Source organism: Pholcus phalangioides, unplaced genomic scaffold (genome assembly GCF_987345545.1).
Source record: "Pholcus phalangioides strain wild (caught in Gottingen) unplaced genomic scaffold, Ppha-v1.0 ptg000021l_1, whole genome shotgun sequence".
NCBI lineage: Eukaryota > Metazoa > Arthropoda > Arachnida > Araneae > Pholcidae > Pholcus > Pholcus phalangioides.
The window spans coordinates 5,799,318-5,907,264 of NW_028301614.1; the positions used below are offsets into that span (position 1 = coordinate 5,799,318).

The following is a 107,947-nucleotide window of genomic DNA, read 5'->3' on the forward strand; positions in this document are numbered from 1 at the left end:
GCTATATCACCTACTTTGAGGAAAAAACGTTCTATAATGACATAATTTTTAATGCTAATTTTTCAATTATTTTTCTAATTTCTGCCATCCAGAACACAATAAGAAGCTTTTTTATCACTAGAGCCTGGAAGTTTACGCAATAAAAATGGTCGAAAAAGGCACTAAAATAGGCACTAAAAAAGGCATTCATAATTTTTGGAAGGAAGAAAAATAACTAAAAACAAAGACATTAAGGGTCCAAAAACTGGCTGAAAATTTGGGGGGGGGGTTGCACTTAATTCGTCTATTGTTTAATTGTAGTTTATAATAACTGCATTATTATCCAAGTTAAATTGATTTCAAGCCAAAAATAAAATGTTAGTGGACCCTCAAGATTAGGTTAGTTCCAGGACCACCATTACCAGATGCGAAGCCTTTAGAGAAAATGACCTTTGGGGCTCCTTCGAGTTGTGAATAATTTTTGTTTATTTTTTGTATGATTTGGAATAATCATCATATCTATAGTTGAAACATGGCTATCTTTTCTATTTTTGTAAAAGAAAAACTTTTATTACCGCGTATTTGGGAGTCCTTCAAGCGCAGGACCCTGTGTGGCCGCATCTGTCACACACCCCTGGTTGCTTCTCTGGTCAGTTTAATCAAATGTTAAATATGCATGGTTAATAAATAGCCATGGTTGTTTGCAGTGCATTTATGGTGCAAAAAAAAAAAAAAAAATCAAAACATGTGCTCCAGAGCATTGTCTGCTCCTACCTCCGCCTTGCATGAGCCATGACGTCAATTCATGATCTCTTGGGACAGTTATCAGTCAGCTATACACAAAAAAAGCAATCCAATGGCTGAGCGAGACATATTATGTAAAGCATGTGGAGAAACAAAAATTTCTAATTTTTCTCTGCTTTTCTAACACGGACTGCTTTCATCTGAAACAAAATCATTCACGTCCAACGCCAAAGCAAAGTTTTTTCGTCTGAATGCTCAAAAATTATCAAGTTGTACAGATTATGAAAGTTTTACAGCCTATGAAATTCCCTAATGAACTTAAAACTATGTTAAAATATGCATTTATAACATGAAAATTTCAAAAAAGGCATTTTTGCCAAAAAGTTTGAAAATAGGCAAAAAAGGACATTTATGGCATTTTGCCTGAACTTCCGGGCTCTATTTATCACATTAAAATGCATTGATAATACAGCTGGTGCTTTCATCTGGGAACTTGCATCATAATTATATGGATTTGAAAATTACAACAAGAAAAAAGCTTTTCCATAAATATTAGATAGGGATACAAAGCCAAGTCTAGCCAAACTAGTATTGAATTGTGAGGTACCACTCTAGTTCAGATTTTTTTTTTTAAACTGATGGCAAGGATGGGGGAAAGCATATGTAATGCAATAAAAGATAAAATATTTCACAAACTTTTACAGCAAGATATTAACCTTAGAAAATGCAGAACAAATTACAATCTTTGTAAATTAAAGTGCGTCATTCTTGCTGCGGCATTTGTTTGTATTTGGCATCCCAAATTTTTTCTTAAAAATTACAGTACTTCCTGAATAATCAACCAAATTTTGAAGACTGAAAGGAGGTTATTCTCATTACTTTCGGCCTCCTGAGAAGCATAATTCTTTTATTTGCCTAATATCATTTGTTTTCAAAGGAATGGTGAATATCCAATCATGTGTTGAATGTTTTTTTATATCTTCAGTTAACAATACTAAAAGAAATATCCCAGAGAATCAATCAGATACTTCTATAAATTACAATACAGCAAGGAAAACAGGCAGAGTGTACAGTAATTTCTGATTTTCAATGCTAACACAGATTTTGGAAGTGTATCCTCCATTCTGGTGGAACCAGAATGTTTCTGGTAAGAATTCATAAACACAAATAATATAGACATATAATTTGTAAGATCAGCTAATGAAAAACTGACCTGAGTGCCTTAAGCTTTCTAGTGTATGACTAGTTATTACAACATAAAATAAAGTTGATTTCTGATACGAATAACAGGTTTTTCTTTTATAGATAAACATCTTATAATGACAAAATTGTGAACTGTGAAGCTCTGCAGTAGCACTTATTTCAATAAATAAAATAAGAATAACAATCCATAACAGGTAAAGTGTGTGTATAAGATGTAAATATATCTTAGAATACGTAACATACATAAGTCAATAAAAAAGAAAACAGTTTTTATACACAAATATGCAACATAAAACTATATTAATTATTAAATAGTAAAATGAAAATATTACAAATTTCACAGTTTCAGAAAAGCATTTAAAAATCTCAAAAAGATTAATGCAACATTTGCATTCTTTTTTTTACGTTTCATGTGATAACAAAAAGAATTTAAAAAAATATGGTAAAAAGGAAATAAATATGAAGTTTTTCATTTCTGTTAACAATGACAATTCTCATCAAAACAGTCAAATAAACTTTGTTGAAAACTCAAATACATGACTAGTCTTACACTACAATGAGCAAAAAAAAGTTCTCAGGTGATCTGAGCTTAAATTTGAAACATTTGAGTTTAACAATACACACACACATATGCTAGATGATTTTATCGCTTGTATTACACAAATCTGTTCAACCAGCGATAAACGAAGACTGTAGCAAAGTTATGAATCTGAGTAAACAATGAAAAATAAAGTTCTGAAATAATTTTGATTTGTGTCTCCTTATATACATATTATAGTCGAACTCTGTCAATATGAGCTGTGAAAAATCTGGCATTTGCTAGCATTTACTCTTGTTTTATCAGCAACGAAATAAAACTTCGGAAATTAATAAACAGAGGCATGCAAATTGGAAGCATGGCAAAACATTGCTTTTAACACACCACTGTCTGATTCCACAGGAAATTATACTTGGATTTTTTTTAGTTTTCAATTAGCACACACAGAAAAACATATATGAAAATATTCATTATTTGGTTTGTTATTCATTCTTTAGTTATACACAGAGAGACTCCAAACCTTTGCACTATGTGATGCTATGTTGTCAGAAAACACTTCATGAAATATGGAAGCCTCTTGTGAATGAAAATCCCATGAGAACTGCTGATTTATTTTTGGAAATATTTGAAGAGCAACAAACTTCCTTGTTGCATAGGCATGCATTGATTTTTAAATCTCTTGACTATAACAGAGTTTCATATGAAACTCGGGGGAATTTAGGGATCATTCCACAGATCAACTTAAAAAAAAAAAATTGTACCTCGCATATGTGATAATACACTGACAAAGGAAATCTTTTTGACAAAAATTATAACAGATTTTGAATCCTTCATTTCGCATATCAAAATTTTACCACTTTTTTTTACTCAGACCAAGTAAAAAAAATTTCTCATTAACTGAACATACTACTGTACCACTCATAAAAAAAAAACGTGGAATTTATAATGAGGAGAAATAGCAAAACCAATGGTCATATTTAATTAAGTCTGACTGTATTTTTTATTTTTTTTATCAAAATCCTTGAGTAACCTGCAGCCAAATATTTCTAAAAATATCACAGAGTAATAGAAATTATTGGTATGAACACAATGTAGATAGGAACTGAAGAAATGTTAAATAAATAATACTCAATTACAACATGCAGTTATGCCCTCTTGCATATGTATGTTCTACAAGCACAAATGTTACTCAAAAATAATTTCTCAAAGTGTTCCACATAGTATTTATACAGTATTAGTTAACCCTGAAATATTATTCTAATAACTATATGGATGTTATAAAATACTATATGACCAAGATTATTGTCTTTCATATTAATACTAAAATTCTGCATAACAATTTAGTACAATATTTTCCCCAACATTCCATGGGTTTGCCAATGCATGAAAAAAAGTACTTCATGTATTAAATACATGAAACCTGTCTAAGACAGACACTGTATGAGATGGAAACCTGTCTTGTATGGAATCAAAAGATAGTCCTTTCAATGATCAGAGTTTTGATGTGCACCTTTATAAAACAGAATATTATTTTGACCTCCTGATGTTCCGTTTCATACAGGTTCTCCTGTAATTTATTTTAGATAATGAGGAAAAGGGAAAAATTAAATTCCTAAGTGATTTAACACATGAAAATTATTAATTATTCAATGTAAATTATAGTTATAATTGGAAGTTCTAAAATTTCTATAGTTTTCTAGTTCTTTGGCTCATCACTAAAAAGCTACAAAAAGAAATTAACATCTCGCTTACTCTAGACAGACTTTTAAGGTTCAATACTGATTAAAAGAAAATCAATTTTTCTTATACAAACAGGAATACGTCCTACAATGAAATTTATCTATTAATCAATTACCATAAGCATTACAGAGAAGTAATGTTTATCATTTTTTGGACGGTTTTTAAATCGTTCCAAATTTACTGTACTGAAGCAACTATCATTTCTATATACTGTGCATTTTAATTAGATTTACTGTGCATCATAGAATCATAAAACTAATTTCCACATGCTGATTACAAGATTATTATACCTGGTATGAATGTGCATTAGATGAATTATTTGAGGATGACATTTTTTACATGCAAAAACATGCTTTGACATTCAAAAAAAATCAAACAATATTTGTTGATTTGTTAGAAACACTACAGTGAAAATTTAAGTACGATTTCACACACATTAAAATCGTCATGAATGGTACCAATAGAATATGGGAAAAACATATTGCATAAAAAAAACTATGTGTGATTCAAAATGGAATAACTCAACATAAATAATTTAATTCAAAACAATCATTGGTTCAATATCAAGGTTATACAGAATACCATATTATATAAAACATAGAATACTGTGCATGTATAAATAACAAAAACATTTACATTTGCCTTTCACCGAAAAAAGAAAGAAATACTGTAACCACAACAGAAAAACAGTAAAGAATTTCAACCACTGCTTCAATTTTCGGCTCTGTCTTATAATATTGGTGTGAATCGATAATAATTACATTTGTGTGCCATTCATTGACCGGCATATTGGTGATTATTTAAGGCAAGTACACAGCTCCAAGTCAAGAACACTTGCTCTGAGCAACCCATTCAAAATCTTTCTGGACAGCCCAGTGCATGTGAACACCTCCTACTACTACCATCACATGCATGATGTTGTGGCTGTTGAAGGCATAGTCGAATTTCCCCGGAAGCCATCGTTCAGGCACAAAAGAGGCACTTATCACTGCTCCTATCAATGACCAGAAGTCTTGCATAAACACATGGTATAAGGCCTAAGAAAAAAAGTAATTTTTTCTTTTATAAATAATAAATAAAACCTTAAGGTTTATTTTATAACAAGAATTGCTTGCACTGGAATTGAAATTTATCTAAAAACATGATTTCAGTCCTAAATCAGTTTTGGAATCAGGCAATGTCATTGATACAGTTGTATTTAGTGTACTAATATGCAAAATAATCTTTATTATAGTGGTTTTTTTAAATTTCAAAAATCTTTCAAGTTTGATATAATTAATACATGCCGTAAAACAATTGTACATTCATAATACAATGAAATCAAGCTATTAGTTATTTTTCACCTACGGGAACCCATCATCCACAAGAAAGAGAAAGGAAGATCAGCCTCGTTAATAATTATAATAATCAGGGCTTGACAAATCGAGAAAAACTTGCAATGCCAGCTAAATTTCGTAGTGGCGAAGCGTTTTTTCTCCCCCTAAGAAAAAATGGTCTAAATTTTTTTTTTCTACTTTTCAAAGATTCATTAGTTTTCCATGTTGGTAGACACCAACACAAATTCTATGCTGTTCTTAAACTTGAATTCGGTTCAAAAACTTGGATTACACATGAAAAAGTTTAAATGTCAATACCATTTTTTTAGTCAGCCTGGCACTTGGAATTTGTAAGGCCCTGATAATAACCATCACCAAATTTGAACTGTAATAGCAACTTCAATACATAAAGACAACAATAACATGTCAAAACAAGCAAAGCAAAAGTTATATGGAAAAAAAACACCAAAGAAAACATCACAGTAGAAGCTGACATTTGCTAAAATGTCTAGTTACAGAAAGAAGGGAGAAATAAGACCATCAAAGCAGCACAACTGCATCCAAATATCACTCAAAAATATTAAGCTGAATCAAAAATATGACCAGAAAAACCATGCCCAGTTGCATTGCATACACAGTATACAAGTTGCAGAATCTCAGTAAAATATCACCTGTGACAATCAACCAGATTAACGGATTGAATACCAACAGTTTCTCATGACACGCATCCACTGATGTTACCAATGAAGCAATCTGTGTCATACTCATGCCTGCAATTCAGATATCTACTTTCAGCGAAATTTTTGGTCAATTTCCAGCAAAACTGGACTAAAAATTAATACGTCCAAAAATAATCTATTAAGCATTTTTATTCATGAATTATGACGCAGGATAAGTAGCATTATCTTACTTCACAGAAAACAATAATATCAAGTGCCTAGCATGTAACTTTGGATTATCTATGTAAGCAGTTCTTAACCTTTTTTAGCCGCGACCCAAAAAAATTAAAAGCACAAAAAACTTCACGACTCACTAATAGAGCCACAAACTAATAGACCCATTGATCTATTTTTAATTTGCAAAAATCTTATTAAATATTCCTTATCAAAAAATTTTAAATTTTTGAAATTGGTAAAACCAGTCAGTGGCGTCTTTACAGTTAGGCCAACAGGGGCTGAGCATAAGCCCCTGAATCAAACAACATCCCCGGCTATCGATTATTGAAAGCTTCCATTGATTTTGAAATTATTTCTTTCATAAATTCTAGATGTTCTTTACTTCTGGAATTCTTTCTCTTATTAGTTTATTATTTTCATTAATTAACAGCATCTTAACAGATTGGTAAACAGGGCCTGGGCACAAGGAAGCCAAAAATTATTGAAATTGAAAATTATTTCTTTCATAAATTCTGGAATTATTACTCCCTCATTAATATTCAATTTTTTTTCTCAGTATAATTAACATTGTCTTAACAGGTTTGATAACAGGGCCTGAGCACATGGTTCCGAATCACTCAGTTGAACTCCATATTATTTTGAAAGCTCTTTCACAGATCCCGAACACACTTTTTACTTTTTCTCGTATTGCTACTACTAAACCGTACATGCACCTTTTAATCATTCTCTGGGAATTTCTAACAAATTTGTATATGCTGGAACGCGCATGTGTGGAGTCCTAAGGTATTTATGATTTCAGAAATATGAGTGTTTTGTGTGAGAGAAGTGCTGTCATTTGTCTGCTCTCTGCAGCAAGTTCTTGCACCAACCACAAAGAGCACAGAATGTTCCAGACAACCCCTTTTTATTTACTGCCTTATTTTCTATTTTGATGTATAATAACAATAATTAGATTATGTATAATAACAATAAGTAGAATAAAGGTCATTTCCTTATTATATGTCAAGGGTATTATTTGCATAAAGTAGCATTTCTTAAATATTTTTATAACATCTTAGAATTAATTTTATGAAAGTAAATTCATATCAATTTATCTCAGAACTTATAAACTTATTCGGAACTTTGAATTTTTGAGCGAGAGAGACTATGATAATATTCAGTGATATCCGACAGAATAGAATGACATTACCTCTCTTGGGTCCCCTAGAACCCAGGTTGTTGAAGCACCTGGGTACTAACAAAATAAAAGTATTTAGTGGAACTCATGAATTATAAGCTTTCACATGTTTTATTCCAAAAGCTTAAATATTTTATACGCTCAAATGCATCAGTAACATCACTGGTAATATTTTCATTTTTCCCATTGAACTAATAGCATTATTCTCTAGATCAAAACAGTCAATACAGTTGAATCCGTTTTAACGAATACCGTTATAGCAAAAATCTCGTTTTAACGAATACCATTATAGCAAAAATCTCATTTTAACAAACACTTTTCTAATCCCCCCCCCCAGTAAGTTTTCATAAGAAGAATACAAAAATCTGTAATTCCTTTATAACGCTCGTTATAACAAAGTGATTTCTCCGGCATCTTGGAGTTCGTTATAACGGGATTCGACTGTATATCAAAGCCGGGAGTCTAACATAACTTGTTCGCTTTATTGCATTATTTTTATTATGTTAATGATGAATAAGATATTTTATCGATCAATGAATATTCACTTGTCCCCACATATTGAAATCAATTTCAAAATCATAACTATAAAACATTAAGAGCTCGTTACCTCGGGATGTCCTCCTCCATATGGGGTCAAACGCACACATATGATGCATAGTCGCATGATGAACATGGCAGCAAAACTACTTCGCCTTTCCCATGGTCCTAAGGCAAACACGGCAGCATACAGTGCTTTGAGAGCAAATGCCAGATATACGAATAGAAGAGGAAACCGTAAGTACCAAGGTAGACATATAACACCCACATAGACTGTTGTGAAACCACCTTAAAAATGCAAACAGAAAATTACAAATATTGTAACTGAGAGGCTCTGATACTACAGAATCCACTATATACATATTTAAAGTTGATTCGCAATAACTCGAACTTTGATACCGCCAATATATATTTAAGTCAAAGTTTTTACTCGATCCCAGAACATTTTTTGTATTTTATTGTTAAATTTTTTCCTTAACTCAAAGTTTTCGGGAGTAGGATGAATTTAAAAAATAGCATTTAGCCTCCCAGTGAAGAATTAGAGGTGCAACATATAAATAAAAGAACTTCCTTCTCCCCCTTTCTCCCTATTCCTGGTTTTTTTTTATGATAAACACTCACCAATGACAATGAACTTAGTTATCTGTGTTGTTTGCAATTCATTTGTTGCACATCTGGTATTGTCAAAATTTCGAAATCGCAATTCCCCTACCCTTGCCCAGTTGCGAATAGATTAAAGTTTCAAGAACGTTCATTTTCTTTTTTGTTTGTGCTTCTGTTAATGGGAGCTTTCAGATAACCACGGCCCTACTGTACATATTTAATTAAAATTTTAATTTAACAATAGATAGTAATAATTTACTTTCAATTAATTCATAGTAGATATTAATTTATAGTAGAACTTCATTTATCTGAGATTTAGGTGAAGGAAAGGGGTTATACAGATAGCAGAAAAACACAGTTAATTTGCTAGGAATAAAGCATAGCCTAATTTGTAACATAATAGTGCTCACAGAAGAGTTCCAATAAAATATATATTTATGAATTTTTCAATTTGAAATAAATACCTCGTGTAATTATCCTCACGTTATTCATGTCCAATAACCACAATTCAAATTAAGACAAGCCCAAGAAAAAAAAAGAAACTTATTTATACAGTTGCATATTTACCATTCAAACCATGCCTGATTTCCGAATTAAAAGTCAGTCATTTGTCTGGGCCCGACACAATTTTATCCCCCAAATCTGAACAGTATATGAACCAAACATCTTTTATAGCTTCCTTGGGGAGTCCCACAAATGACATTTTTTCCAGGGGCCCTTTCAAGTCAAAGATCTTAACTTCCAGTTAAACATTAGGGTAGTGGCATGAGAAGTAGGATACATATGGCTTTGAAAATATTTGTGTAACTTTTGAAGATGTGAAATCTATACAAGTTTTCCCTTGCATGGTTGGTTGGTTTGTTCAAATCATTCATTAGTTTAAAGTTTAAGAGTTCTACATTTTTGGCCAAGAGTAAATGCAAGTTTCAAATTAATTAAACAATTCAAAAAATTATAATTTAAATTAACTATAAACGATTGATGTTTTCATGAAAATAACTGCAGCAGTGTTGGGCACTGCCTTATGTTTTTTTGTCGTTTTTTTTTTTTTTTTTGCCTCTCTCTTGTTTGTTTTTCATCATTAAAGATAGCTGCTTACACACACACAAAAAAAAGTTTGAATAATCCAAAAAGCATCATAACTTCAATAACACCACCTCCTTTTAATCACTGAATAGCATTATCAATATTAACTTCCTCAATAATTTTATGTTTGGTTCTCTTTAACCTTCCGTGAAGTTTTGACATTTTTATACCTTGGTTAATCCGTCATCGGATAATCAAGGTTCTACTCTACTTTTTCAAACATCCCCCCACCCCATAATTATGATTGAGCTAATCCCATTACAATCATTAAATAAGGTTGTTGCTGTACTTGCAAAACCATCTTAACAGCATCATGAGCAGGAGCAGCTTGAGACAAAATTCTCCCCTGCATAAGAGAGCCCCCACCACCATGCCCAACAGGGTTTGAGCTAAATAAAAAATTCCTTTTGCAAAAAGCGAAAATGGGAGGAAAGCTTTAGCAAAATGCTACAATGCTAATGATTGATGGTTGGATGTCTACTCATCTCGTACCTCCTGTATGCAGTTTTGCGAAAGTGGTTACTACTTCTTTCGCATTCTAAGATTTTCTTTTGCATTTTCCAAAAAAATGTGATCGTAGCAGCATAAACCCTGTTGCCCAAGTGTGGGCATATGTTGAGAAGGCTGTGTATTTGTAATATTATCTGACCATCTTGTATAACTTACCGCAACTCTGAGTGACCCATACGCCTACAACATCCCATTGCAGCAACCTCTCATAGGTTGTAACTCCAGATTTATGATTCATGAATAAATGATAAATTGAACTACCCAACCATGGACATACAGTAGAAGCAGCGTGAAAGTATGGCAGTACGGGCAGCTGCATTTCGCTGTACGGCAAAAGATATGGCAGATTCCACAGAGCATACAGAAAAGGCAAACCTTTAAAAAGAAAAATATCATTAAATTCTAACCAGTCATGCAAAATCATAGCAAAATTGCTTCATTAAATTTCTGTGCTTACTTCCTATGATATCACAAAAAAAATTTTTTTTTAGTCTGTTCTCATATGTAAATTCCTTCTACAAATACGCTTTCTACATGTTTTGTACAAACAGGTGAACAAGGAAATGAATGGATAAATTCACTATCCACTCTGATAGTATTATTTAGATCGCATTAAATGATTTAGAATAGGGTTAAGGTTTTTCATCGAGAAAATTATGAAATCTGAAAAGATATATAGGCCTACCACTATTCTGTCAATGTTTCGCGTCATTTTACACACACACAGTGCCCCCCCCCCCCCGTTTTTTTTGTTGTTTTTTAATCAACTTACAAAAAATACCTTGGAAAACATAGAACTTGTTTAACTGAAACACAAATATTTCTGACTTTATGTCAGGGTGTCTACCAACATGGAAATGGGTCGTCAAGTCTTGGACAAATATTAAGAAGGAAAAAAAACATTTCCCCTTTGAATATACTTGACTCTTAAGATATTTGGTTGGTGTCTAAATTTTTATTTGATTTTGATTTGTTAAGCCCTGGGGCCAGGCCCAGACTTGGGTATGTGCCAAGGGTGCGATCGCACTGGGTTGCAAAATATTAGGGGGTGGGACCATTTCTATTGATCTAATAATGAAAAATATGTCAATTTATTAAAGAACACACAAATATGGTAATGAGACTTTGTGACCCCGGCATCCTTAAATGAAGCCTTAATTTTTGACAAGAACCCAGACTAGATTTTTAGCTTGTTCCTCCTGCTGGTTTTCAAGAAAATTAATAGAGTTAAATGTTGGAAAAATATAACACTGATACATAAGGCCCCCTCGGAGCCCTTTTCAGTCTTTCCCATGACAGTGCCGTGGCCCTTACAGCATCACAAGCCCTTGAGAAAAGAGGTCCTGGGGTCATTAGCCTATCAGACTTGAAATGCCAGTGACCTCAATTATAAATCTTATTTTGCATTTATTAGACAGGGTTCATACTCAGTTTTGTAAAAAAATTTACCTGACTTTTACAGGTTTACCAGTCACATTTTCAAAAAATTCCAGGTTGTTTTTTAAATAAAAAAATTGATATAAGTTAATAAAAATTTACAAATAATTATATTATAAAATTAATAATTTTAATTACAATATCATAATGACATCATAATCATAGATTTTTTTTACACACATTTATGCTTTTCAAATACGCCTGATGGAGAAGAAAAATGGAAGAGAAAACACTTAAGAAATGAAAGATCTCCCTTTTCTGCAATTTCAATGCCCACAAGATTTAAGCCTTTAGTAGTTGTTTTCTTTGTGACATAATTTAGTCAAAGATGTAGTTGGTTTCACTGCATCAAAATTCTTTACAGTTGGCTTGCACTCGCGTAAGCGCTACTTCAAAATTTCAATTTATTTTTCCGTACATGAAAATATTACAGTGCATTATAGAACATGTATGATTGTTGATACAGGTGAGAACACTGAACAATATAACAAAAAAACTGAGCATGTACAGTCAAACCACAACGAAGAGGGCATGGAAATGCCCTGACGAGCTCCGTGGTCAATTAGAAGGGTTGGCAAAAATAATCAGAACAATGAAATTAAAAAGTCAGAAAAAACAACAACATAGATTGATGCTATTATAATGAGGAAAAAGAAGGAAATATACTACATCTCTGATGGCAGTTGTGTTAAATAGATTTTTAGACGGGTCTTAAACATGCTAGAACCAAGAAGTTTAGCAATCGGGGGTTGTTCACTGAACTCCTATGATTTCACATGCTTAACGTGGTTCTGGATAACTTATCTGCCCATGTTGCGAGTTTTGCCGCAAATAGGACCCCATGCTTTATATGGGTTATTTTTGACTGATCCAATCTGCTTACTGACGATTCAGGTTTTTATCCGTCCACACGTTTTCTTACAACACATTGTTTTCAAATAAAAATACCCACGTGGAAATCAAAATATACACGTGTGTATTCAGCCGTTCCTAACTGAAGTCAACTTGTGAAATTATCGCAACTGAGCTTTGTACCCATGGCTTTCTACGATGTGTAGTTATGTTTCTGGAAACACACTAGAAAGACTTATGATAAGGTCGTAGCAATACACTTTTCCAAGTGGATTTACAAAATCCTCATTCCTTCTCAGCAGTATCTATATTTTTTGCAATATATTGCGATATTTTAAGGATTATCAATATTTACAATGTTATCGGAATTCCCTCTTTTCTCCTGACGGATTTTTTTTATCTTTATTATTATTTTTTTTTTTTTTTTTTTGTGATCAATGTTTTTTTCTCAATCAGATGACAATCGTGACAATTTTCCAGGTGGTTGTCCGAAATTTCCAGGTTTTCAAACAAAAATGGGCCATTTTCCCTGATTTTTTTTAGTAAAAAAAAATTCCCCTGACTCTTTTCCCAGTTTTCTCTGACCTGTACGAACCTTATTAGATATTATTTTATTTTACATGTCTCGTTAAAGCGAGGCTCCTTATCCACCTGCACTACCCAATACGTGCTTTCTGAAACCTCCTTGAAATTTTTTTTTTTGACAAATGTGAATTACAAGACTTTTAACAGCCTCCTGCCCCCTAAATTGAATTTCGATGGATATGTAAAGAACAAGTGAGTCAATCTCTGGGCCTAACCCCTATCATATCTCTCTAGTAATATTGACGAGAGTCTCAAAGCTGTTCTCGCACCAGGCCGCTAAATGGCCAGGTCTGGCCCTGCCTGGATCCAATAACTGATACACTTTATTCAGAACACTCACAGAATAGCTGTCCCACTCACAATTTGGTAATATTCAGAGATATATACTGCCAACCGCTATAGTATAATCACCCCTTTTTTTGGCGATTTCCTTTTTAGCTTGTTGGCGTCTTTCTTCCTAGTAGGCCATTTAATTCTGTTTTCATTTTTTTCCCCAAATTGGTTATTTCCTTCACCCTGTTTGTTTTTCATTTCCTTTGTTTACAGTTTGGTCCATTTTTCATCGTCTTAAGGTGATGTTACCCCTAGAGGTAGCTAGTGATGATAGGCTTTTGTGTCGAAGAGTGTGATGTTTGAATCCATTAGTTAGGGTCACGGAGGTTATTTTTTTCCTCATAATACCATTTATACAGTATATTACCTTACATTTCTGTCATCGGAATATTTCATTTCAGAATTCGTTCCCTCTCAGGTTATACATTTCCTACATTTCTATTTTTGCGTACTACCCTGTGTATGTCTCAAGTTTTAATCCTGCAATTGTGTTTTTGTTAAATCCAGAGAATTCTAGACCCACTTTAGGTCCAGAGGGACCATTGCATTATTTGTAAGAGAGTCCCAGTATTCTTCAAACAGGTTTTCATTCTAGAATCGTGTTTTTAATTATCCTGGGAATATTTATTCACAACCCAGTAAAATATTTATTCACAACCCAGTAAAATATTTATATAGTCATAGTATAGTTACAGAATACAGTTGTAGCGGAAAAAAAAAATTTTGTTTTATCGAACACTTTTCAAATCCCCCAGATAAGTTTATGTAAGAACAGTGCAAAAACCTGGAATTCCTTTACAACGAAATTTTGTTATAACAAAGTGATTTCTCGTTTCTTCGAGTTTGTTATAACGGGATTCGACTGTATAACCCTGAGTGGTTTCATTTTGGGGGGAGATAATTCTTATTTAAAATTCAGAGAATGGAATTCCCAGAGAATATTTTAATTGTTTTTTTATAATATATTGCTTCATTTTCAATCTCAATCCTGTTTTTGTCTAGAATATTATATTTTTTAGTCCTGATCCTGTTTTTAGTCCATGATGTTGTATTTTTGACTTGATACATCCCACGCACAAGGTCATCACGGCAAATAAAAAACTGATATCTGCACCTAAAATCTCCTGTGTGCAATTACTAGCTCGAACAAAAGAAATAAGCTTGGCTCCTAAAATATTTGATTGGCACCTAGATTTTTTTTTTTTTCTCGATTTGTCAAGCTCTGGACTAGAATATAAGCAGGTACCGGCTTCTCAAATGGGTGGAGGGGACGGAAATGTCCATCTCAGCACTCTCGCCTATGACAGTAGTACAATTTTTTTTACTGGGGGAGCGATAACCTTTCCCCCCCCCCCATCTGCATACGGACAAGGATGTTAATGTCGATTTTTAATATCGATCTTCCATTTAGCCTAGAGTTTAAATTTTAATCGTGATCCCTTATTTAGTCTGAGAATAATGTTATGTTTGTTTTTAGCATCTTTTCTTTTTTCACTTTCTTTGTCAGCAGTTTCTTTGTTTGAGTCCGTTTCACTCTTGGCGACTTTTTGTCATACTTTAAGATCTTTTCTCACCAAAGAAAAAAACACAAATACATGGCCAAAAAGGGGATTATACCAGGGGGTTCTCAAACTGTGTGGCTCCAACCTTTCTCAGGGGTGCCATGGAGTGACGGTCCAATAAAGATTTTTTCAAAGAGATTCTTTGTTACACTACTCTGAAAAGCAGCGGATAAAGGGCCGTTAAAGTATTACATAAGCAAATTTTTTTGACATTTTTGACCCCCTTCCCCCCCCCCCCCTGTAAGCAAAAGTACAGAGCAGCGAAATCAAACACGCTGATTCCAATGCGAGTGTGTATAGTGGCGTGCACCACAGCAGAGCGAAAAACTCCGCTGCGAATGATAACAGCAGCGCATTCAAGATATTTTGTTTTCGGTTATCTGTTGAAGTGGACCACCTTGCACTTCGAGGATGGCGTCTTCTGAATCCGAGCTACGATGTCATTCAGTCTCTTCAAGACTCTGTAGGGTCCTTCCCATGACGTCTGAAGTTTCTGGCACAGTCCTTTACGGCGCTTCGGGTTCCACAGCCAAACAAGTCGCTTTCCTTGAAGTCATGAGTCGTGGCCCTCTCATCGTAGCGGTTCTTCATCTTTTCGGAGCCGATGCTGATCCTGTCTCTGGCGATTCGATACATGTCCTCGAGGTGCTCATGGAGTCCCTGGACGTGTTCCTCCAGTGGAAGAGCAGCATCTATCGGTCGCCGGAACATCAGATCACCTGGCTTGAGAAGGTCCTGTCCCATCAGCGATGGTGAGTATCCGGTGCTCACGTGGGCGGTCGTAGGATTCTCAGAGCGATTCCTTTGCGGGCGGCGCAAGCGTCGCAATTTTTGCACCACTCGTGCACATTGGTCCTGGATTTGTCCAAACAGAATCGTTCACAGACTTTCTGGAGAGTCTTAATCACACCGAAATGTCCACCGGTCGGGCTTTCGTGCAATTCTTTCAGCACATTTTTCACACGGCTCCTTGGCAGGACGAGTTGCCACCGGAACGTCTTTCCATCCTCAGACCCCCATCTGCAGTACAGCGCGCCATCTCTCATCTCCAGAGAGCCCCATAGCGCCCAGTATCTCTTGGTCGTCGGACTGGAAGAGGCGACGTCTTGCCATGTCGGTTCACTCCCGGTGGATTCCTTCCACTCCATGATCAGTCGTATGTCTGGATCTTCTAGCTGGGCCTTCCCGGTGTTCTCGTCGCTCCAAGGATCGTCCCGTAAGACTTGAGATGTTATCCATCTCACTACAGGGTTCGTTGGTCCGCACTTCTCTTCCACCTTGATGCAACGACCACGGTTCTGTGTACCCGGTCCTCTCATCAGGGCGAGAGGACCGGCATTTCCATGCGCTTTTTCTTTACGAGGCTGGATCGTCCTCTTCATGCCATCTGACCCTCGTGAGAGAACAGTTCCGGTCCTGCCATTGGTCTTCTCTGCATCGGCGATGCACTCTTTATCCGCCTCTGGACTGTCCATCACTTTCCTTGGAGGTACATCGCCAGGACCACATCCGAGCAGGGCGATACGCTCCTTCAGCGTGTGCAGCTGGTCATTCCTCATGTCCAAGGAAAATACGTGTTTCCTCAAGAAGTCCACTCTGATGATGCACGGATCCCTTATGTCTGCCACAAAGACGGTGTGTGGGTAGGTGACCGTGGCGAACTTCAATGAGACTCTCAACTTTCCTCGCACAGTCATTTTCTCTCCCATGACTGTCTGCAGCGTCAACGATGGTGGTACGTAGAGAAGTCGTTGCTGGAATTTCCGAGCCAGGTCCACCCTGACGATGCTCACGTTGGCTCCGGTGTCGATGACCATCTTGCACGGCAGTCCATCGATCTCGCCTCTTAGGTGGAGTCCGTGGGTCTCCTCCGTGCATCTGTGAGACGTGGTACACTCGGCATGGAGCATCTTCCGTACCGGTAGCTGCGACTGAACATGCGCTCCACAGGTGGCCTTTTTCGTGATTTTTCCAGGTTCCCAACGACTTGTCTTTCTCATTTTTCTCGGTCCCACGATCGTTCTTGGCACTCTTCAGATCTTTCAGCTCTCTGACGGCAGCAATGGAGGTGTTGACATCTTTCACGGCTCCGCTCGTGGTCTCTACCTTGTTGATCACAGCAGCGGTAGATTTCTTTATCTCTTCGACGATGTCCAACTCCATCTGGCCCACAAATTTTATCAACTGGTTCAGCTGTTCTCGAATCTCGTCCATGTCCCTCATTCTTGTCTTCATGCATCTGTGAGACGTGGTACACTCGGCATGGAGCATCTTCCGTACCGGTAGCTGCGACTGAACATGCGCTCCACAGGTGGCCTTTTTCGTGATTTTTCCAGGTTCCCAACGACTTGTCTTTCTCATTTTTCTCGGCCCCACGATCGTTCTTGGCACTCTTCAGATCTTTCAGCTCTCTGACGGCAGCAATGGAGGTGTTGACATCTTTCACGGCTCCGCTCGTGGTCTCTACCTTGTTGATCACAGCAGCGGTAGATTTCTTTATCTCTTCGACGATGTCCAACTCCATCTGGCCCACAAATTTTATCAACTGGTTCAGCTGTTCTCGAATCTCGTCCATGTCCCTCATTCTTGTCTTCATGCAAATCTTGAATTATCCCGCTTCTGACACCAAATTGTTGCGGATAATTTTCCACAAGACTTCATGATTGCAAAACAAGAAGCGTTCCGACGGACAAACACAGATTTATTTACAGAACAGCAATTTACACGTATTTACAGCCTAATCAGGGAGCTAACAACTTTCTCACAAAGTTTAAACACGACTGACTGAATCTCCTTGTGCCTCTCTGAGCCTGTCTAGCCTGCCATCTTGTGAGCGCCGCACTATTTATAACCCAGACAGAAACTTCGAGAAATATAACATTCCACAAAATTCTATCTTACAGTTTCCTAGTCGGCTGCGCTACTGTACGGAGGGGTTGCACCACTGTCTGGAAAGGCGGGGCTTTCTAGAATGTTCTCACCAATTCTCCGCCAATCGCATGCCTATGCGCTAGACCGAAACCGGTATCAACTGATTTCGAAATTTTGAGAGCCATCAGAAGAAATTGCGCCATCTATCGTCGATAGTTCGTAACAATAATTATGTTTCTCGTGTATAAAAAATTAAACCAACAAATATTTATAGAAATAAAGATTTGCGAGTAGAGGGGGGAGGTATTTTCCACTTCTACCCTCCCGCTTATGCTAATGATACAAATTTAAACGGTAGGGGCTTCGACTTAAACTTGATATTTCTCTCAATTTTTTACTCATAAATTTAGTAGAAAATATTTATATTTCGAGAAGTGATCGCACTTAAGTGCCACGAAAAAAGATGTAGGGAGGAAAGCGACCAAAATATGAGGAATATTTCCGTAGTTATATTTAAAAATTGCAGTATTCAAACAACACTATTATTTCTAAACTTGTGTGAGCAATGATTTTTATAATTATGAAATTTTTAAGTTTCTATTCAATACTGTCTGCTATATTAAATGTTCCCACTATGTATGCCACGTTCCTTCTTGCTTGCAGCTATATTCTCATCTCGCTTCCCTTCCTTCTCATTCATCGCTTTGCTTGCCGCTCCCACTATGTTCTTAGCCTAAGCAAAACTCTAACCACCTCCTCCCCCCCCCCTTGTCAGCAAAATTCCGTCATCAGCTCTGCCCCTCTGAATCCTAACGCATATTGATGGGACCAGAGATGTACACAGGGGGGGGGGCCTCATGCTTCCCCCTCCCAATGATCAAAAATTATTTTTTTAATGCAAAAAATTATTTTTAATTGAAATTTCCGAAGGAAGACCTTTAAATGTTATTATAATAAATTTCTGCTAATTTTAATGTTATTTGAAGGCTATATAACTGAAAAAATTTATCTTTAATAAATTCATTGCGACCCACCCTCTAAGCAATATAATGACAAATCGCATAAAAGCCCTTGGCCTGCGGACCAACTATGGCCCTGGGGGTTATCTGATGTGGCCTGCCCTCCTCAACCCTAATTTTGTAAAATTGAACTAAGCGGCACATTTACAGATCGCTTACGTGTTCTGTGGTACAATTCCAGAGCATTTAAGCGGCCCGTGGCACATTTTCAGATCACTTGAATGACCCGGGACAAAGTTCTAGAACACTTAAGCGATCCATGATACATTCAGAGATCCCTTGAGTGACATGTGATGTAGTTTTAGAGTACTTCAGGGCCCCCAGTGCGGTTCTACATCACTCAAGTTACCCGCGGCACATTCTCAGATTATTTAAGTGATCTGCAGCATATAATTACAGAATACTTGAGTAATGCGAGGCACAGTTCCAGAGCATTTAAGTGACCCGGACACATTTCCAGATCACTTGGATCTGAGAAACATTTAGAGATCACTAAAATGGTTCTGTATGGCACTTATCAATGTGGGGGCAGGGGATGTTATTTCAAGTGCCCACAAACTATCGAAAGGTTTTTCTTGTTTTTGGCGCACTAAGTAAGATGCCATTAAAAATATTTCATATTTTCATTAAGGATGGTTGATGACGTAAGCATTACCCAAACCCCCCTCCCCCCTTGTCATCAAACGTCAGCAAATCGAACCCCCCCCCCCCCCATCGATGCTGCCGTAATACTTTAATGGCCCCTAAGTGTTGATTAGGTAAAGGGGTGCCTCAGGTGGAAAGTTTGAGAATCCCTTGAGGAACAGATATAGTATTGTAGTGCGTTCTTATCTGTATAGATGGTGCACCCTCCTCACGCTCCTAGTGATTGTAAAAAAAAGAAAAAATGTCAGTTGAAATTTTACCACCGATTTGTATACACGTGTCATCCTTCTCGTTATGTTTCTTTCGTATATTAAATCGTTAAGTTTTCATTACGTTTTATCTTGTCACTACAAGCATCGGATCACTGGTGACCCGGACGTGATAGAAATTTACAATTGCCAAAAAATGCTTCAATTCAGTCGCTGTTGATGGCAATGGATAATCAAGCAATGTCTGTACTCGATCTGCAATCCCATCGGGAGAAACAAGAAAACCCAGAAAATTAATTTGTCACTACAAGCATCGGATCAGTATAATCCGCAGATTCTCTTGGCAACTTTTTTTTCCGACGGCCCAACGATGTTACCAAGGCCAACATAATGGTGCTGGGTTGCTTCCTCTCTCGCCTTCCAGATTCTGTACAACCAATTTTAATTTATAATATGTAGAATGTATTTATTTATACAACATGCAGGACTGTTGTTTATTTAAGAGTGGATACCTTATGTTGTTTTGATGTTTAGTATTAGATAGTGATATTTTTATTATTATAATTGAATCGCTAAATGTAAAAAGGGGTCATGTCACTTTTTTTCAATTTTTATGTTTTGATGGATTTGTATAATAGACGCCACCGCATTGTTTTATGGTAAAATGGGTCAAGTCTCGTCTCTAGATGCTGAGAAAAAACAAATGTTAAAAGTAAAAAGATGTCAAGTCCAGGACATGACCCCTTTTTACATTTAGTTCTCAAGACCGCTAACAGGTGGCAGCAGGGTTTTCCTGTTGAGTAAGGTGGTTTTCTTCATTTACATTGTTTTTGTTTTGTTGTTTGTTATTCATTGCTTTTTGTTTAAAACGTAGTAGTTGTTATTATGTAATTATGTTGTAATTATTAGTACAGAGAAGGAACAAAAAATTTTATGATTCAATCATAGAAGCTAAAGAGCTTTGCCAAGAAAACAGTGATATTTTCTGTCTGTGTATTGACTATATGGCTACTGTATCCTTACCTCGGATTCCAGCGCAAGATATCTACTATTTTAGGCAGCTGAATATACCTTCGGTATTCGTAACCTAAGAGATGGTAAAATAAAATGTTTTGTTTATGACAAAACAAATGGAGGCAAAGGGTTAAAAATAAAGTTATGTTCTTTTTGAAAAAATATATTGATGGAGCTGAAGATGGAAAGAGATCTTGTAACTTTTTACGCACAACTGTGGAGGGCAGAATAATAACACATGGATGAGGTTTTTGATGTTCTTAGTAGTCTGAACGTTTTGAGGAAATTAAATTTCATTTCCCCATCACAGGCCATTTTTTTTACCGTGATAGGGATTTCGGCCTGATAAAAATACTTATCGAGAAGAATGTGAGATTGTACACAGTGGACCAATATGTGGATTCGATCAACCAGAATGCATCAAAGTTTACTGTACACAATACATCAATGGTATTAGCTCACGAATCTTCCCACAAAGAAAACTTGGTGTACCACTAATAATACTCCAAAGCAAAGCTTATTCATCGACAAAACTTCCAATAACCAAAGTAAAAGGGACGACTTGAATAAAACAAAAAATACATCCCAATGGAGTATAACGATTTTTGGGATCAGATTTTTAATGCACCAACCATTAACTCATTAAAGGCAACCGGAAGAGGAGTACTTTTGATCTCCGTCTAATAGAAAGTTTGTATAGTATAAAAAGCTAAATGAAGTTTGTTTCATTGCATACATTTGTTTATTTATGTGTTTTCCTGAGCCTTTTGTTAGAGAATTGGGGCTCTAAAATGTTTAATTGTAAAAAAAGGTCATGTCAGTATCAAATTTTACTCTTTCATGGCTATTCTTAAGTAATAAAAATTTAAAATCCTCTCTCAGCGCTTTATTAAATGCATTCCACAGACACTGCAATTTGATTTTTTATTTAAAAGAATTATTGGAGAAGATATACGTTTTTTGTCTCTCCTGAAAACTTGAGAAAATGTGACATGACCCCATTTTATATTTAGCGTTATTATTCAATTATGCTTGTTGGTTTTAGCATTTTTATGCTTGCTCGAGTGTCTCACAGCCTCATATCATATTTATTAACCCAGAAATCATATTTATAATCCAGATTTTATTTATGTTTCCATTTCTCTTGTGTTTCATATTGTTTTCTATGCTGGCAGTTTTCTTTTTTTTTCGCCTCCCGTAATGTGTCTAACAGCCTTGGCGACTTTTGATGGGGGTCATCTGACTTGTTTGGCACTGAAAAAAAAGTCGCTGGAAATCGCCAAGCTGCCCCTTATACCAAAGCTGTTCCGCATTTCTCAATTAAGCCAGGTTTTCCTAGGAATAAGTTTCTTGCACTGCTTGAACGGAATTACATCATTTCGCACCAGCAGAAATGTGTTACATAATCACGCTACTCGTTTGTGTTCTCCTAGCACGGCGCATCAGATCAGGACGGTTATATTATAGTATATGGCCTTGGCATCAGCTACTCTGTCGTCTGCATGCTCCGGTTTGAAGGGAAGGGAAAGAAAACACACGAGTGAAGAGAACATCGGCAAAATGCGCTGTGCACGATGCATTTGACTCCTCCAGAAGCAGTCCGCGAATTACGCCGACATAAAGCGCTGTCTTCAGCCGTGTTGCGCTCTGTAGGAAAACAGTCACACTGATTTTTTTATTGGTGGAGTGGACAGTGTGTCGTGCTCGGCGAATCACGTTGCGCACAGCACAAGAAACCTGCTCCTAGGAAAACCCAGCTTAGCGCATGGGCGGAGATACGGGGGGTAGGGGCGTGGGGGTATTGCGTCCCCTCCCCCAGCATCAAAGGTTCGACTGATCTAATGCATATATGTATAAATGAATCGACATCATCATCATCGTGCCCCCCCCCCAGACCTCCAAGTCTATTTCCGCCTATGGCTTAACTGTTACTAAGAACGATATCGGTCAAGGAAAATCACCTTATTTCAATTAGCACCTGTATTCCCTGGGTCTTGTTGAAGCAAAATAGCATTTAAACGCCCCGTCATTCATATTTAAAGACTTCACATTCTTAATAATATAATTTTTTCGCCAATATATATACATATATAATGACAAAATCACATATAATTAACCTCATAGGGAGATGAGGAGGCGGTGATAGGAGATAATTAGGAGAGCGATATTACCATGGGAGAGTATGTTTATGGTCTCATTGTGAAAATAGGCGAGACTGAAAATGCAATCCCAAGCGTTCATCTGAGGGCGGTAACCATTGAAAACGAAGCGATTGAACTGCAGGTACTTCGGCATCGACTTCAGAGTCAAGAGCGCCCTCCCACTCCGCCTAGGACTGCTCTTGGCTTTGTTGTTGAGATGGCTGTGGTGGTCTCGTTGTTGATCGGCATTCTCGAAACTGCCGTCTTGCTTCTGAATAGAGTTGATATCAACGTCGCCGAAGTCTTCCCGCTGACGCATCTTTTTTTTTTTTCAACAATCACTACTCTTCCTTCTCGTCTGCTTCGGCAAGGGTAATTTTAAATTCGGAGAGGGGGAGCCGTCTGCAGGTTAGATGGACCAAGTGAAAGCCGCACTAAGGTGCAGTTCCTGGGCCAACCGTTACGAGGAGCAGTGAAGAAGCTGAAACATGAGGAGGAACTTGGATTTTTAGGATCTCGATTATTCTGACCATATGTATTTCATGGAACATTACTGTTTTTTTTTTCTTCAGATATTTTCCAATAGAACAACGGTAATCAATGAAATCTCGATAGCGATAAGTTGTTTTTAGCGGTAATTGGAAATTATGCGTCGTTCTGACGTCATTTTTCAAAAATTCTCCGGCAACGTCCCGTGTTTAATCGGAAAAAATATGGTTAGATAGTTTTTTCATCAAGAATGGCACTGATTCTGCCATCTATTTACAGACTTTACTAACTAATCAAAGAGTCAATTGTTTCTGCAATTCGTTACTAGATGACAGCAGAGGTTCTATGATCGAATCGAATTTGATACTTTTCGAGTTTTGATTCTAATCACTAGATGGCAGCAAAAGTACCGTAATTTGTTGAATTTGAAAAAAAAGCTTATAATTGCATAAATAATAGAGGTTTATAAATATTCATCGTTAAAAAAACAATTTTTATTGTTTTTAATTGAATTTTTTCTCAATTCAAAAATTCAGTCGCACTGTCTCCGGCCGCGCTCGGAGACAAATTGCTGTAAATATTCCAATTAACCTTGTGATTTGGAATATTCACACGAATTGATGAAAATTATTCGTCCACACACACACAAGAATGGGCCTATAACACCCTCTTCCCCATTTCTACAGGGGGGAGGTGGGCATATTTCCTCTACCCCCGTTCACTGAGTATGTCTAGTCACATGATTCGCACCAACCCAAAGCTGCATTAAGAGTAACATTGAGTGGATACGCTTCTTTATTCTGTGGATACGCTTATCTTTCAAGCGGCTTTGCACCAACCCCTTACGCTTCGAGGAGCCTGTATCCTATTTTACCTATATGCTCAACCCGTGGTCATCTGACGTGGCCCCGGGACCTCGAGCCTAGTTTTGTAAAAATTAGCTAAACGGCACATTACCAGATCACTAAAGTGACCTGCGGCACATTCGCAGATTACTTAAGTGACAGGGGACGCTGTTCCCAGATCACTTAAATGCAGAGGCATTTAAGGTCGATTGAGGCCTTGAGCACAGAATAAAATGTTGGGGCCCCTTAAATTACTTAATATATTTGTAAAATAGGGGTTTTGTGGGGATCCTGTAGACGTCGGGATCTAGGGTGTGCGCCGTTAAGTCCACCTCTGTTAATACATACGCAATTAAGTAGTCCGCGGCCAGGGCCGTCTTAAGAGTATCATGGGCCCCCGGGCCAAGTGATTTTTCTGAGGCCCTACCTGACAAATTTTCGTAAATTTCAACCGGTTCTAATTTCTCTAAGGCCCCCGGATCGTGTCCGGGTGGGCCCATGCGTTAAGACGGCACGTTTGCAAATCATTCAAGTGACTTGGGGGGAGGGGGGTGTCTGTCTTAGATAACGTAAGTGGTTCATGCACATTCTCACTTCAAATAAATGGTCCGCGGCAGGGGCGTAGCCAGAAATTTCGTTCGGGGAGGGGGGGACCAAAATGACAGAACAATGGATTTGGCCATCTTTTTCCCTTTTTTCGGTCATTTTCTCACATTTCGAGGGGGGGGGACCAGACCCCCAAGTCCCCCCCCCCCCTCGCTACGCCATCGGTCCGCGGCACCTTTCCAGATGGCAAAAGCGGTCCGCTGTACAGTTTCAGATTACTCAAGTACCCCACGCCACATTTTCAGATTAATTAGGTGGCCCGTAACACGTTTTCGAACCAATGAAGAGTCCTGCACTCTCCAAAAGGTTGAGCACGTCAAGAATGCATTTTAGCTCCCCTGTGTAATGTAAAAGGAACAGTTAAAGGGTGAGTTCGGGTGAGGGGGTGACCCCTTCTTCTGTTCCGGCGCCTGGAAAACCAGACCCACCGGCTGTCCTGCTAAGGGCAGCCTGGTTTTATGCATTCACATATATATGTGAGTTTTTTCATACAGAATCAATACCTCACCCGGGTATATCCCATTTGTCACTAGAACCCACGATTTGTCCAATGCAACCTAGGACCGTCTGAATCATGGGCACTGCCCCTGAGCTGGGATAAAAATGAAAAGCGCAGATACGGTTGATAAGAAACTGGAACAGTAACGTTGTGCCGCATTTAAAACTTCAATTAATATCTCACTTAAAAACTGAACTAAAGATGGAAATGTTTGAATTTTCATGTTGTGTCAATGAACATTATCTCATCAGTATCGTGTTGTAGGTCTGCCTGCTCTGCTGAGAGACTGGCTCGCATTCATACCTCGAAGCTGGAAAACCTCACAAAACCAACTTCAGGAAATGAACTTACTGAAGACTGGTCACTCCCCCACACTCTGTTGCGACAACAGACGTACTACATTTCCAATATTTTAAGGGGGGGGGGTTGCCTGCTCAAGAATCGTGAGCACCCCTGGGTACTGAATATGTGAACCTTACACGCAAAACTGTCGCAAAAGAAGTGTAACTCAGAGATATTTCTACGTTACAAGAAAAAGCTCTAATTTGATCCGTTACTTGAACCTGTGGGAATATGTTTAATAATTTTTTTTCACGTATGTAAATAATGGGTGCAGAGGGTGGTTGCTTCCCCCTTGATAGGAGGGTCTAGGGCAGAGAGCAATGTAGGTATACGTAGTGTTTTCAATTACTTTTTCGTGTCAGTCTTTAATAGTGACAGCAATCTACAAAGAAATGGTGTGGTATGGGGGTGAGAAAATCATCAATGAAATTGAAGTGGAAGTCCCATGGGTAGAGATACGGGGGGAGCATTAAAGGGGTGGAGTCAACTGATCTAATGTATATGTAAATGGGCATCATCAACACTGTGTGTCTTCCAAGTCTAGACTTCCAAGTCTATCTCCACCTATGGGAAGTCCTAAAAAACTTTTTAAAAATGTCTGTGCAAGCAAAGCACCAGGACCAGATGATATCCATCCCAGGGTCCTCAGTGAATGGACTAATGAATTATTGTGGCCAATTGCACAGATTTACAGGGGTAGTGTTGCTGAGGGTGTCGTCCCACAAGGGTGTAGCGAGGGGGGAAGAACTTGGGGGGTCTGCCCCCCCCCCCGAAATGTGAGAAAATGACCAAAAACGTGGGAAAAGATGACCAAATCTGTTGTTCTATCACTTTGGTTCCCCTGAACGAAATTTCTGGCTACTTCCGTCATCCATAGGGATTAGAAGCTTGAATAACGTGATTCCGATATTTGAAATGGGTAGCAGAGAAACTGTCCAATCATCATCCAGTAAGTTTGATGAGCACCCTCTCAAGAGAATATTCCTCCTGGATGTAAAAAATGTAGAATAATTGAGAATAATCATTTTTCTTTTAAATAATGAAATTGTTTTTACTGATTTTGTTTATATTATGAAATTTAAATCAGTTTTCATTGCCTGAAACATTTAAAACAAAGCAATTTTTGGCATAATGATCCCTCAATGACAACTTTTAGTTCAAGAATAGAATATTCTCCTGGCCATGATGAGAGGTTTTAAAAGTTTGGTTACGAAGATTTCAGAAACCTTAAAATTAGATACATTTTCAGAAATCAGTTCAAACAAAGAGTAAAACTCAATGTTGATTGACAATCGCCTTCTTCCTAAGAATATACAGAACTGTTGTTTTCTCTTCAATGTACATATATTTAAATTCTGTGTATCACTGATATTTCTTTAAAAGTTGTGCAATTCAGCCATGTTGGTTTAATTTTCTCGCTTTCAAACTTTAATATTGTCGGCTGCCAACTTCAATATTCCCGTCGTCTTGACGGGAAAAGAGACAGGGAATATTCTCTCGAAAGACTACTATTATAAATTACTAGAGAATATTCTTATCGAAAATAATAAGAATTATTCTGAAGTTATTTACAGAGATTATATTATAATACACATGTTATTACAAATATTCTTGAGAATACTCTGCGGGAGGATTTCTATAACTAAAGAATATTCTCCTTGAGAATATTCTCCGGAAGTACTATTATTAACTTGAGAATAATTATTATTTTAGATAAGAATATTCCTCAGAAATTTATAAAGGTAGTCTTTCCAGAGAGTATTCTCGAGAATTTCACTTCTCTATTCTTTCACCCACAAATTATTTCGGACAAACTTGATTAAGCTCAAATTGTAACATTGACTTCTATTTGATATTTGAGGATATTTTGTTTCATCAAGAATTTTTATCGAGTCAAATAAAAAAAGAAGAGGAAAGCAAGGAAATATGGAACTTTATTGAATTAAATAATAGATACACACACAGAGAGAAATTTCAGTGACACATCCAAACCAAAAGCTCATGAGCAGAAAAATTACTCGTAGATGAAATAAGATGCTCTTAATTCTTATGTTATTGAACAAAAAAGTTCTGGAACTAAAACACTAATTGTTCATATTTCAATGCGTGACAGTGGAAAATCGAAACACATTTTGAAATTTGTACGAAAATAAAACATTCGCGTCCAAGTAAGAACAAGAACATAATTTTCTTTGCATAGCTAAAGAGATTGAAACGTCCCAACAAATTAACAAGGCACTGACGCCCGTTCATATATATATATACACATCCTATAATCATCTACACACCTCATTAGATTTTTGACGTTAACAAACGGGTTCAACAGCTTTAAATATTTCAATGATATCAACTCTGCCATAATAAAAAAAGTTCTCAACTTGACAAGAATGATTGTGATATTTCCATTATCCCTTGAAGCAATTTTAAGTATTTCACATTGCATCAACCGGCAAAAAAAACAATGTATTTTGTTTCATTTTTTCGAACAACATACATTTATCGATGTACGGAAAACTCACCACCAACAAGTCACCGCGAAGAAAATTCACTGACAACAGTTTGGCGCAATTCAGTGAGTGATGTAGTGACCGAGTGTGCCACTAAGTAATGGAGCTGCTTAGTGTGTGTGTGACTGATTGATCAATTGAATTGCTCAGCCAAACACTACTTTTGTAACTCATTTGCTCATTCACTTGCTCGCCTATTACGTGTGCAACTGTTGACAGTGAATTTTCTTTGCAGTGATTTGCGTAGCAACAAATTGTTACCTGTGAATTTTCTTGACACAGATATGTATCATTGATTTCGTTCTGTTTTAGTATTAACTAATCACTAACACACGAACAATGAGAGTACAAGCCACACTTGTGGTTATCCATGTGATTTTGGGGGAACAGATATCGACAAAAGCATTCAAGGCTCAAATACGGAAGTGGAAAAATTGATGACTTAATAATCATTGTTTTCTTCAAAAAATTTGAAAAAACGTGCAACACTTTTTGCCTAAAAAATTTAATTCTGTTTTTGTCTAGAATTCAACATAAAGCATCAAATTCAAGAAAGATTTCATCATGAAATTGCTTATTGTTCGACAACTGGGATTGTAAATACATTTTCTCAGATTTCCCCCCCCCCCCCTGCAATTTCTCGCCTTATGTATGACACTGTCAAAACTATAACGGAATCTAGATTGAATCTCATCTTTTTTGGTTTCTGGACATGAGAGACATAACCAGAGGTTTTTGTATGTAATTATGTTATACTGAAATGCTATTGTTAACAGCAGACATACATAATATATATAGTGTAAACACAATCATTCTGGGAATGCCGCCATTACGAACACTTACATCTCTGAGGAATGTAAAAAAATGTGAAAGGTGTGTGTAAGATCGGAAACTTCACATCTTAATACAAATACAATAGAAAAAGAATATTTTTTTGTAAACCTTCACCATCATCAATGGTAAAAAATAGGGTTTCCAGCAAGGTAGCGCTCAAAGGAAAGATGGCAAAATGCCTCATGAAAAGATGGCAGTGTAGTATATAAATAACATATCTTCGTTACATTTCACTGTTACATGCACATTCTTTAAAAATGAGAGAATTCCAATAACTAGGATTTCAATGGGCAAATTTTATCATCCCCCAAAGAAGAATATACCAAACGTATAATGCAGAACAATCTCAGGAAGAATCTAAACCCTTTAAGCAGTTTTTGAAAGTTTCCCAATCCGCATTATAACTGCCACATTGGAAATAAAAACATGTTAAGAACCAGAAATACCTTGGTGTGACCGAAATAAAGCAGATCAAGTTTGACAAGATACCTCAGGATTACAGCTGTAAGGGTTAAGAATGAACCCTTTGAGTTGAAAATGCTATTATGGGAATTTTTACCACAAAACATTTTAATCAGCCGAGGGGCCAATGCAAAACATGCTCATCTGGGTTTGACCATCTTCCTAAAAGTAAGTTTTTGGCTTTACGCAACCATATCTAACTCTATTCATCTAACATTTTTTTCGATTGCTTGGCCATGGATATCAATGCAAAGAGGGAGCTCCACTTCAGAGATATCACAGCCTACCTTCTATTTTTTAATTAAATATTTTCCCTGTAGCATCCTTCCTGGAAATGAATCTACAGCTTAAATGATTTCCACTAAAAATCCTAAGGACCGGATCACTCCAGACTGGGAGAGAATTTCACCAACCTCTCCACTGTAAAAATCAATAATTTAGTAATAGTATTTTGTGTTTCTCTTAAATTTGCCATCGCCCCTTCAAGATTGTTGTCGGGGCTTTGCACTTTGGAAAGTGTCCCCCCACTTTTACCCCCAAACCTATTTTTGGCTTTGATTCCAGAGAACAGTAATTTCACACACATATATAGTATAATAACCTCGTCTTTCAAATGAATTTATGCATCCTCACATTATAATTGTAATATAGAGGCACTCTTTATCATAAACAAAACAAAATTTTTCAACATGCTCGTAATTTTTCTCCTTCATGAAAAAAGACATAAATTCTGAAGCTTCTTTAATCATGGGACAAGTTTGAAACAGGATATCCACTCATTTTCTACCAATAATTCCAGAGAAGAGGGGGGGGGGGAAAGAACCAGTTCGCTTTATAACCTAATTTTTTTTTTTAATGTACTGATTGCACTCAAATACTGTATTTTCAATAAGAAGTTGCACTATTATCCATAAGCAACATGTGATTGGAGCACACTGCATTAGACTAAAAAAATATTAATGCTTATTTCAGTAAAATAGTAGGATTTTTTATATATAGCGTTTGTCACAACACAATAATTTAATGCATATCCTTGCTTGAATCATTTTTTTCAAAATTCAACGTGGGATTAAACTGGAGTGGCAACAATGCAAAAGCATTATTACATGTGGTATAGATGAAAAGTTGTTATCTTATGTCAAAAATCGTGCCACGATGTCTGTAGATCAGGGCTTGGTGAATCAAAAAAATAAATAAATAATTAGAGAGAGACATCTCAAGCATCTTCTCCCAGACAAAATCAGCCTTAAAAAGTGTATTCTTTAACTTGGATAGGACTTTGACATGGCCCCCACATCCTGCAACAGGGCCCCTGTATGGTAAATTCATAGTGTGGGGGAAAAAAAGACAATTGTCTCGGGTCACTGGGCTGGAGCCCTGTCAGCCCCAGTCCCCAAATCTATGGACTCCGCAAGGAGTGGGGCTCCATCCTGGGACAATTCTTATAATTTGTTTGTTTTTCAAGCTTTGAATTCACTATAGAGGAGCCAATGAAAAATCTGATCGGGGGTTCTAGTCCAGTCTGCGAGGGGAGGGGGATCATGCACCTCCTTATGCTAGCAGACATGCCGACACATTTTAAAATATTTTTTTAGCATGTCAATTTTGTCCCCGGACTCCGATTCAGTCATCATACATAAAAAAATTTTTTTTGGAAATTTTGCAATATATTATAAAGCAATAATGTACAAACACCATATAATATAGTGGATCCCACTTATATCACGGCCCCTTTTAGAATGTTTCCCAACTTAAGATACTTTATTTTCCTGGTCCCAACTATTACTAATGGTAATGTAGAGCTTTGATTATCTGGAAAAGTGGATTATAACTAGGCCCTGAAAATTTAAATTTCATGTTTTTACAGAACCTTTTCCCAGGGCCATCTTAAGAGAATCATGTCCCTGGGCCAAGTGATGAAAATTCTCAAAAACTTCAACCACTTCTCATTTTTGTGACACCCCTCCCCTCTAGGCCCCCGGGCCATGGCCAGGTGGGCCTATGCATTAAGACGGCACTGCCTTTCTCCCCATTTTAAGGGACAAGTCCCACGTCAACATGTTGAAACGGCAGCGCTCCCCACAAAGGCACACATTAGCCCAGATAATTGCGGTTTTACTATATTTCTGCCATCAGAGAAGCCTGGTATATTAACAGTGTGGCTACGGAACTGTGCAATTTTGTAGCTTTTCCTATTCAAAATTTTTTTGCACAGCTAATATGAATATATACACTGGATTGTCATTTTAAATAGGTAGAATACATACCGTTTTTACAATTTTATTTGAATTTTTTTTCCACTTCCAGTTTTTTAACCTTGTTTTTCAGTTATCCAGGATCACCTTCCCTACCATTAGATCGGATAATCAAAGTTCTACAATACTCATTGGGATTGCTCATTTAAAGCGTTATCCAACTCACATTTTTCCATGATGGGTTTTGAAAAACGTTATAAGCAGAATCCTCCCAGTAAGTCAAAAATCTTTTTTGTAAACTAACTCAAAAGTTGAGTACATAAATTGCTTGAATAACTCAAGCACGAGACAATGTTTTTTTTTTAAATGGTCATCATACAAAAAATCATTCAAAGAAATTAGATCATAAAATTGATTACTATATTTCCCACAATAAGTGCAGCATGGATACATGCAACACAAAAAAGCAGTAAAAACTATGTGAGCTTCATATCTTTCCCATGACAAAACTAGACTCTGCATGATGTTTGTTTCGCATTCACACAAGAGAATAATCTTCTAAATGACCAGTATTAGTAATTCTAAATACTTCAAATTTGAAGGACACGGGTTCAAAAGTTACACACAGGTTAAGGTTCAGTTATTATGATTTCTTTAAAAGAAAAGAAACCAATTTATACACCATACTGCTTATTTTGAGAAATGCTGGACCTATACATAACTTCGAAACCAGTCTCAAACTAGACCCAACCGAAATGCAGTTTTGTCCAAATCACAGAGCACCTAATCAGAGACCGAAAAAATATAGTGGTTATCACCCTTCAACAAAGAAAGAACCTCAAAAGAATTACAGGATTTCAATGATCCACAGTTCCCATTCCCAGGTTAAATTCTGATATCAAGGCCTGATGAAAATATACATAGGCCTACATACAATAGATAATTTTTTAACGCACATAATATCAACCATATACAGATGTTTAACAAGTATGTATGAAGTTAAGAGCATCTGAGAATCAGCATTTATACTATACTTAGATTTTTCCTTCCATTTCATTGCAGAATAAGCAACATACAGGGTTGTGCATGAAAAACAGGCACTCTCACTGGCACAAACTCCTCACCACACACACCAATCTCTAGTACAGTAGATCAGTTGAATCTCCATAGACTACTCACCACATGTGGTGAGACCATAGGTGCTGTAACCTGGGGCTGAGTCCCCCCCCCCCACCAATAATTTATGAATATAGAATGCAACGTGTGTTGTCCAATATCAAATCGGATGCTAGCGTCATCAAGGCATCATAATCCACCACGTATATAGGGAAGATCTTCCCCTGTTGACACACACACTTCAGTGTTATACAAATGTTGATAAATTTATACTTAAACCACCAGATTTCCGCCACTTTAAACACACTTCCCCCACCTGTGTATGAGCTTCCGTCCTGTTTTTAAGACTGACAACTTCCAGCCCCCTTGGTGTTTCATTCATGTGGGGGGGGGGGGGGCCCTCTGAATGAGACTAAGGTCAGCCAGGCAGGCACAGCTTTCAATGATTCAACACACTTGTATGGCAAGGAAGAAAATAGGTCTAACACATAATTTGAAGTTACATTTTCATTTGCTTGCACAAATATCACTAGCGATCAGGAGATTTTTATTTTTTATATTCTCCAGGATTGTTCCTTTTAACCAAGCATGTTTTTTTTTTTTGCATGATCACCCATGGATTAATCAACGCTATCATCAAGTGTTTGTTAGATATGATAGTTTGATTTTAGAGTAGGAGTGAATGAAAAAAGTTCATGCCTGAGAGGCAAGTCAATTTCTGTGCAAAAACCCTATACACCCGATAATCAAGTATATAGACATGCATCATTCATTCTAGATGAATCAATATACATGGCTTCATCCTTCAATCACCCGAAAAATATTTTTCCAATGTGCACACCCACACACAACAGCAGGATGCAGTAGTTCGGAGAGCCACTCTACCAATATCCTCAATACAACATTAATCCATCACCATATATCGTAATCTCAGTAAGTTTGATGAACAGCCAGAGTAAACGTTTTTTACACACATCAGATGGAAGCATAACTCAAACAGAACTTTTGATCATATCACGTATCAACTCCAACATAAACATGAGCCTTTTCAGCTCTATACACGCTAGAGGCCTCTGGACATACTTTTATTAAGCATGCAAACATACAAAAGATATTGAAGATTGGGGGGGGGGGGGGGGAAATCAGACACGATAACAGAGAATCTGGATGGATAACGGATGGCATTTGAAAATGATTGAACATGTTTCTAATCAGAGATAACAAGAAGTGCAGTAGGAAGACTTTAAAAACTATCAAAATGCAAGATACATTTTTTTTTTTTTTTTTACAGATATATACTTATAGCTACGGAAAATGAAAATTAGATGCTTGAAAATCATAACATGAAGACATTGAGTAATTTACTACAAATACGCTAACAAAGCTATAGGAGAAAATAAAGCATAGGAAAATATTAACAGGTTGAAAAAAAAAGAGAAGAAACAAATGCCTCCCTCGGCCCCCACGATAGCAACCTCTCCCGACTCAGTGTTCAGCAAACTCAATTAATCCTGCTTTTTGATTCTTTGCATACATCACGATACGATTGCCATTTTGAATTCATTTAATCTATTGACAGCTGTTGATTTCATCAGATCTGGCTGTCATTGCCAGACAGAGTCAGTCTTACAGTGCCCCCTCCCTTCTATTCTTCTTTCAGAATAACTAGTTATATTATAGATCAACTTACCCGCTCTCATATCAGTTTTTCTTATACTATAGTCAGCAGAGCTTAAATTGCAAAAGCTCATTTATTTATTTTTTTTGGAAAAAACACTTCGTCATTCAAATCTACACCCGAATCAAAGATAAATTTCAATCCACTTCCGTCTCATAGAAATATAGGCTGCAAACGTGGGCTAGAGAGAGGCTTAAACCCTGTCGCATTCACGGGCAAGATGACCAGTCTCTCCACACGTGTAGCATTTTCCAGAGCTGTAACGGCTAGATGGACAATTACGTGCAATGTGCCCTTTGCCGTTGCACCTGTAGGATGAGGAAAGAAGAAAATCGTGTGAAAAAAGATGAGTTTAAAAATATCATTTGCAACTATCTCTCATGGAAGGCTAAAACAAAAGTGGGCTGTTGGTCTACAAAAGCTCAAAAAATTTGAGATGGCTAGTCAACTCGATCTAATGCAAGAGGCTCCCTGCTTTGAAAATCTGACTTCGGAAACAAGATTTTGATTATTTATTGATATAGTAACTTTAAAATTTTAATTTATTACCAAGCAGGTTTCAGATACAGGATTATGGTTTGAAACTAGACCAAGTGTACATACAGCTTGATGATGTTCTACTACAGGAACGGTGGTCTGTAATCTTTCGGACCTTACAAACCACTAAGCTCAGTTCTGCAGTAATGATTTTTTAAAACTATTTTAGCAAGATATGAAATGTGCTTGGTAAATTATTTTTCTCATCCACCCAGAAGAGTCAAGTTATAATCAGAGTATATTACACATAAATGTTTCAAGTAATGTCCAATTTTGTGTGCTGATTACCAATCTGCAACTATTTTTCTACAAGCACAATGGTGCAAGAGCCAATTTGTGCTTGTCTCTCATTGTACACGTTTTCGAAAACAATTTTTTCTACACCACAAAAAACAGTAATTGATGCAGGTTTTTCTTTTGCTATTCTTTTCCCCCATCCATTTCTGAGTCCCCATATATGTTAGATGTTGTCCTTCAAGTTGATCTTCTACTGTAAGTATGAATTCGTTAACATTTTAGGAGATGCCTTCACTCTCAATTCTTCATATATACATATCCACACGAAGGTTTTCAACAGCTCGCTGATATGAAGATGAATTTTCTTTGCTAAATTCATCTTTGCATCAGCCAGCTATTGTTAATGTCCCTGTTTTCATGATGTGTTCTTTGTTTATTCCTTTTTCTAGTCTGCTGCTCTCCTCCAATGTTTTGTTTCTGCACCCAATAATTTTCCCCATGCTTGGAAACACAAAAAAGAGTTTTCTATAACAATTTATCATTACAAATCTACTTCTTAAGCACGACTAAAAACAGACCCTAATTTTCAGAGAAATATGACAGATTTTATCTCTTAATCTTAATAAATGATAAAAATATGGAACCTCTCTCCCCCCCCCCCCCATGCATACAGAAAGTCTATAACAACCCTAAATACAAGCAATGGTGGCAAAATTTAGAGGCATGGGTAAAAAAATTTGTATTGTGAAGTGCCATGTGTAAAATTTGTCATGCCCATCTGGCTGTGATTTCTGATTTCCATACAAAGATCATTGGTAGAAGGCGGCCTATTCTTAAAATTTGTTTAGTGTTGATAACTGAAATTTCATCTGAGACAGTCTTTTTCAAGCTAAGTAGACTGACAGCCCACTGCATGGAAAAAACTATATACTAAGGCTGGGATTACACTATAAAAGTTTTAGAGTAGTTTTATAAATGAAATTTCTAAAACTTTTTTATAGTGTAATCCTGGTCTTAGAAATTCCCCCCAAGATATTGATATGATTTCTATGAAAAACCAACATACAGTGGTACCCTCCCACCAATAAGCGAGAGTTTGAATTGCAAGAAAAAATTGCTAAAAAACACTGACTCCTGAGCTAATATTCAATTTAATAGCTTATTTGAGAAACTCCTTAAGTATAGAATTTCAAATTTTGAGATCATATATATTTGAGAAAAACTTCTCACTGCACTAAATGGTTTCTGTACTAAACCAATAATTCAAAGATGCCAAATGGAGGTGTACAAGAGGTTGTTTTAGTGGGTTTCTGCATTCACCAAATGAATTGTCAATCAATCTACAAGAAACCAGTAAAACTTAATTTCAAATTTTTTGTCACTTATGGATTTCTGAAATTAGCGACTTTCAATTGAAGAACACGAGATGTATGAGGAAAAGCTTATTCAATGCGAGAAAACCTCGAGGAAGTCAAAGATGATAGTGTTGTTATACTGTACAGTGTACTGTGAATTCATCTTATAAGAAAAACTATTTTATTCTGTCAGGAATGAAACTATGAAAGGGCTTGACAAATAGCAAAACAATCTAGGCACCAGAATAACTTTTTGGGAGCCAAACATTTCTCTCCCGGGAAAAACATTTGCAAAATGTTTCTCTTGTCCATTCCAGGAACATAGTGCCCGCTTTTGGTATTTATTAACCATACATAAAAAATTTTAGGCGCCAATACCAATTTTTTAGTTGCCATGGTAATTTGTCATTCCCTGAACTACAATGATCAATTTTTCTTTAAGGATTGTTCATATTTTAGAGAGGTGGAACAAATTGATACAAATTTTACCATTTTATATCTGAAAGTTTGGTTTTCGATGTAACATGGAAAGACATTTTGAAGAGCATGTCTTATTAAGTCAATGTACCACTGCATCCCCTCCCCATAAATGTACTTTTCACTAAATTCACTACTTCACTTTTGCAAAATACATTAAAAAAATAGAGTAGCTCTACTATGTTATGCACAGTCTAATTTCTGTGTAACATCAATCACTTTTAACATCAACCCACCTCTAACGTCAGTTTGCAAAGGTCCCCACCAACATGATTACAGAATTACGCAAAGTCATTATTGAATCGAACCGCTCATGAAGCCATTTTGATTCTATCCCGAAGAGGGTGATGTTATACCAAGCTTTGACTATCAAAAACCTGTATCACACTGTACGTGTGTGTGATTCCAGTACAAATACATTATTTTTTTATTATTCAGATAAAATAACTAACATGGAGTTATTTACAACTATATATATGGCCAAATGTTGCTGTATACTGTTAGACACCAGTGCATCAGAAGCAAGTGTTACGATCTCTCTGGGACTGTTTCTGTTGGGTTAATTAAGGATCTTCAACACCATGCACCAAAAAAGTCAAGTTAGCAGCATCTCTGCATATTTTAATATGACCGACTTTATCAATCACTGATATTTACTTCTTTGAATGCAATGGCATGTTCAGAATACATTTATCTCAAACTGCTAAATATTAGCTGAAAGAGCATGAGTCAACTCTGAGTTAAAACAAAATTATCAATAAAAAAATCTGGCTAAAAATATAAGCGTAGAGCTATCACATAATCTCGCGATGAAGAGCACGATTCTTGCTAAAGGTTATCCAACACTGTTAGAATATATGACTTTCTTATTTCTAGCTAGGCAGTGAATATTTCTATTGTATCAGCCCTTTGAAGGGCAAACATTTTTCCGAAACCCATACAGGATTCCCAGCAAAATCTGCTCGATCATTTCCCTGACCAAAAACGGATACACAGGGATTCCCACTCAAAAAATTAGAAAAAGTAGGACAGGGAGGGCTATCCCCCTAGACAACGTAATCATAGCATAATATTAAAAAAGTTCCTCAGAAATTCATTTTTTTTATTTGTAAAACAATTCCAAAATATTTTTTCACACCACTACTTTAATATCCTATAAGATTGACTCAAGCTATAGCAGAATGACAGAAATGACTTGGTAACGAAAACAATTTTTGGACAAAACAGTGTACTTGCCAACCACAGATAATTCTATCCTTTTTTGTCTCTCCTCACAATATGTTACCTCCTTTTTTTTAGGGGTGTTCCAGAGTCCAGTGTGTAAACTCTCTTCCTCAATGCACAGCAAATTATGAAGGCATGCAAGTTTTTATTAAAAATGACACTCCGAGACCACTTTCAAAATCGCGGTACAAAATGTATACGTTGCAAGGCCCAATGTAAATAAGTCTAGGTGAACTGGGTGGGTTTTACTTCGCTGTCCATCTTTTTTTAAAAAAATTTGTTTACATTTTACTGTTCAATGCCAGTGTCATAATTTTCGATAAATGAAGCATTTTTATTTCTAGCTCTTTGCAGAGCTTTGTAAACATTGCTTATGCCCCTACAAATACAGAAGACAATCTAATGCTATTGGGTAGCATCAGTCATAAAACCTAGAATCAGTGGTTCCTATCCAAGGGTGCGAGATAAAAAAAAATATCTGATTATTCAGGAAAATTAAAATCAGGGACGGCTTCCCAATCCAGATCAATTTCAGGAAGCTTTTTTGTGGAGGCTGCAGCCTCCAACTTATCAGATTCCAATCTTGCAATCAGTTTTCACATGAGAAAAAAAGAGCTTCAAACAAATAATAAAAGAGCAAAATGTTTGGAGCTTTGAAATCTTTTTAGAAATGGCTTCACTCTAGAGGGACAGTCTTAAAAACTCATCTCACACTTGATGGGGTATCTTTTACTGCCAGGCCAACAAAGGTAGCAGGCTTATCTCAAAAAGACTTGTTCTATATAAATTTCACATTGTCAAAAATGTCTATAGCTCTTTCCAAGCATTATACATTTTCAATCCATCTCTTACTATAAAAAAAATCAGAGAAAACAATTCTTTTCCAATTTTACCTATTTGTGATGTCTTGTAATGTCTGTGAATTGTGTGTACCAAGAATTCTATAATCAAAAAATATATACCACTGAGGCGCTGTTTCATCCCATCCAACCCACAGGTAGAACTTTCCACCCATCTTGACATATTTGAATTGCCCCCAATACAAACACAGGAAAAAAACAAGAGGATAAACCATTTTCTCAGATGATAGAAAAGAAATTACAGCTGGTATTGGCTTTGTTTTTAACAGTGGACAATGGAAAAGAGGGTTTCCTTCTTAGAAGAGGTCTCCTCCTTAAATTACCCACGAGATTTACTGATAAAGTAGGTTCAGTGACCATGACCATCATGGGTTTCCAGTATGTAAAACCTCTCTCTTCAACCGATAACACATTTTGCTCATATACACCAGTGTCTCTCAGTAGGGGATCCAGAGGAAAATGCAGATAAAGATTAGAATTTTCCCTGACTTTTGACAAAAATATTTATAACATTTTCCCTGACCATTTTCGGATTCCCTGACTTTCCAGGTTGCTGGAAACCCTGCCATAGAAAACAATGTAAACTGGTGGGCACTGTGCCAGAAAGGGTTAATCTTTCAACATCTTGTAAAGCATAAAAATAAAAGCATTCATAACCTCCATGTAAAGTTTATTCTGGTTTAGTGTGAATAAATTACCTACAAGATTCAATCAAATAAAAAAATAACATCTGTATAAAAAAGTTGCTGAATATTGTGACTGCTGTGAATTTTTTTAAATTTAAATCTTTTATAACTAATGTCAAGTATAGTAGTCAGGTAATAAACAGGACAGAGGCACACCCAGAGATGACTAAAAATTGATTTTCAAAAAACCCAATAGAAATGGACTTTCAGCAGGGAGGAAAAGTAGACCTATGCATTTGTTCTTACTCTCAACTATATTTTGTCTTTTTTAATTCAATATAACTCAGGTTAAAATTATGGCTGGTAAGACCGGTGGCCTCTTCATAAGCAAGGCTGACAGGGGCTCCCATATTATTAGGGTCTGGACATGTTTAACACTATAAACTTACTAAGAGCCTGTGAGAGAAATTTTGGTGGGGGATACTGAAGATGGCTTGGGTCCAATTCAGAAACTTCATATTAAAATCGCTCACACTCATTGGGAGAATCAAAATGAAAGATAAAATGTTCTTATATAGTAAAAAAACAGACAGGTTCCAAACCACAAATTTTCTGATACTATTATAATATCAATGCTTTAAAGACAAAAGTTTGAAGAAAAAAAACAAGAACCAGGGTAGGGACGTTCAAATATCACAAGGAAAGCATTTTGAACCAATGGAAGTTATTCATCAACATTTTTCCTTATATCCCTTAGTTTGCACCTGCTGAAAATCAGACAAAAGCTTGTTTCATTAAAAAAAAACTTTTCTACAGATTTCTGCTGTGCTGCTTAAAGGGTAAACCCCTAGATGGATTGCAGAAAAGCTAGATCTCAGCAATAGCAAAAATAAATATTGCACAAAATTCTTGTTCTTTGCCAATAGAAGGGAAGAGTTTCATAAAGAGTTTACAATAAGTTAATTTTTTTTTTCAACCGTGGGTTTCTTAACCGACAATTGTTATAGATGACTTCTTATGACTCCTTTCTTCCCCAGAACTTATTAAATAGAAATATCAAGAGAATACCCAAAAATAACCAGAATTTCAAAAAAAAATTTCTATATATATAAAAAAATTCTTAAATTCTCATTGAAAGTATTCCCCTTTAGAGCTAATATATTTAGTCTTTCCTTTCGTTGTTGAAAACATTTCTGAAATTCATGTTGAGATGCCAGTGTGTGCTTCCGTCGTTTTTGTTTGCACCTCATATATATATCCATGTTGACAAAATGCTTTCATCTCAGGTCCTTCTATATAAGTAAGTCTTTTCTTTGCACACTTTTATGCGATCTCAATAGCCAGAAAATATTAAAAGTATCCATACACTTGAGTTTTACCTACAGCAGCATTTCCATTAAGCTGTTTTTATAAATCCCAATTTCTTTCCCAGAGTAAAAAGCAAAACTTCACAGCCCTGTAACTTGAGATTTAAGCTTGTTTTATATATATTATCAACAATTTTAAAAACTTTTCCCCCTCCCATCAAGAACCAGCGATTGCTTGAGACCTATCTTCAGATTGTTTTCTTGAATTTTTTTTTTTTTTTTATAATTTTAGTGTTGTCAACACGGTTTTACGAGTAGATATACTTTTCTATTACATGGGAAAATCCCGGACAACAAAATATTTGCTTTACAATATTCCACATACATATATATATATATTTAACCAGGCTGTCTTGGTCTGAAATTGAAAACTTTCTAGTTATGGATGAAGGTATCCACACATTGACTGATGCGGGACCATATATTCCCCCCCCCTCAAACAATATTCAAAGTGGGGCACAGAGATGAGTTTTCAAGTGATATATTCGGGAAAAAACTCAGAATCCAGCAAAGCTGCCCATAGAGCCAATCCATGAAGCATGGCTTAGGATCCTTGTCTATAGGGAGCATATGTTATGCTTGGGTTTTACGAGTACGAAATATGCAAAACTTATGGTTTCTTTCAGCCAAATATAGAGCCTAAGAACCCAAAATGGCGAGAAAAACAGCCATGCATGTCTATCCTAGAGATGTACATAAGTATTCGGTCGAACTGAATGTCCCATCAAACTAATTAAAAAATTTTCCCATAAACTAAAAATTTACAGATTATAATTTAATGTTTGGTATATAGCCCTTTCTGTGAAAGGTTGTCAGAATTTCTAAGGATATGAAAATACAACCCTACTGCAATAAGGCAGAAGCTAGCACGACTTCACAAGTTTACTAACTGCAGGATGTACTAGACAATACGCATTGAACGAAGGGGGGCAAAGAACATTTAAAGAGGACGAAGTTGTCAATTTTAATGCACCATTGAGATTAAATAATGGTCATTTTCTGAACCTCAACCATAATTATCTTGTTCATTAAGATATTGCTATATATTTTTACGATTATTCTATAGTTTAGGGCCATAGAAATGTATATTAGCCAAAATAATTTATTTGTTTTAGACTAACAAAAATACAATTCAGTACGACCGTGAGTATCATGGAAATAAAAATCAATTGCGTTTTAATATAAATTACATAAAATGCCAGTTTAAAATTACCAATTTATTTTCAATAAAATCAGCTATTTTATTTATAATTGCATAGGTGAGAATTCACAAATTTAGTTTATCCCGTGATAAAATTCCACAAAGAAAACATGGCGAACATAAAAGAAAAAGATTTACATGCGTCAATCCTATTTTTTCAGCAATTACAGTACTGGCTTTAATCATATTTGGTGACAATTACCAATTTTTCTTACTCGAAATCCTGAATAGAAAAGATGTCCTTTATTAAGATAATGGAAGGGGACCACTGTTTAATGTATGGGCAATAGTTGCTCATGGCAGTGACTCTGTATTTGTACGTCTCTGGTGTTTATAGAACAAAACAGTCAGAATTAAGGCCAGACACTTAGAAGCTGACTTATCCACAATCTTCATGTAAATATAACAATATCGCTACAACCAATAGCTCTTTCCCCTTCAGCTTTAAAAATTAGTCACAAGACACCACTTACAAAATTCACCAGCTAGAAAATTATCAGGCCACTATGCAATTCCAAGACCAAAATCGGAATATAAGTACCATAAATGATGTGACAATAGAAGTTGTGTAATAGACCAACAGTGAAGATTTGACATTCACCTTGTAAAATATATATGCATTGTAACTGCTTTTATTGATATTTATCTTTAAAAAATGTTGGCAAGAATGTTAGTGGTGACACATTCCAATTAGAAATGGTACAGCTATTCTGCAAGTTCTCTAGTATCTTTGACATTCCACAATTCAAAAAGGTCCACACTTAAAGTTCAACGGCCATAATCCTGTTCAGCATGCATTCCTGAAATAAGAGCCACGGCAAAAAAAAAAAATGCCAATTTTCCAGCATGCCATTAACATCTGGGATGATGAAAACATTCACAAACATGCACAACAAACCACAAGATACGACTCAGACAAGAAACTCATTGAAAAAACCAGCAATATTTTATTCTTACAGTTTGAACAAGGTATTCTTATTTTACATGTGCTCTTCACAAATAGTACACAAGATGCACTTCCTATATTTTCTCCAGAGAATTATGAAAAATAAAGCAAAAGAAAAATTTCTTATGGTTCCACTTTTAAATTGTGATTATATAACTATGTGAACTATCAATAAACCTCCTCCAACATATACCATTCATTACATAAAAACACCAAACAGTGCTGCAACATCAGATAACAAGCAAACTGTAAAATTTTTTTTTAATCATCCCTCTATGGAAAACAAAGTTCGAGCTATCGGCACAAGCAACACTTGTACTTACCGATAGCAAGTGGAGTCATCAATATCAGCAGAGTTGCCACCCTCTGGGCAGTCTCGACTGATGTGGCCGGAATTACCACAGCTGTAGCATTGCCTATCATCGCCACGATCATTGCGATCGCTGTTGGGGCAATCACGTGAAATATGGCCAGGTTTGCTACACTGGTAGCACTGAAAAATAAAATACCTTTATTAAATCTGGAAAATATTTTATCAGGAATGTTAATCAAGCGTAAACAAACCATGTTATTACAGGGCTTGACAAAACAAAAATGTAGACACTGTCCTAAATAATGTTCGACCTGACCGAGACTTATATGACTAGGTTTCTTTATGACCGAACTAGTAGGAAATATTATGAAAACCACTCTAAAAAACTAAGTTTTCTTATCAACCCCTAGTTATATTAATTTCAAAATACAGTAGACCTGACTAATCAAACCTAATGTGACGGAAGGACAGGCCAGATAAAGTCAGAATTCTATAAATGCCCACTTCCTATTCCCCCATATATACGGGGTGATTATAAAAAAACTATCCCGACATATGGGCCCCTAACTATCATACCATTCACAGAAACAATGAAATTTTGGCATACGGTATTTTGAGGTATGCGCTCAAGAATGATATGGAAAACAACAGTCACTAACAGTTACGGTTACAGTGAGAAAATTTCGAAAATATCAAATGGCAACACCAAGTTTTATATATTGGAATGTGATCTCCATTGTGAAAAACCCTAAATAGAGTTAGAACGGCAACTGTAGCATGAAAATCACCCGCGGTACATAGGCTAAAAGTGAGGACAGAGAAGCAGCATAAAATAAAGCATTTTATTGTGTTTCACAAATTTTCCACATGACCACCTTCACACACGATGACACTTTGCATGCAGCAGATGGTGGATAGCACTGCAACACGTACCATGGAAATAGGAATCTCTTGCATCACAGTTCTGATGGCATCTTTCAAATCAGATGCAGTTTGTGGACGAAACTGATACACTTTGGATTTCAGATATCCCCACAGCCAGAAATCCATTGGTGTGAGATCAGGAGACCTTGGTGGCCACAGAAACGGGAAATGACGGGAGATAACTGTCACCAAACTGTTGACTTAAGACACGTTTCACTGAAGACCCAACATGTGGGGGAGTGCCATCTTACATCCACACAACTTCAGATAGAGCATTTTGCCGTTGCAATGCGGGAATCGCGTAATGAGTTAACATGTCCAGATAGCGAGCACTCGTTACTGTACATGTTTGCAGATCACCGGCAGTAACTTCTTCAAAAAAGTAAGGGCCGAGGATGAACGTACTCGTTATACCACACCAGTTTTTCCTAGTGTAATGGACGTGCAAGCACATGTGGATTATTGTCTGCCCAGTGAACACAATTTTTCAAATTCACGTTACCAGTTAACGAGAAATACACATCATCTGTCCACAGAATGCGTAAAGGCCAGCTGCTATCTTCATTGTACCGGATAAGGAATTGATTCGCAAAATCCAGCTGTAATTGATAGTCTCCTGCTTCCAACATCTCGAATCGATATGGAAACATGTTTAGAACAGAGCGCAGAATATTGCGGGCAGTTAAATTCGACAGATTCAGAACACGTGAAACACTACGTGCACTTGCAGGATGAACTGTGCTTATCGTCTGATGAACTTCTGCAACAGCTTCCACGGGAACAGAAGGTCGTCCAGACCAAGGTCAGTCACATGTGCAACCAGTTTCTTCAAATTTATGAATCAAGTCCCGTACAGCTTTGACAGTGCACGGGCCTCGCCACAATCCATGGTTTCTACAGTAAACACATGATGTCTCTGCGGCATTTTGTCCATTCAGGTAATAAATCTTTACGATTTCCCCACGTTCTTTTCCTGAAAGCGGCATCTCGTTCGGAATGGCAGAAAGCAACATACACGGCTCGCATTTCGCAGTGCCTTTTCTTTCACCTAGCATGACGACGTCAGTCATGACTGTCTTACGTAAAACCTGAAATTTGCATTTCTTGGTCTCTTCTTCTCGTTGTGTGGAGGACTAATCAGGCTGGGATCTCAGCCGAAGAAACGATGTGACGAATGAAACGAACATTAATGCTCTGGTGCACGGCAAAGTCCTTTTTACTTTTTCCTTGTCTAGCTCCGGGGATTTTTGTGCTACAGGTGCCATTCCAACGCTATTTAGTGTTTTTCAGTATGGAGATCGCATTCCAATACAAAAAACTTGGTGTTGCCATTTGATATTTTCGAAATTTTCTCACTAACTAACTGTTTGAGTGACACTTTTCCATATCATTCTTGAGCGCATACCTCAAAATACCTTATGCCAAAATTTCATTGTTTCTGTGAATGGTATGATAGATAGGGGCCCATATGTCAGGATAGTTCTTTATAATCACCCTGTATATAGTTACCAACAGTCATCAATATTACAATTAATGGAGAGGTTCATTGTTTCGTAAGCTTAATGGTTACATAACAGTAATAAATTTTTACTGTTCACTGATTATACAAATGTGAAAAGGTAGGCCTAAGGACGCGAGAAACTTGTTCTTAACATGCCTCAACTTGCATATGGCAAATAGAATTGTAACAGATACCAAACTTGCAACATTCGCACAAAGTAAATTTTTTCTCATTACTGACAAGGAAACCCTCCCAAGCTACTCATAGAATTTGACGATAATTTTACAGGTGTTAATAGATGGCTCAAAATATATACTGTGAAAAAAGTAATGGCGGAACCGAAACAGAAAAGCTGTAAAATATGACAAATAATTTTAATGCCATTAAAATCTATTTTTTTAAACAGGCTGTGGTTTTCAAATAGAAAATGCCACCTCATATCAATGTATTCAACGTGGTGGAATAACAAGTTTTACAGAAACACAAATAAATTTTAAAAAATAAAACAGATTTTAAAAAAGAACCTGAATCTATTTGTGAAATGTTTTCAATGATGAAGACATACTGGATTTTGAGTCATTGGCTGACGAAAGTGAATTTGAGAATTCTGATTTCGACATTATAGATGAAAATGTATGAGTTAAATGAGGAAGTACAGAGTATACCAATTGAAACTAAAAAAGCAAGCATAGATTTATAAAAAGTTTGTCCCAAATGTATTCGTGGGAAAATCAAGTCAAATTTTGGTGATGAGGCAAACTATATGCATAAATTTTAATGCCTAAATGCTATAGGCAAAAATTTGCTTTTCGTAAGTTTCAGGATGCAAGGCAAGGCATGTAAACATGCATGACTCGAATTTAAATAGCTGACCTTAAAAATATCATTGAAAGCTTCCGGAAGATAGCTCCAAAATTTTTTTTTAAACAAATGTAGAATTGTTAGTAGAAAAATTATTAAAATAATTGCTCAAAAGCAGATGTATGAAAAGAAGGATCATATTATAAATGCTTCAAAAGCATATGTAAATGATGTACTTTAAGAATTTGCAGTTGAAGGGTAACCAAATGTTTAATACTGATCGAGTTTTAATAAGGATTCATTCAGGGAGAACTATTTTTGGGATTCAAAAAAGATTGAAAGTGCAGCACAATCTATCCATGCTACGACCCATTTATATACTGTAATACCAACAATCAACAAAGATGGAAAGCTGTTATTGCCTTTGTGTATTTTGAACATAAAGGACAATTCGGAACCCAAAAATTCGGCAGAAAATATTAAGCTAACAATATTTATACCATCTGTTCAAAATTACAGAAAATGAGAAAAAAAACTGCAAATATTTATCTGAAGTATTTTAAAAACACACCCGATGAAACTGTACTTTTAATGGATTCTTGATCACCCTTCAAAAACAATTTCATTGATAGTGTTACGCTACCAGGTAAAATCTTTCATGTGTTTACGATGCCACCTAAAACCACTCATCTAATACAACCGCTTGATAGATACGGTTTTGAGGTGTGGAAAATGTTTCAGTTAGTTATGATTGAACAAATACAAATTGATTTGTTTCATCAAGACAATATTTTCAAAGTACAATCTATTGCACACAACCAGTTCTCTTTACCACACTATGTCAATATTTATGGCATGCACGCTCATATACAGAAATGCATCCTGGGTATTTCAAGAATCCTGTTGACTTAATATTTATTGCAAACAACGCACTTGACTGCTGGAAACAAAACTACATCCAAAATATTCACTTGCTGTAAATGTTTCTTGCTTTATGCATTATTCAATGGGCTTCATATTTGCAACACTTCAATTTATAAAGAAACTGGCCCTTTCATTCGACCTGAATCAATTGTAATCAATTATATCTGTTGTAAACTAAGTAAGATAATACCGATGCATCTAATCTATATTCTTGGGTTTAAGTGATATTTTTAAAAAGCCATTTTTTAAATATTAACGCCTCTAAATACAGAATAAAACAAGTTTTCATAATATAAACAAATTCGATGTTTTCGTTAATTTTCAAGAATGAAAATCGCAAATTCATGCTAACTGCACAGGTTTGGTGTCCCAGACCCAAATTCCAACATTAATTTACTCCTCTACTAATGCAATTCCACAGCTACCTTTTTCACAGTATTTTAAACCATCTCCTAACGGCTGTAAAATTTATCGAATTCTTAAAGCTTATCTTAAGAGCGTTTCCTTGCAAGAATTATTTTGAACTAGGCAGGAGATCAAGACCCATCCCTCTTAATCTCAATCCTGTATTCTTTTCAGGCTGGGATTATACACTAAGTTTGATAAAAGTTCTATGAAACTTGAAAAATGCAACCAGTAACGACATTTGGAAAATTTGAACAGATACGTCTGTTTCACAAGTTTTGTAAAAGATCTATCAAATTTTCATAGCGTATTCTTGGCCTATCTACAGGATTGCATATTAAAATTTTAATTAAAAATCTAATAAAATGATAACCTTATGTATGTAATCCATATACCACTTATTGGTTGCATTGTTTAAGTTTCATGAGATATTTCTAATAACCCAGACCTAAAAAATTACCACGGTAAGAAAAACTAATTTCCATTGAAAAAGACAAAGCTTGAAAATAGAGAAATGTGTATAAAATCATAAATACTTTTGCCCATAAAAATAATGAAACATGCAGTTTCAATAAACCTAGACACTTATGACCACTTTATGTTAAAAACTTATGAAATAAATTTATTCATTTGAGACTCAATTTAACTGTATACAGTCAATGCTTGTTATGAGCTCACCGGTAAAATAAATCAGAAATGTTTCCATAGAATGACTATCATGTTTTTCTCTCGATATATTAACCCTCCCAATATAAAGGCTATTTTGATCAATATATTGAGCAGATAGTAGTTTGGGTACATTGGAAGACAACAATGATCAAAGAAAAATTTGGCAACTTTTCCCCGAGTCTATTGGGTAAAATTAATAAAATTCATTATTTGACGAAACTTCTCTTTGAAAAATAGACAACTCAGCAAAATCTGCTTGACCATTTTCTTACAAAACTGAAATTTTTATTAGAGTTCCCTTGACCAAAACTTCGGAAGAAATATAATCTGAAATATTAAACTTCCAAATTAACAATTTCAATTAAAGAGTTCCAGTTTTCTTCCCTTTAATTTTTCCCTCACTTTTAAATTTCCCCCAAAACATTTCACCAGGATTCGACAAATTCAATCAATAAAAAACCCCAGTCGCAGCTCATTATGGGAACTTTTTCTAATGAAAAAAAGACTTAAATTAACAAAGAACACAATAAAAGATCATGATTTTCGAGGATAAAATAGATCACATGAACTTGCCAGAAAGGTTTCTGGCAAAGGTTTCGGGTACAAATCTGAAACCGACTTTTTCTAGACTTTTTTTATTTCTCCACTTTTCTCACGAGACACTGTCATCAATATTGATTTTCAGTTACCATGGTGACCAGGAATTTATCAAGCCCTGTCATTTTAAAATTAATATATTTCAAACATAAAAATACGTACCATCTTCTGATCCTCTTGATCACAATCACGTGATATATGGCCAGATTTTCCACATGTGTAGCAGGTCTTGCCACTCTCTCTGCATTCTCTAGCGAAATGGCCACTGCGACCACAGTTGTAACAAGAAGCTATAGAAAAAATGGGTAAGGTTTTTTGAATTCTACAAAATATCCTGCAAGTGTTACAATATAAAATATTAATCAGACAGAATTCTCCCCCGCCCCTTTAGTTTTTACATCCCTGAAATAGTTTAAAATGAGAAAATCTGATTCTAGTTCCGGCTGACGCTACGTATAAAACAATCTAGTAAAATCCTATCGTAATAAAATTGGTAAGTGTTACTGACAGAATCAAAGAGCATAATGTATTCCATGCATTACCATAAAATAGTCTACAATGAATATTTTCTGGATATTTAAATTCTAAATCTAAGTAATATCATTTAAATATTTAAGAAAAATCTATAGAAAACATCTTACATTTATTATAAGTCCCACCCAGCTATCAATAAAAACTCAAAATTAACAAGAATAAAAGAAAAACTTACCCTCTCCTCTTGAAGAGGATCGAGAATCTGATCCACGTCCACCGCGGTATCCTCCACCACCGCCGCCTCCACCACCACGTCCACCTCCACTACGATATCCGCCGCCGCCACCTCCACCACTGCGACCATTACTCATGGGACATTCCCTAGCGAAATGGCCCATCTTGTGACATTTATAACATTCACTCGAATTCATTTCGGAAATTTACTGAAAAAAACCAATAATATTTCTTATGAGCCACAATACTAGATGATTGATTACATAAATTTTATAGCTGTAGGATAAAGTTGCCTCAATAACAGTTAATCAAATAGAAAATGTTTTAAAATATTCTCAATCAGGAGGACCTCCAGCAGCTATAGACTATAGACCCAATTAACACTTGTTAAGTTTTAGCATCCCATTTAAAATTCAAAAAATTTCCAATTCTTTAACTGAACTGACAGATGCCGCTATACAGAAATTTACCTGGGTCCCTTTTGAACAAGAGTATACCAATTTGCCCAATAATTCAAGGTATCTATGAATTTTTTTTCCCCAGCATGCACCAGCTCTCAATAAGGCTGATCAAATTCATTTTACTCTTCATTGAAAGAGCGGGAGGCCATGTTCTGGGCAAGAGAAGGTGTTTTTGTATCAAATAAGTAATTCATTTATAAAAACATGTTCTATCCAAAGGTTCATTTACTTTTATTGTCTGCTAATAGAAAAAGCCTCTGAAGAATTAAACATGTGAAATTTATCATGTGTAATACATCTAAAATATGCGGATCCCACTTATGTTCCCATTTAGAATGTTTTTCCACTCAAAATTTTCTGTTTACGTTTCTTTATGACAGTTTTTAAAAAACGCCATAAGCAGAATCCACTGTAATTAAAAGTTAAGCACATATTTATATATTAAACCAATCTATAAATTCCCTTCCAATTTTTTTCATTTCTTTAAAAACATCTTAGCCCTTTCAATAACACCTTCTGATTAAATTTAAAGCAAATGAGATTCAGTGAGCACTCTCACTCATCTTTAAATTCCTTTGTCATAAATCTTTGCAAAACAATATTTCCTGATAAAAAATAGATTTTATTTTCCTTCCCCAATAGTTCATGACTCTGATCTGTCATTAAACTTAATTTATGTAAGGGCCACCAATATTTTCTTTTGCACCCAGGGACTCGACAAACTTTAATCCGCCACTGCATTCGAGATTTATGTTGGTTACGTGTGTTTGTGCCCAGCATTTAACACGTTCTGTATTCAGTAGGTGGTGCCATCTATCTAAAGCTGCAACTATATACTGTCTCAAATGGGAGCATTACACATTTTGACACCCTGTGTAATACAAAAGCAGCTATGGAAGGGAGGTATACAGGCCGAATCCCCTTTCCCCAAGAAAATAAGAAAAGTTTTTGTAGAAAAATTAATATATTCTAGTTTTTAAATTTTTTTTTGAACAATCTGAAAATATTTTACTCTATGAAAAGTTTCAATCCTTTATAAATTGGAAACGCCAATCCAGGTGTTGCAAATCCTTTACAATTTTTAAAAAAATACGCATTCACAATCTTATAGGAACAAGGCAAATTTACGGCATATCGACGCAGTCTATAAATACCGGCAGATAGCTGTGAAAATACAGTAATTTTCAATATGTAACTGGAATGGGAAAATCTAGGACATCAGCAGTTTAAATAGATGTGTGAATAGATAGTGTAAATAGAACTTCTACACACATTGAGGCGAAATTGGTTATTTAGGATAATAAAATCCACTACTGAACAAGATGGTGCAGTGTGGCACAGAGTTCCCACCCCTGCTAGTCTATTGGCATTTTTCCTCAGTAGCCATCTAAGCTCCAACAGAACTACATCATAATCTTTTTTTCCTTTAACAACTTCCAAGCACTTTCTCCTGATCAACTATGATATTTTCTTCTGCCTGCTATTACCATTATTCTGGGATTTACACTATTTTACTGTTGGTTATCTGACAAGGTGACGTTACCCCCTCCCACAGACTGATAATAAGAGTGCCGGAGTGACGTGGTAGGATGCTCGTCTACTACCATGGTGATTACTGTCACAGTCCCAGGTTTGAATCTGAGGAAAGATAGATATTTTCCCCTAATAAACTTAAAGACCACTAATTTCCAGTGCTTTCATTTCCAACAAAGCTCATTAATGGCAGTACATTACAACATAGCTATATGACCCGAGTTGCCATTTGATAAAGTAATAGCATATGTACACAGATGAAGCATTCAAATAAAGTCTATTATTTTCTGTTTGTACATCGTATCAGTTTTTCCCTATTGGAATATCTTTTACTACTTTTATTTGGTTGTAAATTTCCGATTTGCATTTTTACATAAAAGTCGCAATTTTAATCCTACAATCGTGTTTTTATTGAACCCAGACCTTTACCTCGACTTATATTTAAAAACAATGGTCCACACCAATTTGTATTTTTTCCCCGAGATAATTAGCCAAGGCAGTGATAATGACAATGGTTGCCGTATTTGTTCTAGATCTTGCAGAATTCCAGGTGCGCTAGTTTTTTTTCAACGTTGCAACTACATTTTTTGAAACAGTCATTTTGCCGTTTTAATTCGTGGGTGCTAGTTCCTTCTAAGTCTTTTGGATTAATTAACTTGTTTTCCATCAACAGGTCAGGTTCGAAGTATTCGTTCCAATTTATTTTATATTCTCATTTATCATTTGTCGTCATGTCTTCTGTGTCGAAGAAATTCGAGCATATCATTTACAATAAGGACCTAGGTCTAAAATCTTCCAATAGCAGGTCAACTTTGTGTGTCGAACCCAGACAGCAATAGCCCAGATAAGCCTATTTTCAGTTTTTGCAGGAAACCAGGCTGATTAAATCAGAAATGTGCTCCTTAACACTGTTATGTAAATGACCCAACGAAAAAATGTCTCATTTGGATCTGCATGGACAGCAAATTTAAAGCCAAGAAGTCGATCAGGCACGACTGTTGGTTCACGTACAGTAAATTGAAGGCAGATTTTTCTGCTTTCCATCGAGATAATGCAGGGTCAAAACACAGATAGGATAACAGAAGAGTATTTCTTCTCTTCGGACACTTTGGCCGACTGGTGACAAATTAATAAATGAGATAATTCTCAATCATATCGAGCTCAAATCTGAGAAAATAAGTGACGTAGGTAAAATCGTAGAGGTAGACAAGTTTATAATATTTCCCTCTTCTTAAAGGTCACAGGGTAGAGGGTCAGTGGATTTTTGATGGGATAGAGATACAGGTAAGTTTTTTGATAGCCGTACATGATAGGTCTGCAACTATACTCCTAGGAGTAAAGGACGTGGATAGAGAAAGGGATAATTTATTCTGATAGCTGGAAAGCTTATAATCATAATCTTCATGGGACAGGGTTTAAGCTGGATAAAAAATTCCTTTCGTAAAAAAACAAAAATAGAGAGAAAAACTTTAGCAAAATGATACAATGCTAATGTAATGATTGATGGTTGGACGTCTACTCATTGCATACCTCCTGTATGCATTTTTGCGAAAGTGGCTGCTACTTTTCTACGCATTCTATGATTTTCTTTCGCATTTTGCGAAAAATGCGACCGTAGCTTAAACCCTGTCTAAAGGATACAGGTTATACCCATCTTAAAGTTAACCACAGTGTTGATTGTCAACACGTCAAAAGCTCACTAATAGAATATAATAAGGCAGACTAAATTTATTTGGCTCAGTTTTTGTTCCGACAGGCATGCGAAGATAAAAATTGATTCAGTAATTTTTTGAAAATAGCCAAGGAAGTCAAATGGGAATATTTTAAAATCGTCTAGACAATTGTAGGATTTCTGGAGTTCTTTTTCTGTTTGTATATACATGAATATTTAATAACCCAGAAATTATATTTATAATTCAGAGCTTATTTACTTTCATGTGTCATGTTTTCGTTATCACGCTGAGATTTTTTTCGACGTCCCGCATCCGTAGACTGCCTTGGCAACTTGTCACCGGGCCATCAAACATGGTTGGCACCAAAAAGTCAAAAAACCGCCAAGGTAAACCGTATACTGAAGCTGTTCCTGTAAGTCTTTGGTTGTATACATCTAACTATACGTATCCTATCCTCTGCATTTTATTTACTTAAAACCCATTTATTCTTAGAGACCTTTTCATGCTTGACATTTCCATAGCAAAAAAAAAAACTATAGCTGTTCTAATATTCCTTCCAACATGAATTATGCCAGAAGAGTTGAAAAAGAAAAATGTTTGGCATGGACATTAAATACCCTTGAGAAAAATCAAATACGACACCTTGAAAACAGTTCTACGTGCTTACTTGCTTTAACTAGATTATACTGCCTTCTGTCTGCTAAGTTAATTTTTTTAGACATTGTTTAACTATGTTCCTTCTAATGTCTTATTAGCATATTCCTATTAACATATATTAATAATTTAATAAAACAGTTTATGCACTATTGTATTTCCATTTTCCCTTGATCATGCAGTGGTGCTATTACTGCATATTTCACTGCCTCATTTTAACACTTTCAATTATGAACGGGATTAAACAGCTTTTGTAATATCATTGTACCATTTGTTCAATTCAGTGTGAACTATTCAGATTAGTAGTGTGAATAATATGGATTACTGCTATGCCACAGATGAAGGGGGAAAAAAGATTCATTAAAGAGCTTATTTCCTCTGTCATATCCCAGGTTGCAACACCTATAAAAGTGATTAAACTTTTCACCAAAAAAAAATTACTCGAGACCTTTTCCCACTACATAAAAACAATACCCCAAAGCAGAATATACAGAAATCTACGTATATCGCAAAACAAATCTGAAGAATGTCGGAAAAATATAGAAAACACTATTGTGATGGTTTTTGCTCTAAAAAATTTCCATTCAGCAGAAGGCTCATTACAGAACATCCTGCTTTAAGGGTTGTAAAAATATATCAATACGCCTGTAGCAGTTGAGTTAAAAAGGTTTGTATTGGTAACGCAATACAGAATTGAAAACACTAAAATAGATTTTTGCCCCAACAGCGCAAAATGTTCAGTGCTGTTCTGCAAGGAGCCCTCAGCTGACTGGAAATGTTCTGCAATAAAAATCTGCATACATGTAATAGTGCTTTTTTTGCACTTTTTCTTAAAATTCTTCCAAATTGTTTTGCAGTAGCACAAATTGTGCTGCGACGTGCACATTCTGCTTTGGGGTTTTTGCACATCTAAACTACAATTTATAAGGGTCTGCTTACACCTGGGGTAGCATTGCCAGGGGTCTAAAAACTAATAATACCAAAAATTTGTGATTCCATATATATTTAATTTGTGAAGGATCTTTCCAATCCACAATTTTCTGAAGGATCCAGAAAACTCACAAATTTCAGCTCGCCTCACCCACCCAGACTGCAGTCCTTAAATAGGGGGGGGGGGGGGTCAGCTTATACACCAGTATATATTATAGTATTCAGTTTCTCTTCACACAAAAAGAGGACCCTGATCTTGGTGAAAAACAATTAGCGCAAGTTTCATATAACTCAGTTTACACACATCCAACAGAAAATAAATTGTAACCATGAAAAAATATTAAACCCTGAATACCTAGTTATTCATTATTTACCTAGTGAATATAAGACATTCATTTAAACAATCTCTCTAAATAAAACCTCAAATGATTGAAATAACAAATTGGATGTAAAAATCCAATGTAATCCTTAGATAACAAGGTCATTCATTTACATAGGGGAAAAACCAATTATCAAACCATTTTAATTCTCTTAATTCGTCTACACCATTTTCAAAACACTGCTTCTACTTGAATAAAAACCACTCGCAAAAAATAAGTTCCAATTAGAAATTTAATTAGTTGACCGTTGGACCTACCTACATTCAATACCTACCCCCCCCCCCTCCCCATTCCGATATCAAAATTCACATTCCTAAACGGAATTAAAGAAAATATTTCAATTCCTATCTATATTAATTAGTTTAACTGAAGATTGGGATTATTAACACGATATTTAAAAAATACAATTAATTGATCCTTTGTGCCGTACCCTCACTACAGCTAGCGAGCACTAATTAATGACTACGCGTTAATTTTCTTTAATTAGATTGAAAATTCGCGGGCTTATAACAATAGAATGAGTATTTCAACGATATTCCCGCAAATAAATTGAAATAATTCCGCGATTCAAAGTATCGGGACATTTTTTTTTCCGTAAGCCTACAGGAAGCATGGTGGGAAAATCAAATGGTTCCAAGATGCGAATTCGCGGAACATATCCCGGTTGGATATATATGAACAGGATAAGCGGAAACCACTAATTAAGTTAAATCGGATGCTTTTCGTTTCGATGGTTTCGCATCAAGAACAATTTAAAGTTGAAAATGGACTTTAGCACAAAAAAAAAAAAAAACGTTGGTTCCGCTCACTACGCACCTCCTACTCGCTAACACTAACATCGGCAAACAGCATTCAAATATTAAGTAAATAACGATTTGTGAATACGAAACATCGCTTCGAATGAGAGTATTAGGGTTAGAAAAAGAAATCCGACCAATACTTACTCTGAAAATGAGCTTAGTTTTGGAACGATTCCGAAATAAGATCTTATCCCTGCAAATGGCCGAAAACGAGATCTCCAACGAGTGTCCAAAGAGAAGAACCGAATCGCGCACAACCACACGTGGGACTTCGTGGAAGATGATACTTCAGCGCCACCTATTTCGAGATCTGATGCTTTAATCTCGAACCGATTTGGAATTTTTTTTAACACACACTGGAAGTCATATGTCCAAAAGTGGATTCCGTTTTGATGCTAACTCTGACCATACGACCCGTGTTTTCGGGGACATTAAAATTGTCGCACTTTTTTCCACTTTGGGGCCATTCAAGTATAACGTAAGCACATTTTCAGCCAATTTTTGATCCACCCTCCCTGTCAGCAAAACACTGACATCCCCCCCCCTTCCCCAGCAAAATTTCGTCAGCAGCTTAGAATATTTCATATCTTCAAAAAGGGGTGGTTGATGACGTAAGCAACCTTCAACCCCCCCCCCCTTGTCATCAAAAGTCAGCAAATCCAAAACCCCCTAACCCCAATGCTGACGTAATACTTGAATGACCCCTTTCAACGACACGGTTTTCATTTTTTTAATTTTCGAAACCAACGATATATTATATCCCAATTATCTGTTACAAGTTGAATTTTTTTCATGAAATTGGTTTTGATCCACTGCAATTTAAGAGGAAATGCTTCATTTCCCATTAGTGATTTTAGCAATACAGTACAGTCGAATCCCGTTATAACGAACTCCAAGACACCGGATAAATCACTTCGTTATAATGAAAAATTGCATTATAAAGAAATTCCAGGTTTTTGCGCTGTTCTTATGTAAACTTATCTGGGGAATTAGAAAAGTGTTCGCGTTAAATCGAGATTTTCGCTATAACTGTATTCGTTAAAACAAGATTCGACTAATTGACTTTTTTTTTTTTGACATGTTTGTTGTGGTATGGCTCTCATTGGCGATTTGTCGCACCCAAGACCCCCCTTTATCTCGTGTTTTCTTCAAGGAAATTTGATCAGCCTTGGCATGGGCGGAGATACGAGGGGGGGGGGATCAATGCTCCCTCCGCAGCGTCAAAGCGGGAGTCGACAGACCTTATGAGAAAAATAACTGACATCATGCCCCCCTCCCCTCAGACTTTCGTCTTTCCGTCTATGAGCCTTTGTGGCATGCTCTATTTTCATATACTTCTACACGGGGCCGCAACTGTAGAGGAGCAAACGGGTCTAGTGCCCCGGGCCATAAATTTCACCCTTCAAACGCTCCGTCAGCATTACAAGGGGACGCCAAAATGCGTGCTCGCCCAGCTGACCAAGCAACTAGTTGCGCCCCTTCCTCAGACAGTGATATTCTGCTGACCCGCAATTAGCTGAAAATACCAACTTATGAATTTCTATGCCTTCTTTAAAATCATTGCACCAAATCACATGCCCTTATGGACTGTGTGCGCGCTCTCGGTAGGCCCATTCGTTACGACAGCACTGGCTCCAGTCTGGGATGGTACTTTTTAGCTCGTTTTTCACACAACAAATTCATTATAAAATGGCCTGTGAATAATATGCCTGAACCCAGGCCTAAGAAAAGTGAAAAAAAATTATCTACCCCAAGCTAGCTATGCTTTTGAGCCACTGTTAACTAAGTACAGATATCGAGTTCAATATATTGCTATTTGACCTGCATTTTAGGAAAGCCATATTTTCTAATGTAGTTATGTTCGTGAGGGAAGTATTTTGTCAGCCCAAACACATCGAAGAAAGATACTTTCTGGATGTAAATATTAATGCTGAGACAAACTTGGGAAAGTTTTTCTTCAGCAGAAATCGAACCCTGGATCCTCCTGCCATCCAGGCAAGCATGCAACTGAGTTGCGTGCCATATGATAAATGAACATATAATGGCCATGTAATAGTCTTAACTATAAATACAGCTGGTATTTATCATATGGAAGGTTTTCATTCAAACACAATTTAATTAATTGCACATTTACTGTATAACTCCTTCATTCCTCCTTCCCACCCATTAGTAATTTCATGATTAAAAAAAAATAGATACGCTGACACATTGCACATCACAAGAGAAAAAATTAATACCGCTCTGACATTATACCTAGCACTAACAAATCAAGATTAGTGGTTCCCAAGCAGTGTGTACAGAGATATTTTAAATTGAAATCTCATTTCAAGGAAGTTAACGCAAGTTTCAGAATTGCAGACGTTATATTGTAAAAATTCAGTGACAAGTTCAGTGAGAATTAAAATATTTAGCTTGCATGACAAAAATTACTTGTCAGCCATGGTGCCAAAACGAAGAAGCAGACAAGACATCTTGGTTGAATCATTCTCTTTGCTCTATAATTTTACTATGCAGGGAAAAATTAACCAATCTGGTTAAGAACAGGAACCCTGGTTTTAGCTCATCTCTACAAAAAGTCTAAGAGTGTTATACTTTGAAATTATCTGTCAATTTTTTTTCCTCTGGTGAAGATAAAAGATCAGCAGTAAGCAGAGTCGTAAGAAAAAAAAATTGTTTTCTCATTTTCTAGTCCCAGTTCAACACACTTTATCAATTTACCATTGTGCATCTTTGATCTTGATGCATCATTCAACTTGTCAAAAAAGCAATCACAGTGTCATTTCTAAGTCTTAAAATATGTAATGAAGACATATTTTAACCAAACGTGGAATTATTTTTTCACTTCTTTTATTACACAATGAGAAAAATTTCACAGAGGAAGGAACACAAAATTGTATGTAAAATCATTTTTGCAAAAAGAAAGCGGTTAATTTTTCTTCTTTTTTTTTCCAAGATACAAAATAACAAAACTTTCCCACATCCTATCCATCACAATATATCATTTGCAATTTTCTTCAAATAATTATATGCGCGATCCATGACATATTCAATAAAATTTGCAACAGAGTAATGGGAAAAGTACATGAAACTATGCAGATATACAATATAAGAAACCTCAAACACAGGGACCGGTTTTTTTTCCCTTTTTCATATATATATATGCGGGTGAAAATAAAAAGGAAAGAAAAGTGGTGTTTTCTTCTTCTTCCATTCTATAGTCAGTGCACTGGAAGAGATCTGAGTAAAATGAGTAGAATTTTATACATTCAAATGAAAGTCCAGCTTTTGACCATTTTACTTTGATTCTTCATTTTGCTTTGGACAACTCATTGCAAAGCCAATCCAAGCCTTCATACAGACCCTGGCCTTGTGTTGCACACGTCGCTTGAATGTACCACTGAAAACACAAGAAAAAACTCTTACACTATTTTAATTAAAAAGAATTAATGCATGAATAAAAACAATGAAAAATCCGTTAAGTTTAAATATGAAGAATGAAATTTTTGCAACAAAGACAGGCACACGACAGTGAAAAAAAAAGAAGAAAGGACTTCATTATCATAGCAAAATTGTTTATGTACAAGTACAAAATCAATGAAAATGAGATTGTATCAGATTTCATAAAGCTGACTTGACTATGATGTATTTATTGGTGAATTAGAATTTCTTTGTCCCAGTGAATCTGCATGATTAAAGATCCATCTAAAGAGCAGTTGAAGAATTTTGTTGAAAATTCAAGAAGTTTTCTTTCACAATTGTGTAGAAATACTTATATAATTTGGGAATAGGGTTTGAATTCAGAAACAAAATGCAACAGTAAAATACTGATTAGATGGGGGAAGGTTAGGATATTTTTAAAAATTGTTTAAATATAGAGCTATCACCAAACGCAATTACTCCAAGTAGCTTTGCACAAATTTATTTTCATAACTTCAGCCTTCTTTAAATGAAAGCGCTGGTGAAAAGAGGAAACACTCTCCCTTTTTTTGAAGCTAAAATATATAAACCTAAACTGAAATTAGTACATGAAAATTACAGGGGGGAAAAATGTGATGTAGCGAAAAAAAGTCTTTTTGCTAGCAGGGATGGACCAGTAGCAAACGGGGGGGGGGGGGGGGTATGGCATTTAACTGGTGAATAGTTGATCCTTGAGGTATACTTCCAATTACAAAATAATAAATGTGATCTTCACGTATTCCCCAAGGGATCAGCATGATCTGTCCAGGGAATTTGTTAGTGTTAGGTTAGTAGACATCCATGCCCGAACTGGGATTCGAACCCAGACCTGCCCAGTGACAAGCTAGTTACCTAACCACTCGACTGCCAGGTGGTAAATGTTTTCAAATAAGATTTAGTACTCAGATATGTCATTCCCGTTTCAAGGGGTTATATAGTTATTAAAATTTAAAAAAAACAACTTTTTAAACAGTCCTCGTGCATGCGCCCCAAAACCAAATTAGAAAGTTTTTGCCAATGGAAGAAAGTTGGGAAGAAAAAGCTCTAAATGTGGGAAAACCATTTTACCCACATTTAACGCTGTTTCTTCCAACTTTCCCTCCTTTTCTTTTTTTTTTAATTTGAATATCTCACTGAATATTGTAATTAGAAGCATGGAATGTTTTTTGTTGGGATCAGGAGAGAGAGGGCAACAATTTTCTAACTGGGTTTTGACTGCACACAAGGACTGTATCAAGTTTTTATTTTAATAACTATACGATCCCTAGAAATAGGAATGACATATCTGAGTACTACATGTTATTTGGAAACATTTTCTAATTGGAAGTATACCTTTATGAACAACAGTATGACAGTAAAATGCCATACCCTGTTTTCTATGCACCCTGTATATATGTTTTTATATACAGCGAAACTTCCATAGGTGGCTGCCTCTATTCTCCGGCAAACTTTCCTTTGCTGTAAGTTTTTCTCAGAATGGACAACTGGCTCCATAGCCATAATCACCCCTATTCCACGGTCAGCAGCCACTTCCTTATAGAGAAAAGTAAAAAAAACCAGGTTTTTGTGCGTTTTTTTCCTTTCCAATACATCCAGAGTTAGTAGTTCTCTTTGCATAACCTTGTAATCGTTAAAAAAAAATAAACATAAATACCTTTTCAGATAAATCCGGTTTTCTGTTCATGTGTGACACTATGAAGTTGGAAACATTTGTAAATAGGATGACAAAGGCTAATGCTATTTAGTTGCTGCTAGCTAATAAGACAGTTTAAAAATTTGCTCCAAGATGACAAGGTAAAGGATGTGGAAGTATATGTAATAGGTAAAGGATGTGGAAGTTTTGGCTTTGCAGATACTTTATTCACTTTTTAGCATGCAGAGATTCAGTAGAACAACAGTGAGGAAAAAAGTGAAAAAAAAGGAACATGTACAACTTGTTATAAAGAAAGAAGAGATAACGGATAATATAGATTATGGAACTGATCAGATGATATGCTATTTTGTTTTGTATAAAATGCAATAAAATCTCGATACACATGATGATACTGGACCAAGGGAAAAAATGTCTTTGGAGAGGAATCGGGAGGCAATATTATCATCGCATGAAGTAGCAAAACTAAACAAATTTTGGCGATTAGGAGATACCCAAAACTAATATTTTTAGACGTCCTCTGAAGTACTGAAACATGTAAGATGAGTTAAAAAATATACTTAAGAATATTTAAAGCGAAAAGTAAATTAAAATAATAAATGTTGTAGCAGTTTCGAAATTCTCCCAAAACATAGTTATAGAGAGGTAAAGGATGTCATTCTATCGAGAGAAGTTTTTACATTACAGCCTATAGGTTATTTTAAACAAGATTTGAAACAATACCATTGTAGAGGGATTTATTATATCGCGTATTGTTGGAACGAGATTTCACACTGCACACGTATCTGTTTTTTGGGCATTGTAAATAAATTGAACATAAGATTTTTTTGAGACACAGGAATATTTTGACATGCCTCCTAAAATGTGTTTTTTCTGTCATTCAACCTCTATTCGGCAGAAACCTCTGCAGGTGGCCACTTTTTTACAGAATGTCAAGTGGCCATCTTAGAGGAGTTTCACTGTATATTGACATCATCCTCGTGCTCCCCCTTCCCAGACATTTAAGTCTATCTCTGCCTCAGTGCCTGCCAGTTTTTTGTTTACGATGCTAAATTATTAGCCTCCAACTAAATTCTATACTGAGGATTGACAGATGATACAGAAAGTGCTTTATGCAAAGCATAAATGTAGATGTATGTTTGAAACATTTTCCAGTTAAGAAGTGGGCTTTCTTTCAAACAGAGCCCAACGTCGATCTATATTCAAGAAATCTTGATCTCACCCCCACATTGAAACTTGTGAGTGTGCCTTTATACATTCATATTGCACCATCTTAACAGTGGCATATATTAAGCATGATCCACTGTATCATATAATGGAAATTTCCTGAAAATATGAGTCATCATGTCAGTTGGCAAATGTATGACTGGAAGATGCCTCAATTAACTTTAAAATGAGGAGTGAAAAATCAGCTTCAAAACTTGAGATGGCTACAATACATTCACATAAACAGGAAAAAAGCTTAATAATGAGTGTTTTAAGCTTAATAATTTGTTTTGTCATTCATTTAACTTTGGACATGCATGAGAGCCAACAGATTAAGAAGAATTTGAAGCTTGAAGAGTATACTGTAATCTCAGAAGTTCTGCATGGACATTATGGAAAGAAAATTTTTGATTGAGTGTCCACAAGTGGTTTTGAAATTCAACTAACTTTATATTAGAAGATGGCAAAGCGTCTTACTAGCGAGGCAAAAAGACTGCCAGTCCTGATATTTTTCCAAGGAAATGATGCTCATTGTACCTGATTCACAATGACCTACAACAATTCAATTAGCTCATTGTACCTAAAGCATAGTTAAACAATCGTGCGATTTCCTCCATGGAACTCAGTTTTCCAACATGGAAATTACAAGTTTTTCAGATCACCAGAAAAGATATCTTTTGGGAGCCCTCTCTTAGTGCTTCAGAAAAAGGTACAATGATGAAAACACTTTTGCATTCATTTTTTATATATTGCCTGGTGACCCTGCTCCTGCGCAAACATTATTTCATTCACATATTTCGGGCCAATGTATTTTTTCAAAACACTAATTGAACACTTTCCCATGAAAGTGCTGATAAATACTTTTTCTCCAGTTGGTGCCAGTTCATGAACTAATTTTAAAGGCCAAATTACAATGAATTACACAATTTTTTTTTCATTTATTTCTTTGATGATTGTTTTCACCAAAAATTTTTACTCTGAGAAAAAAAGATGTTTTATTTATTTTGGGTTTTGAATATACGATATTGCTATTGCTCTTGTGGATGATCTAACACTCTCTGCCAAAGGTAGTAGTTGTACTTATCCTCCTTGTTGCAGCAGGAGTATTCAATCAGTTTCTACACTCTTCCAATTTTCACCTGAAATGGGGAAAACCACCAATTGGTTTTTGGGCTTTTGTCCGAACCCTTCCTATGGAAACATCCATTATGGTAATCTCTTGTGCAGTGAGATTTTAGTCTCCAGGAGACAAACTTTTGCTTTATATAACACAAATTTATTCATTCAATTAAAACTCTAACTTTGATCAGTTACAAGCATTAGATGAAGCATTTGTTGTATATGGGTTTAACTACATTGATAAAAACAGGTACACCCATTCAGTTAACCTATGTCAAAGAGAAATGTGATACAGCATATTTATTTTGAAGATTCTTTTGAAAAAAAAATTCAAATGTCAGAAAAACTACTTACTTTTCGATTTCTTAATTGATTTAAACCCAACTTGTCAGTAAGCTCACCGGCTGTCATTGCATTAGGCAGGTCCTGTTTATTAGCAAATACTAGAAGGACAGCATCTCTCAGTTCATCCTCATTCAGCTGAAAATAAATATTGTATTAAATACCCAAGATCAGAAATTAAGCTTACTTCTCTTTGGACCACAGATTTCCACAAAACTGACTTTTCCCAAAAACTAAGCTAACACACATCTCGAAAGTTTCTGCTTTTTAATCAGTACAGTAAAACCTTCATTTTACCAAAAGAGGATTATCTGGCAAGTGAGTGGATTTACAGGGGTAAAAAAAGATTTCAAAACTTCACGGAAAGTAAAAGAGCTGAGAAAGAAATTGTTACTTGAATAATGTAAGTTTGATGGCTAATATTAATACAGAGAAGGGTAATATTATTTGGTAATGAAAAAAAGTATTGTTGTCAAAGTTATGATTTGGTAAAAAAAAATGAGAAGTGAAAAAAAAACTGAGATTGTCTACTTGAAAACTGGAAAGATACCCATATCTGTGCTGCAGCTAGGATTTTTGTGGTGGGGGGGGGGGGGAGAGAAAAGCTGAAAATTTTGATTTTTGTAACAGTGTTTCTCACCCTATCTGAAATTTGCAGCTCTCTAAATTTGTGTTTTGTTGCCCTTTAGATCTGTGTGTGTGTGACCCTGTCCCACATTAATATTCGTTATGGAACCTCTAACATGAAGGGTGTGGCATTACGGTCGTTCGGGGAGAAAAAACAAATCAGTTGTCATTCCACTTGCACTCAACAAGGTCGTACCTTCTTTGGTATGAATAAATTTCTCATTTATTTTATGTTGTCTTGTGTAACTAAAAGGGTATCTATAGGAAAAAAGCAATGCTCACAAGATTTCCCCTCCCCACCACCAATGAAGAGCCACAACATCCATAGCCATACCAATGATTGTAACAACATTTCTGAATATAAATTTTGTCTCCACCACCAGTCAAAACTTTCGATTCAAAGGCGGCCCTCGGAAAAAAGGGACATTCAAGGGTAATTAAAGGGTAAATTTTTTTTTTTTTAGTTCATTATTGGTTATATACTGCTCAAATTTTGAGGATAAAATTATGAGGGATCAAGCAAATGTTTCATTTATTGGTGCAAAAATCAGACCTGGCTAATCAACATAATCGTATGAATAAGGGTTTTTTTTCACATTTTACTATCCTCTATTTAAAATGTGATTGTTGAACATGAATAACATGAAAATGTACACTGAATTCCTGTCAAACAGGCAAAATGCATGAATACAGACCTATATTTTATTCAAATAGTTTTGCGATAACTCCCATATTTGCAACTTATTTTCTATTTAATGGCGGCTTAACAGTGACTTTGTTATCCATACTCCTCTCCTCAAACATTAGCCTGGATAATTAAGGTCAAACAGTATTAATTTTCAAAGCGTAAAATGTGAGCCAATCTCCCCGTTAAAAAGTCTCACCACAGAGCGACAGATGCACATGATACAATTTTTCATTACACTTCACTCATAGTTAGAAAAATTGATGGCAGATGGGAGCACTGCACATGACAGCATTAAACAGAAACCAAACTTCATGTTATTAACAATATGAAACTTGGGGGTCTGGTCCCCCCCCCCCCCGAAATGTGAGAAAATGACCGAAAAAAGCGAAAAAGATGGCCAAATCCATTGTTTTGTCACTTTGGTTTCCCCCCCCCAAAATAAAAGTGCCGCCCCCCGAACGAAATTTCTGGCTACGCCCCTGCCTTTTGATAGGTCTTTGGGATAATTTTTCTACCCTTGAAAATTAAAGTAATTATTGGAATTTATTATTTTTGTCTTGTGAAGTTATATGAAGTTGGGATTTTGTTCACAGATGGAAGCATTTTATTGATATCAGATGCATTTCCTGCCTATAATGAAAGTTTTTCATAAAAGTGGGGAGTATATATATCTTCCTGGCTCGCTCGTTACCGGTAAGAATCGGGATATCATTGTTCTATGGCGTTCGAGTTCAAATTTTCCTTATTTGAAAATCAAGTAACCAATTTCATTGTAATTCAATGTATAATTTGGTATCAAAAATTTCTCGATGCCAGAAATCTTGCTCACAAGAGCTTTAAAATAATAATGACAGTTTTAATTACGCATCCTTCGATTTTTTGTTTTTTTTGTCGTCAATGTGTCATAACTAATGAACTACTTTTTTGTTTTGAATTATTAAATGTGTAATCTTCATAAATTGAATTTTTTTTTTTCAAATGCTATGGCACAGATGTTATAAGCAATAGTTCCTTTAGCATTGCATGCATATTCTAGCTCCTCTAAAGGCATTTGCCTGTGGGTAATAGGGAAATTGAGCTCTATAGAGAAGGTCAAACAGAGAAAAAACTACATTCATAACTCATAACCATTAGAAACCCATGTCATTTATAGTTCCGTTCAATTTTAGCAAATGCATTGATAAGCATATTTTCCAGCAAAAAACACCCTGGTTATGTACCCTTACATGGAGTTTTTAAGAGAAAATCCTGATGGGTGGCCTGTGATCTATATATATAAAATTTATTTTCTGTGTGTGTGTGTGTGTGTATGTTCTCTATACAAATCTACAATTTTAGATCGATCGTCACCAAATTTTACAAATATACCAAATGGGACCCGACTTGAACGATAGGCTACTTTAAAATTTCGTCAGAGCAGGGCAAGTGCCCCAAACGGGCAAAAAACTGTCCGGGAACAATGGTTTTTGGGCCTCAACAATCACTTTCCGAACGTTTAATGTGGTTACCGTGGTTCCCTAGCAAAGAGTTTCAGACTTGTATATGCCTTTACAATGGCTTGCCACTTCTTCAACGCTGTCAATATATGTATAATATTTCCCAGTAATGAGGTTTTTTGAATGACGTCATAATCATTATCAGCATCACTTTGACGGTCAGGAAAAGGGTGATCCTCATAGAAATCAGTGTTAAAATTGCCGATTTTAATGTAGAAATGGGGAAATTTGGTGGAGTTTTCTGTCAAATCAATAGTTTTAAAAATTGTATTCAATACTCGATTTTTGAAATACTGAGTTCGCTTAGAGATATTAGTACTAAGCCCCGAAAATTAAATATGAAGCAATTAGCCGGATCTACTTTCGAGATGGATACTCATGCAATAACATTGATTTCAACTTTTTATTTATATCTTCTCAGTCAGGAAAATTAATGTGTCCGTCTTTTAATATTGAACTGCATAAATGGATATAGTTTAGGTTGCTTTAAAATTAAATATGGGCCCGTGAAAAGTACATTGAAAAAATTCCACAACTTTAATTAAGCATTTTTTGAAGCAGAAACAGGCAGAGATAGATAGCTTGAAGTTCAAATGGGGAGGGGGGGCAATCGAAATACCTAGCACCCTTTTGAAAAAGAAAAATATATTTATTTACTTTTACGTTTCTTTAAATCTAGATTTGTTTCTTTCATGAGTCGCGCAGGAAGTCGCCATATTGGTGAACTTAGACACGGTTTGCATGTCCCTCAAAGAAAGAGGTAGATATCACATGATCCAAAAAAGCCTCATTGAAAAAAACCCGGGCAACGCCGGGTATTATAGCTAGTTGAAAATAAATTACATCTTTCAAATGTAGGATCATATATACCAATTTGTATTGATAAATTTGATCATTTTTGTTGCACCACGGTCATTTTCTGCACACGAGGGCTAATTAGACCGGGATATAAAATTGATTGCCGATTCTGAACGGCAGGCTTGTTTTTTATACTCGTCGAGTGGTTGGTATGCTAACCCCTCGATGGAGGACTCCCTGCGGTAGCAATTTTTTCTGTGGTCATGTCGCCTTTTCTGTTGTACTCGTGTCAGGAAAGTTTTCTGACAAGAACGAACCGGGTATCAAACTCGGGAAACCTCTAAACATCCTTTGGTACTTTAGGCAAGTATCTTATTGACCTGGGCTACTGCGCCCCGTATTGATAAACACAGGTGCTATGCATTCTGCAGAACAAAGGCTAAACAAAAAAAAAGAATATGATTTGTAAGGAATGTGATGTGGCTTTATGTAAAGTTTTTTGTTTTGCTCCTTTTCCATAGCTCCTAAATCTGGTATTAATACTTTATGCGTTAGATTTCTTTTTATGTTTTGTACCAAAGAATAAAGTAATTTTAGACATTACTTCAATTTTAAATAAAATTTTGTTTCATTCGCTTGATTTTTTTTACATAGATACAAAGTATGAAATTATTATTCCACCATTCACTTGATGCAGCGTGCTGTGCTAAATGGGCAGTGGGACAATAATTTCCTACATCATAATTTGCATAATATCAATGATATTCATAAAATTTCTACAGTAGCATGTCCTCATACCTTCTGACATTATAGCAAGGCAAAAAAGTATTAAAATCTGTGCCTTAGTCTTTTGCCCTATAAAAGATTAAAGGAATGTCCTTTAGTACAGAAATAAGTAGCCTGTCAAATAATTTCAGACAGTCTACTGGTCCTTAGATTCAGAAAGGTTGAGAAACGCTGGTGTAATGCATTGGTTTGCTTGCTGGATATACACTATAACCACTTCATGTACTGAAGTATAATTTAGATTAGGAGATTGTTAAAGTTTGAACGCTGGTTTAAACCAAAACATCCAAGCCTTAAACAAGATTTGAAACCAAACAAGAAAGAGATTGTAGCCCAAACTGCAATGTAAACCAAAACCACAGCCACAGATTGTAGAAATTCAATCCAATAGTGATAAGCTTATTAAATTTACAAAAGAATGATTTGATCAGAATTTAAATTCACACAAACACATCAGTTTACGAAATATAAGGAAAAATTCATAAAAGCATTACCATTTTCTGAAGTTCATCTTGAGCCTCGGAAATTCTTTCTTGGTCATTGCTATCCACAACAAAGATCAGCCCCTAGAACAATAGGTAATGAGACAATGTATTTGAGATTTTTTTTTACATGCATAAGCTGGAAAATTTTCTGGAATAAAATCATTAATGAAAAATCCCATACAAATTCATGTTAGACAATGTAACCAAAGCACCCAAGTTTTGTGAAGATCTGATTCTTTAACAGCTGCTTGTGCAACCTTACTAAATCTGGCCAGCAGACTGCAGTTTACATCCCCATTGGGCTCAGGATAACACTACTGCTTATTTTCTCAGAAAACGAGGAGTTTTACGCCCATCAATTGTGTTGATTTTGATTTTGATCTTCATCTCGGGAGCTTCGGGACATCATTTTCAGTGAAGATACACGCACGCTTTAATGGCCTGTGCTATGGTGATCATAAGATGCTTCTTTTTGGTTATTAGCAATATGTTGCAGAATTTCCTCATTCCAGAATAGGCGACATTCCACGACATTTTACAGACGTAGTGGATACTATTTTGTTCCAAATAACTGACAGTTTTCTAATTCATTTGTGATTTCTAACTTTGAGGGTAAGGAAAAATTTAAGGGGGGAAGACTTAGACTTATCACTTCTCAGATTAGACCAGTGTTATTTGACCTTTTTACACCTGCAGAAATAAACAATTTTGCAGACTGGCAGAAATGGGAGAGACATTTTTTGGACAGGCAAAACATATTAAAAATAATTTGGACCTGCACATAAATAGGAGAAATAATTTGTGGATTATAAAAAATAAATAATTTTTGAAGCATCAAAAATAAAATAAATCAGAAAAATTATTTGTAGACAGGCAAAAGAGAGAGAGATAATTAAAAAGAAGGAATAATTTGTTATCTAGCGAAAAGTAAATAAAAATGAGGAATAATTTTCTAACTATCAAAAAATAACTAAATAAAATAAATTATAACTTTTCTATTCATTCATTTTTTGACAGTCAAATTATTAAAACCATAAATTAAAATATCATTTTGCAAATAATTATTTGCGGTCCAACTAAAGATTATATAGGAGAAATAATTTGCAGACCATTGATGGTGAAAACCAAAATAATAACAAATTTAGCTACCATTTTCTTTTAAATCTAAAATTAGGTAGCCACTACATAGATTGTATCTGCTTGCATGCAAAAATTCCGCCCAAAGTTCTCACTGTACGCACAGCACCGGTTGAACACTACTGTAGACTATGTCCCGTAAAATTGCCTGAAGGATACAGCCTGTTTGTAGGAGACTTACAAATTTTAGATTTAAATCATGATTTAAAGAAAAATATGATTTTGATTTAAATTTGTTGCTTAGTAAAATTAATCCGAAACAGTGAAAATGCATGTCTTATCATTTAATTTCTTTAATTAACCATTAATGAATATGATGAGGATAATTACATATCACATAAAATTTTGAGTATTTTTCCAAACATTAAAATAAAATTGATTTCCAAGCTAGTTATGTTTCAAGTTCTGCGTTTGATTCAAATTTTACTATATACATCCGATATTGAAAATGGATGGGAGAAAACCAATTAAACCTGCATAGGCAGGAGGGTGGAGTTGGAAAATCACCCTTTCCCGTTCGAAGAGCACGTATCCGCTTATGGTTGAGGGTAATAATAATGCAAGAGAAAAGTAACAATATTTGATAATTAAATGAATGTATTGTTATTGAAGTTATTATTCGGTTGAAAAAGAATGGGAAGTGAAAAAAAAAACAATGACCCTGGCATATTTGAAGCTACAAAAGAATACCAAAATGTTTAGACAAAAATAGCACGGCAATACAGTCAAGCACCACAAGATAACTTGTTCACTTTTTAACTGCAACACAACTTTTATGCCTTTTACAAGCATCCAAAAAAACACATTCGATCAGTAAATTTCTAGACCTGTTATGAAAAAAAAAATTTCAGCATGATTTCACATGCCAAATGGACAATCCAAAACTAGTAGATATACAGTCAGACCCCTATATAATGAACTATGAATCAACAAATTCCTTGATTTAACAAATTTTTCTTTGAAATTCTAAAAAAAAAAAAATAAAGGTTAAACCTCTATTTAATAAATAAAAGTCCTACAATATAACAATTTTTTTTTTTTTTTTGAATATACCAATTTTTTCCCCTTATTTCTCTTCACCCAAAATCACAAACAAAAGATTAGACTTTTCAGGCTTTGACCCTCAGCTCTTCTTTAAATTAGAGACAAACAAAAAAAAAGGGAGTAGGAACCATTTTTTTTTTTTAGTAAAGGAGGCAATAAAGCCATTTCAAGTGTGCACAAGAAGGTTTCAGTGGCTAATTGATGCACACCAATATTATAAAATATTATGCTGTTCGCATGTTTAGATTTCAGTAAAGAAAAAAAATAAAATAACTTCAAGTTTTTGTTCTGTTATAAGAAGCAAAGAATAGCAGGTCATCTGAAAAGCAATCATTTTCCATTGATTGAAAAAAATGACAATTTCAACCAAATGAAAAAAAATTATGAATATACCAAACAAAAATTTCTCTATCAAGCAATTTTTCCTATGCATCCTGACTTTATTCTAAAGGAAAATACAAATACAACGCCACAACAGGCAAATTGCCCAACGAGGTGGCTGACTTAAGAACATCATGGATCCCCGAGCCATTTTTTGGAGGCCCTACCTACTACTGCTACACCACACATGCCCCCCCCCGCGGAACCCCCAACGAATCGGTACATGCGGGAATGTGCGTGTACGTGTAGTGAAACCTGACGTGAAGTTTTTTTGTGTTTCTCTGTAATGCTTGTTATGTGTAGTGCTGCCATCTGCCACCAGTTTTTCTAACTATGAGTGAAGTGTTATGATTGAATGATTTATCGTTGTAGGACTGTTGCTCTCTGTGGCAAGACTTTTTAACGGAGAGATCGGCTCGCATTTGCGCCTTGAAGTTGGGAACCACAGAAAACCAACTTTAGCTGACCACCACTGTGGGGTTCGAACCCGGATCCTCGCATCGCTAGTTGTAACGTATCGGGATCCGATCCCTCTACGTTAATGGTGGTCTTGTCGTTATGTGGGAAATTCCTTCTTATTTTAGACCCCAGGGACCTCTCAGTTAACGGAAACCACCCGAGGACCCACTGGCGAACCGGTAAGGGCCAGAGTGTTCGATTAGTTCGGCAGTCGGCGGGTGGGGTCCTTCGGCTGTCGAACGAGAACGGGCCAGAGGTCGGGCTACTGATGTCCCACATAAATTAATTTCCCTCATGACGACGATGCCGCTATTTTCGTGGAGGGGTTTGATCCAATATATGTATAGTTGGGCGAGGCTTAGCCCAGTTTAAATTATTTTTATCGAAGAACTTCCCGGGGGAGTTGTTGCAAGTCTCGTTGTGCGGATACGAAAATATAGTGTTGTACTCACTTATTTTCGGCGGGGGCTGCAGACCTCCGTCGGAACAATTCATTTCATATTGTTATGTTAGTAATGTTTACATAATCGGGAGAGTCTGATCAGCTCTCCGGATTATGTCATGTTGCCAGATTCCAATGTAATTAAATTGTAATGTTTATAATAGTGACGCATGAATATGCAAATTCGATAATTTTGTTGAGGCGAAAAGGCCATGCGAGGACATGTGGTCCCAAACTTCTTGTAAAAGGGGAGTATAAATTCCTCCCTCTTTGTCTCTCACATTGCGTTCGTCTAATCTTGTTCTGTTCAACTGAAGCCCTCTAGTAGGACGGTTCACCGTCTTACTACCGTATCTATTGGCCTTAGGCTGAATTGTTAAAATGCAATAATCTACATTATTTGAATCCGTTTTCCGGCAGGTCCGGAATCAAAATATAAAACAATCTTCACAGTCAAAGTTCTTCATTGCTGATCGAGGTGGTCCGGCCCTCAACCGAGAGGCCCCCGGAGCTGATCAAGGTGGTTCGGCCCTCAACCGAGAGACCCCCGGAGCTGATCAAGGTGGTTCGGCCCTCAACCGAGAGGCCCCCTGGAGCTGGTCAAGGTGGTTCGGCCCTCAACCGAGAGGCCCCCCAGGAACTGATCAAGGTGTTCCGGTTCTCAACTGAGAAAACTCCTCTGGTATTTACGGAAAAGCTAACAACATCGGATGTCCGATCGCTGCACAGGTTGACTGTTGTTGATCATCAATTGGTGAGCCAGTATCTTTACTGCTAACGTCAAATAGAGGGCTCCAAGATATACTAATCCATTGTTAAAATTAACTAACCCATATAATTGAATAAATAATAATATTTCATGCGAAAGTTTGTTTCTAATCATTTTCCACTTCTCGTTTGCCACTTTATTGCTGGATATTTCGAACCGGGCAAGCAACTCCCATAAGGGACGTTGCAATTTTGGGGGCTCGACCGGTTCTCAGTAAGTGTGGCAAACCGCGGGTGGAAAGTACTTTCGCTAAAAAAAATTTTTTTGATATTTAACATTGATTTTAGAGATGAATTCTAATAATCATAGTACGCCTAGAAATTTAGGTGATGATGTTCGTGTACAAATTGAACCGGAACCAAGTGGTTCACAATCGAATAATGGTTCACAAATGAACTTTACTTATCCAACAATGTCAAATCCTTATAACGAGACGCATGTAATACTTCCCCCGGCATTACCTTTAAATCCCGCAAATGCTTTGGTTCCATTGACCCAACGCAGTGTTGGTAGTCTTATATTTTCAGGTAGTGGAGAAGACGTTAGAAGCTTTTTATTAAAATGTGAATCGTATTTTAATCTTTACAGTGTTCCTAATAAGATCGAGTTAGTTGTAAGCACGTTTGAAGGTCGTGCTCAGGCCTGGTGGCAAACGATAGGCAGGCACGAATGGGAAAAATGGGGCCCCCATAAATCGTGGGAAAGTTTCAAGGGCTTGTTATTACAAACCTTTTCAAGGTATCATACCAGGGTTGAATTAGCTCGTGCTTTATTCTCTGAAAAGTTTTCGACGGGCTCGTACCTTGATTTCGTATTACATAAGTTAGATCTTTTTCAGTCGTTCGATTTAACCGTTCCGGAGTCGGACAAAATTGAACTTATAATGTCACAATTACCCTATAATGTGAGAACATTTTTGGAAGTTAGGAAGCCTAATTCTTTGCAACAATTATTTGTAATGTTAGATCAATTTCTTGCAACGCGTGAAAATGTTCAAATTGAATCTCGTAAAAATTTTGAATCTTGTGAAAATTGTGTTGAGAAATTTCAACCTGAAGTTAGAAAAAATTGTGTGGGACCTACACAAAATGTAGTACAACCTTCAAGACGGCCTTTTAGGACAAATAAATTTTTTCGACAAGTTACCTGTTTTGGTTGTGGTCAAATCGGCCATATTGTAAAAAATTGTAAATCAAATGGGAATCAGGGAAACTAGACCTGGGATACATGAGAAGGGGTAGTGTATCCATGGGTAAAAAGACCCCTAGTAAAAAATTTAGTTTTCTTAATCCAGTTGTGAGAGTTAACAAGATTTTGACAGCAAAAATTGATACCGGTGCCGATTGTTCAGCGATCAGTTTCGATCTGGCTCGGCAGGTTGGTTCACCCACTAATCAAGTTAGACCCTATCACGGTGATAGATTTCAGTTGGCATCCGGTGAGTACTGTCAGCCTGTGGGGATTCTTTGGGCCCAAGTGGAGATACGAAACAGTGTCGTGCACACAGATCTGATAGTGCTCGCCAGGGTCCCATTTGGGATCTTGATCGGCAGTGATATTTTGAGTAAAACTGAAATTATAGTTGACTTCAAAAACTTTGAACTTAAAGGAGGATTGTTGTCATATAAAGGAGATGTTGATCAGGAAAAAATGCAAAATTTAGTAAGTAAATCGGAATTTGATTCCGATCAGAAAAAAAGGTTGTTTGAATTGTTAAAACAATTTCCGAATTTGTTCAGAAACACTCCCGGTAGAACTCACGTTGCTGAGCATAAAACCGTGACTGACAGAAAACCGGTTTTTCGATCCCCTTTTTCTCTTCCGCGATGGAAAAAACAATTAGTAGAGCAGGTGCAACAGATGCTCTGTGATGACGTCATTGAGCCTGCCTCCACAAACTGGGCTTCCCCGTGTTTTTTAATCAAAAAGAAAACTGGTGATTGGCGATTTGTCGTCGACTATAAAAAGGTGAATAAAATTACGGCACCCGACCGGTACCCTTTGCCTTTCATCGATCAAATTCTACAACGAGTGGGTGACGCACGATTCGTCTCTACGTTCGATCTGGCCTCAGGGTATTGGCAAGTTCCAGTGCGGCTAGAGGATCGGGACAAAACGGCATTCATAACCGATTCTGGAATGTACCGATTTAAGGTAATGCCCTTTGGACTCAACAATGCCCCGGCCACGTTCCAACGCATGATGACTACAATCCTGGGCCACTTAGTCGGTAAGTGTGCCGATTTTTATTTGGATGACATTGTCGTTTACAGTTCGAATTTTGAGGAACATTTACAAAACTTGAAAACAGTATTTTCGTGTTTGGAAAAAGCAGGCTTAACTCTTAAGCCAGACAAATGTAATCTCTATAAAAAAAATTTGGAATATCTAGGTCTCTGTTTGACCAAAGAAGGATGGCACGTAAAACAGGACCAAACCGACGCCATTTTGAGTTTTTCTAGGCCTAAAACAGTAAAACAGGTGCAACGTTTTCTGGGACTCTGCGGGTGGTACCGGCAATTTGTTCCCCATTTTGGTGATGTCGCTAACCCCCTTTACGGCCTGACAAAAAAAGGGCAAAGGTTCAAATGGGACAAAATACACCAACAGGCGTTCGAAAAATTGAAACATCTCTTGTCTTGTGCTCCCGTTCTAACCACAAGAAAAAAAGATTGTGCCTTAAAAATTTACACAGATGCCTCAGGAATTGGGCTTGGAGCCATTTTGCAGCAAGTTGAGCCTGACGGGGAAAAGCCGTTAGCCTATGCCAGTCGTACCTTGAATTCAGCAGAAAAAAATTATTCGGTAACAGAACAGGAGGGACTCGCTGTTATATGGGCGTGTAATAAATTTCGAGCCTGGTTTTCAGGAGAACCTGTTACTATAGTAACGGATCACAGGGCAGTCGCCTGGTATTTTGAGGCTAAACAATTGAAGGGGAGGTTAAGCCGATGGGCTCAATTACTACAGGAATATCCTTTAAAGTTTGAATATAGAAAAGGTTCGACCATGCAGGCCCCTGATGCCCTGTCCAGAATGCCCGCTGTTGTCACCGCCGAAACTGATTTCGAGGAAAAAATTGATAATAAATTATATTTGTTCTCGTTTTTGGATTTACCTGAGTTAATTGTTCAACAGAAAAAAAATTACCAAGATATTATACAGTATTTTAATGATAAATCTGTCGGAAGACAAAAAATTGATGAAAAAATTGAAAAGTATTACCTTTTCGAAAATCAAAAATTGTTTTTTAGATTCAGGAATAAAAAATTGCTAGTAATTCCTCCACCATGTAGAGAGAAATTTTTGACTGAAATGCACATGCATCCCATTTCAGGTCACATGGGAGTCAATAAAACTCTTCAGCGATGCCGACAACGCGCGTTCTGGCCCGGTATGCGTAAAGATATAAAAAAATTTGTCCTGTCCTGTAAAAAATGCCAAACATGCAAATTCGACAATACGAGGCGATGGGGAGGCATGGTGTCAACCTCTGTTGATCATCCAGGAGAAATGGTTGGGATTGACACCATGGGTCCCTTTCCCGTTTTTTCCAGAGGGAACGTGCATCTGTTAGTCGTCGTCGATTATTTCACAAAGTGGGTAGAGTTATTTCCACTAAGACGAATTACGACAAGTGCAGTTGCTAAAAAGTTTGTTCATGAGTACTGTATGAGATATGGCTTTCCAAAAAGATTAGTTTCCGATAATGGTTCTTGTTTTATATCAAACCTTATGAGGGAAACTTGTAAAGTTCTCCAGGTCAAGCAAAGGTTCACAACCCCCTATCATCCTCAATCAAACCTTACCGAGAGATTTAATAAGACAATTAAACAGATGATCTCCTGTTATGTTGGTGATAAACATAAAGACTGGGACAAAAATTTAACCTTTTTTGGTCTTGCTATTAGGTCGGTTCCCTCGGAAACTACGGGTCAGTCGCCAGCTAAATTGTTTCTTGGTAGAGAATTAGTTTTACCATTTGACTGGGCTATGGACATACCGGTTTGGGAAAGGGTGAGTTTGCCCGAAAACTTACTTAAGCAAGTTAAGGAAAATGTCAAAAAACAACAAAGGAGACAAAAAAGATATTATGACAAAAAAAGATTATTGCACACCTTTAATCAGGATGATTTGGTATTAAGGAGAACGCATTTCCGTTCTAGTGCGCAAGGCAATGTTATGGCGAAGTTGAAACCACGATGGGACGGCCCGTGTAGAGTCCTGGAAAAAATTTCACCTATTGTCTACCTGATAGTGGATTTATCCAATGATAATGTCTATAAAGTCAATGCTTGTGACTTGAAAAAATTCGTTAGTAGTGACCAAATCGTTCTTGAGCCTGTCCCGCAGTCACCTGAGAGTAGAGAGGTCCTTGTACAACACACTTCCAGTAATCCGAGTCGACATCATGTTTCACAAACGCCCTTAAATAGTGCTAATTGCACTAACTCTAGTACGTCCTTTAACCGGCAAAATCCCGAGGAGGACACCACTCCTAAGATGGTGAAAACGAATTTCATTAAATCTTCCGTAGGTTACTCTAAGTTTTTGGTTCCGATTCAGAGAGGGTGGCAAAGGGTTCTCGTTAAAAGGAAAAAAGAACCTCGTATTGACGTCTATTATTACTCTCCCGAAGGGACAAAATTCAGAAGCAGTGTTGAAATTTCGCGATACTTACAAAATCGGGATACTGATTTGGCTGTCGATAACTTTTCCTTTAGTGGGAAGTTTAATATACCAGGTGATATGTTAACATAGTTTTTGCAAGTATTTCTGTAAATTAACTTTTTTTAACCTATAGAATTTTTTTTTTTTTTGGGAAAAATTCTTCCGTGGTGAGGGGGAATGTAACGTATCGGGATCCGATCCCTCTACGTTAATGGTGGTCTTGTCGTTATGTGGGAAATTCCTTCTTATTTTAGACCCCAGGGACCTCTCAGTTACCGGAAACCACCCGAGGACCCACTGGCGAACCGGTAAGGGCCAGAGTGTTCGATTAGTTCGGCAGTCGGCGGGTGGGGTCCTTCGGCTGTCGAACGAGAACGGGCCAGAGGTCGGGCTACTGATGTCCCACATAAATTAATTTCCCTCATGACGACGATGCCGCTATTTTCGTGGAGGGGTTTGATCCAATATATGTATAGTTGGGCGAGGCTTAGCCCAGTTTAAATTATTTTTATCGAAGAACTTCCCGGGGGAGTTGTTGCAAGTCTCGTTGTGCGGATACGAAAATATAGTGTTGTACTCACTTATTTTCGGCGGGGGGCTGCAGACCTCCGTCGGAACAATTCATTTCATATTGTTATGTTAGTAATGTTTACATAATCGGGAGAGTCTGATCAGCTCTCCGGATTATGTCATGTTGCCAGATTCCAATGTAATTAAATTGTAATGTTTATAATAGTGACGCATGAATATGCAAATTCGATAATTTTGTTGAGGCGAAAAGGCCATGCGAGGACATGTGGTCCCAAACTTCTTGTAAAAGGGGAGTATAAATTCCTCCCTCTTTGTCTCTCACATTGCGTTCGTCTAATCTTGTTCTGTTCAACTGAAGCCCTCTAGTAGGACGGTTCACCGTCTTACTACCGTATCTATTGGCCTTAGGCTGAATTGTTAAAATGCAATAATCTACATTATTTGAATCCGTTTTCCGGCAGGTCCGGAATCAAAATATAAAACAATCTTCACAGTCAAAGTTCTTCATTGCTGATCGAGGTGGTCCGGCCCTCAACCGAGAGGCCCCCGGAGCTGATCAAGGTGGTTCGGCCCTCAACCGAGAGGCCCCCGGAGCTGATCAAGGTGGTTCGGCCCTCAACCGAGAGGCCCCCTGGAGCTGGTCAAGGTGGTTCGGCCCTCAACCGAGAGGCCCCCAGGAACTGATCAAGGTGTTCCGGTTCTCAACTGAGAAAACTCCTCTGGTATTTACGGAAAAGCTAACAACATCGGATGTCCGATCGCTGCACAGGTTGACTGTTGTTGATCATCAATTGGTGAGCCAGTATCTTTACTGCTAACGTCAAATAGAGGGCTCCAAGATATACTAATCCATTGTTAAAATTAACTAACCCATATAATTGAATAAATAATAATATTTCATGCGAAAGTTTGTTTCTAATCATTTTCCACTTGTCGTTTGCCACTTTATTGCTGGATATTTCGAACCGGGCAAGCAACTCCCATAAGGGACGTTGCATAGTCCGTCACTATAACCACTCGACCACCACAGCGACTACCTTTCTTGTCACTTTTCTTTAAAATGGTACTGGAGTGAACTTCGATATAATTTTTTGATAGAAAGTGTACCAAAATAATGAAAATAATAAATTTTGAACTACCTATATCATTTTCCATGAAAAAGTCATTTTATGGAAAATTTGTGTGGTATTCCAAACACGATTGCATGCAAAACATTCTATGAATGGAATGCTTTTTTATTTTCACAGTATATTCAGCTAGTAATGGTGAAGGTTATGAACTAAAATCTAAAGGATTGTACGGTATGTTCATAAGTTGCACTCAAATCTGTTGATGTATGTGAAAATTTTTGGAAATTTCATTTCACGTTTTATCTATATAACACAATAATTAGACAAATATTTATGATAGAACTTAGACTTTAGTTCATAACCTCTGAAATATATAGCAAAATATCATTGAAATTTAATAATGATACAATGAATTGATTTTTGGAAAACCCTGTTTCAAGCTCAAGTAAAATGTTAAAAATAGCACTCTATGTAAAAACGCAACACTAAAATGGACATAACTTTGGTTTTGAGCATCATATAAACAAAACAAGGTTTGTTTCAGAATCATAAAGGATATATAGGGCTCTCATAAAAAATAAAAATCAACATTTTCTTCCAAAATTATGTTTTCACCATAGTTGAATACCTTAAGTTCATATATATTTTTTGATTGTTGTCAGAGGTAAGTTTTAACAGCAATCCCACAGTAAGTAGCTTTTATAATTTATGGTTTTAAGTATGTTTATTATGCTCCTGATCAATTTGACCTTGAATAGCTATTTCCTCGATTTATTGAAAAAAAAACTGTCGGTATACACTATCTGCCAATAAGTATTTGGACACCTGTGATAGAAAAGAAAAACTAACTTTATTCAAAATCAATAGTTGGTAGAGCCTCCACGAGAGGCAATTACAGCGTGAACCCTCCGGGGCATAATTTCCACAAGTCCTTGTGTGACGGCTAGTGGTATTTTCTTCCACTCGGCTTGGAGAAGACATGTCAGTTCCTTCACCAATTTTGGACGGGTAGGGCACCCCTTAATTCGGCGATCAAACTCGTCCCAGAGGTTCTCGATAAGGTTCAGGTCTGGGCAGGCCAGTCCATTCGATGAACCCCATTGGCACCATACCAAGCCTTGGTTAACCTTGCAGTATGACAGCTGGCATTGTCATCCAGGAAGTAATAGGGGTCCACCCCGTAAAACTGCCACAACGTAGGAAGCACATTGTCATCCAAAATAGTGCAGTAGGCATCGGCGTTGAGCTTACCATGAATGGGGACCAAGGGTCCCAGTCCATACCAGGAGAAACACCCCCAGACCATAATTCTACCTCCGCCGAACTTGACTGTTGGCACAATGCATTCTGGCAGGAGACGTCCTCCAGGCAGACGCCAGACCCAGACCCTGCCATCCGAATGGTAGAGGGTGAACCTTGATTCGTCGCTCCAAAGAACCTGTTTCCACTGATCTACGGTCCAATTTTGATGTGCTTTGCACCACATTAACTGAGCAACGTGGTTGGACTTTGTGATCAAAGGCTTATGGGCAGCAGCACGACCATGAAAACTAATCAGATGTGCTTCCTTACGGATGGTATTCATTGAAACAATACTCCCAGATGCCTGTTGAAACTCCTCGCGGATGAGGGCCATCGGTTGGGTGCGGTTCTTCCGAATTTCTCTGGATAGCACCCGTCGGTCTCTATCTCCCAGTTTCGTTGGTCTGCCGACTCGGGGCAAATTCCGACAATCACAGCTCACCTTCCACTTCTTAAATCAAGTAGGCCACTGTCGATTTTGGGTACTTCAGCTCGCTAGATATGTCCCTTAAGGATCGGTCATTTTTGTGATACCCGATAATTATACCTTTCTCGAAATCAGAGAGCTCCGAACTGTGCGGCATCTTGCATGCGATTAATGCCGATGTTGTTTCCTACACGATATATACCGGCGGAGGGCGTGACGTATCTCAGGACCGCAGATATCGTCATTTGCATAGGTGTTCAAATACTTATTGGTAGATAGTGTATCCTTGATCAAAATCAAGGTTTGACTGTACTTCAAATATTTGATCTCTTACCATGTAATAATAATAAATGTGCAGTACTTGAGGTTTTCATAAGTTTGTCTGCAGGTCATAGAGATGATTGTTGTCTCCAAACCAAGTCAACAGGAAGTAAATATGAACACAAATTCATGTTTATGTAACACAAAAGTAAAATTAAATAAAAAAAAAATTTCCGGTAGTGAAAAGTGGATTTATTAACAAGGGCTTCATCTTAAAAAAACCATGTGGTGATTCAGTGTCATATGTTATGCGAAGTCTCTCAATTCACTTGGTGTGGTTTCAATTTCAATGAAGGGGGGGGGGGGTTAACATGAATTAAAGGAATATGGAACAATTCAATATTTTAGTATTATGTGAGTACCAATGGGGGGAGAGGGTGAAAACGATCATATAAGCAATTGGGTGTCAGGATCAAATATTAATCAGTTCCTACACTTTATGAGAAGTTGAAAAGGATATAAATTGAAAGCATCACTCAATATATTTTGTAAAAAAATCTGTGCACTTCCACACGTGCTCTTTTTGTTGCCTGGATGAAAAATAACCCAATGACCATATCACTACACATTGGTTTTGAGACTTAAAATTTTATAGGGATTTTCGGGGAAGATTTTGGCAATTGTGCGCTCATTTTCCTGGTTGGATACATGTAATGTTGACTTCTCTGAAAAAAAAAAAAAAAAAAGATCGCCCAGTGGTAATCAGGATCAACATCGATGAGAGCTGACACATCCATAGAGCAATTTACAACTTCTTCCCTATTGAGACATCATTTTTCTTCTCTGTATGATTGTAACAATGACAGCGTATCTAATGAAGCTTTCACAGGAATCCCAGCAAAATCTGCCTAATCATTTCATTGACCAAACCTCAGGAAGGAAAAATATAATTTAAATATATTTATTTTGCCGCCTGGCAGTCCAGTGGTTAGGGAGCTAGCTTCTGACTGTGCAGGTCTGGGTTTGAATCCCGGTTCCGGCATGGATGTCTACTAACACTAACAAATTCCCTGGACAGCTCGTAAAGATCTCTTGGGAATACACGCTCTGATAACAAATTTTTTAGCCTCTTTCCACATTTTGAATTTTTTCCCCTTCCTGGAACTTTCCCTTGATTTTTATTTACATGTTTTCCTGACTGATGCAAAATATTTTACATTTTCCGGACAATTTTCATTTCCTTAACTTTTGAGGTTGCTGAGATCAGGGAATTGAAAATTTGTTGCCACACGAGCTGGGTAGCCAATATCGTCACCTTAAATGACATCACTGATTTTTAGTCATTGTTTGAAATTAGAGACATTTGTGTGTGATCTGGACACCCTGTATTACTTTTTTTATATATAATGTTAATTTTTTTTCTTCTTTAAATTCATATTTCTCTCTCAAGCAGATGCCAATAAGATATTTCCATTATTCAGAAGATAGTTTAAGCTCTGACCGACTTATGATTATTATAGTCAAACCCTATTATATCCCCCACCCCCTCCCCAGATTGTTAAGCCAAACCCACTTTGTGCTAGAAATTGTCATTGAATAAATCTTCAATATATAGAAATTACATGGGTTGATTTGTGATTTGATATAACATGCAACTCTTTACAGCAAAGAATTCTGCTAAACAAATGGTAGTGTTAAATCAGGGTTCGACTATAATATTAAATCTCACATACACCTAGTCAACACTTCTACTCACTTAGTTATGTAATTGGTTATCATTTACATTTCACTGAATTGTTTTCGATGTGCTTCAAATTATGAAATTAGTGAAAGAATCAATTTATCACCAGTCTGAAAATTTGCAGAAATAATTGAAATTTATGAACAGAAACCCACTAACCTGAGTATTTTGGAAATAGTGCCTCCAGAGTGGCCTAATTTTATCCTGGCCCCCAACATCCCAAACAGTGAAACAAATATTCTTATACTCCACTGTTTCCACATTGAAGCCTTGAAAAGAAAAGAAAAATATCATGACGACACTGGTTTAGTTTGATGTTTGTCAGTCAATTCCATCCATTTTCAGTACAGTTAAACACCACAGGAAAACATTTACACATGATTACTTCCATTCTTAAAAAATCCACAACAATATACATAAATATTGAAGATATTAGGTGAGCTATATGTACATAAAAAGTGGAAAATCTCCAAAAATTTACATGCCCAATTGGGCATGTCACTCAAAATAATAAATGCCTGTATTTGATATTTTGCCGAATAATATTACTAAATATTATTACTGGATTTAACTACTTCAAAAATTTAAAAAAAATTATTCACTTAAAAAGCAATATAGCCAAGTCATTAATTAAAAATCTAAAATCAGTAACACTATTCAATGATAATGTTCTGCTATTTTGGCATCAGGAAAGTCACCAGGTTGCTCATTCTTGGTCATAACCAATTTACAACACACGTCTAGAAGCATTAAGGAGGCAGTCGCATCCATGACTTCCACATATAGGAGGGGAACTCACAGGGCCCCCAGCTGGGATGGCTGGCTAAATCCCATTACTATTTTTTACCAATATATATTTACTACTAGCTATATATGGGTCATTCCCAAAAAAAGTGTACAAACTGTTTCCAAGACTTTGTAATTTTTTTTACAAAATTTCAGAGCACTCTAGTGGTAATTTCAATTTTTTTCTACTTCTTCATTTAATTCTCTGTCATGCAGTGTTTCTTAATTTGTTTCAGACGGTATCTAATATTTTTTAAAAATCATCGTTAAAAATCATAAAAATCATCGTTAAAAATCATTAAAACGTCAAAATCTGGCTGTCCCAGCTTCAAAAAAGTGTTAAACAAAGAAACATGGTGCAAACCTGGATTTTTTTTTTTTTTTCAGAAAACTTGGAATCACATTTTATATATGTGCCGTAGATGAATAAAACTGACAATAAAATTTTCAAAAAAATTTTTTTTTCTTATGAAAAACTATTTTTTTGTTTATTTCCCGAAGTTTTTCCCATTTTAAAATGCCCACTCTGTTACGATCATTTGGAAAATATATTTTTATACCAGATTAAATCTGATAAAACTTTTGAGCTCATTGAAAGGTTTACTTTGAATGTGTGATCAACAATTTTGGATTTGACTTTTGCAAAATGACTTAATATTCATTTTATGTTACGTCATTATCATAAATAATTAAGATTTTTTTCATCTATATTAGCATCTAGTGATAGCACATGGAGATATGCTTTAAAATATAATAAAAGTTTTCACAAATCATTTAAATTTATAATGAAAAAAATAATTTAAGCTAATTTGTCCACTCTGTTACGTCTTTCAAAAACGCAACCAATGCAACAGGATGGAAACTATGATTTAAAGTGAAGTTTTCTTAGTCAAGTGGTTTGAAGTTTTAAGTTAAATTTAATAAGTTATCTATTCAATTTAAACCCTTTACTACATTCTACCCCATCTCATATTTTTTCAGTTAAATACAAAAATTAGATAGTACAGATCATCAAAATCACTGCCAGGTACAGATCCAGAGAGATTTGACATAAGCGGCATTTTAGTATGAATAAAGGTTGTTATGTGACAATATGGCAATATATTCTGTATTTTAAGGGACAGAACAATTATTTCCCTATATTATTTTTGTTTCCTGGCTCTATCCCCCCCCCCCCCAAGTCTCACTAAATATACTCGTTCACTAATGTGAAAGACAAATGCGAGATTTATACCAACATCAAATTGCAATTCAATTTCAACAAAAAATTTGGAAGTAAAAGAAAGTTAGGAAAACATGTTTATATGTGTTGGCAGCACAGTAATTTGAAATATAAATTGATTGCACTATACAAACTGAGATTAATCTAAACAACATCTCCTGAAACCATAGTCTAAATCCTGTATGTATAGCAAATGTTTGATTTGTCATGACAAGATGGTATCAATGAATGAAATTTCTAAATCGCTGGATAAGAATAGCACCTGTACAGTGTGAAGAATGGCAGCGCAAACAAGAAAAAGTGGAAAAGAATGGTAAAATGATAGACGTTACAAAAATAGCAAAAGAACAGAGATTGTGAAACCTAACAGACTTTATCAATGTTTTTCAAAAAGAAATGAAATTGTTCAAGAAACACATTTTTAACATCCAACACAAATATAGAGCTTACCAAATATGTATTAGAAACATACAAAAACATGAAGCTGCTCTTCATGTGTATTTGAGTGAAAATTATAATTGCAAATTACCTGAAAAAGTGCAAAGTCATCATTTCGGTGGGTCAAGAAATCAGGTATGTCTTCATACCTGTGTGCTTTATGTTGCAGAATGTGCGAAGCCAATTTCGTTCTGCTGAGTGTCACTGAATTTGGAGCATGGACCTTCATGTATTTGGGCTCATTTGGAACCGATTTTGAAAGTGATAAAAGATGAATATGAAATAAATATGGTTCACTTTTTTTCTGATGGACCTTGTACTCAGTACAAACAAAAGAAAAATTTTTACTTATTGGACAAACATGTCTCAAAATATTGCAAGTGGTGTACTTGGAATTTTTTTGAAGCAAACCATGGAAAAGGAGCAGTTGATGGTGTTAGTGATATATTGAAAAGGACAGCTGATAGCATGTTGGAATGACATATCAGATGCTACTCAGTTTTTCACAATTCTCAAAGATGCCACCAATGTAAAATTGTATGAAATCAAAAATGAAGAAATAAAAAGGTATAATCCGATGCTTGTAGTGACGACATAAAACGTAATGAAAACTTAACGATTTAATATACGAAAGAAACATAACGAGAAGGATGACACGTGTATACAAATCGGTGGTATAATTCCAACTGACATTTTTTCTTTTTTTTACAATCACCAGGAGCGTGAGGAGGGTGCGCCATCTATACAGATAAGAACGCACTACAGCACTCCCCCTCCAGTCGAAGACGAAACATTTAAGAGAAGAAAATTTGAATAATAATCATACAAATAATAAAAAAAAATTGCAATATATATATATATATACCATACATAATTACGAATCATATAGCTAATTTCGAAGGGTCAATACGAAATCGCACTCTTCGGCCAGACCTGGAAATATACTGATTTTTGAACGTGTCACATAAATTATTATTTAACATAAAGCATGGCTTAAGGCGATCTATGGATACATTTTTATGATTGCCATTAATGTTCAACATAAAATACTTATCAGTTCTTGAAATAACTTCAAATGGTCCGGTGTATGGTTGTTGTAGAGGTTTGCGTACACAGTCTTGTCGGACGAATACTGATGGAGAAGTTAGCAAGTCTGTCGAGACGAAGGGCTTAGACGAATTGTGATGAGAGGTTGGTACTGGTCTCACACGGGAGAAATGGTCTCTCAGTCTCTGCAAGAAGTCATATCGAGGTAGGACGTCTCGCTCATCCGAGTGCCGAAAGAGTTCACCAGGAAGGCGTAGGGCTGTGCCGTATACCAACTCAGCGGTTGATACTTGGAGGTCTTCTTTGATGCTGGAACGTAACCCCAACAGGACTGTAGGTAGAACCTCTGTCCAGTGCTCGTTACCTTTGAGGACACACATCAGAGAGGCTTTGAGATCGCGGTGGAATCTCTCAACCTGGCCGTTACACTTTGGATTGTAGGCAGTGGTGCGGGATTTTTCGATGCCGCACAGCCGTGCAAGAGAGCGAAATAGATCACTCTCAAACTGACGACCTTGATCTGTGGTCAACTTTTCAGGAACACCAAACCGACACACCCAGGTAGAAAAGAATGTCTCAGCTGTAGTTTCAGCGGTTTGGTTAGACATTGGTACCGCTTCGGGCCACCGTGTGTACCGATCAACGCATGTCAAGAGATACGTGTATCCTTTAGAGGGAGGCAAGGGTCCGACAATGTCCAGATGAACGTGTGCAAAACGAGAATCAGGAACCTGGAAAGAGCCTAAAGGAGACTTGGTATGTTTGATAACCTTCGACTTCTGGCAAGCGATGCAAGTACGACACCAATCTTTGCAGTCTCTCGCAATCGATTTCCAAATAAATCGTTTGCGTACCATACCTAGAGTGGCTTTTATCCCAGGATGGGACAGATTATGCACAGAGTCGAACGCTAGACGTCGCATTGAAACGGGTATATACGGGCGTATATCGTCAGTAGACACATCGCAGTAGATATTAACACCGGAGATATCGAAGCGTTTTAGCTGAAGCCCAGTTTCACTTTGAAGCAAGATATGCAATTCATCATCATCTGCCTGCGCCCGTGCCAATTCTGCATAATCGATTGTACAAGGAGTGTGGATTTCACAAATTCTTGAGAAAGCATCAGCTATGACGTTACTATCCCCAGGCAAATATCGTAAATCTGTCGAAAACTGACTAATATATTCAAGATGTCTAAGTTGCCGGGGAGAACATTTATCGTTACGTTGTTTGAAGGCATACGTGAGAGGACGATGATCACTGAAAATTATGAAGTTGCGTCCCTCCAAAATGTGCTTGAAATGCTTAACAGCTGAATATATTGCTAAGAGCTCTCTGTCATATGTACTGTACTTTTTTTCAGTCGAACTGAGCTTGCGTGAAAAAAATGACAATGGTTGGGTTTTGTTTCCTATTTGCTGTTGAAGGACTGCACCCAATGAAGTGTCGGAAGCATCGGCAGTCAAAAACAATTTTGCATTCGGAACAGGATGGGCCAGAAGTGCGGCGTTGGCAATTGATTGCTTGCATGACAAAAAAGCGGATTTGGCCTCCTCAGACCAAACTATTTCAGTTTTATCTTTTTTTATCTTGCTTTTTGCTAATTCATGCAAAGGAGCTTGCACCCTGGCGGCATCTTTAAGGAATCTGTGATAGAAATTTACAATTGCCAAAAAACGCTTCAATTCAGTCACTGTTGATGGCAATGGATAATCGAGCAATGTTTGTACTCGATCTGGTAAAGGTGCAATCCCATCGGGAGAAACAAGAAAACCCAGAAAATTAATTTGACGTTGACCGAATACACATTTAGATGGATTGATCACGATACCATAGTCATTTAGTCTTTGAAAAACACGTTTTAAGTCAGCTTCATGAGATTTTTCGTCAATGGAAGCGATTAACAAATCATCGAGATATGCGTAACAGCAATCTAAGTCACGAAATGCTTCGTCAATAAAACGCTGAAACGTTTGAGCTGCATTTTTCAGGCCGAAGCACATATAAACATATTCGTATAGCCCAATGGGCGTAATTATGGCGGTTTTGGGAATGTCTTTAGGATTGATTGGTATTTGGTGATATGCTTTTATTAAATCGATTTTTGAAAAAATCTTTTTACCACTCAAGTTGATGGAAAAATCCTGTATATTTGGAAGCGGGTATCTATCTGGGATGGTTATTGCATTGAGTCTGCGGAAGTCCCCACAAATTCTCCATTCGTTGCTTTTTTTGGGTACAAGATGGATGGGACTCGACCAAGGGCTTTTTGAGGGCCGAATTATACCTTGTTGCAACAGTTCATTGAATTGTTTTTTAAAAGCTGGAAGTTTTTCAGAAGACAATCTTCTAGCTTTTGCGAAAACCGGTGGTCCCGTAGTTTCGATGAAGTGCATGACAGAGTGTTTCTTTGGAACTGCATTTAGAACTGAGCTGGTAAGCTGAGGAAATTTGGCTAATATGTGGTGGTATGGAGAATCACCAGAGATCGGCGTTAAACCAAAAGAGCCGTTTTGGGATTCTAAACCATTCACTGATAGCGATGTTTCGTTATCGATCAAACGAGAATTTTTAACATCTATAAGCAAACCAAATCTTTCCAAAAAGTCGGCTACAATAATGGGATGTGAAACATCTGCCACAGTGAAAACGAAAGGAAAGTCCCTCCTTAGTCCAAGATTTAGAACTAGATTTTTGTTGCCAAACGTTTGGATTTCGGATCCATTTGCAGCATACAGTGAGAGTTTGTGAGGTTTTGTCAAGTTAGTCAGGCGTTTCGGAAAACAACTGATTGATGCGCCAGTGTCAATTAGAAATCGGAAACCCGTATTAACGTCGATGACAAATAGGCGACTATGGAGAAGGCTTTCGTCAGCTGTCGCCGAAACAGACGAGCCCACTAGTTTTCCTGAAACTGACATGGAGGAATACATTTATGAGCTTTTTCTCCAAACTGCTCATGGTACCAGCAAAGCCTTCCGTTTTTCAAAGCATCGCCGAATTTATTTCGGCTACAAGATTGAGATCGTTTGCGATAACCGCGAGATGGTCTAGGAGATCGCGAAAGCCTTTCAAATGATTGCCGTAGCGAAGCAATTTCGTTTTTCAAATCATCAAACTCTGAAGTGTGAGACACAGCTGAAGTATTAGATGACACATTAGAAACCTCACATATTTTGTCGGCTATTTTCGCTAACCCAATTAACGGTTCACTAGAAGCTTGTAATATTTGTTGGGAGTGCAAAGGTAATCTCTGCATCCAGAGATTTCTCAAAATGTCACTTTCCATTTTACCCTCAGCTAACGTTTGCATTTCGTGCAAAAGCTGGGACGGGCGTTTGTCGCCTAGTTGAAGCTCCTGGAGTAACATTCGCAATTTGGAAGATTCTGATTGTTGAAACTGCTCCAGCACGCGAGTTTTGAGAGTCTCGTACATGTGCTGTTGGGGAGGATTGCGAACGATATTAGAAACATAGTTCAAAACTTTGCAATCAAGAGCTCCTACAACGGCGTGAAATTTAGTTTCATCGGCGGTTATGCCTGCCGTTTTGAATTGTGACTCAATTTGAAGAAACCAAATCTCTGGATTTGCTTCCCAGAACGGAGGGGCTCGAAAGGCAACACGTGAAACTTCAGCTGATGCAATAGGTTGAGCCATGACAAATGCAAGTATGGAGACCGGCAAATCGAGAGTAGAAAGTTTATTCCTCACCTTGAATTTCCAGGAACGTCTCTATATTGGGTAGAAACGAGTAGACTTGGCTTGAAAAAAAAATATATATATATAGTATATCCGAAAGACTAGGAGATTAGAAAAGTTTCATCTTTGAAGAGCGTACGAACGGAAAGCACAAGGCGCGAAAACGAAATTTAAACGATGGAGAAATTAACTTCAATGTCCAAAATCAGATGCGTCCTATAGGTCACCAGTAATCCGATGCTTGTAGTGACGACATAAAACGTAATGAAAACTTAACGATTTAATATACGAAAGAAACATAACGAGAAGGATGACACGTGTATACAAATCGGTGGTATAATTCCAACTGACATTTTTTCTTTTTTTTACAATCACCAGGAGCGTGAGGGTGCGCCATCTATACAGATAAGAACGCACTACAGGTATAAAAAAAAATTATTTTACAGTATACTACATGAATACAGTAGCATTCATTGTTTTGCAATGTACGTTGCAGATTAATATACTTTGGGGTTTTCACTTAAGTCTTTCGCCTAGATTTACATCAGTAGGAAAATTGATGACTTTAACAATAATTTCCTTAATATTGTGGAAAAAAATGATTGCCACAGTATTAAGGAATAGAAGGTTTTCTTCATGTGAAGAATGTCAATGAATGCGGGGCATGAAGAATGTTTTCTTCACGTCGCTGCCTATGCCCTCCGGCAGGACATGAAGAAAACATTGAAAAGGATGAAACTTACTAGTTGTCCCGTATATATGACTCAAGCCTTTATGGAGAAGGGGAGGATGTTGCATCGTATATTTATTAGTTTTTCAGAGAGCTCAGTCTCCATACAATATTTATTGGGGCAGGGGCTCAAATAGCCTCATCCTTCAGATGCCTATGTTTCAGAAAACTGACATCAGTTAATATTTTGCTAATTTGTTAACACAGAGTTACAGTTAAATTCAAACTCTCTCTTTGAGGGAAAATAACTTCTTAATTTTTCAAAGTACTTACACCACATTTTTTTTTTGTGTAAAAATTACTCAGAACTAAGATGGGGGCTGGAATAAAAGAAAAATTTTGAAAGCTAAGAGGCTGCATATACATATTTTAGAAGCTCAGGGAAGCTGCAGCGCACAATTTCTGAAAACATCTGGTTTAAGCAATTTCTGAAGATACACAATGGCCTGACATCCCTTCTTGTGAAGTTGTGTTGTTCTGGATTAGGGGTTTTTTCCCCCTCTGATTCTTGTTATAACTTTGTGACAAATTATATTCATGCATTTACCCATTTTACATAAGCTAATCGATGTACTAGACGATATTACATGTGGCCTTTTTTTTATTTAAAAAAATACCCTTTAACCTGCCATATGTAATTTTAAGATGTGCAAGCGTGAATACATAATAAAAAAAATAGAAAAAAAAAGTTATTCAATCGCACAAGGAAGAGAATAATAAAAATTTAAAGAAAAAAAAACAACGAAGAGCTATTGAATGATAAAAACATAGGTGCCAATTCCTACAATCGAAAAAATCTGTAGCTTGTCATGTGATGAAATATTTTGCTGCCAAAGAAAACATGTGATTTGAATAAAAGGGGGAAAATGTGGATATTCTGGGAGGTGGCACATGGTAACGATACTTATTTATAAAATAATGTAGACCGATGCCTGTGCAAAACATTGGATCGTTATGTTACACAGATATAGTTTTATATTATGAATGAGTTCAATAATTGTGGTAGAATCAACTATAAAGGTGGGGAGGATGTTTCAATCAACTATGGTATAGGGGAAGAAATGATCCATTCTTCTGGACATTGCTGTATTTTCTCGTAATTTTGGCCACCACACTTATTTAGGAAGACTGCTCATGAAATAATTTATCCTCCTTAATAAGATTTCATTGTCAAGTCCAGACAATGATGGCCTCTGGAGAGATCCACTGTAAGCCTATAAAGCAATCTAAATCTTCAATATATAAAAAGTTACACTATAATAAAACAATCTGAATCATTAAAATTATATAATGCAAAAAAAGATTCATACTCACCAATAGTTGGTATGGTGGTTACTATTTCTCCTAATTTCAACTTGTACAAAATAGTTGTTTTACCAGCAGAATCCAAACCAACTAAAAAAAATATAGGCTAAATTATAATCATAAACAAAAATAGAATAGGCCCATTTAACAGTAACAAACTTTTCAAAAAAGCTTAGAAATAAAGTTATTGTCCACTGCAACGGCATAATTGTATGATTAACCCTGTGGTTCTCAATTTGTCAACTGTGGGGGTCATCAATTTTTATCAGAGGCTATAACGACTTCGGTTTTAGATATCACTAAAATTTACGACCCTTTACTATCGTATAGCTATTTTTATAAATATAAAGTTTCACTTTTTTGAACTTAATTTAGTAAAAGCTATAAATGACCAAAAACATTAACATTGTGATAAGGACAACCATTAAGAATCTTGTCTCCCCTCCCATATCCCGAAGCAGAACCCCTTAGGCTGAGATAGTTGATGGGCCCCCAAGCCAGACTTTTCCCGGGTCCTTCCATAGTGAATTTATAACACAGGCAAACTGCCCAGCGAAGTGGCTGAAAAAAGATGTTAAACAAAAAAAAATGTGGATGTCAAATTTAACCAAACTACAGCCCCTCCCCCAATCCAATATAAAAGCATATACCACTAGAGAAAAACCCAATAATTAATACTATATAATATACTATTAATACACTGCCCATAAAAAAAAGATTATGGTTGTCCTTTATCTAAGTATGGATATCAATTGTGTTAGAAATAATAACCCCTGGAGGTAAGCTATTCCATTTATTCACAACCCTGTTAGAGGAAAAACTTCCTGCGACACTACAACCTTGAATTGTCCCTTACTAAACTATACTGGTGTCTTCTTTTCAAAACAGTTGATTGATGGTGTATTAATAACTCATGGTCCATCCTATCCATCCTGTCGACAATTTTAAACACTTCGATTATATCCCCCCCAGACATCCCCGTTGCTTTTGTTGACCATCGCTGAACAATGTTCAAAAAACCTAAGCAGCTCATCAATAACAATACCCAAATCGATGATTCTAGTGTTGCATCCGGAATAATAATATAATTCAACTCTTAAGAGAAATTTGGGTTGTTCGAACCAAAATGAGCGACCATGCATTTGATAATGCTAAAAGACACGCTCCATTCATTTATTTGCTCATGCTGCAATTGTGTTTAAGTTGGTCTATAAAGCATAGTTTCCCAGCCTTTTTTGTCACATCGCCCCCTTCTTCAGAAATTTTTTTCTCCCATCGCCCCTCCCCAATACAATCCAACCCATACAGGCTCTTATGTTGTACCCGTAGCTTCTACCACCCCCAAGAGGGCATTAACGCCCACGTTGGGAATCATTGGTCTAGAGCAACTTTCCATTGTCTTGATATCATTTAGATAGATTAACACCTAACAACTATAAATGCCCTAGTACAGGAGTTAAATCTAAAATATGAATTCTGCAGTTTTCATAGGTTCAAAATCATTATAGGAGACAATTCAAACTTTATCATACTGCTGGAAAATAAATTGCTGCCCCCCCCCCCCATTTGCATAGAATAAATTATATAAATATCTTGATAATCCATTCCAGCAGACTCGCATATAACTATAATGTGATGCAGGGCCGGTCTTAGACCTAGTTGCGCCCGGTGCAAAAACAGTAGTCAGCCCCCCCCCCCCCCCCCGGTGCGGATCCAGAGTGATGTGTCGGAGGAGGCAATTTTTGCTAGTCATTACTGTCCCGTAAAATACGGGACATATTCATTCTACTATATTATCAGACTCTGTGTGTGGTGATCGTCCCCATCGCCCCCCCCCTCTTGGTTGGATATTAAGGGACGAAGAAGTCGGAAAAGCTTTCTTCCTAAAATGGGGTTACCACCATTTAACTTGTAATCAAGCATAAAAACCCAACTTGTGTGATTTAAAAACATTAAAAAATGTCACATTTAGGCCTATGCAGGGTACTCATCACAAAGGATCTATCTTCTTCGTACTTATTTTAATTGAATTTTATGGTAAAATAAGTATAGTTTCACGCGTAAGGGTTAAACTGATAATAAAAGTGGTTAAATGAAAGTGATATTTTGGTATGATTACTTTCATATTTATAAAACTCATGTGAACTTCATTTAAAATTATCCCTTTCAGAAACGGAAGGGGCAGGCAAACACCAGCTAAAGCATCGTGCTCTGCAACTTGGGCAGGCCCATAACTATTCCGAAGCCACTTGGACGGTGACCCGAGCGAAATGGGAGGGGGGGGGCACTTGTAACTCCTTTTTTCTGAACATAACTATTTTAAGAAAAGTCTGTCCCCGAGAAAGCATGCTACGGACCTGGGGAAGGGGCAGGGCCATCTTAAGAGCATCATGGACCGCCTAGCCAAGTGGTTTTTCTGAGGCCCTGCCTAGTAAATTCTAGATAATTTTAACTAGATCTCATTTTCATGAGGGCCCCTCTATTTTTGAGTCCATGCGTTAAAACGGCACTGAGAAGGGGTTATTTTTCGTGAGGGCCCCTCTACTTGTGAGTTCATGCGTTAAAACGGCACTGAGAAGGGGTTATTTTTCTCTCTAGATTTTTTTTTTAACCTCTGGGACTTCGGCTTTAATCTCAACGATAACACGCAATTCTCTTCCACCTACTACCTTACCAAGGTGTAAAATAATGCAGTGAAGCATATTTTTGGGACAACGATCCCAATGGAATAAAGCAATATCTATTTTGCACCTCACTTTTTTATAGTTTAAAAAACAGAATGGGGGGGGGGGGTCCATGATCGTAGAATCTGGTTTGCAAAGCTGTTTAAAAAACTCAAATTGAACTTCCAACATACGTTCCTCATTAGTTTCTGGAAAGCAAAAAGATGTCCTTTCAAAGTTCCATTGTGGTCACACCTTACCAGAGATACTGTCTAGGAGCCTGGTAGGAAGCTTTACCGTTATTCACCGGGTATCTGGAACCAGATCCATTAAACTCCAAAAAGATGTTCAGTTGTGTATGTACGGTTTGTTACAATTTTCAAGTCCACACACACACACGTTGCACTTAGGGGCGGTTTGAGACAAAATCTCTACCCGAGCGGGACCTTGTCCCTGACTTCCCCTAATTAAAAAAAAACGTTTGTTTCAATCTTTTCGTTTTGATGCGTTCAAAGGACCAGCGATATTTTATGTCATAACATATCATGTCAAATTTTTTTCTGCCCTTTTACCTTGGATTTGGCGCTCCTCCTAGAACGGGTAGAAATCATTTTCCCATTTTTCGCCCTTCTCATGTTTCGCGCCCCTTCTCATTTAGTGCCCGGTGCAATTGCACCGGTCGCACTGCCCTAAGATCACCCCTGATGTGATGGAGGAAAATATTTATTTAGGAACCTTTATATGGTAAAGTAATTGAAAAGTTAATGGCATGTAATAATGTACATGTCAATTTCCACTTATAGTTGTTTTGATACCATGGCACAATAAATTTTTAAATCCAATAAATGAAACATTCTGGAGCAGAGCTTGGCAAATCCCAAAACATAAGAACATTAGTATTGGCCCCAAAAAAATTTTACACATGATTGCCAAAGTTGAAAGATGACATAAAATTTATTGAATTCATTAAATAACTCCTTATGTTGAAACATTGTAATCAAGTTCTAGGAAAATAAAAAAAAAATTCACAGGAATCCATCCAACGATCCCTTGGATGGATTTTCTTCGTTTTGCCAATGTAAGTTTTATGATGTGATGAATAAAATTGAATTGATAATTTTTGTTTGGCGAAGATACATGAAATCAATAGGCTATTTGGATATTATGCCAAGGTGAGCTTGGAAAAAAATTTTATTCCCTCCAGTGGGAATCAAACCAAGGATAGGACCTCTAGCATAGAGGGCAAGCACACTGACCCAGAGATGCCATTGACGTGCTATAAAGCGTCAAATATCCAAAATTTCAGGAAAGGAGACATAAAAATTTGGTTCACACGTCCTCCGGGACACATTCTTTCCTAGTTCCAAGATGGAAAAAGTAGAGAGAAAAACCTTCCCAACTTTTTCCCCTTTTTTCTTCTTCTTTTCACAGTCTTATCACGATCCCTAGATAGATGGCACCACCTACTGAACACAAAACATGCTGAAGAATGCTGGGCACACACACAAACACACTTGAGTTTCACCAACACAAATCTGACATAGCTCCCATACTCAGGTGTGAAAATATGTGGCAGTTAAATGGCGACAGACCAGAGTGGTGGACTATCAGGGAGCTAAAATAAAATCATTCTACCAGGAAATCGCTTTGCAAGGATAGGTATGAAATCCTTGCTAATATGAATAGAGAAAATCTGAAGATAAGTGTCAGAGAGAAAATTCCCATTTGCTTTTTAAATTTAAATCAGAAGATATTATTGAAAGAGCTAAAGACTTTTTTAAAGAAATGAAAATTCAGTCAAAAGGGAAATTATAGACTTATTAGTAAATATATAAATGTGTACCCCTAACTTTCAATTACAGTGTGATCCTGCTTATAACACTTTTCAAAAACTGTCATAAAAAACGTAAGCAGGAAAACACTTCAAACAGGAAATCTTAATAAGAATTACTTAAAGTTAGGATCATGAAAATCAGTTGTACTAAGTGGAAAAATGTTCTAAATGGGAATGTGTTATAAGAAAGATCAACTGTATATTTCCTTTAGATTTTTTATATGTGCTACAATTCCATATGTTATCATATGTCATTGATGGGCTTCTTTGCAAGCTTTTTTTACTAGTAGACAATGAAAGTAAATGAACCTTTGGATAGAACATGTTTTTAGAAATGAATCAATCGATTCACACAGAGGTACCTTTTTCTTCTACCTAGAACATGGCCCGCTGCTGTGTCTCAACAAAGAGGTATATGCAGGTGATGAAAGGTCTGGGATATGCTGGGAAAAAAATTCATAGAGATACCAGTGAATTATATGGGAAAGGAAGGCACACTTTTTTTCAAGATAATTTTTTTTCGAGAGGGACCCACTTTCGCTCAAAAGGGACCCAATTTTTTAAATACCCTGCATCCCGGGATCCAGGTAAATTAAAGTATAAGTATAGTGGCATCTCTGTGACCATTATACCACATGAAGACTACTCCCTTCTCCTTAAAACGGGCACAGTAACATAACATCAGCGACATAGCTGCCAACTTTGAAGAATGAAAATTAAGGAAGTTTATGGAAGACACAAAAATTAATATAAGAGGGATTTTTGAATATAATAGAGTAATTTTTTATTAACCCATTAACTGCCACGGGCACATATATAAGCCTAGGAAGTCTGTGCATTAACTACCACGGGCACATATATAAGCCTAGGAAGTCTGTGCATTAACTACCATGGGCATATTTATATGTCTTTACTGTTTGTGATCGAAAAAGGGTGGCACTGGAGAGCAAATTGGTGTAAGGACATTTCCCTTTTACAAAAATGTGACATTGTGCATAGCTAGCACACAGATTAGCGCCAAGTTAGCAAACAGTAGATAAATAACCCGTCATCACTTCTCTCAATCACACCAATAAAGAAATTGTCATCAGCCCAGAATATACACATGTAACTGGACATATGGTTAAGTCATCACACCAGTTTCGGATGTTGAAAGGCCAAAATAACACAGGCCGTTTGACAAATTTTGTGAACTCCCTGCAAAAAATGGAATCTTTTGTGATTTGATGCAATGGCAAAAATTTAAATTAAATTTGCGCAACCACTCTGGGGATAAAAACAAAATGAACAGTATTTTTTTCCAGGTTAATTTTTATGGAATATTCCCCCCAAAAAAGTAGGGATTTTTTTTCACAATCACAGTTGAAAGTCTGAAGGCACAAGGAGTTCAGAAGATGGATTAGATATTCTAGAGCCTCAAGGAAAATCTGGGAGACTCGGTTGCTATGCAATGAAACAATTTTTCCCTATACCTCTTAGATTCCACTTGTTGAAAATCAGAAAAAAAACTTATTTCATTAAAACTAAACGTACAGCAATTTAAGGGGGGGGGGGGGGTTTAGTGATTTTTGTTATAAACCTTGCAGCTGGGTTCTCAACTTATGGGTCATGACTTGGGTCGCAGGGACTTCCGAGATAGGCCATTCAAATCCACTAACAGCCAGGGGTTCTTGAGATATGGGGGTCTATCCAAACTTGATTAGCTAGGGCTTCCAAGAAGAGTTGTGTGCATGGTCTCCCACCTACTGCAGCAGGATCCCTAGTTGGGAATCTTTGCAGCCTATAATGAATTTATGTGTGAAAAACAATCAAAAATGGTCTCAAGCTGGAACTCTGTCTCTCTCTCTCAGCACTTCCTCCTTCCCTTGTAGGGGGCCATGGTCATACAAATTCACTTACAGCAGGGATTCTTGAGCTATGGATTACGCTCCAAACCATATTTGCAACGGGCTACCAGGTAGGACAAATCCACTTGCAGCCAGGGATTTTTTGAGGTACTACTCCTGACTAAACCACACATTACATCTCATCTACATTCCCCATATGGAACCTCTAATGAACTGGTACATGTTAGAATGTGTGTTGTGAACCTAATGTGATATTTGTTTCTGTGCAATGCTTGTTATAATGCTGCCATTTGAGCTATTGATCACAACTCAGACTTGAGTCAGTTTCCGAGAAGATCATACAAATCCACTGACAACAAAATTCTTGAGCAATGAACTAGAACCCAAACTTGATTCACAGGAGCTTCCATAGCCAGGGATCTTGGTGATAACCCGAACTTGATTCGTAAGGGACCTTCATATGTGAGTCGCACAAATCCATTTAGTCCTTTTATAAAAATGCAGGTTTTGTGTAACTGCTTTCATTCACTAATTTTGAAAAACAATAATGTGGATACATATATGGGGGAAACTGGGACATTTATTCGGTGTATGGCGGAACAAGAAGCGACATCACTTCTGCGTGTTCAATCTGAGAACATATGTGCATTAGTGACTAGTGGATGAAGGGTCAGGATGTGCTTACTTCATGGGGTGAGTAAAGCATGCACACCGTCACTCAGTGCGAGCCATCATGGCAAAATAAAAGAGAAATTACACGTCGATAATCAGTGCTGCAACTAGATGTTCGGTCACCCGGGGCAAGTGCACACTTTGGCACCCCCTTGTAATGTTGAAAGTAAGGTTTGAGAATGAAATTTGCACCTCCCTCTGGTCCAGAGTCCGGGGCACGAGACCCGCCTGCTTCCCCCCCCCCCTGTAGTTGCAGCCCTGTCGCTAATCATGATATAAATACATGTAATAATTATTTGTTTTACTTCCCTGGACCTAGTAAACCCAGGACCTAATCAAATCTGCCATACATCAAATAAACATCTGGTGTCCAGAGCTGTCTTAAGAGCATTGGAGGCCCCCGGGCAAACTGATTTTTCTGAGACACTACCTGGCAAACTCTTGAGAATTTAAGCCAATTATAATTTTTGTGAGGCCCTTCTTCTCTTGCAGCACCTGAGTAGGCCCAGGCATTGAGATGTCACTGCGTATCTAAAAGATCGGGCAAAGAGCGTGCCATTACTGCAAGTTTTCTGCAGAATATAAAACAAACATACCAGCTCATTATACATATCCTCTACCAAAAAACAAACAGCTCCAAGGGTCACAAAGCTCATCCCATAGTTGATTTTGATTGTACAAAGGTTAAGAAACCCCTAACTAATAGGGTTAAAAGGCTATTTTATTATATAAAGCCCACGCCTCAACAATTTCTTGAAAAGATTTTTTTTTTTTCTTCGTAGGAAGCTAGGGGGGCGACCCTGTTACTAAGGTTCCGGATATCAAATGCAAAAAAACATGTGGCTCACTCATTTATTTAATCACTGCATTTTAAATTATGATTTTTATTGCTGTACAAAATTTTTTTCAATACAATCCCCTACTTTAAAAAAAAAAAAAAATCTCAAAACACTTGGTGAGAGTCATCACAAGCCGGGACAGGAAAAGGACACTTTCAATTTAAAGAGAGGGAGCTAAATGACTTACTACCACTTAAAATTATCTCGTAGGCTCTTAGTTGCGTCTCTCCGCCATGCTGATTAAACTAACTAAATAAATAAAATACGGGAGCCTTTCCCATAACCGCATTGTTATTTGGAAACACCTTTGCTTTAAGTAAACGTCATCCCTTGTGATGATGGGAAAAAAATCCTCTCGCAATATGACTAATTTTCAATATATGAAAACCGAAATTACTCACCCATAAGGATTCGGACTTGCTTTTTACCGAACAGTCTTGTTAGTAGATTGGAAATTGTCAAACCCATGTTTGATTACCATAAACAAATTAAACGGAAAATATGCCACAAGAATATACAAAATTTCTTGTAAATATGTATTACGAGTATTATCTCGGCGAAAATAACACAGTTCGACACCAGCACGACCGACGGTTGCGAGTTGTTATGAGGAGAACATCCGTGTCTCTGCGGTCTTTCAGCCGACGCTTCTTTGCAATCCGGCAGCTCGAGTTACAAGCTAACGAATCACGAACACTTTTGCATAAACGCTGCACGAGTTTTTGAATGTTACTGCGCTGTTGATTGCTCGATGAAGTCGTGACTCGCGAAGCACAATATTGATTAAAAAACATTATGATGGCAAAGGAAATGTGTTTGCATGAAGCCGGGTATTCCGCGCCGCGTGCAACGTGAGTCGCTTAGCGCGATACACGGTCCACTCAATACTAGGAAATGATAGCAGTATGACCGTTCTCCTACAGAATGCAACACGCCTAATCAGTGTGATTAGCAGACTGCTTCTGGAGGATTCAAGTGCGCCGCGTGTTTCTCCCACCTCTTCATATATTTTTGTTGTTTTCTTTGCCTTTCCTTCTTTCCTGTCTCCCTATGCGGACGACGGAACAGCTAACGCGCCACACTAGAAAAATACAAACGCGCAGCATGAAATTTTTCCGTTTGTGCCAACGTGAAATGGTCTTGTTAGGTTCACTTCGAGCAAAAAAATCTACTCCAAGGAAAACCCTATAGGTTGTTAATTTTCGATTCCCAGCAGGGTTTTCCTAGGAGCAGATTCTTCTCTGCCGCGTGAACCGAATGGGATCATTTGGCGTCGGCAGAAATGAGTAACTTTATTCAGGGGCGTAGCCAGAAATTTCGTTCGGGGGGGGGGGGTTACCAAAGTGACAGAACAATGGATTTGGCCCTCTTTTTCCCCTTTTTCGGTCATTTTCTCACATTTCGGGGGGGGGGGGGACCAGACCCCCAAGTCCCCCCCCGCTGCGCCCTTGACTTTATTACGCTATGCGTTTCTGTTTTCCAAACGTGGAGCATCATCTGTTCTGTTGTCTACATGTCCACGTATTTTTTGACAATTTTCACAATTAAAAAGAAAAGGACTGAAAGGATGAGCATGGCATTTGACTCCTCCACAAGCAGTCGCTAATTACGCCGGACGTAAAGCTCTGGCGTGTTACACTCTGTAGGAAAACAATCGCACCACTTTTCCCATCCGTGGGTGGACGGCGTGCCACGCTGGGCTATCCACGTCGCACGCGGCGCAGAAAATCTGCTCCTGGGAAAACCCAGCTAAGTTGGATTTTGAGACCATAACCTGTTTAATTTAAAATAGGGGGTTTCCAGGGGATTCCCCCCCCCCTCCCCGCAAAATCTATAAATGAAGAAAACTTCAATCATCTGTCTAAAAAGCAGGCACAAGTCTTAGCAGCTAGAGTTTCGAGTATAAAGTTACGAGTTGCTCCACATGTTTGCAAGGGTGACGTGACCATCATGTAAACAAACGTCCATTTTTATTTAATAAAACAAGTGATTTCATTGATTTTTAATAAAATGTCGAGAATATACGATCATTTCTCCGATTTCGAGGGAGACGATAGTTGTTTTGATGATGTAATTTATTCATGTTTGCAACGTGCTTTCGATGAAGCCGTCGATGAACTCGACGTCGAGAAAGTGTGTATTAGGTCAATGTTAAAACCCGATTATAATCCGAAAAGTGACTCGGATTTCTCAATTTATTTGCCCCAATGTGTTTATCCTCGCTTATGTGCTCATATTGACGCAGTGTGTAACCTAGTCAAGGCTGGATCGAGCGAAATTTTCCGCGATTGCCGTCCACTAGGAGATCACAAGATACAATTCTTTTTAAATCGAATTGAGGTATACCGGAGAGTGTTGAAATATATTTTACGCGAGCAAAGTACCCACCCTCCTAAATGCAATGGAAAAAATGTTTTGGTCTACGTCCACGAGAAGAAAGCGAAGAATTTAACCAATTATAGATCGTTGCTCATCGCAGAGCATGTCATGTCAATACTTCTCGCTGATGGGTATACCATGCTTTGTCAAAGGAGTCTTTGGAAAGATTTCTGGTCAAGCAGATACTCGGACAGTGTCAAGTTATACAATTGTGACTGTGACTTGGATGCAATACATTCAGAGTGGTTGGAAAAGTGTGAGACCTTGACGTGCAAAGTGGAGGAAGATACTGGTGAATTCCTAACACTAGATTCAACGGATTACTTAAAAACAAGAGATTCTGGTGACAGGTTATATGACAGCAGCATTTCCCAAATATGCATTACAAAGAATGGCTTTACCGACAGCTTCAAGAAAAGTGCACATCTCCATCATGTACTTCAAAAGCATGTGAAGAACATTCATACAATTATCCACGTACTTCCCGTCCATAAACAAATCACTGCTCAAAAGTGTGGTGTCTTACTAGAGATGTGTACGGGCTGTAAGTTTGACCAGCTCTTTTTGACGTGTCAAACTGCCACTTCCAAAAAACATCCAGATCTTACGGAAGAAGAGTACAAGAATAGTGTCCGCAAAGGGGTGGAAGCATCTCTGACCATCAAGTATGGAAAAGATGTGATTGATGATGAAATTTGGATCAACAGATTGAATTTGCTGACCGAAACAATTATTAAATTTGACTTTTTGATGACTTCTTTTTCTTCACCATTGAATTTGTATTCATATAACTCTGGAACAAGTTTCCAAGATAAAGGTGGCGCATTCGTGCAGTATAATTGTGCGAGACTGACAGTTATATTTAACAGATATGAAGAAGGTTTGAAAAGTGGTTATTATCAAGCATTGCCGAGCATAGATGATGTTGATTTTGCATTATTAAAGCAACAAGATGAATGGAATTTATTTTCCAAATACATTTTGCCGTATTCAAAGATTGTAAGAGAACTTAGTCACGATGTCAGCTGCGAAAACTCAGTTGAAATATCCATGACAACTCATAGAATATGTCGGATGTTGGTGAATTTAAGCCGCGACTTTAGCTTATACTATAACAAGAGCAAGGTGTTGGCAGAGCCTGTCCCACGTTTAATCCCAAAAATGAATGCTAAATTGTATTTTTTGAGAGCTATTTACCATGTCATGAAAAACTCACTTGCTTTGTTAAATTTATCAATTGTTGAAAGGATGTGATTGCCATCTTTCTCATATGCAAGCACAACAATTAAAAAAATACTTTTTGTTGAATGTTTGAATCAAAATATCATAAGATATATCAAAGAATAGGCATATATTAAAAATTATTTGTAATCATTGTCATGAGTGATGTGTGCTCTTTTTTTCATATACGTACTAAGGCAGGTGTTTTCAAACTGTGCGCTGCAGACAAAGGTTTTTCGAAGAGATTCTTTGTTAAACAGCTCTGGGGACCAGCAGAGCTCACAGGTAAGCATTGAATAGGAAAAGGGGGTGATGCTACGGGTGGAAAAAGTTTGAGAACCCCTTGCATACTATAAGGCCTGTATACTATAATATCTATAAAAGTACTTTTATAAAATGCACCCCATAAGTTTATTGGTTACATTCAAGCAAATATAATCAATAATCTTATCGTTTTTTTTCCATGTTTTGTAGATCTTTTACTCAACTTATGGTTAGATATTTAGTGTAATCCTGGCCTAAATATCTAACCATAAATCAGGGATTAAAAAAATCAAGATGCTATCAAATTTCAAGAGCCCAAAATAATTTTTCCCTTGGCTTTTTTCAAGATTTGATGCCCCAATTTTTCAACATAGAGGGCGGACACACCAACTTCATGTCCAACACAAAAATATAAAATGTTATATTTAACATTAATAATAACAACAAGGAAAAATCAAACTTTTAGTTATGGAAAAACCGAACAAACTAGTCACTCATAGACAAAGCTGAATTAAGAGTACTTAACTTTCAAGCGGCTTTGTGTGCTCATAGATTTATCTTGGGCCGAGTCGTGTTCTAAAACAAACGTAGGTGCCAATGCTTTAGATTTACTGAAAAGCCCCCCTTCTGATTTTTCAACCTTATTAAAATTTTTTGGCTAGATTCTTCCAATTTTTCATACCGTTATGGAAAAATCCTCAAGTTGTTTTTCGCACGAATGTGAAAAGTCCCTAAGAAAGAAAATTCTCTATCAATCCTTGCAATTCTAGGCTGCCCATATTTTTTTCAGGGAAATTGGAATTTCAACCATGGGAAATCTGCAATTGTTTTCAAATATGATGCTAAAAGTATGCAAAGTTGACAATTGTTGCCAAAATCACCGAAAAATGACCAATGGCTGGAATCGAAGGGTCATTGCAAATCACAGTGGATTGAAATGAATTCTAAGAAAAAAAATGTTTTATATGATGAATATGAGGTACAATATTTATAGTCATTATTTTCTTTTTCAACTTGGCAAAATAATTTTAATCCTTTATTTCAGTCAAAGATAAAAAAAAAAAAAATCAATTAGGCATTTGTGAAAATGAGGGGAAAAAAAGGGACATTTTTATTATAAAAAATCAGGATGGTGAAATGTCCCACGAAAAAGAATATGGTCACTCTATGCAACATCAAAAAATTCCCCCAGTTTTCTTCAGTGCAAAATATTTCCTTGCCTGATAAACTAAGGATTTTTCAATTATGAGAATTGGCCCCTACGAACATACTCCCCAAGATGGTCAAACAGCTGGCTACATCAACTGAATATTTACTTCATCTACACTTAATGCATCTAAAGCTGGGATTATACTATAAAAGTTATTTTATAAAACTTGAAAAATACAATCAATAAGATTATCGGTTGCATTTGCTAAAATTAAATTTCCTAAGTTTTATAAAAGAACTTTTATACTGTAATCCCGGCTTAATGATGAAAAGTCATCTATTTCTAAAAAAAATCATAAAATCAATTAAAGGTTTACTGACATTTGATTTATTGCAGAAGATATTTTGTCCCCCTCTCGTGTCAGAAGCATGTATGTACAAATTTTCACTTTTTGGGTTTATCAGCTGGTTGGATCCCTTATTTTGTGAAGTTTTGTCACATACTCAAATTTTTAACCCCTATTCAAATACACGTTACAAAGCATTTTAGAGAAATGACACTCATAGAGTAAACATTCAAATGTCATTTCCCAAGTTTTGGAAATTTGCGCATTCATGCATCTGGCATGAGGGGGACGATGTGAAAATAACACATTGATATTATAACCCTAAACTTTAGTTACAATGCCTTATTAAGCAAAGTAGATTCCATAATTCTAATGTAGAAAAATTGCAACAATGTACAGGGTGTCCCAAAATGAGACCTACAAATTTTGAGAGCTGCTAGAGAGCATGTAAATCAGTGTTTCCAAAAGTGGGCAGTAATGCCCTCGGGGCAATGTAATGATTTAGGAGTCAGAGTAAAAACTATAGGTTGCTTTGAGTTAGGGGGGCAATGAGAGAAAAATTTTTTGAAGAAGGGAGCGCTGAAAAAAAAAAGTTTGGGAAATTCTGCTGTATATCATAAAAATTTCCTCATTTAAATCAACGGTTCCCAAATGCTCTTGGTCGTGGACCCTCTGAAATCTTGATGTCTGCCCTGCCATGGACCCCAATGCCCCAGCCAAACATCATTTTTGAGTTTTGACTTTTTAAATAAGAAGGCATGATTTTATACATAAAGAATAAGAAACAATATTACTACTGAAGTCTAACACCACCGTAGTGGTGGAGTGGTCATAGTGACAGACTCCCATTGCAAGGATCCAGGTTCGAACCCACAGTGGTGGTAAGCTGAAGTTGGTTTTCTGTGATTCTCACCTTTGAGGTGCGAATAAGAGCTGATCTTCCTGTGAAAAAGTCTCGCCACAAAGAGCAACAGGCCTAAAACGGTACAATTTTCAGTCATTACACTTCACTATTAGTTCAAAATATAGATGACAGCACTATAGTAAGCATTGCACAAAAACAAACTTCACATTAGTTTCACAACATATACACTCACAGCTTCCAGTATCACCCACGTCTTTTTCGACTACCTGCTTGTATACCTTGATTGAGACAGAGTGCCATGATCTGGTGAGGAGTCGTCATCTACCAACCAAGTGTGGTTCGTTTCAGCTGACAGCATCAACAGATATATAAGAAAGATTTTCTGCATTTCATTCATTTGTTCCTGTGTTGAACAGTAAATATTTGTTCTTTCCTTGCTTTACCAAGTGAAACTTGAAAGCTACCAATGAAAGAAATTGTAAAAAAAAATCTATAGGATTATATTTATGCACTGGAGTGAGAAGTGGACATCACAATTGACAGGTGTCGTTAGCATGAGGAAATGAATGCCTAAGTCTTTATTCATAGTCTAGTTTGAAGGCAGGGGGAATAGAGATAGAGAAGCATACTTTTCCCCACTCATTTGCTACGTCACAGCCGCATTCATCTTTGCTTACCAATTGAGAATAACTGTTCATATTTTTTTTTGATGATCATGCTTCTCTTGGCCAATCAGAGGAGTTTCTCAAGAAAATTAAAAAGTAGCTGAAAGATTGAAGAATATGATGTTTTTTTCACACACTTGCTTCACAGAGTTTTCCAGTATGCTATTGCTTCAGAACTGTTGATAAGTTGAAGTGTTTTTGAGGGTGTGCTCAACCCAAGCATGTCTTTTCCCTTTCTGTTCAACACTTCTTTTTAAGAGCCCCTTTTTGAATTTTGATAAAATGGCTAAGGTGGTAAAACTCTTATTTAATTATTTGTTATTGCATATAATAGGGTATTTTTTTCTTTTTTATCATCAATGATTTGCCAAGTTAACAAGACATAGTTTCATTAATTCTCATTTGCGTC

The 107,947-nt window shown here is 36.7% G+C and overlaps 4 protein-coding genes across 4 annotated transcripts; 1 reads left to right on the top strand and 3 right to left on the bottom strand.

Moving 5' to 3' along the window:
• Positions 1 to 4,681: 4,681 nt before the first annotated feature.
• LOC149070532 (progestin and adipoQ receptor family member 4) lies at positions 4,682 to 23,433 on the bottom strand. Its single transcript, XM_089248978.1, has 4 exons — positions 23,028 to 23,433; positions 10,486 to 10,704; positions 8,201 to 8,418; positions 4,682 to 5,241 (listed from the first exon to the last, which is right to left on the bottom strand). Exons 1-4 carry the CDS (start codon positions 23,314 to 23,316, stop codon positions 5,029 to 5,031), a joined length of 939 nt encoding a protein of 312 aa, XP_089105104.1. The 5' UTR covers positions 23,317 to 23,433; the 3' UTR covers positions 4,682 to 5,028.
• A 19,945-nt stretch (positions 23,434 to 43,378) lies between these two features.
• LOC149070533 (uncharacterized) lies at positions 43,379 to 56,947 on the bottom strand. Its single transcript, XM_089249168.1, has 4 exons — positions 56,818 to 56,947; positions 50,244 to 50,451; positions 49,697 to 49,824; positions 43,379 to 43,893 (listed from the first exon to the last, which is right to left on the bottom strand). The coding sequence occupies exons 2-4, from the start codon at positions 50,437 to 50,439 to the stop codon at positions 43,720 to 43,722; spliced, it is 498 nt and encodes a 165-aa protein (XP_089105294.1). The 5' UTR covers positions 50,440 to 50,451; positions 56,818 to 56,947; the 3' UTR covers positions 43,379 to 43,719.
• A 2,556-nt stretch (positions 56,948 to 59,503) lies between these two features.
• Positions 59,504 to 101,664, bottom strand: Arf4 (ADP-ribosylation factor 2). Its single transcript, XM_089249167.1, has 6 exons — positions 101,050 to 101,664; positions 92,803 to 92,883; positions 83,722 to 83,831; positions 69,337 to 69,408; positions 64,460 to 64,585; positions 59,504 to 60,070 (listed from the first exon to the last, which is right to left on the bottom strand). The coding sequence occupies exons 1-6, from the start codon at positions 101,114 to 101,116 to the stop codon at positions 59,981 to 59,983; spliced, it is 546 nt and encodes a 181-aa protein (XP_089105293.1). The 5' UTR covers positions 101,117 to 101,664; the 3' UTR covers positions 59,504 to 59,980.
• An 881-nt stretch (positions 101,665 to 102,545) lies between these two features.
• LOC149070535 (DALR anticodon-binding domain-containing protein 3) lies at positions 102,546 to 104,398 on the top strand. The gene has a single exon (XM_089249104.1). It carries the CDS (start codon positions 102,659 to 102,661, stop codon positions 104,279 to 104,281), a length of 1,623 nt encoding a protein of 540 aa, XP_089105230.1. The 5' UTR covers positions 102,546 to 102,658; the 3' UTR covers positions 104,282 to 104,398.
• The last annotated feature ends 3,549 nt before the right edge of the window (positions 104,399 to 107,947 follow it).

What these genes read in the sequence shown, in the direction of transcription:
- LOC149070535 (XM_089249104.1), top strand. Translation starts at nt 102,659, where the DNA reads ATGTCGAGAATATACGATCATTTCTCCGATTTCGAGGGAGACGATAGT.
- Arf4 (XM_089249167.1), bottom strand. Translation starts at nt 101,116, where the DNA reads ATGGGTTTGACAATTTCCAATCTACTAACAAGACTGTTCGGTAAAAAG. An exon ending in GCAAGTCCGAATCCTTATGG is followed by an intron (nt 92,884 to 101,049) that starts GTGAGTAATTTC and finishes TATTTTTTTTAG; the next exon opens with TTGGTTTGGATTCTGCTGGT. An exon ending in AACCACCATACCAACTATTG is followed by an intron (nt 83,832 to 92,802) that starts GTGAGTATGAAT and finishes TTTCTTTTCAAG; the next exon opens with GCTTCAATGTGGAAACAGTG.
- LOC149070533 (XM_089249168.1), bottom strand. Translation starts at nt 50,439, where the DNA reads ATGAATTCGAGTGAATGTTATAAATGTCACAAGATGGGCCATTTCGCT. An exon ending in ATCCTCTTCAAGAGGAGAGG is followed by an intron (nt 49,825 to 50,243) that starts GTAAGTTTTTCT and finishes TTTTTTCTATAG; the next exon opens with CTTCTTGTTACAACTGTGGT. An exon ending in ATCAAGAGGATCAGAAGATG is followed by an intron (nt 43,894 to 49,696) that starts GTACGTATTTTT and finishes TTTATTTTTCAG; the next exon opens with TGCTACCAGTGTAGCAAACC.
- LOC149070532 (XM_089248978.1), bottom strand. Translation starts at nt 23,316, where the DNA reads ATGCGTCAGCGGGAAGACTTCGGCGACGTTGATATCAACTCTATTCAG. An exon ending in CATAAACATACTCTCCCATG is followed by an intron (nt 10,705 to 23,027) that starts GTAATATCGCTC and finishes TTCTTTTTAAAG; the next exon opens with GTTTGCCTTTTCTGTATGCT. An exon ending in ATGGGTCACTCAGAGTTGCG is followed by an intron (nt 8,419 to 10,485) that starts GTAAGTTATACA and finishes TGCATTTTTAAG; the next exon opens with GTGGTTTCACAACAGTCTAT.